General features: G+C 45.2%; 2 protein-coding genes and 1 non-coding gene across 10 annotated transcripts; 2 read left to right on the forward strand and 1 right to left on the reverse strand.

Moving 5' to 3' along the window:
• The first annotated feature begins 7,804 nt into the window (after window positions 1-7,804).
• On the forward strand, window positions 7,805-72,436 carry JADE2 (jade family PHD finger 2). Of its 7 annotated transcripts, none has more exons than XM_060178194.1 (13): window positions 7,805-7,946; window positions 9,358-9,564; window positions 19,407-19,464; window positions 21,621-21,709; window positions 35,985-36,142; window positions 45,236-45,390; window positions 45,979-46,190; window positions 48,087-48,254; window positions 50,544-50,660; window positions 52,778-53,242; window positions 62,820-62,937; window positions 66,248-66,376; window positions 67,813-72,436. In XM_060178194.1, the coding sequence occupies exons 3-13, from the start codon at window positions 19,407-19,409 to the stop codon at window positions 68,613-68,615; spliced, it is 2,472 nt and encodes an 823-aa protein (XP_060034177.1). In that variant the 5' UTR covers window positions 7,805-7,946; window positions 9,358-9,564; the 3' UTR covers window positions 68,616-72,436. The 7 variants fall into 7 exon arrangements, with proteins under 7 accessions (XP_060034177.1, XP_016042270.1, XP_060034187.1 ...); XM_060178204.1 differs by lacking the exon at window positions 7,805-7,946 and adding an exon at window positions 7,983-8,686; XM_016186784.2 differs by lacking the exon at window positions 9,358-9,564 and having other exon boundaries at window positions 7,829-7,946.
• A 6,355-nt stretch (window positions 72,437-78,791) lies between these two features.
• Window positions 78,792-78,898, forward strand: LOC132537144 (U6 spliceosomal RNA). Its single transcript, XR_009548607.1, has one exon. It is a non-coding gene; the product is annotated as a U6 spliceosomal RNA (small nuclear RNA).
• Window positions 78,899-96,370: 17,472 nt separating this feature from the next.
• On the reverse strand, window positions 96,371-137,621 carry SAR1B (secretion associated Ras related GTPase 1B). 2 transcript variants are annotated; one of them, XM_007519903.3, is made up of 7 exons: window positions 137,517-137,621; window positions 120,658-120,733; window positions 113,240-113,359; window positions 110,802-110,867; window positions 105,453-105,556; window positions 104,050-104,181; window positions 96,371-101,868 (listed from the first exon to the last, which is right to left on the reverse strand). In XM_007519903.3, the coding sequence occupies exons 2-7, from the start codon at window positions 120,713-120,715 to the stop codon at window positions 101,752-101,754; spliced, it is 597 nt and encodes a 198-aa protein (XP_007519965.1). In that variant the 5' UTR covers window positions 120,716-120,733; window positions 137,517-137,621; the 3' UTR covers window positions 96,371-101,751. The 2 variants fall into 2 exon arrangements, with proteins under 2 accessions (XP_007519965.1, XP_060034229.1); XM_060178246.1 differs by lacking the exon at window positions 120,658-120,733 and having other exon boundaries at window positions 137,517-137,615.
• Window positions 137,622-143,471: the final 5,850 nt, after the last annotated feature.

Consider the following 143,471-nt stretch of genomic DNA (forward strand, 5'->3'; position numbering starts at 1 on the left):
GCAATAGCAATAATAACAATAACAACAACAAGGGCAATAAAAATAGGAAAAATGACCTTCAGGAGTTGGTGTATTGCACCAAAGTAAAAGACTCTGGGCTGTGGTGGGGAGAGAATACAGTTCCAAAAAGGATGACAGGGGACCTAGTGGGGGTTGTATTGTTATGTGGAAAACTGAGAAATGTTATGCATGTACAAACTGTTGCATTTACTGTCGAATGTAAAACATGAATCCCCCAATAAAGAAATTAAAAAAAAAAAAGAAAGACCCCCAGGAGCAGTAATGCAGGCGCTGAGGCCCACTGATAACCCTGGAGGCAAAAAAAAAAAAAAAAAAAAATATATATATATATATATATATATATATATATATATATATATATATATATATATATACTGTAACAAATGTAATGTGATATGAAAATATTTGTGATTTATACTAGCAGCAATGTCACAGGTACTGCTAAGCTCACGGTGATTTGCTATGTATGTTCATTATTAAAGACATACTATCATTGTTGCTTTTTTCTTTTGCCACAGAAGTTATCACCAAGCTCTAGGAATCCACTGCTTCTGCCAACCATTTTTTCCCTTTTTTTCCTCCTTTTTTCTATTATTTTGAAAAATGTTTTAAAACTTTATTTCATTTGATTGGAGAGAGAGAGAGAACTTTAGAGGGAAAGGGAGGGAGAGAGAGAGACCTACAGACCTACTTCACTGTGAAGTGTCCCCACTGCAGGTAAGGAGCTGTGGCTTGACCCCAGCTCCTTGCTCATGGTAATATGTGCTCTTAACCTGGTGTGCCACCATCTGGCCTCTAAGCATGCTACTTTTATACCATTTTATTTCGATAGAAGATGAGATAGAGAAAGGGAGAGAAGAGAGACACCTGCCGCAGTACTCTACTGATTATTAAACTTGTTTCCTTGCCTGTACCTGGGGATTGAACCTTACACCTGGTGATGCTCTACTAATGCACCACCACCCAGGACCAAAACATGCTACTCTTAAACTAATGAAAATAGAAGTATAATTTTTCCCATCTAGGGGTCGGGTGGTGGCTCACCTGGTTGAGTGACATGTTACAATGCGCAAGGACCCAGGTTTGATCCATTTGGAGTTGATTTTTGTTTCTGGTGAGATAAGGTGGTTCAATTTCATTCTTCTGCATGTTACAACCCAGTTTTCCCAGCACCATTTACTGAAGAGAGCCTCCTTCTTCCATTTAATACTTTGGGCCCCCTTATCAAATATTAGATGTCCATAGGTGTGGGGGTTTAGATCTGGGCTTTCAATTCTGTTCCACTGGTCTGTGTGCCTATTTTTGTTCCAGTACCAGGCTGCTTTGATGATGATGGCCTTATAATATAGTTGGAGATCTGGAAGTGTGATGTCTCAAGGACCCAGGTTTGAGCCTTTGGTCCGTCCCCACCTGTAGGGGGAAAGCTTTGTGAGTGGTGAAGTAGTGCTGCAGGTGTCTCTTTGTCTCTCTCCCTCTCTATCACCTCCTACCCTCAATTTCTGGCTGTCTCTATCCAATAAATAAATAAAAATAATAAAATTTTTTAAAAAAATAATAAATTTTTCCCATCTAGAGTCAATACCTCCTAAATTCCTTCCACATACTTCTGGAAGTGGATATCTGTGGAGTCCATATTAAGAACCTCTAGCTTAGGGGCTGGGTGATGGTGCACCTGATTGAATGCACATGTTACAATGCACAAGGACCCAGGTTCAAATCCCCAGGCCCTCTCCCGCAGGGGAGAAGTTTCATGAGTGGTGAGACAGGACTACCTGTGTCTCTCTGTCTCTCTCCCTATCACCCCCTTCCCTCTTGATTTCTGGCTATCTCTATTCAACAAAGATAATAACATTAAAAAAAAAAAACAACCTCTGGCTTATTATAGTTTTCCCCCATAAACTTTTACCTCCTTTCAGCACATTCTCAACAAGCTCTTCCCAAACAACACTATTTTAAAACTGCACTCCCTATCCCCCTTTCTATTTAATTTTTCTTAATAGTAGCACTTCCTTTTAAGTAGCATTTTTTAAAACTTTTTTTATTATCTTTATTTATTGGATAAAGACAGCCAGAAATCAAGAGGGTAGGGGAGATAGAAAGGAGAAAGAAAGAGACACCTGCAGCCCTGTTTCACCGCTTGTGAAGCTTTCCCCCTGCAGTGGGGACTGAGGGCTCAAACCTGGGTCCTTGAGCAGTGTAGCATGTGTGCTCTACCAGGTGCCCCCTTTTAACTGGCCCCTCTTTTTTTTTAACTTTTAAGGGTTTAATGACACACCCACTATAATGCATGTGTTATCATGTGCAAGGACTAGAGTTCAAACCCTAGGTCCCCATCTGTAGGGGAGAATCTTCAGGTCCCACCTGCAGGGGGGGATCTTCATGAGCAGTGCAGTAGTGCTGTAGGTGTCTGTCTTTCCCTCTCTATTCTATCTCCTTACTCTTCTTTTCCCCTTTCTTTCTATCTCTCTTCCTTCCTTTCTTTTTTTAAATTTTTAAAAAATTTTTAATCTTTATTTATTGGAGAGAGACAGCCAGAAATCAAGAGGGAAGGAGATGATAGAGAGGAAGAGAGACAGAGAGACACCTGCAGCACTGCTTCACCACTTGCAAAGCTTTCTCCCTGCAGGTGGGGGACAGAGAGCTCGAACCCGGGTCCTTGAGCATTATAATACGTGGGCTCAACCAGGTGTGCCACCACCTGGCCCCCTCTTTCTTTCTTCCTTCCTTCCTTCCTTCCTTCCTTCCTTCCTTCCTTCCTTTCTTTCTTTCTTCTTTTTAATATTTATTTATTTTCCCTTTTGTTGCCCTTGTTTTTAATTGTTGTTGTAGTTATTGTTGTTATTGATGTCGTCGTTGTTGGATAGGACAGAGAGAAATGGAGAGAGGAGGGGAAGACAGAGAGGAGGAGAGAAAGATAGACACCTGCAGACCTGCTTCACCACTTGTGAAGCAACTCCCCTGTAGGTGGGGAGCCAAGGGTTCACACCAGGATCCTTACGCTGGTCCTTGGGCTTCACACCATGTGCGTTTAACCTGCTGTGCTACCGCCCAATCCCTCTCTCTCTGTTTCTTAAGACAGAGAAAGAATGGGAGAAAGGCAGAGAGAGAGAGAGTGAAAGAAACCACATTACCAAAGCTTCCTTCAGTGCACTGTGGGCCAGGTCCTTCTTCCCTCTCAATTTCTCTGCTCTATAAAGAAAATAAAAGACTGCTGGGAGTGATGGAGTTCTTCTGATGTAGGCACCTAGCTCCAGTGATAACCCTATGGCAATAAAAAAAAATATTAATAAGAGGGGACTGGGAAGTAGTGCAGCAGGTTTATCTTTCTCTCCCCGTCTTCCTCTCCTCTCTCAATTTCTCTCTGTCCTATCCAGCAATAACAACAACAATAATAACAACAACATGGGCAACAAAAATGGGAAAAAATAGCCTCCAGGAGCAGCGGATTTGTGCAGACACCAAGCCCCAACAACCCTGGAGGCAAAATAAATAAATACATAAATAAAACTTAGAGCTGGACAAGACACCAGGTAGAGTATGTGCATTGCGTGCAGTCCAGGAAGTACTATGGTACTGAAGGAACCTCTGGTGTATGGTGTTTATACACACACACACACACACACACACACACACAAACGAAAAAAGTGGTCAAAGTCTGGGAAAGGTACAGTAGATAAATTATTAGACTCTAAAGCATGAGGTCCTGAGTTCCATCCCTGCTATTACATTGCCAAGGGCATGCTCTGGTTTCTTTCTCTTTATTCTCTCATTAACAAATTTTTTTTTTTGCCTCCAGGGTTATCTTAGTGCTTGTACTAAGTGTCCACTGATCCTGGCGGCCATATTTTTCCCTTCATTGTTGTTATTGCTGTTACTGTTGTTGCTGTTGTTGCTGTTGCTGGATAGGACAGAGAGAAATTGAGAGAGGAGAAGATAGAGAGGGAAAAAGAAAGACAGACACCTGCAGACCTGCTTCACCACTTGTGAAGCGACCCCCCTGCAGGTGGGGAACTCCGGCGACCCTTAAGCGGGTCCTTGTGCTTTGTCCCATGTGCACTTAACCCAGTGCACTACCACCTGGCCCCCAATGTTTTTGCATTTTTTAAATTAATTCAATAATGATTGACAAGATTGTAGGATAAATGGGGTACAATTCCATACAATTCCCACCACCAGAGTTCCATATCTCATCCCCTTCATTGGAAGTTATCCTATTCTTTATCCCTCTGGGAACATAGACCCAGGATCATTATGGGGTGCAGAAGGTGGAAGGTCTGGCTTCTGTAACTGCTTCTCTGCTGGACATGAGCTTTGATGGATCCACACTCCTAACCTGTTTCTATCTTTCCCTAATGGGGCAGAGCTCTGTAGAGATGCAGTTCCAGGACACATTGGTGAGGTTGTCTGCCCAGGAAAGTCAGGTTGGCATCATGGTAGAATCTGCAATTTGGTGACTGAAAAGCATTAAGATATAAAGTAGAACAAATTTTTTAATAATCAGGAACCTAAAGGTAAGAATGTAGCAGATGAGATTTGGGATCTCCATTTTAGAAGAAGCTAGTAGGTATATTTTAAATATATTCCAAAGGGCCCGTAACTTTAGTAATTTTTGCCTGAGCCTGACAGCTAACATGCAGGTGGGCTAAAGCTAAAGGTATTGTCTGGGAGAGATGGTGTCAGAGTTGGTAATAGGACTAGAAAGCTGGATCAGGGCAGAAAGTAGCTCCCAAATATGGGGAAAGTATATAAAAACTGTTAACCCTATCAATTTGATCTGGGGCCCATATTCAGCACAGGAGCCTATGTAACCGCTGCATCCCTATAGGTCTGAGAAATAAATAATTTTTAAGAATAAAAAATAAATAAAGTGGTCCAGCAGTGGTACAATTGTGCCCCACAATAAATAAATAAATAAATATTTAAAAAATAAATTCAAGTAGGACTTGGAATATAGCTGAATGGTAGAGCAAGCACAGGACTTGGGTGCATGAGGTACCACCAGGTTTCATCCCCAGCACCACATATTCCACAGCTGTGCAGTGCTCTGATGTCTCTCACTCTTATAAAAATATAAATAAGTAAATAAATCTAAAATATCTGGAAATCTCCCCCCACTAGAAAGTGGAATCAGAATGAGTGTTTTTCTGTCATGTTGGTGCTGTGTCTCTAGCACCTAGAATGGTGCCTAGCATACAGGAAGCACTCAATGAATATTATATTTGTTGGAGGGGCAATAAATGAGTACATCTCCAAGAACTTTTTATCTCTTCTAATTTTTTTCTGTTAAAAATTAATGAATGGTGGTCCTGGAGGTGGCGCAGAGGATTCTCAAACATGAGGTCTTGAGTTCAATTCCTGACCGTGCATGTGCAGTGCTCTGGTGAAAGGGGGAAAAAAAAAGTTAATGAATGACTTGTGAGACTTCTAACAAAGATTAGGAGTTATAATTAGCTTGATTGTTATCATTCTGTTAATATTTCCAAGGTAAACTTTAAAGAGTAGCTCGCTATGGGAACCCAAGGGCTCTGATGGTGCTTCCATTCCTATACAAGAAGTGTCTTTCAAGGACTCTTTAGAGGACTTGGGTCTCACCCAAACTCAGGGAACCAACTTGGAGGCAAATGCTTTCTTGCCAATACAGAAACTAGGTCCCCCACCCCCATTCAAATCACTAACACTGGAACTTTTTTTTTAAATTTCTGACAGTGCAGTAAAATGGAAAATGTGGGCGTTTCTGTGTCAGCTGGGCCAGGTGCCAGTTCTGCCACCCCTTAGTAGCCATGTGACTTTTGGTAAGTTACCAAGCCTTTCTGAATAGGCTAGATGACATTTTTTGGAAGGATGAAATAGGGTGATTTGCACAAGACAAAGCACACAGCAGGTGCTCTATATAACCCAGTCTTTTTCATCTCTTTAGGTGATTTTAGAACTGCTTGCCAAGGTTCATGGGATCCTGATGGCTAGAAAGAGCGTGTTGAAACTTCCGCTTCTAATCTTTCTACAACTAGACCCAACTAAAGTGATCCCCTTGTCCCACTGTAAATTGGTGTCTCCATTTCTACCTCAGGTGTGTGGCTGAGGTTGCCATCTGAACTTTTAACATGAAAGATGTCATCTGTCATTCCTCCATCCTGCTTTGCCCACTTTGGGACATCTTGTATATGTCCTCATAGAGAGTAAGAGCAAAGTTATTGCCCTCCGTTGAGATCTCGGCCCATTCAACCTTTTTTTAAAAACTTTTGGGAGTCAGGCGGTAGTGCAGCGGGTTAAGCGCACGTGACGCAAAGAGCAAGGACCAGCATAATGATCCTGTTTGGAGCCCCCCCCAGCTCCCCACCTGCAGGGGAGTCGCTTCACAAGCAGTGAAGCAGATCTGCAGGTGTCTATCTTTCTCTCCCCCTCTCTGTCTTCCCCTCCTCTCTTCATTTCTCTCTGTCCTATCCAACAATGGTGACATCAGTAACTACAACAATAAAACAACCAGGACAACAAAAGGGAATAAATATTTTTTAAAATTTTATTAAAAAATTAATACTTTCCATTAGTTTATGTATATATGTATTTTTATTTGGTGGGAGAGAAAAACTGAGAGGGATGGGAGAGGCAGGGAGAGAGAGAGAGAGACCTGTAGCATTGCTTCACCACTTGCAAAACATCCCCCCTGCAGGTGGGGACTGAGGGCTTGGACTGGGGTCATTGATCACAGTAATGTGTGTGCTCAGTCCAGCACACTATTGCCAAGCCATCATGTTCAACCCTCTAAAACATAGGCACCAAGTGCTAATGTACACTGTGCATTCCGAACCAGACCCTGCTTTACACATACAGTTGTGTATCTGCACAGGTAAAATGTGTATGTCCATATGCATATGTGTACACATGGCCCCAGGAACTAACTACTCCCATTCTGCAGAAGAGGGAAAGGAGACCCAGACACATGAATTTATCCATATCCCATATCAAGCAATTTCTGAACACCTTAGAGCCAGGATTAGAACCCAGGTACATAAGTATTTGGTAACACTGAACTTGAGTTTGGAAAAATACCAACAAGAGACCTTTTAGGGATACTCATCCATTCAACCCTACCAGATAAACCTCCCTAGACTTTGTGAATGAAGACCATAGAAGAGAAATGTTGCAGTGACTCCCTTTGAGCTCATATTTTTTTCTTGTTGCAAAAAGTGCTTATTTCAGCATCCATCATCTCCCTCTTTGTTGTGTAGACAATCCGCCCTGTTGGAGGATCTGTGCTGTTATTATAAGTTTGTTTATTATTAGATTTATTTCTCCTATAAGCAAATGTGTTCACAACATTCCATCGGGGAATCTTCTTAATTGTCACATAAATGTCATCTTATGTAAATTGAATATTTATCTTTCTGTGGAAAAGGTGGAGGGGAAAGAAAGAATAAACAACCTTCAGTCTTTTCAGTCTTGGAGAGGGAAGGCAGTTCCTGTCTCAGTTCCCAAATCTGCCACTTGCCTTCAAACCCAAAGGTGAACTAAAAAAAAAAAAAAAGTCACTGGATCATCTTTGAGGGGCAGTCGAAAGGGGATGAGAAAAAAAGTTGATAATGTTTTGAGGATATTGAGCCATGACCCCCCACACACACAAACACAAAAAAAAAAACTACCTGAAACTGGACCACCCCTTCCCCATCTGGAAGCATCCAGACAGGGCAGTGGTTTGGCCCCCCTCCGCCCCCCTGCCCATCCAGGAGACTGGCCGGGCTCCTTCCTCGAGAGAAGGTGAGCTCGGCGGGCGCAGAGGGCTGGGTGGGTGTGGCCCGCGGCTCCGGGAACCGACCCAAGGCCCCGCCAACGCCCGCAAGCCGCCCGACAGCCCGCCCGCCTGCCTGGCGAGCGCAGGCTCTTCTTCCAGAAACTGCGAGGATCCGAGCGCACTGTTTGTGCACCACAAGGTCAAGTCGGGAAGTGGAGCCGGAGGAGGAGGGGCGAGAAGGCGAAGGGTGGGGAGAGGGGCTCCACGCTTCCTCGCCAAGTGCCAGCCCTTGGAAGTTGCCCCTCGGTTTTTAACCCTTTCACGGGAGTGGGGGCACCAGCCTGGGGGAAGGCGATACCCCGGAACAAACTCCTCCAGGGGTCAGGAGGAGCAGCCGCCTACCACCCACCCACCCACTCATCACCGCGTTTTCCCATCCCCCCGGAAATGCGGGGCAGAGCAGGGCGCTAGGAGGCACCCGGGGAAGGTGGAGAGAGGGGAGGGGGAGGGGGGGAGAAGGGGCGGCCAACTCAAGAAAGACCCTCTCGACCACCCGTCTTCTTTTCCTTGAGGTCGCCCACAATTTCAAGTTTCCCCCGCCCGGGATATTAGTTTCCATCTGCCGTGGGTGGGGGAGGAGAGCCGCGCCCCCTCCCCCGACCCGCGCGCGCCCCTCCCCTCCGCTCCTCTCCCTCCCATCCGCCCCTGCCAGCACTTTCTGCTCACTTCTGGCGCTGCAAAACGCCACGCGATAGATTCGATTCACGTTTTTTAAAAGCTGCGATTCCAGAGAGGGGCCTAGGGCGAGGGTCTCCCCGTGCCGACTCCCCGGGAGGCGGGGTGCTCAGTGCAAACCTTGTTCCCTCCGCGAGTGTCGCCTCCAGGCTGTTATTTGCAAAGAAACGTCTTTTTGACGCAGGGAGAAATGGCAAATTTTAAGTACGTCATTAATATGGCGCCAAAAGATTTTTTTTTAAGTATAAGCTTGCCTTTTTTTTTTTTAAGGTTGCAGGGGGCGCCGCCCGGGTCGGGGCGCGAAGGGGGCGGGGTGTGAGCAGAAAGTGTGAGAGTGGAGGGGCGGGGTGTGAGTGTGTGAAGTGTGAGCAGACCTGATGGGACTTGCACGGGCGCAGCCGCCGCTCGGGCCCGGCCCTGGGGACAGGGCGGGCTGGGGGCGCCCCAGAGCCCACGGGGAGTCCGGGCGCGAGGTGGAGGCAGGCGAGCGGCCCGGACGGGCGCCCCCACCCCGAGGCCCTCCACGCTACCTGGACACGCCGCTGAAGCCGAGCAACCGGGCGGGGGGTGGGGAGGGGGGAAGACGGGAGGCTGGGGGGTGTCAGGAGTGGAGATCCGAGTGAATAAGAAAAAAGTGGCTACTCCCCCTCCCTCGCTCCTCCCGCCCGCCCCCACCCCACCCCCACCCCAACACATTTTTTTTTCTAAAGAGATCACAAGGAAGTCTTGGTTTAAAAAGAAACAGAAACATACACAGGGGGGTTGGTGAATGGTGCCGACCGCGGCCATCGCAGTTAGAGGCTATTTTTTTTGGGGGGTGGGGTGGGGGGTGGTAAGTAGCGTCCATGGAGTTACTTTGCGCCCACTCCTAGCAGCACGGGCTTAGGTCAGGCAGGCTGACCGTCCCCGGCAGGGTGCGGGCCCGGCCGCCTCCCTCGCCGCGACCCCGGATGGATGCGCGCCCCCCGCCCGCCCGCGCCGGCCCCAGGAGCTCGGGGTTTCGGGAGCATCCTTCCCGCGCCGGCCTCCGCCGTGGCGCGTAGCCGAGGGCAGCGCCCCTCGAAAGGGCACCGCGGAGCAAGGTAAGATCCTATCCCCGGCGATGGGCCCTGCGCATCTCCACGGCATTATTTTGTGTTTTTGCAACAGATCCGCCAGCGCTCCTAGCTCTCTCGCTCTCCCTCTCTCTCTCTTGCTTGCTCGCTCGCTCCCTCTCTCTCCTGCTGGCTGCCTGTTCTAGGAAGCCAGCGCGGGGGGGGGGGGGAGATGCACAGCACAGGGGAGAGATTGCGCATGTTGGTCAGTCGTGTTTTAAAGAGTACATTGCGGGGAGGCTGAGAGGGGCGCATGCAACAACAACTTTTGGAAGGGTGAGCTTGGCGACCTTCTTTATTAATGACTGCGGCAAAGCGCCCCTGGGCCGGCAAGGGGGCGCGGGCGGGCGGGGGCGCGCCGGGGCTGCAACTTGCCCCGCGGGCTCAGGCTGGGCGGAGGGGGCTGCGGCGGGAGACCAGTGCCATGGAGAGGTCGCGCGGCTGGGGGCGGAGGCTAGCAGGACCTGGAGCTATCTGCCCTCCTGTAGCCCCGAGTTTCATTTTGTTGATACGCAGCATGTCCGGGCGCCGAACCGGGCTGAGCCGGTGCACATGACCCCGCGCTGGGCTCACGTGCAGTTAGACCGGTCCCAGACACCTTCCGGGGCCACCGCCTCCGCCCTGTCGCCCCCTCTCAGGGCTGGGTGCACGCGGGCGCTGCACGCGGGGGCAGCATGCTCAGCACCCGGGCGCGGAGGCTCTGCACAAATTAAACAGTTTTTGGAGGGGCGGGGGACACCCTTTCCAGGTGAGTGTGGAGGGTGAGCAGTCCCAGCGCGGGGGCGCGGGCTGGGGTCAGGGGACAGCACCCCCCTCCGGGGCTGCGCGGGAGTCCGGAGGGGGAGAAGCGCTGGGAGAGTGGAAATGTACCGGCGGCGGCCGGAGCGGCGGGTGCGCGCCCGCGGGGCGACGGCAGGGGGCGTGGCCCTTGTTTACCTTCTCCCAACTCTGTGGGTTCGCATCCCGCTCTGGGGACGGATCCGCATTCCCCGGCCCATCGCCTCCGCCCCTGCGCCCTAGGTGGTACTGGGAAGACGTAGGCAAGTAGCGGCCCCAGCCCGGAATGTACACACCTGACCCCCAAATGAGTGACATTGAAGCCCCCCGCCCCCACCAAGCTCCGCTGCAGTCCCCTCTGCCGGATCCCCGTCCCCGCCCCGCCCCCGGCAGTGGCATCTTCCCGGCCTCACCTCCTTCCTCTCTCCTTCCCTCCTTCCCACCCACTCGCCTGCGCCTGCGGAGCGGCTCCCGCCCGCCTCCTCCCCGCTGGGTACAGACTTGTAGCTCCCTCAGGCCCCTTCCCGCCTATGCCTGGGCCTGGAGACACCCTCTTCTCCACGCCAAGGGATGACAGGGGTCAGTTTGGTGATTTCGTAGCTGTTCTCTTTGGAAGATAGGGAATGTCTGCGAGACAGGAAGGATTCACCCTAGCTCCCAGAGGCCCAGGACGTGTGTGTACGTACACACACACACACACACACACCCAGTACACACAGTTACCCACCCGCCCAAGGGGCTCCACTGCCAGCTCTCACATCACCTAAACCCTTTCCCCCTCCCGACACTGCCCCCGGCCCGAACCGCCTCTTGCCCTTCCTTCGCCAGGGCCGGAGCCCCCCGCAGCCACCTCCGGCTCCTCCTCCCGGCTCCCGCGGTCGGAATCACGCCGGCGCACCTCCAGCCTGCGCTCCTGCGGACTGCCTCCAGGGGCAGACTGGAGGCGAGCGCCACCCTCTTCCCCATCCTCTTATCCCCTGCCACTGGCCTGGGCACTTTTTTTTAAACCTCTTGGCCCGAGGTCTGCGGGGAGGAGGAGGAGGGTGGGGGGAGGGCGGAAAGGAAGATATGGGGGGGGGGCTGAAGACGCCAAGTTTCTTTATGCTGAAAGCGCGCTGCATCCGAAGACTCAGGTCTCTGCAGATTTTCAAACCCTGCCCCGTCGTTTAGCACACCCTGCCCCCTATCCACTACTGAGACAAAAAGTTTTATCCTGGGACTCAGTTTGCATGGGTCATCAGAAGGCATCATGTTTGCACTCAGATCAGTGCCAAAGGGGATTGGGAGGGACTGAGCATGCACAACTGACTTGCTGCCTTTGCATTTGTTAGAAGGGGGAGGAGCCCTGAGCTTTGAGCCCAGACTAACTGTCCTGTCCAGGATGGGCTCTTATTAAAGTTTATACTTGCAAACTGAGTCTTGGGCGCATGTGGTGGTGGGGCACGTTGGCCCCACCTTCTAGAATGACATTAACTCCCTTCACTGGTAAAATTCCCAGTAGGACATTTGGCAAAAGGGCTGGGCAGGGAGCTGCCAACCAGGCCTGGCCCTGTTTCCTGGGTTCCCAGGGTGCTGGCTTCTCCCCCAGCCTAACTTCCTCTCTCATCTCAGCGCCCCAAGTGAATGCACCATCTCTCCTGTTCCATCTTCCTCAGGCGGGTTGGGACTCGCAGAGCAATCTAACAAGCAGAAGAGGAAAATAACAACAGAATAACTGTAAGGGGGAGGAATGAGTAATAAAGCCAACCAGGGCAGGGAGGAAGACTTTCATGTTTAAGAGATGCTATTTGCTTTTTAGGTCACAGGCTGCAAAAACAGGCTTTGATCCGAAGTGGGCGAATAATTTATTGAGAAAGTTTGCATGGTAGGGGAAAAAAAGGGATGTTTGTTTGATCTGGAGCCCTCTCAGTTGTCCCAAGTGCTTGTTGGCTGTTGTTTAGAGTGGAAAAGCATTTGGTTCCACAGCAAATGTCTCACAGAGGGAAGTCCTCACCCCAGGCAGCAAGACTTGCAGTAAATGTTGGTTTTGAAACTGGCCAAGGGTCTCCCTAGTGTGTTTGGAGATGAAGTGTTTAAGGATAGTCTTGTTTGGACTCAGGATGCAGCCCATGTTTCCAGAATATTTCCCATTCAACATGCTTTTCCTTTCTCTAAGGAAAAGCGTAACTGAATAGCTAGGAACACTGATCCAAGAGCTTGTCAGAAGTTTTCAGTTAGCTTTCATCGATGAGTGAGTTGAAACTGCTAGTCCTGTCCTCAGCCCTTGTATTGCCCTAAGTCTTGAGGTTAGTTTTTTTTTTTTTTTTTTTTTTTTTTTTTTTTTTTTTTTTTAGATAGAGGCTGAGAGAGAGTGAAAGAGACCACAGTACCAAAGTGTCCTTCAGGCTGGGCTGGAACCTAGGTCACACATATGACAGAGCAGCATACTATCTGAGTGATCTATTTCAACAGCTCAAGGTTAGACTTTTTGTTTTGACAGCAACCTCCATATCTCTGAGACTAGGACCATGGTGTTCTAGTTAAGCAGTGCCTTATACTGGACACCCAGGTCAGGGACCACAGATCCAAATCCATCATAGTTCATCCAGATATGACCCCCCCCAACCATGTGACTTCAAAGCTTTGGAACCCAGTAAGGTCCTCAGACAATCCGTTAGTTTTTTGAGTATTCACTCTGCAGAAGTTGGAGGCCTGTGTACTGCAGTCCAGTGGGGTCAGGCAGCCTAGGTTTGAACTTTGGTTGTGCTGAGACCAGCTGTGACAATTATTCTGTGCCTCAGTGTCTTCATCTGCAAATGAGATTAATATCAATTTCTGCTTCATGGTAGATAATATGTGTAGGCCGAGCAATATTGTGTAAAAAAGGCTTATGCCAAGGGGGTTGGGTGGTAGCGCAGCAGGTTAAGTGCACTGGCATGAAGGTGTAAGGATCCCCGTTGGAGCCTCCGGCTCCCCACCTGCAGGTGAGTCGCTTCACAGGTAGTGAAGCAGGTCTGCAGGTGTCTGTCTTTCTCTCCCCTTCTGTTTCTTCCCCTCCTCTCTCCATTTCTCTCTGTCCTATCCAACAACAACAACATCAATAATAACAATGATAATAACCACAAGAATGACAGAAAAAAAACAAAACAAGGGCAACAAAAAAGATTAATGCCCAAGCCAGGCATGTGGCGAGCACATGATTAGTATTAGCCACTCTTACTAATGACTGAGAGAAGGCCCAAGTGCAGCTTTGACCTTTGATCTCTCCCTTTTAGGCTAGGCCAGAAAGTTAGGTCTCTTCTAAGAAGGAATCGGAAGGACTTCAGCAGCCAATGGGCAGCCATCCATGGGAACAAGGGGACTCAGCTTTGCCTGTTGTGAGGTGGAAAGTAGGGTGAGAAGGTGCTGAAGGACAAAGTAAACAAAGCTCCTTTCATTCGCTCAGGACCCCCTTGGTATGTCCCCCAGAGCTGGGTCCAGAAGGTAGTATAGACAACATGTTTTAAGGGAGCTGGGTGGCTCTGGGATACGTGGAGTTGCAGGTGGGTGATGATGGGTGTCAGAGGAGGGCTCAGGCTTCCCTGTGCTTACAGCAGCAAGTTGGAGGATCTGTGTGCACAAAATCATTTCTGTAATGGCAATTACTGTCCCTGAGAAGGCATTAAAGTTAATGAGAGATAGGAAAGACTAGGGCTCTGACCCCCGTTTAAAGTTGTGCAGCTCTTGTTCTGAATGTCTGGCCTTCCCAACACAAGGAGGCTCTGAGGACAGGTTTTCCAGCCGAAATATCATTAAATTGTATTAGCATCTTATTACACACACGCCTTAGTGGTCTGCCTCAGACAGGGAGAGTTTTTGTTTCTCTTTGAAAGATTGTGTCTGGAATAGTAAATTGCCTGCTTGAAAGCCTCTCCCCCCCCCTTTTTTTAAGGAGGAAGAGAAGTCCTGCTGTGTGTGGTGGCGGGCTGGCCAGGCCTGGTGGCCCCCAGAGAAGAGAGGCTGGAGGCCAGGTTAGGGTGTTTTAACTGCCCAGGGAGCGGCTGCAATAGCAGGCCTGAAAGACCCACTGTTTCCAGGGTCAGCTGGAAGGGCGTTAATGGAAGCCTAGGGTGTTTATTTGAGTTTATTTGCCGAGAGGTCTTTAAAGGGGGCTGGCATTGGGCATTGGTGTTTCAAGTCCAAGCCTGAGGCCCCCACTAAAACCAATGGCTAGTGCTGCCAAGAAAACATCTGCCACCAAACTGCTGCCCTATTACTAAGTTGACATTGATCATTAGCCAAGAGCCCAACCAAACAAAGCCTCCTGGAAAATGTGTGAGGTTAAGATGGGGAAGGAGGGCTGTGAAAACAGGAGGAAAATCTTGGGCTGGGGTGTTTGTTCCTGCAAGCTGCAGACAGGCCAGCTGGGTTGTATGGTCCTGACACTTTGGGGTAGGGGGACAGGCAGGGGTGCTTAAGAGCACACTGAGCAGTCTAGCCCCCATTGTATGATGGGTGGCATTGGAACTTCAGCAGAGGTCCAGACAGGCATGCTTCTCACTCCCCTGGAATGTGCATTCCCAAGGAGGACACTCACCAAGTAGATGGATCTTCTGAAGACAGCTGAGCAACAGGATGATGAGCTTTAGATAAGGTGCTGCATGTAGGCCTTGTGACATTTAAACTAAAGCCTGAAGAATGAAAAGTCAGCCATGCATAGACTTGGTGGAACATTACAGACAGAGATTGTAGCCCAAACACAGGTAGGAAAGCAAGGACTGTCTGACTCCTTTGAGGAAATGAGAGCCTGGTGTGGTGGGGAAGGGGGTGGTGGCCAATTTGAACTTGTTGAGGTGGCAGGGGCCAGATCATGTTGGGTCTTGTGGTCAGGAGCTTGAGCTTTGTCCTTTGATCAGCAGGAAGCCTTTGAAAGATTAAAAATAGTGGCCTGATGTGATCTGATTTATGTTCTTTAAAGGTTATTCTGGCAGCTGCATGGATCCTGAATTATGAGGCACAGGGGGAGGGGGAAGCAACAGTGCAAAGTTGGGAAAAGAGTCCAAGAAAGAGTTGAAGCTGATTTGGATCAACCTGGTAGCAGCAGAGATAAGGGAAAGTGGGTCAATTCATGGTGTGTTTTGTAGAGAGAGTCTACTGGTCATGGCAGAGGTTGAATGTGGGGTGGAGGACCCACAAAGAGGCTGTGGGTGCTGCTCCATTGAGGAGACACCCACACCCTGAAGGATAGCTTCCCATCTGTGTCTCCATGCTGGGGATGGTATGCCAAGAACAGATGGAAGGAAATCGGAACCCTGTCTTTCCTAGTTTCTTTGGTCAGTAGGATTTCAAGAGTACTTCCTGTCCCCAAAAGCCAGAGCCTGTGACACTGAGATATTCTCTTCCCAAAACAGATCTAGCTTTGGGAGAAATTGGAGGGGTCCGTGGCAAAGGAAGGACAGGTCAAGATCTTGTCTGGGAGTGTGGAGGTGGGGGCACAGGAACTTTGAGCACAGTGAGTTGTCCACTCATAGATGGGTATGAAAATAGACTCCTGAAATCTTAGTTTTGTAAATGAATCTTAAATCAGTAATAATTGAAAAAGAAACAAAAGTTTTTCCAAGCCCAGAACTCTCAATTTCACCTGTGCCTTCAGTCACCCACCCCCACCCCCATCCTCACCCCCAGCTTCAACTTTGGTGAAGGAAGTTGGCTCTCTTTCTCCTCCTTACTGGATCAGAGAAGGGGTTCCTGGGGCAAAAGGCAGTCCTCCTTTGGGGCACCATCAGCCACTGATGGTGCAGGCTCAACTGACACAGAGAAACCTTTGGAATAGATGTGGTTCAAAGGAAAGAAGCTTCACTCACAAAACAGTGGCTTCCCTGTGAAGCCTAGTTATTATTCCAATTAAGCCACCACAAAATCTGCTCCTTTAATAATACCCTGCCTGGGAGAAGGCTGGGTATTTCATGGAAGGCAGGTTGGACAGGGATCCAGCTGAGGGAGGGGTGCATGTCTGCTTGTTGACAGGTCACCTGTCGGTCTCCGGCTGCAGGAAACCACGTGACAAGAAGTGTTGGTAGGTCAAGGAATCCAGTATAGGGGACCTTCCTTGCTTTACAGAGGTTGCTTCCCACTCAGGTGGGTACTGGTAGAGGACCCACCAGTGACCTGAGACTGCCTCCGTAGCAATAACTAGCACCGGCATGGCGCATCGGCCGTTGCGCTGAGGGCTTTATACTGCTCTCATTTCTTCTCACCAGCTGACTCTGGCCCACGGATGTGTTTAGCTTGGCCCTTTCAAAGTGTTTTTAAAATTGGGAATCCACTGCCAGCATTCTGAGTTCAGGCAATTTATGTGAAAATCCAGATCCAGTGTTTGTCCTCTGAGAGGTGTGTCTTACCTAGGTTCCTGTCCCATTGAGGGGTGGAGCTGGGATTTGAGCCCCCGCACCCCCTTGAGTCCTACCTTCAGTGCTTTTGGAGACCCTATGGTTTGGGAGTGCCATTTGTGCTGGGCATGAGCACAGATGGAGCCCTGGCACAGGACTATGGGAGAAAACAAGTGGCTGCAAAGAACACCTTCCCCCAACACCTTCCCCAGCATGCCAGGACTGTATCTAGGCGGTGGGGGCCACTGAAGGCTGGTGACTTTTGTCTCCCTCAAACCCTGGAGGACAGTGAGGATGGCAGTTGTGGGCAGCACCATTGTCCCCTTTAGTCCTGGTCCCCTGGCCTGCTTGCACTCTGCTGCTCCAAGGCAGTGGATCAGCAGGTCAGAAGAGTGTGGGCTCCAAGACCAGGCAAACATCTTTGCCTCCTTTTTTTTCTATTTTAATTTTCCAAAAGATTTATTTATTTATTATTTATGAGACAGATATATAGAGAGAAACAGTATCAATTTGACACATAATGTCAGGGATCAGACTCTGGACCAGCCAGCATCCAGCATTCCACCTGCTATATCACCTTCCAGACCACTAAGACAAGCTGCTGCTTCTTTTGTTTTTAAACTAGAGCTCTGTTCAGCCCTGTTTTATGATGATGCTGGGGATTAAACTTGGGACCTCGGAGCTGCAAGTATGAAAGTTTTTTTTTGCATAGCCATATGCTATCTCTCTGGCCTCAGACTATTTACTTATTTATAGCGATACTTGAAGCACTGCTCTATTATCCATGAAACTTCCCTTTGCAGATGGAGTTCAAGGTCCTCTCCCCCTTCCCTCGGCAATATGTGTGCTCTACTGCAATATGTGTGCTCACAGCCTGCTGCTGTGCCCCCTCCCCCACCCCACAAACTTCTTAAAAGCACTGTCCTGAGAATCTGAGCAGGTTGCCTAATTTGGGGGCTTATGTATCTATCCAGGCAAGCCCCAGCCCCCATTCCAGTGAGGACTTATTCATCTAGCCCTCTTCCTTCCTGTCTGGCTCTAGTGAACCTCCCTGCACCCGGATCCTACTGTTGGGCAGCAGGGCTTTCTTCCTGCTCATATAGGCTCAGCCCTATGTTGTGGGCAGTGAGGTTGCCCAGGGTGTAGATTAACAGGGGCATGGTGGGAAGTGCTTGGTGCTCGGGACCCCAGATCTGCCCTCATATTAGGACTGGCCTCTGAGCAGCTGTGAGTCCCAGGGCAGGTAAACAAACCAGTCAGGTGTGCTCCCCTCCAAGAAGAGACCGTGCCACCCTGACTCTGTAGGATTAGAGGAAATAGTGGATGGAAAAGCACTTCAACAGGCAGGAGCTGACAGGACACAAAGGCAGCTCAGTGTGGGCTCAGGGATCAGACCACGTGGGTCACAATCCCAGTCCTGCCAGCTACTAGCAGGACAAGGCCCCGCACCTCCCCAGTAAATGAACAGCTGCAGCTCACAGGATTGCGAGGGAGATAGCTGAGATGCTGTGAATGGAGGAATGAGCTCAGGTCTGGAGAGGAAGAGGCCAACGCCTTCCTTACCTTGAAGTTAAACACTACTTTGGAGATAAAGTCGCTTTGTACTTTTATCTGAAGGGAGACATGGGGGGTGGGGGCGGCGTGCAACACAGCTCAGGACTCCAGGAGACACACTAAATGTCCCTGCCCCCACCTCTTTTCCACACCCATTCTGCTTCCACTCTCAGAACGAACCCTCAGTGCTCTCTGCTCCAGCTGCCCCTTCTTCTTCTAGCATTTGCCCTTCTTCCATAGCCAGTCAACAGTGTCAGGTTGAGCCTGATGTAAAGTTTTGAGACCTCCTTTGAATCTGGAGAGGTGGCAGTCGTTGACTATGTGGGTCATAGTCTGTCTGTAAACTCAGATAACTTGGTCTTCCTGGGAGAACCAGTCTGGTCTCCCCTCTTCCTTCCTCATCCAGCAGAGCACCCATTGCAACTTGGAGGTGGGAGTGGATTCTCTGGCCAGCCTAGGACCTGCTTAGTGGAAGCTGAGGCTGGGTTCTGTATCTAGTGCTCTGAGCCCCTGGCTCTCCTCCGGGTCATTGTTGATGAGATCCTTGCTGCTGCTGGTCTGAGGCTTCAGGCCCAGGAGATGGGAGCTGCACCCCCTCTCCCCCTGCCCCTGAGTCCCCATAGATGAATGGGAAGTGGGTGAGGCTGACCAAGAAGAAGCCTAGGACTAGACCTGGCTTTCATTCTTCCACTGTTATGGGTGATTGTGGGGAGCTAGGATATCAGGTGATTCTTTTTTTAAAAAAATTTTTTTTAAGTTATTTTTATTTTATTTATTTATTCCCTTTTGTTGCCCTTGTTGTTTTATTGTTGAAGTTATTGTTGTTGTTGTTGTTTTTGATGTCATTGTTGTTGGATAGGACAGAGAGAAATGGACAGAGGAGGGGAAGACAGAGAGGGGAAGAGAAAGACAGACACCTGCAGACCTGCTTCACTGCCTGTGAAGCGACTCCCCTGCAGGTGGGGAGCCGGGGGCTTGAACCGGGATCCTTAACACCAGTCCTTGTGCTTTGCGCCACGTGCACTTAACCCACTGTGCTACCGCCCAACTCCCCATCAGGTGATTCTTGAGGGGCTGGGGAGAGACTGAAGATTTCCCTCCAGAATGCTACCTGTGAATATAATGGAACCTCCTTTTTTTTTTTTTAAACAGATGGAAGAGAAGAGGCGAAAATACTCCATCAGCAGTGACAACTCTGACACCACTGACAGTAAGGCCTTCCACTTGGGGCTCCTATAGGGAAAGCACTTGGATAATTATCCAACCCAGAGGGGGGGGGACTTTTCCTTGGTACCAGTGTACCTACCATCAGGTCCATCAGGTCCACGAGGTCAGGGCCTTCTGCTCATAAGTCCTCACACAGCTGTGACCAAGGCCCTGGCTATCTAGATCTTTGCCACTGTGATCTACTCTGGTTGGAACAGGTCAACTTCCCCCTGGGCCTTTCTTTACCTATGCTACTTCTAGCCTCCACATTGGGTCGGGGCTTTATCTGCCGCTAATGCCAGAGAGAACCTGTCAGTCTTCATTATAATTAGCTGGTCAGTATCACCTCCCTACCAGTGGTAAGCTCCTTGACAACCAGTCATATCTTGCTCAATGCTGTGTCATCAGCTACTGTCTGCTACATAATAGGTGCTCAGTAAATGTTTGCTGAAAGAGTTAATCATGTCTGAGCTTCATAGGATCTTGGCAGTATGACTTCAGAGGTAGACTTTCTGTGGGATAGATGAGATGTGTGAATTGGATGTCGAGAGCTCAAGGAAAACATAGAGTCTAAGTCAGAAGCATCTTCTAAAATTTGGGGGGAGAAGGGAGTTCTGTGTAAGGTGAGAGCCGTTCTCTCTCAGGAGCAGGCAGTTCTTTCAAATGCCCTGGGCTGGCAGTTCCAGGAGGCAGTGGAAGTGAGGAAGACCATTCATTCTGTCCCATAGAAGACATATGCTGCCAGGAGGCTCCAGCCAGCGGCGCATGTGGATGGAGGAAGAAGCTGCACTGCCAAGGAGGAGCCTGGAGCCCTGCAAGTCTAGATCTTGGTTCACTCACATATGTGGAAAGCAACTGAGATCAGAAAGGTCTCTAAGAAGCCTCAGTATTCTCAGAGGTCTGCACTCTCTGACCCATGAACACATACTCGTGGATAGATGTGGCTAGGGGGCCAGCTGGTGGCACAGTTGGTTGAGCACACATGCTACAATGTGCATACAACTGAGTTCAAGCCCCCAGTCTCCACCTGCAGGGGGAAAACTTCATGAGTGGAGAAGCAGGGCTACAGGTATCTCTCTGTCTCTTTCTCTCTTCAACTCCCCCTGCTTCTCAGTTTCTGGCTGCTGCTATCCAGTAAATAAATAAAAATAATAATAATTTAAAAAGATAGATGCAGCTAGGACCCAACCCCTGTCCTGCCTCCAGGGCTCATTCGTTGGCCTCTGGGTTTTGTTTCCTCAGCTGCATTCTGGTGTCAAGTCTGGCCAGCCCTTCCTCTCTGTGGCAGGAGATCACAGCATTTGGCCCTCTGTGGCTGTAGCAATGCTGCCTGTGGCCTGGCTCAGCAGCACCAACAAGAACCACATTCTCTGCTTTGAACTTCAGTGCAGGCGAAAGAGCCCTTGAGGGCCAGGCACCCACAGTGGTGGGTGTCTAGTCAGTTAAGCCCTGTAGCTACAGTAGAGTGGGGTCAAACTGAGGCAGGTGATTCTTGGGGGGCTCCTTCCCACTGGTCCCATGCATGGCTTCCTCTGACCCATAGGGGTAGAGCCCACAGCCTTAGACCCTAATGAACAGCTGATGTTTTTGTGCACTGATATGTGCCAGGGACTGTGATAAGACTGTACATGCTCATTTGATTCTTGTTTAATTCTCACTATAACCCTTTCCAGGACAGTTATTTCTTCCTCCCATCTTATGGAAGAGCAAACTGAGACTCAGAGGGATTATTTAAGTCATTTGCCCTGAGTAACATGTTAATAAGTGCCTGAGCTAGCATTCAAGTCTGGGTCCCCACTATCCTGCCTGCCTCTCTATCCCCACTGAGCATCATCCAGGGTATCTAACACTGTGCGGGTGAAGAGTGACCACGGAAAACTGACTCTAGCTTCTTTTCACAGAGGGGAAGCTGAAACCTGGGCAAGAAAGGGACTTGTCCAGGATGACACTGTGAGCTAATACTGAGTCCTGGTCACTGCCTTCTGTTTCCTAAGCTCCTTCTGACTGCCAGTGGAGGAGGCTCATGTTCTCATTCAGAGAGAGCCTACTAGGTGCTCAACATTCAAGGCAGAGCTTTCCCTAGGGACTTCCTAGCCTCTGATGTAGGGCATATGTTCCCAGCCTCCCAGGGACTCCTATTGGGGTGTGCTTTCTCCACAGGTCACGCTACATTGGCATCAAGATGCTCCAAACTGCCCAGCAGCACCAAGTCGGGCTGGCCCCGGCAGAACGAGAAGAAGCCCTCAGAGGTGTGTAGTGATAAGTGTCAGGAGTGAAGAGTGAGGGGAGTAGGCTGCAGGTATGGGGAAGATCTGGCAGAGGGCGCAATCACTGCAGAAGGGACAGGAGGTGTGGGGATGCCAACTCTTGTTGCCCTGTGCATTCTAAGGATGTCCCTAGTGATCTGACCAGGAATGCCAGGCGCCCCCCAGGGTCTTAATGGTGGGGTAATGACATGGTTGATGTGCCCTCAGCTGTCATGAGGAGCCCCCGCTCCTCATGTGAGTGGGGTGAGGTGGGGCTGGTGGAAGGGATACACAAGGGCAGAAGCCTGGAAGATTCCTTTGCTATTGTTCATGAGAGAAATAGTGTTGGCTTCAGAACCTGGCAGTGACAGTGAAATAAGAAAGTTGGGGGCATTTTGGAGGTGGAGCCAAGGATGACAGGATTTTCTGACTGTAGTGGTAAAGGATGAGATCCTCAGCTATTGAGTTCATGTATATCCTTCTATTTGATATAAGGATATCTGCTCCTTCTATCTGTTTCATCTTCATTTCATGCCTTCCTCCCATTGACCTGGGATCCTGTGGTGGGCAGGTGATAGTGGAGTTTGTGAGGATAATTTTTTATTCTGACCCTTAGAAAGACATTGTTCTTATGCATACAGAGCAGCTAAATGTTGGGCTGTATTTTTACTTACTTATTTATTTATTTTTCCTGAACATTGCTCTGCTCTGGTTTATGGTGGTGCTGCTAGGAATTGAGCCTGGGACCTCAACCCTTAGGCACAAAAGTCATTTTTGCACATGACTTTGCTAACTCCTCAGTGAACTCTTGACTATTTTACTCAGTGAAACTAGCCCAGACTTAGCCTGAGAGGTAGCACAGTGGATAAAGTGTCAGTACTTGCAGGCATGAGGTCCTGAGTTCTATTCCAGACCACACCAGAAAATAAAATGAGTCAAAAAAAAAGAAAGAAAAAAAAAAAAAAAAAAAGAACAGCTAACCCAGGCAGAGTCTCCCCCCATCCCACTGCCTACCATTTGAGGGTAGGCTACCACCTGTTTTCACTCTCAACTTCCCTTTTCCTCTGCTTCTGCCAAAATAAACCTCTGTTCATTCTGGACTTGTTGGAGGGAATGGCAGGGTCAGGAAAATCCCCCTTTTGGTTCGTGGCTGCTCAGATGAAAAGAATTTCAAGGGACATGCGTTCAGGTGCATGGTTTCTAAATTATTTACTAGACATGCAAAGTAAAGTTAAGAGAAAAGACTCAGGGGATAGATTTCCCAAGGGTCTTTGGGGCTAAAAACCACAGGTCAATGACCAAGCCCAAAACCCCCTTTGTCCAAGATCTCCTTTATAACACTTTTTACATCACACTGAGACCCACTTTTCATTGGCCTGGTGGAGTAAACTCCTCCCCCTTCATATAGTGCAAAATTAAAAAAAAAAAAAGTAAACCCTTCACCAAGTGAATCTCTGTGCCACCTGTACAAACTTAGTGAAAACAAAAAATGTTAGTGTGCATCCCACTATGTGTGTAAACCTGGTGAAAGCATAATGTACTCTCCAAGACCCTCTGTGTCCTGAATTCTCCCTCAACAGACTGGCCCAGAGTTCCCAGTCCTCCTCTTAGAATAAGCAAACAGTGGGCAGGGGAGACAGCATAATGGTTATGCAAACAGACTCTCATGCCTGAGGCTCCTAAACCCCAGGTTCAATCCCCTGCACCACCATAAGCCAGAGCTGAGCAGTGCTCTGGTGTTTCTCTCTGCATTTTTCTTAAAAATAGAATAAATAAAATATTAAAAAAAATAATAAGCAAACAGAAGATTCCTCGGTTATATAGCCAAATTGTGAGGTTCTTTGGACTGAAATTTCTGAGAATGGGGAGAGTGGGAGGAGAGGGTCTCTTTATGCTGAGCCAGCTCCCCTTCTCCCCACCCCCACCCCCACCAACTCCATAGTCCTTAGCCAGTCCCTAGGGGGTCTTCTGCTGAGCCTTGCATTTTCCTTGCCCACCCCCCACCATCCCCCAGAATTGGCCTACCCAGGAACTCTCCCTTTAGAAGCCAGAACCTTTGAGACTTGATGGCTCCCGCCTCTATCCCTCCCAACCTAGTGTCCTCCCTTGGGGGAGGGGTGGAATTGGAAGGAGGTATCTCCAGGAACACTGTAAGGACTGCTACTGATGCTGGGGTGGGGGCAGGGCTGGGGGGCTCTTAGAGCATTCCTGGACCAGAGCTGCTAGTGGACACCTGAGGTGCACTCATTGCTCAGGGAAGTGGAGTGGACTCAGAACGCCTGGGACCAACTCCCTCCTCACCCACCCCACCCCTTCCTATTCCTTACTCTTCTTCCCCACCCCCACCCACTGGGGGAATCTTGCTGGGGCTCCTCAATGGCTACGGTTGAATTAGTAAAACAATAGCCACCTTTATGTCCCTTCCAGATCCTGGGAGGCTAGAAGTGTTATGCTTACTTTAGTGAAGAGGAACCCGTCCCAGACTCCAGCCTCTCCTCTGTCTGCAGTGGCTGGCTATTCTATTCAGATGAGAGGAGGTGACTTCTGCCCTGCTCCCTCCTTTGGGAGGAGGGAAGAAGGGCCACCTGGGCTGAGATCCCATCTACACCCAGGATCTGTGACTGGGGGTGAAATAGGTGTCCGCAAAGACTGATTTGCATGGGGCAGAAAATTCCCCTGCCACTTGGGTTTTCCAGCACAGAGCCTTTGAACCTCTCCTCATCCAAAAATAGAATTAGGCCATCAGACAGGTGCCAGTGGCAGCAACCAGTCCTTGCTGAGGACTGGCTCTTCATGGCCCTGGGTTCTAGCCCTGGGGCCTCTGTAGGGGTGCCTAAGTTTGGGTGGGGTGAGAGGGGAGGAGACACCTGCTTTTTAAGTCCTGGGGCCTTGCAGAACTGGAGGGAGTCTTCTCTGCCTTGAACTGTGGCCAGGGACCAGCCTTCCTCCCGCAGAGAAAAAAAGTGACTGAGAAAAAAAGTGTGGAGGCTGGGCCATAACTGGAGCATAAATTCCAGCTTAGTATGGAGAAGAGAGGAAACCATCAGTGAAAGCTTCCAAACTATCTGGCTCATGAGAAGGCAGAGATGAAAGTGAGGATTTGGCGCCAGATGATGTTTCCATTCAATCTCCTCATTGTCCTTTCTGTGAATGGATTGAGAGAGGGGAGCCTTCATAGTCTGAAGGTCAAGGGCTTTGGACAAGGGAGCTAGGATCTAGACACCCCATCTTCTGGTGCCCTGGCATAAGAAGCTGGTGGTTGGTTGGTGGTCAGGCCAGCTACAGGTGGCCTACAGGTACCCCCTCTCTAGAGGCTGCAGCTATGGGTCACTTAATGTGGGCACTGATGGACTGGGGATTAAGAACCAGGTGTATCTAGTATAGCACTTGTACTGGCTTATAGTCAGCCCAACAGTTATGGAAATGTTGGACCTTAGATTTAGGTAAGAACAGGGGACTCTTTGATGACCTGCCAGGGACTGCCCTCCCAGTGCACCCTCAGAAAACAGATCAAGGAGTACTTTCCATGCTGTAATGGGACTCCATCTAGGAGTCAGGACCCTGGACAGGGCTGAAGCCTTGAGGCCCCGCTCTCAAACTTCTGGTCCTTCCTTTCCTTTGAGCATCCTCCCTAGGCCAGAGTAGAAGGGGAAATACAGGACTCAATGCTGAATGCCTGGAAAGCTGGGCTGGGATGTTTGGTGAAAGGCCACCACATCTGAAGTCAGTCCAGGTACTTTATACCAGCGACAGGAGACACAGATCTCTGCCTCCCTGAGCTCTGACTGTCACCCTGCCTGCGGACACCTGTCCTTTGAGGCTTAAATCTGTCAGGCCAGCCCTGAAGAAGGGGAAGGGATTACCCTGGCCTGGGGGGGTGGTATTAGTGTGTAAACCTTGCTAAGGCCTGGTCTGGGCTATCTCACCAAATGGCACAACCATTATTGGTGCTTAATTCTTTATTTCTTAATTCACATGTCCCCAAGAATCTGATGGGGATCAAAGACTGGAGATTGCTTCTTCTAACACCAACACCGTGCCCCCCACCCCAGGAATTCTGACTTAAGCTCTGGAGTGGGTTCCTAGGCACTGCATTTATGAAAAGTTCTCCTGGGGGTCAGCGCTAGCACAGCGGGTTAAGCTCACGTGGCAGAAAGCACAAGGACCGGCGGAAGGATCCTGGTTCGATCCCTGGCTCCCCACCTACAAGGGGAGTCGCTTCACAGGTGGTGAAGCAGGTCTGTAGGTGTCTATCTTTCTTTCCCCCTCTCTGTCTTCCCCTCCTCTCTCCATTTCTCTCTGTCCTATCCAACAACGAACGACATCAACAACAACAGTAATAAACACAACAAGGCTACAACAACAAGGGCAACAAAAGGGGAAAAAAATGGCCTCCAGGAGCAGTGGATTGATGGTGCAGGCACCGAGCCCAGCAATAACCCTGGAGGCAGAAAAAAGAAAAGTTCTCCTGCTGAGAGCCAGGGCTAAGGACCCCTGCCATTAGCCTTGCTCCTTCCTTTGCTAACACTGGAGTTACTGGCTTGGTCCTCTCTAAAAAACCTGAGCTTTAAGAAGGGAGGAAAAGCTTTCCTAGTTCAGTGACCTAAGCAAAGCTGGAAGTGTAGTGCACCTGCATGCACACACAAACACACCACCACCACTGCTGCCACCAGTGCACACAAGAGTGGGCTGATTTTTCCAATAAACTCATGATCTGGCTTAGGTGTGAGAGGCCATCGGGATGAGATCTGGAGGCCTCATCTGCCTGTGATTTGGAGTCTGTGCCTTCCTCAGGGCTGACACCCAGAATCAGATGAAGGAACATGCCTGGGATGGGTTTGTCAATTGTCTTAAAGTAAAAAGTCTGAATTTCCAAGTGTCAGCCAGGGAACGTAGACACAGGTCTTCAGGAACCAGGGGTGGGACTCAGGTGAGCAAGCATTCAGAAGCACCAACTAGACCGGGTCTGGTGTGTGTATCATGGGGGTGGGGAGGGAAGCAGAAAATTCGGCCCTGTCCCTGGGGAGCTCGTCCTCTGACTGTTAGCAGGATGCAGGTGCTGCACAGGAAAGTGTCTGTTATGAACTGTGTAGCCAACCCTGCCACCAAGGAGCTCTGTGACCTTGGCGATGACTGTTTTTCTCTGAGCCTCCTCTGAAGAGCCCAGCCCTGCCTCTTGCCATGGGGCTTCTCCTCTGGAAAGGTGTCTGTCCTTCCCTGAGGCCAGTGGAGCCACTGGACAGGGAAGAGACCTGAATGAGTAGATATAAAACTGACTTTTGTGGGGTGAAACCCTTGAGGTTCTAGCTCAAGGTAGATGGGATTTAGGATCCGACTAATTTTATGGGTCTGGATGGCAAATTGATATATCTCAGATGAGAGGATAAGACCTCTCTGCAGGCTCCACAAAGCCTTTCACTAATACGCACTCTCTCATCCCTGGGACCATGACCAGGAGGAGGTGACCCATGTGAAAATCCACTGCCTGATGAGGTGTTCCATACAACCAATATGCATGAAATGAGGCTGGCCTTATTCCTAAAAAAGGTAGTGCCTGGGACTAGGCAGTAGCACAACCAGTTGAGTGCACATTACCAAGTACAAAGATCCAGGTTCAAAGCCCCAGCCCCTACATACAGGGGGGAGCTTCATGAGCATGAGTGAAGCAGTGCTACAAATGTCTCTCTATCTCCCCTCCTCCACCTCCTCCTCCTCTCAATTTCTCTTTGTTCTAGCAAATAAAATAAATAGTAAAATAAACGAGAGAGAGTAGTACCTGCAGCACAGCTATGGTCTCCCTCTACCCGGGGTGGAGACTGGGTGGCCAGGTTGTGTTGGGCAAAAAATCACAGGGAACATTCGATAACTTCCGCAAGGAACAGAGATGTCCTTCAGATGTTTGGGATAACATGTTTTACATTGTTAGAAGGATGGTGCACAGCTGCAGTAGATGCACGAAGCCTACCAACTGGAAAGATAAAGCAGGAGGATTCGAGAAAAGGTTTTGTGCTTACCCTTGGGGGTTCCCATTTACAGTCCCTCTGCTCACCCCATGAGGCAAGTGGTGGTGAGAGCCTTTCACTGGGCTTGGCGCCTGCTTTCTGAGAATCACACTGTCTTCCTCTGGGGTGGGGGGCAGAATCCACTTTTAGTAGAGTCGGAAACACTGCTGCTCCTGCCAGCTGGAAAGGCCTCCTGGCCTCTGGGACTTGTCTTGCAAAAGAAATGTATGTAATAAATTCTCTTTAAGAGCAGGAAGTGCTGTTATCCTTGTGAAAGTAAGAGAAAGAGATGTTGAGAGTGTGTACGTGTGTGGTTTAAGTATCTGATCCACTTAGCCTAGTGGTGGCTTGAAACGGAGGAAAGAGGTTTGTTCATAGAGCCTTTCTCTGGTGGTTTATGCCTAACTTAAGTATCTAAATTTGCTCTTAATTGAGATACTCTTAAACAGCTTCCAGCTCAGGAAAGGTTTTTTGTTTTGTTTTTTTTTAAGAAGAAATGTCAGACTTTGTGGGCAGTATTGCAATGATTAAAGGTCAGTGATAGCTCAAACCTAATAGTTTAACCTCTGGTTCTCAGTCTTCACATCTGTTAAGATGAGGGTAAGAGGGCCAGGAAAATAGATTAGTAGTTAAGCAACAGACTTTAATACCTGAGGCTCAGAGGTCCCAGGTTCAATCCCCAGTATCACCGTAAGCCAGAGCTGAGCAGTGCCCTGGTTTAAAAGAAAAAGACAAGGGTAATAGGAATTAGGTGAAATTGTATATATGAACCATAGAACCTAGCATGCCAGGACAAGGCAATTACTTTTCACTATAATCATTTTTTAATGAAATGAGGTACTCAGAAAAAAAATTGATTAATTCAGTATCTGGTAGTAATTTTACCTGACTCTTTCAGGACAGACCCTCAACCTCAGACACCCTTTAGGGGATTATGCAGGGGGATACTCCTAACTTTGTGGACAGAGGTCAAGTCCTGGCAAAAGCCACTTTTTTTTTTTTTACCCATCATCATTATTGCTGAGGTATAGGACCTACATGACTCTACCATTCTCAAGAGCCTTTTTTTTTTTTCATAGTGGGTAAAAGAGAGGGAAAGACAAAGGAGAGACTCCTGCTGCACTGTTCTACCATTTGTTCCACCTCCTACAGGTGGCATCAAGGACTTGAACCCAAGTCCTGGAGCATGGTGATGTGTGCCCTCTACCATATGAGCCACCACCCAGCCCCTGGAGTCATTTTTATTGACATTAGGACATTGACCAGGAGGTTTACCTGGAAGAATCTTTGGTCCATACAGCTATCTCCACTTTCCCTGCTAGGATGGACAGGAAGATTCAGAGTTCATACTTCAGATAAATCATGGGGTTCATTCATTCCCTCATTCCACACTCTTTTCTTAAGCACCAGTTGTGTGCCAGACACTGCCACAAACAGACACAAACAAGATTCGTACAGTCTCTGCCTTCAGTTTGAGTCTTAGAGGAGATGGACATTAAGCAAAACTAATTATATGAGCTATCATATTTTGTTTTTAATTTTTTATTAGCAAGTCAGCATTGATTTACAAAATTGCATGTCAACAGGGGTATGATTCCACACCATTCCCACCACCAAAGTTCTGAATCCCCAGTCCCTCCATTGCAAACCACCATAGTTCTTCCAAGGTTGCAGACATGGGTTAACTGTCATCTCTACAGCTATCTGTCTACATTTGTACATAATTGCCCCCTTTTCTTCCAGGTCCAGTCCTCTCTTCCCCTTCCAGCCACAGATAACCCTATTACTACATCCAAATATATCTTCCCTTTTTGTCCTCTCTCTCTGGGACCTTATAAAACTGGAGTTCAGAGTCTTATGCTCTTCCTCCTATCACTTCTCCCCCACTGCGAGTATGGATCAAAGTTGCTTTTGGGGTGCAGAAGGTAACAGTTCTGGCTTCTGTAATTGCTTTACTGCTGGGTTTGGGCATTGGCAGATCAATCCATACCCCCAGCCTGTTTCTATCTTTTTCTAGTGGGTTAGGGCTCTGAAGAGGTGAGGTTCCAACACATTGGTGAGGTCATCCGCCCAGAGAAGTCAGGGTAGAATCATGGTAGTGTCTGCAACTTGGTGTCTAGAAGGTGGCAGGACATAAAGTGAGACAGAATGGTTAGTGAATAGGAACCAAAAAATAGGAAGAGAGCAGATGAGATTAGGGATCTTAGACTGGAAGAAAGCTCAGAAGTCCATTTTCGGCATGTTTCTAGGGGCCCATGACTATGGTAGTTTTTGCTTGAGTTTGATAGCATGAAATTGGACAAAAGAATTGTCTGAGAGAATGGTATCAGAGTAGAGAAAAGGGCTAGAGAATTGGACTAGGGCAGAGGAGTTACTGCCATCCACCTGATCCAGGGCCCATATGCATATTTGCATTTAGCACCAGAGCCTGTGTGTGTAACCTCTAAGTCCCTATTGGTCTGAACTTGCAGTTCATTGGTCACAGATGGGAGTAGTGCAGGCTGCACTCATTTCAGGACCAATCTTCCTAGAGTGGCAGGACAAGATACCCTGCCTCCCTTCTAGAGACTGGGGCAGTCCCTACCATCGCTGCTCTATGGTGAGGGCAAGATTCTGAGAGGGCCACAAGAGGGGCTTGTGATAGAAGTGAACAGTGGTGGTGCAGAGTTGGATCCATTAGGCATCTAGGGCCATCATATCTGTGTGAGAATCCAAGGATTCCCTGACTAGAGCCCCAGAGCAATCATATTTTGTCATTATGCTAAGTGCTAAAACTCTTCCTTAAGTAACTAAACTTCCTCTTCATGGCTCTTGGCCCGAAATACACTAGATACAATAATTCGTCATTGAGAAAGGGAAGCAGAGACCAGAGTTGTTTAGATGAAATATTCAAATAACATCCACCTATGTTGTGTTCAGATACATGAACTCTTAGTATAGCACAGGGAAGTTGCCTGTTGTCATTGCCTCTGTTTGCTTTTGAAGATTATGTCAGACTCCACCCATACTTACTTTCTTTTTTAAGATTTATTTATTAATGAGGAAGGGAAAAAGAACCAGAGCATCACTTTGGCACATACAGTTCTAAGGTTCAAACTGAGCATTTCCCACTGTATGCCCTGGGTTACCAATAACCTAAAAACTCTATTATTCACTCTTGGGAAAGAAAACTAGATAGATAGGTGGGGATGGGACAGGTAACATAATGGTTACACAAACAGATTGTCATACCTGAGGCTCCAGAGTTCCAGGTTCAGAGCTGAGCAGGGCTATGTGCACTGTCCCTCCACCTGGTCAGAAGTCTTTGATTTTATCTAGAATGGCATCACTTTCAGCACTCAGATTGGCTATTAAATTAGAGTGTTGGACCTTTAAACAGTCTTCATACCATTTGATGAAGCTACTGTTAGCACCTCCCAAGCAGTTCAACAGAACTTGGTTGCTAGGCAGCAGACCTTTAAAGACAATTTGTCAATTTCTGCCCAGAGAGAAAATAGTAAATATTCACATTCTTAGAAATTGCTTGTTCTCTGGTTTCTAACTTCCTTTGCCATGGCAAGACCTCTGGTCCATCAGTGTCCATTTTATTCTTTATTTGGTTTTCATAAATAATTCAGAGATATTTTAGAAGAATAATTGAGTCCTTTTTTTTTCAAGTCTAATCTCTGGCAGTTCAAAACAAAAGGATGTTTGGGTTCTAATTAGCTTGCCATGCTTGTGACCAGGTTTTATATAAGTATAGAGAAGCTCCTCTGGAAGGTACAGAAGACCCAGCTGTCCACCTGCAGCTTTGGACAACAGCCCAGGAAGCTTGTGGCAGATAAGGGAGACTCTTGAGTCATTGGGCTTTTATTAGCACCTAACATGTGCCAGGCTCTGTGTGTATCACTGGGCTCCAACCTGTGGCCCAGCCAGATCTCACAGAACTCACCTTCTGGAGAGAAGATGTGGCAGGAATCCAGGAAGTTTGAATCTGCCCAGAGCCCAGCCTGGGATTGGTCGAAGACTTCCTAGAACAGATGTGGGCTGCCCCACCTTGGCAGTGGTGAAGAGTGCCCTAGCAGGGTGCTCCTCTGTGCCCAGGTGAAAGGACTCGGGAGACTGCTAGTGCATCCTTACAGTCACAGGCCTGTCAGCTGTGCAGTTCAGCCTAAGGGCTGGGAGACATTAGTGGGAAACTGCAGGATGCCTTGGCACTTGCAAAGGCCAGTGTCTGATTTGCATATCCCAGTTTGGAGGGGAACCACCTAACTTCAGGTTAACTTGAGGGCATTGGCAATGGGTGCGTGACTGTGATGGGTGGGGAGCCATGATGATTGCTGGTTACTCCGGAGTTGTCTTGGTCTGGGTACCTTTCTCACATCCAACATGTAGTGCCTTGTGTAGGGTTTTTCTTTCTTTCTTTCTTTCTTTTTTTTTTTTTTGAGCTAGCGTGAGTTCCCAGTTTTCTCAACTTTAAAATAGGGAGGGTGGTAGCACCTGCTCTACAGAGTTGGTATGGAGACTAATACTCAGTGAACTCAAGTACAGTCTTTAAGTTGATACTAGATACACAGAATCCTATTCATGAAAGACCACTGGGGCCCAGTCTCAGTGACCCAACAATGAAACTCAGAGCTCTCCTTAGCACCTCCTTAGAGTATCTCCCTGACTAGGTTGAACCTGAGATCTTTTCCTTTGAGTTCTCAGTGCAAGCCTCCATCTAGGTCAGGACTCCATCTCATCCAATGGGATGGCTTGGTACGCTGGCTTCTCCCCCTCCAACTTGGATTGGTTCTTCGATTTTCAGCCTGCAGACCAGGCATGTGTTGTGGTGTTCCATTTCACATTTAATCACTGCCAGTTTGGATTCTGGGTATACTCACAAGGTGCCTGTGTCACCCCATGAATGTAGCTTCTAAAAGCTCTGCCAAGGAGCCAGTGGGCCCCAGACTCATTGAATAACTCCCTGTTCATTCATTCATTCATTCATTCATTCATTCATTCATTCCGTCACTGTTAAGCACCATGTGTCAGTCACCATGCCCATTTCTGAGACTTCAGCTAAGTACAGAACAACTGTGATGAGGGAAAAAAGAGGAAACAAGCAACTCAGGTGAGTTTTCAGGGGCAAAAAATGCCAGGCAGTGAGGCAGGTGGTGGAATGAAAGAAATGGCTGTGAAGCTAGCAGCTCTCTTTGAGTTGGGGACCATGGAAGGAGTCTCCAGGGAGGTGATAGGTAAACTGCCATCCAGGATGACACTAAGCTCTTGATTTCCAGAACAAGATGACCACCTGCCCCAGACAGGCAGTCCCCTTGGCTTCAGAGTAACAAGGCTCTTTCTGTTGTGTTGCAATACCACTTGGTTTGTGAGGGTGGGAGAACTTTGAGGCTCTCATGAGCTCACTAGAGGTTAAGTTGACCCCAGCCAGCAAAGGACACCAGAGAAATATCCCACACTTGAATTCCTGTTGGTGCATCAGCTAACTTACTGCTTGCTAATAAGATATGCAAATTATCTGGGCTGTGAAATCTTCACCACATTCCATCTTCTGTTTAATTAGCATTTAATCGTAATCTCATTTTAATTTTTTCACACTGGCACCCTAATTAAATGTTAGGGTGTTAGTCTTAACAATTAAATTATATTGGCAAATAGAGTCTTCAAGAAACTTGACCTTTTTCAAGCCAGGGCTATCTCCAGCTAGATGCAGACGTTAATTAGATTTTTGCAAGCTGCCTCCTAGAGCCCCCTCGGTGCGCCCATTTCACTTGTTTCCTTATGGATATGGCCTAAGATTCAAATGGGACACACAGAGCCAGTGAGTGCGGGGCCCCTCCAGCAGACAGCGGTGCCACTGAACCTCTGGACTGCCAGTGGGAGCTGATTTTTCCAGGGAGGGGTGAGTTGGATCTGAGACTGGAGTACTCCTTGAAGTGGTTTCCCTTGTCTCGGGTATGTGAATTCTTCTTCAGCTTGTGATACTCATGTGATGATCACTGGGAAAGTTGGTACCCACATAAGTCACACAGCTGCCACCAAGTCTGCAGCAGCCCTTTGTGGGAAACCAGCACTGGGCAGGAGAGGCTTTACCAGGGCTGGCAGGGTGATGGCGACAAACTGGTATGGACAGAGCAGGCCCCACTCAACCCCTCCGTGAGCTGGTGCCCAGAAGAATAACAAGAGCATGGGAGGTGATGCAATGACACATTAGCTCACCAGAGAGGGTGCCTGCTTTGCCAAGCGCACAAACCAGATCGGAGTTTGTACCCACCCCCCTCCATTTCACTGGGGCAATCTTCTGTGCTGTGACATTGACCTTTCTGTCTCTATATCTCTGTATCTTTGTATCTGAAAAAGCAGGCCTGGGGCAGTGAAACCCAGGCAACAATAATAAAGAGACAAGAGAGCCACTTTAGCCTAGCTCTTGGGGCGGAGGAGCAGGATGTACTTGATTAAGACGGAATTCAAGGAGCCAGAAGGTGGTACGCTTAGAGCACACGTTACAGTGTACACAGACCCAGGTTCAAGCCCTGCCCCCAGCTACAGCGGAGAAGCTTTATAAGAGGTAAAGAAGGTCTACAGATTTGTTCCTCCCTCTCTGTGCCCCCCCCCCCATACACACACACTCAATTTCTCTCTGTCCTATCCTATAAAAGAAAAAAATGGTCTCCAGTAGCAGTGGAATCGTAGTGCTGGTACTGAGGCCTAGTGGTACCCCTGGTGGTGAAGGAAGGAATAGAGAGGAGAGGACTGTGGGACAGGGTGGTTGTGCACCTGGTTGAGTGCATGTTACAATGCATGAGGATCTGGGTTCAAGCCCCTGGTTCCCACTTGTAGGGGGAAAGCTTTGCAAGCGGTGAGCAGTGCTGCAAGTGTCTCTCTGTCTCTCTCCCTCTCTATCACCTCCTTCCCTCTCAATTTCTGTCTCTATCCAATAAGTAAAGGAATTAAAAGAGTGAGGAAGGAAGGAAGGAAGGAGAGAAGGAATTAAAAGCCATCCTCGGGAGCTGGGCTGTAGCACAGCGGGTTAAGCGCAAGTGGCGCTAAGCACAAGGACCAGCGTAAGGATCCTGGTTCGAGCCCCGGCTCTCCACCTGCAGGGGAGTCACTTCATAAGCAGTGAAGTAGATCTGCAGGTGTCTATCTTTCTCTCCCTCTCTCTGTCTTCCCCTCCTCTCTCCAGTTCTCTCTGTCCTATCCAACAACAACGACATCAATAATAACTACAACAATAAAACAAGGGCAACAAAAGTGGGAATAGATAAATAAATTAAAAAAGAAAAAGATGTGCACCAAAGTAAAAGACTCTGGGGTGGGTGGGTGGGGAGAATACAGGTCCAAGAAGGATTCAGAGGACCCAGTGGGGGTTGTATTGTTATATGGGAAACTGGGGAATGTTATGCATGTACAAACTATTGTACTTACTGTTGAATGTAAAACATTAATTCCTCAATAAAAAAAAAATCAGAAAAGGGAAAAAAAAAAGAAAAAGATGTTTAAAAAAAAAAGCCATCCTCCTCCCACCCTGCTTGTCACACAGAATAGTCACCCACCCCCATCCTGCCATGAGGGACATAGTGTCTTGTTCTTAAGAGACCCTGAAGACCCACACATGTGGGAAGCCATTATCTAGGCTACTCCAAACTCCAGTTCCTTTTCTGTTATTGGCATAAGCTCCTGGCATTGTTTTCTGAGGTTGGTGCCCTACACTCTTACACCCGTCCACGAATGCCTGTGGTTACAAACACATCTTTTAAAAGGTTTATTTATCACTATGAAAGAGAGAATCAGAGAATTCCTGTAGTGCATGCTGTGCCAGCAGTCAAACTTGGCATCTCATGCTTGAGAGTCCAGTGCTCTAGCCAATGTGCCATCTCCTAGGTCACACAAATGCAGATTATCATAAGACTTTGAGTAGGAATTCCCTAAATTTACAACAGTACTGCATTCACAGCAATCTCTCTACTATGTTTTTGTTTTCTTCTTTTTCTCTTTCCATTTTTCCCCCTCCTCAATAAGTCTTTCCTCTTCCCTCTTAGGTCCACTTCCATCTATCCCTCATTCTGCCCTTAAATAGGTTAGAGCACATGCGGAGCATTCAGTACACTTAGGAAGCATGTACTGTGTACAGAGCTCTGCATTGGCTTCAAAGGAGAGGTGTTAAGGTGCTGAATGCTTTTGTGTTGGCGTCTCCCTTTTAAATGAATGCACGGAAAACCCACTTGCACTGTTGGCCTTTTCTGTCCTCCCTGAGGTTGTCTGAAGTCATTGTCCATCTTTGCCTCTGACAGGTTTTCCGAACAGACTTGATCACAGCGATGAAGATCCCAGACTCATACCAGCTCAGCCCGGATGACTACTACATCCTAGCAGACCCTTGGCGACAAGAATGGGAGAAAGGTGTGCAAGTGCCCGCTGGGGCAGAGGCCATTCCAGAACCTGTGGTGAGGTGAGCTGGGCAGCCCAGTCTAAGGGGCCAAGGGCAGAGAGGAACGGGGTTGGCCAGGATTGAGCAAGGGGCTTAGCCTTTTCTAGCCTATCTCTCTCTATTCTGTCTTCAGGTGTTTGTTTCGGTCCCATAAACCATTACAATATTCCAGAAATACTGGCAATTTTTTCCTTTGAGGCTGTGACCTTGGACAGATATGTAGTCTCCCTGGACCTCTATTTCCTTGTCTATGAAATGAGAATGACAACAATGACATCCCTCCCACAGTGGCCATGATGACAGGAGGGGTGGAGGGTGCTTGGCACAGATGAGCACTCAGTGAAATCTGGGGTCATGGGTTAGCTTGCTATCAATCCAGACTAGGCCCCCAAATACGATTTTACTGAACTTCTAACTAGTCTTTAAGATAGGCACAAACTATGCTCAGGACTTCTCAAACCTTAATGAACACTTAGGGGGGACAGGTGGTAGCATAGCAGGTTAAGCGCACATGGTGCGAAGCACAAGGACCAGTGTAAGGATCCTGGTTCGAGCCCCCGGCTTCCCACCTGCAGGGTAGTGCTTCACAGTTGGTGAAGTAGGTCTGCAAGTGTCATCTTTCTCTCCCCTTCTGTCTTTCCCTCCTGTCTTGATTTCTCTCTGTCCTATCCAACAACAACAAGAACAATAACAACAAGGGCAACAATAAAAAAAGGGGAAAATGGCTTCCAGGAGCAGCGGATTCATAGTGCAGGCACTGAGCCCCAGCCATAGCCCTGTAGGCAAAAAGAAAAAAAAAAAGTGAGGAAGAATGGGTATGCCTGGCATGAAGCATATGCCCAGAAAGCCTTGCAGAAACTCCCCTGCCAGGGTGGGTCCTCATGGAACACTATAGTCTTCTGATCTTGAAGGGCAGGGAAACCTGTAGGTGTTCTTGTCAAGGAGCTGACCCCGTGGCCATGGTCTGCCCCCCTAGGAAGTCCTCCAAGGCCCTGTCCCCTCCTTCAGTACACCTGGGCTGCACTGCTTGGCCCATTGGCAGCCCACTCCTGCCAATGGCAACTTCATAGTTCCTGCTTAGGCCCATTTTGACCAGGGCTGGGACAGAGATCCCAAGTGTCACCTCATTTGACGTTAGAACTGTTGCTTCCTGGCAGCCACACATATACCGGCTCATAAACACCTGCACTTACCTGGTGCCAGACCGGTACTGGGCCTGCGATTGTGGAAGCAGCCCAGACTCAACCGCCTCCATGAGGAATGGATGCTAGACAGGGTTCCTCCACCCCACCCTCCTTCTGTGACTCCCACCAGCACTTGTCTGTGACCTGCCAGGAAACAGCAGAGCTCTGTTCCTCGCTGGTATGGTGGCCATGCATGATTTGATAAGGAATTCCACCCCCTCCCACAAGCAAATCCCCCCCCCACACACACACACACACACCATCTATTCGGAACATGGGTCAGGCTCCTGGCAAGTTTCATACCCTCACACATCTGCAGACTTAAGAACTATCACTGATCTCTTTTTTTTTTTTAAAGATTTTATTTATTTATTTATTAATGAGGAAGATAGGAGGAGAGAGAAAGAACCAGACATCACTATGGCACATGTGCTGCCGGGGATCAAACTCAGGACCTCAGGCTTGAGAGTCCAAAGCTTTATCACTGCGCCACCTCCCGGACCACCCATCACTGATTTCTTTGAGCATGTTTCCAACACTGTAAAACTAAACTAATAATCAGACATGCCTGATGATGCAGTGGTGAGGATGCTTGCCAAGGGCCTAGGTTGACAAAGGACAGGGGCAGGCACCACAGGGGCAGGGAGAGGCGAGTCCTGATTAGGCTTAGCCCAGCAGCCTGTCCTCTTTCCTTGATGTCTATGTCAGGGGGTTCCAGAAACATCTGTCGACCCAAGTAATTAACTGCAGATGCTTCCACACTAGTAGCCTGGCCTTGGTCTGCCTGCACAGTGCTTTATCTGTTGACATCAATAGCAGAGCACGTGTCCAAACAGCTCTGACTGAACCGGGTGCATTGCCAGCATCCACACAGCTGGTCTGAACTGACAGGAGCCAATCTCTCCTGGTCTGCCTACACTCTTGGCAAGGCCACCCTGAAGGCTGACAGGGATGCTATGCTCTCTTGATGAATCCTTCACAGAGAGGTCATTTTCCCCTGTGTTCTCCAACTTCCGGGCGCCTCCCACTTCCAGATCTCATCTGAAAGCTGGCACAGCAGCCCCTGTGGTCACAGTATTCTGGGAACTCTGGTCCTAAGAATTTGCTGTCCTGAACATACATTCATCATCTTCTCATTGAGTTATCACATCAACTCTCTGAAGTGCAAGTTCCTGTCCCCATTTTATAGATGAGAAAGTTGGGTAGTTGTGGGGAATTCCCTGTGCATCTGCCAGGGCCTGGTGAGCTGGGTGAGGAAATCACAGGCCCTGAGAAGAAGCCCTGGACTGTCCCTGGGAGATGATGAGAGCCTGGAGTCTATCTTTCTCTTACCCTCTCTGTCTTCCCCTCCTATCTTGATTTCTTTCTGTCCTATCCAACAACAGCAAGAAGAGAAAACAGAGATAAGAAAAGACAACAAGAGACCTGAGAGCTTCAGGTCCTCCCCCAGCTCTTCCCTTGGCACCCTTTCTGCTGCTGGCTTCAGGGTCAGGGTTTGAAATTTCTCTGTTGAGAACCTGTCTTCCCTCAGATGGTGAATTGATGTGGGGCCTTTTCTGCTTCCTTGATGTGCCAGAGAACTCAGCCCAGGGCAGAGCAAGCCTCTGGAGTCTGTCTGGTCCTCTGAGCCAGAGACCCTCGCCTCCCCAGGCCCCAACCTGGCTGTTCACCTCCTCCCAGCTGGGCCCAGTTTGGCTCAGGGTGAGTTCAGTCCACATCTGGCTAGAGACCCAGAAGAGGCCCAGCATGTGGAGATGAGAGACCGGGGACTAACAGGAAATACTTCTCGGGCATGAGCCCTTAAACTTCAGTTTCTTGGAAAAGGAAGGAGATCTTGGCCCCAGGTGGCAGCAGATGGAGCACACAGGTGCTGTATTCTGTCACTCACTCCTGGGGATTCAGGCAGGGGTTAGCCAGAATCCTTATCACATGCTTGAGGCACAAACAAAACAGGAATGTGGCAACTGTAGTGGTGGTGGTGGTGGTGGTGGTGGTGGTGGTGGTGGTGGTGGTGGTGGTGGTGGTGGTGGTGTGTTAATTTTACCACAGGACTACTCTGCTTATGATGGTGCTAGAGAGTGATCCTGAGACCTTAGAGCCTCAGGCATGGAAGTCTTTTTTTTTTTTTTGCCTCCAGGGTTATCACTAGAGCTCAGTGTCTGCACTAGGAATCCACTGCTCTTATGAAAGTCTTTTGCATAGTCACTATGCTATCTCCTCAGCCCCAGTTTGTGGTTTTTAAAAGCCTGCCTGCTTTATCATGCACATAGTTCAGGTTCTAGCCTAGCCCCTCCCTGCCCTCCATGGCAGTGGTGTCTTTCCCTCTCTCTGTCTCTCCCCCCTTTATATCTGGGGGAAAAAAGAGAAAAAAACCTCAGCCCAGAGCAGTTTAGCCCCAATCATGAAAAAAAAAAGAAAGAAAAACTTAAAGGTGTTGGGTTGTGGGCAGTAGTGCATGTGGTGGTTAAGCACGCTACCATGCACAAGGACCCTGGTTTGAACCCCTATCCCCCACCTACAGGGGGAATGCTTCATAAGCAGTGAAGCAGATCTGCAGCTATCTGTCTTTTCTTTCTCCCTCTCTACCTCCCTCTCCTCTCTCAATTTCTCTCTGTCTTGCCAAATAAAATAGAAAAAAAAAAAAAAAAAGGACACAGAGCAGTGGATTCATAGTACCTGCACCAAGTCCTAGTGATAACCCTGGTGGCAATAAGAAAGAAAAATAATTTAAAGTTATTAATTCAAATAACTTTGTGCTATGTGTGTTTAACAGGGTGTATACTGCCTCTGACCCCCGCCCCCCCAAATAAGAACTTTATGAGAGAAGACAAGAGTTTTGTAGATCTAAGTATTAGCGTTGCTTCTATTTGGAGTTGCCACTGGTGGGGTTGTAGGGGCTATGCCACTATTCTCTAAGGCTTTTGTTTTATTTTTAATATTTTATTTTATTTTTTTTAATGAGAGAGAGAGATACCAGAGCACTTCTCAGCTCTGGCTTATGGTAGTGCTAAGGATTGAACCTGGGACCTCAGAGCCTTAAGCATGAGAATCTTTTGCATAATGATTATGCTGCCTTCCCAGCCATTCCTTTTTATTTTAAAACATTCATTCAGGGAGTCAGGCAATAGTGCAGCGGGTTAAGCGCATGGGGCACAAAGCGCAAGGACTGGCATAAGCATCTCAGTTTGAGCCCCTGGCTCCCCACCTGCAGGGGAGTTGCTTCACAGGCGGTGAAGCAGGTCTGCAGGTGTCTATCTTTCTCTCCCTCTTTCTGTCTTCCCCTTCTCTCTCCATTTCTCTCTGTCCTAGCCAACAACAATGGCATCAATAACAGCAACAATAATAACTACAACAATAAAACAAGGGCAACAAAAAGGAATAGATAAATAAATATTAGAAAAAAACATTCATTTCTATATTTTTTTCATTTATTTGGTTGGGGAGAGGGTAAGAACCAGGGCATCATTATCACACAGGCCATGTGGCAGCAGGATCAAACTCAAGACCTCAGGCTTAAAAGTCCAATGCTTTATCCTCCCAATCTGCTTTAAGGTATTGTTTAATATGGACTTCTTATGTCGGAAAGGGTGTGCCCAAACTTTTCCCTTCTCCTTGTCCCCTCTGTCTCCTCTAAGTCTCCCTCTTCCTGGTCAGGGGAACCATTCTGCCTCCCGTTTCCTTCATTCTTCCTTCCCCTCTTGCTGACACCCAGAGTGCTTCCACCCTGCAGCTGGGCCATGTCTCTGTGCCACCCCAGGCCCTCCCCTCCCTTCCCTGGTCTATGATGAGTCACAGCCCCTGGCAGCCCTGCCTCTGACCCCAGGAGGCCTCTTGGGCAACTGAGGGGCCTCTCAGCCCTGGCGGGGCTGGCCAGATGGAGGCCAGGCTCTGCAACAATAACCATGGCAACCAGTGGGGGGTAGGAAGAGCTGGCATTTTGAATTGGCATCAGGAACCAAGGGGCAGCATGCAGCTGAGCCAGGAGGGGAAACTTCCCTCCCAGGGCCTCATGTTGATTTCAAAAGGAGCATAGCACTGTCCAGAGGTCTTACAGACACACAGGGCATGTCCCCAGCTGCTGGGCACTGCTCTGAGAGCTTTACACACATTCACCTGCTTACTCCCCACACTAGCCAGAGACATCAGGTGCTGTTACTAGCCCGTTTGGGGTGGTGAACCCACCGGTGCACAGAGAAGTTCCCTGGCTAGCCCACAGTCACACACTGAATGGGGAAGTGGAACTCTGAGCCTGTATACGGCAACCCTGGCTCTTCAAGCTGCCTCGGGTTAGAACCACAGCCCTGGCAGTAGCTGAGTTGAAAAGTGGTCCTGGGACTGTAGTGGGCAGTTCCGTATATCCAGTGGAGGGGATGTGCACCACTTTGATGCCAGATAGCAAATACCCTGCCCACCTGCAGAGATGGTCAGGTGGCATTTCAAGGGCTGTCCCATGCTGAACCACCTTGGACATGTGGGACAACACAGCTCTCGTGGATGGAAACACAAGGGGCCAGGAACTGACTCATTCAGTAGAGTACACACTTGGCCATGTGGGAGGACCTGGGTTTGAGCCCCTCATACTACTTAGGAGCGCCACGCACAACACCAAGGAGCACTTCATGAACAGCAGAAAGACTGTTCTCTCCCCTCCCCCCTTTCTCCCCCTTTCTCCCTCTTTCTATCTGAATTAGAAAGGAAAGGATCCAGAAGGTGGCACAGTGAATAAAGCATTGGGGGTTTTGAGTTCTATCCCTCGTATCACATGTGCCAGAGTGATTCTCTCTTTCTCTTTCATTAATAAGTGAATACTTAAAAAATGAGAAATAAGGAAGGAAAGAGAAAATAGAGTCTGCTGGGAGCAGTAGAATTGGAGAGAGAAACTTGCACACTGTCTTTGAGAGACCCAGAGCCACTGTAGGGAAAGACTGTTTTTACTTGGGCAGTGATGGACAAAGTATGGGCAGTGCTGAGCCGTCTGACAGTGGACTTGTCATGTACAAAGGGCCTCCTTCGGCTCCAATAGTATAACTGGCTCAGCTTCTCACCCCAGAGGCTGCCTGGCCTCAGTGCCCCCAGGATAGTTGTCAGAGGAAGAGTAAGGCTTGTGAAGGCACAGAGTCAAGCCCTGGACTCTCAGCTATAAGGGAAGGGCTGTGACGAAAGGCCTGGTGCCCAGATGAGCTGTCCCACTTGTCCAAAGTGGCACTTCATGGGACAGGCCTTGCAACAGCTCCTGGCTGTCTCAGCAAGTGGACTTTGCAAGGAGGGGATGGGTCTTGCCTGGCATCAAAGCTACACACCTCAAGGCTGGGAGCTAACTCATCCAGGAGAACATACACTTCCTTTAGAGGGCCCATGCTCGAGCCCCAAGAATCACACAGGCACTGAGGGCAAGCTCCATGAATAGAGGGATGGTGCTGTGGTGTCTCTCTTTTCTGTCCCTCTCTACATCTCTTTAATTGAAAAAAGAGAGATCCACCAGGAACTGTAGAATCCTGCAGGCATGAGATCCTGATGGGTTTTTGTTCGTTTTATTTTTAGTTAGAAAATAGAGGGAGGGGAGTCGGGCTGTAGCGCAGCGGGGTAAGTGCAGGTGGCGCAAAGCACAAGGACCGGCATAAGGATCCCAGTTCGAACCCCGGCACCCCACCTGCAGGGGAGTCGCTTCACAGGCGGTGAAGCAGGTCTGCAGGTGTCTATCTTTCTCTCCTCCTCTCTGTCTTCCCCTCCTCTTTCCATTTCTCTCTGTCCTATCCAACAACAACAACAATAACTACAACAATAAAACAACAAGGGCAACAAAAGGGAATAAATAAATAAAGTAAATATTAAAAAAAAAAAAAGAAAATAGAGGGAGTTGGGAGGTAGCACAGCAGGTTAAGAACGGGTGGTGCAAAGCGCAAGGACCGGAGTAAGGATCCCGGTTCGAGCCTCCAGCTCCCCACCTGCAGGGGGTTCGCTTCACAGGCGGTGAAGCAGGTCTGCAGATGTCTATCTTTCTCTCCTCCTCTCTGTCTTCCCCTCCTCTCTCCATTTCTCTCTGTCCTATCCAACAACAACAACAATAACTACAACAATAAAACAACAAGGGCAACAAAAGGGAATAAATAAATAAAGTAAATATTAAAAAAATAAAAGAAAATAGAGGGAGTTGGGAGGTAGCACAGCAGGTTAAGAACGGGTGGTGCAAAGCGCAAGGACCGGAGTAAGGATCTCGGTTCGAGCCTCCAGCTCCCCACCTGCAGGGGGTTCGCTTCACAGGCGGTGAAGCAGGTCTGCAGATGTCTATCTTTCTCTCCCCTCTGTTTTCCCTTCCTCTCTCCATTTCTGTCTTATCCGAAAGAAAGAAAGAAAGAAAGAAAGAAAGAAAGAAAGAAAGAAAGAAAGAAAGAAGACAGAAAAAGAAAGACCACAGCACCAAAACTTTCTTCATTGTGCTGGGGGCCAGGCTTGAACTTGAGTGGCACACATGACAAAGCAGTAAACTATCAATGTGAGCCAGTTTACTACAGCCCCCCCCCCATGACTTTAAAAAAAATAGATTAATCTTGGTATCACATCTGCCAGAGTGATGCTATATAATTGTCTCTCTCCATCTCTCTATCATGAATGAATTTTTATTTATTAGTGATTTAATATTGATTTACAAAATTATGTGTCAACAGGTGTTCCCACCATCAGAGCTCTGAATCCCCTATCCCTCTGTTGTAAGCTATAGCAGTCTTCCTCAGGTTGCAGATATGGGTTAACTATTATTCTACAATTATCTGTCTATATTTGTATATAACTGCATCTCTCTCTCTCTCTCTACATATATATATATATATATATATATATATATATATATATATATATGTATATATATATATATATATATTCCCCATTTTCTCTTTCCAAGCTACATATAACCCTATTACTACATCCAAATGTCCCTCTTTTTTTCCTCTTTTCTCTCTGGGTCCTGATGGAGTTGGAGTTCAAAGCCTTCTTATCTTCCTCCTATCACTTCTTCCCCAGGGGGAGCATGGATCAAAATTATTTTGGGGATGCAGAATGTGGGATTTCTGGCTTCTGTAATTGCTTCTCCACTGGACATGGGCCTTGGTAAATCAATCCATACCCCCAGCCTGCTTCTATCTATGAATGAATTTTTTTAAAAAAGTCTTATTTGTTTAATGTCTTTTTTGGGGGATTAATGATTTACAGTTGACAGTAAAATACAATAGCTTGTACCTGTGTAACATTTCCCAATTTTCCACATAACAATTCAACCCCCTCCAGGTCCTCCTCTGCTATCATGTTCCAGGACCTAAACCCCCCACCCCACCCCAGAGTCTTTTACTTTGGTGCAATAAAAAGTCTTTTATGGGTGGTCCAGGAGGTAGCACAGTGGATAAAGCACTGACTCTCAAGCATGAGGTCCTGAGTTCAGTCCCTGGCAGCACATGTACCAGAGTGATGTCTGGTTCTTTCTCTCTTCCTATCTTTCTCATGAATAAATAAAATATTTTCTTTTTTAAAAAAGTCTCTTATAGAGACCAAGCAGTAGCACAGTGGGTTAAGCACAGATGGTACAAAGTGCAAGGACCTGTGTAAGGATCCCAGTTCGAGCCCTGACTCCCCACCTGCAAGGGGTTCGCTTCACACACGGTGAAGCAGGTCTGCAGGTATCTGTCTTTCCCCCTCTCTCTGTCTTCCCCTCCTCTTTCTGGTTCTCTCTGTCCTATCCAACAACAACAATAGCTATAACAACAATAACAATAAAAACAACAACAAGGGCAACAAAAATGGGAAAAATGCCTCCAGGAGCTGTGGAGGCACAAAGCCCCAGCAATAACCCTGGAAGCCCCCCCAAAAAAAGTCTTTTAAGTTTCATCTCAGCTGCTCTGTGGATCAGAGTCTCCTCTCATCATACTCTTTGATTTTCTAGGATCCTCCCTCCACTGGAAGGCCCCCAGGTGTCCCCTAGCTTTTCTGAACTTGGTGAGGGCTCACAGCCTGATTGGCCAGGGGGCAGCCGCTATGACCTGGATGAGATTGACGCCTACTGGCTTGAGCTCATCAACTCGGAGCTCAAGGAGATGGGTAGGTGACCCTGAAGGCCAAGATGGGCTGGGGCAGACCAGGCACCCTCACCTCAATAGGGCTCTGGTTCTGCATGGAACTGGGGGTGGAGTGGGAAATCCCTGCTGCATTGCTGATGGGAGAAGTTACTTGGTGTCCCTGTATCTCAGCTACTATAGCTGTCATATGAGGGTGATAATAGCACATAATTTGCAGTGTTCTTGGGAATGTTGCATTAAGTGTGAATGTTGCACGAAGGCTTAACTCAACACCCAAGTGAAGCTAGAATGACTAACAGAGCTGGGGTGGTTCATAGAGAGCACAATAATGTCCCTGGAAAGGCTAGCTGGGCCACAGTCAACCATCTTCAGAGATCCCCCCCCCCATATTCAAAGCTCAACCAGTGGTGCCAGGTATACCCCAGGTACACTTCCATGTGATCTGCATACACCTGTCTGTGGTCCCAAGCAAGCTAGCTGAGGTCTCTGGGATTGGATTGCCAGTTCAGATTTGCTAAGATAGAGCTGAGGCCCCAGACTGGTACATGTCTCCAGGTCATACCAGGGCAGGGAGGACAAGCTCCTGACATGCTCCCTACTGTCCTCCCAGAGAGGCCAGAGCTGGACGAGCTGACACTGGAGCGTGTGCTGGAGGAGCTGGAGACACTGTGTCACCAGAACATGGCACGAGCCATCGAGACTCAGGAGGGACTGGGCATCGAATACGATGAGGACGTGGTCTGTGATGTGTGCCGATCTCCAGAGGGCGAAGATGGCAACGAAATGGTCTTCTGTGACAAATGCAACGTCTGCGTGCACCAGGTGGGCTACCCAACCACCCTCCCCTGTGCTGTCCTCACGCTGACTGGGGCCCCTGCTTGGGACCATCATCTGGCTGTAGGAGTCTTGAGGGCACCATGGGCACTGGATCCTAAGAAGGGAGGAAGAGAATGGCCTGCATGTCCCATTGAGCAGAATGCCTTGTTAGCAGACTTGAGCAAAGACCCATTAGACGGTGATTCTACTCCTGCTAACCTTCTTCACTCCCTCCCGTGCTCCTCTGCCCTCTCCCTCCTAAACTTACAAAGAAGCAGCACTGTACAATGACAAGCAGTGTCTATTTCAGTTCAGTGCCAGGTTTGTTTTTGTCTCTGCCCTTTGCAACCTCTATAACTATGGGCAAGCTTCTCAACCTTTCTGGGCTCCTATTTCTTTAGCTAAAGATTAATAGTAAGTGGTTGTGAGGATTAGGTTACTATGAAGGATTTGCTTAGTACTGCATTTATACTTACTGCACTAAGCACTATACAGTAAGGGCTGTACATAGACCCAGCCAGGTCCTCTCTTCCCTCCACCTTCACCCCTAACTGAGGCTTCACCCATGATTGTTTCACAGCTCCGGGTCACTTTTTCATTAAGGTAAAGAGACCCAGGCACACCAAACCACAAAAGTGCCCTTCAGGGCCATAGCACCTTCCATGTGGAGCAGGACTTGAATACTGAGCACATGTCCTACCTAGTGAGCTATCTCTCCAGCCCCAGACCTGGTTACTGACTGCTGCTGGAGTAGCTCCCGGGGAGCTCACCTGGTTTGCAGGTGGCTGGACACTGCACCCCCACTCATCCACAGCCCTTCTCCTTTTTGCCTGGGGTTTTGCCTGGGGCTTGCGCTAGCATTTAAAATCCACTATTCCTGGCAGCCATTTTTTCCATTTGATTTGATAGGACAGAGAGAAATTGAGAGGGAAAGGGGGCATGGAGGAGATAGTATAATGGTTACACAAACAGACTCTCATGCCTGAAGCTCCAAAAGTTCCAGGTTCAATCCCCCGCACCACCATAAGCCAAAGCTAAGCAGTGCTCTGGTGCTCTTCTCACTCTAGCTTTCGCTCTCCCTCTGCATCTCTCTCAAAAATAAATAAAATATTTGTGGTCCGGGAGGTGGCACAGTGGATAAGCATTGGACTCTCAAGCATGAGGTCCTGAGTTGAATCTCTGAAAACACATGTACCAGAGTGATGTCTGGTTTTTCCTTTCTCTCTCTCTCTCTCTCTCTTTCTTTCTCCCCTTTCTCGTTAATAAATAAATAAAATCTTTTTTAAAAGGGTGGGGAAGGAAGATAGATACCTGCAGACGTACTTTGCTGTTTGTAAAGTATGCCCCCCTACAAGGTGGGGAGCCAGAGGCTGAAACCTGAATCCTTACACATAGTACTATGGTCCTTGCACGTAGTACTATGTGCACTTAACAGGGTACTCTTTAACAGTGTGTACCACTGCCTGGCCCACTCCACAGCCCTTCTACCCAGCAGGTATTTAGGTCTGTAAGGCCCTAGGCATGGCCAAAAGGAGTCCTGTTCACAGATTCCTCTGAGCAAAGATGAAAGCTCTGGGTCGTGCCCTCAGGCAGTATACTTACCTGAATTTGTATTCAACTTCGGGGCATTTCTCAGAAATCCAGCACTAATTAGGAACCTCTGACTAGAGTGACTCTCCTTCCAGCAGAGGGCAGACCTGAGCCCTTTCACAGAAGACTGTGAAATGGTGCCACTTGAAATACATTGCAGAGTGTTTCCAGGAGTTTTTGTCTTATAATCCCTCTGGAGGTGTCGTTGGTAGAGTCCAGTAGCTGTTCAGCTCTATAACTCCAGATAGGCACAGGACTGGGATCGTTCACAACTAATCCCTCTGACTTGTGCCCACCCTGCTCTCTCCTCAGGCATGCTATGGGATCCTCAAGGTGCCCACAGGCAGCTGGCTATGCCGGACGTGTGCCCTGGGTGTCCAGCCAAAGTGCCTGCTCTGCCCCAAGCGAGGAGGAGCCCTGAAACCCACCAGAAGTGGGACCAAGTGGGTGCACGTGAGCTGTGCCCTGTGGATTCCTGAGGTGAGCAGCTATGGGAGTGGGTGGCCCTGGGGATCAGCCTGTGAGGAGTGAGTCTGCTTGAAACACAGGCCTCAGGTAGCAGAGCTGGGTCTGAGAGGGAGTGGGCCACTGAAGTGGGATGTCAAGTGTTGAGCCTGAAAAGAACTCGGGCAGCAGCCCACAGAGAGCTTTGTCTTTGAACCTGGGCAGAACTCAAATGTTCATTTCCAGGGGGAAGAATGGAATTGTCTGGGCACTGGGGAAATCAGTGGAGTGGAGTGGATAGTTCTGAGTGTGAACAGAGTCAGGCAGCTGACTGACGGGGGTGGGGCTGAAAAGGGGAAAACAAGGTATGGACCTGTATGGAGCTCAGGCCATGGGTGCAGCAAAAGTCAGGTTGATTGCGTAAAACAGAAATAAGTCAGTAACCTACAAGAAGGCCAGGCAACAAGCCTAATTACAAGTTGGATAGTGAGCCTGCTGCTGGAGCTGGGACAGAGAAATGGACTTGGGGTCTGTGCCTATGTTGGGGGTACCAGTATAGGTGACAAGAGATGCCTACAGTGACCTAATAGAAGCCCTGGGCTCCCAAAAGGCCGTCCCAGTTGATTTGGCATGGAAAACAGTGGCATTTGCCCCTACTCTGCTGTGTGCCCTGACCCAGAGTGAGGTCCCCTTCACTGTGTTCCTAGAAGGCAGCCCCTGCCCTTCTGGGCTCAGAATCACAAGGGTTTTGCTGGAACCCTCATGCAGTTTTCTGTGGTGATAGTGATTGTGTCAGCAGCAGTTGCTTGCGCCCAGATTGGTCTTGAAATCCAGGTCTGCCTCCAAGTCTATTATGGGTTGGATGGAGGTCAGACAGATAGATAAACTCTTGGGGGGACCTCAGGGCAGGGACCCCCTGTTCCATCATTAGGCCTGGGCAGTGGGAAGGCAAATGTCCCTCTGAAACTGGGGGTGGGTTTTGCCCAGGAGACGGGGCATGGCTGTTGACCTGTCCCTATCAAAGGGCAAGAAGAGCTCAACAAAGACAATCCCCACCAACCAGGAAGGCCCTGGCAGCCACTCTGAAAGAGATGCTGCCTTGGCACCTTTTTTTTTTTTTTTGCCTCCAGGGTTATTGCTGGGGCTCGGTGTCTGTACTACAAATCCACTGCTCCTGGAGCCATTTTTTCTGTTTTTTTGGGTAGGACAGAGAGAAATTGAGAGGGGGAAGGAAAGACAGAGGAGTGAAAGATAGACACCTGCAGACCTACTTCACCGCTTGTGAGGTGACCCCCCTGCAGGTTGGGAGCCAGGATCTCAAACTGGGATCTTTTTTTTTTTTAATTTTTTATTTTATTTATTTATTCCCTTTTGTTGCCCTTGTTTTATTGTTGTAGTTATTATTGTTGTTGTCGTTGTTGGATAGGACAGAGAGAAATGGAGAGAGGAGGGGAAGACAGAGAGGAGGAGAGAAAGATTAGACACCTGCAGACCTGCTTCACCGCCTGTGAAGCGACTCCCCTGCAGGTGGGGAGCCGGGGTTCGAACCGGGATCCTTATGCCGGTCCTTGTGCTTTGCGCCACCTGTGCTTAACCCGCTGCGCTACAGCCCGACTCCCAAACTGGGATCTTTTTAACAGAAAAATAAATGTTTATAGTAAAAACTCTGGTATTATTAATACAGGCCTGAGAGAAGAATTCTTGGATGTATTCATCTGCACACATACACACAGATGGAGGGAGGGAAGCATCTGTCTGGGCCCACACATGTGCACTAATGTGCACAATATGCAAGGTCACATTCATGTGTAGTTTCATACTAGGCCCAAGTAGACACCTGCCAGCACTCTCAGCCAGTACTCAGCTTGAGTCGGTCAAGAAGGAGTTGGAACTTAAGGGCTCATTCATTGTCTTTTTTTTTTTTTTTTAAATATTTATTTATTTATTCCCTTTTGTTGCCCTTGTTTTATTGTTGTAGTTATTATTGTTGTTATTGATGTCTTCGTTGTTGGATAGGACAGAGAGAAATCGAGAGAGGAGGGGAAGACGGGGAGAGAAAGACAGACACCTGCAGACCTGCTTCACCACTTGTGAAGTGACTCCCCTGCAGGTGGGGAGCCGGGAGCTCGAACCGGGATTCTTATGCCAGTCCTTGCGCTTTGGGCCACCTGCACTTAACCCGCAGCGCTACCAGCCGGACTCCCTTCATCCACTGTCTTATGCACCCACTGCCTGTTTTCACAGCCAGCACTATGCCATGGGATGGGGGACTGCTGGGGGCAGGCATGGGCAGGGGACTGATGCAGCTCCCTGTGTCCCGCCCAGGTCAGCATCGGCTGCCCAGAGAAGATGGAGCCCATCACCAAGATCTCACATATCCCAGCCAGCCGCTGGGCTCTATCCTGCAGCCTCTGCAAGGAGTGCACAGGCACCTGCATCCAGGTACAGGGGCCCCCATGCAGTAGCCATCTGACTCAAGGGGCATCTCTGGGAACAGCTGTCTACCTCCCTTCTCCACTTGGTGACACTAGGGCCAGAGCCAGATGCCACCTGGAGACCATTCAGCCACCTCCAGTGCTTCTTGACAGGAATGGTACAGGCCTGGCTGATGAGGACTCTGGCGTCTTCCAATAGCAGGTGCCTTTGGGCTTAACATATCTGTTCACCTCATTTTTGAGGTCAGTATTGACAGGTAGGAAAGGTGGGAATTGATCTTATCCAGCTAAAGTAGGAGGCTCTCCTGGCATAGGCCAGGACTGCGCTTATCTGTGGATAGCAGTGGGCCCCAAATTATAGTGTGCATCAGAATCAACATAGGCCTTGTTAAAATAACAAAGTGGTAAGTCACAGAGGCTCAGCCCCCTGATTAGGGCTGAAAAGCTGTTTCCAGCACATGGTTCAGTTGCGACTGGTATGTAAGCTGTGTGGTGAGCATCTTCCTTTCTCTCCCTCACCTCTCCAGAAACCGTGTCATTGCAAATATTAGATGTGTCCCCAACTCTCCATATAAACATTTTCTAATTGCCTTCAAGTGCAGCATAAATGGTCCCTAATAGTCAATTGCATTATTGCTGTAATACTTATCAGCTGCCCACAGCTATCATCTGAGGCTTTGCTACCTGGATAAGAGAACAGGAAAGAGTCCAAGCTCAGCTCCTCTTCCCAGTGGACAAGGGCAAGGGCAGTCCCCATTCAGCCCCTTCTAATGTCTCTGATTCTGGAATTCTACCCAGAAGTGCCACTAGTGCCCAGAGAGTTTGTTCATTCATCTGATGTTGACTTCCCCAGAATAAATGGTGCTGAATTCTTTTTCCTTTCCAGCTTTCCCCAGAGCTCCTCCTTCCCACATACTTAATTCCCTCCACACCCCTAAAGATGTTGGGAGGATGTTAGAAGCCAGTACTTTTTCTTTTTAAGTTTTATTTATTTATTTACCAGAGCACTACTCAGCTCTGTCTTATGGTGGTGCAGGGGATTGAACCTGGGACCTCAGAACCTCAGGCACGAGTCTTTTTTTACATAAACATGCTATCTCCCTTGCCTTCTGATTTTTTTGTTTGTTTGTTTTAGACTTATTAATTAGAGAAAGAGAGAGGGAACCAGAGTATCACTCTAACACATGCAATGCCAGGGGTTAAACATAGGACCTCATGTTTTCTAGTCCAGTGCTCCACCTCCTGGGTCATACAGTTTTGGGGGTTTTTTTTGTTGTTGTTGTTCTTAATTTGTTATTAACAGTATGTTACAAGATTGTAAGATCACCATGTATAGTTCACACCACACCTACACCAAAGTTCTGTATCCCCACCCTATCACCTCCCAAAGATAACCACCATCATTCTCACAAGCGTTAGAAACAGTTTGCTTGCTTCTGTTTTGTTTTTTGCAAATTCGTGTGAATCATTAGATTCCAAATATGAGTGAAGCCAACTGGTAGTTGACTTTCATCTCTTTGCTTACTTTGCTAAGCATAATCGCCTCCAGTTCTATCCATTTTGACTCACAGGACACAATAACATCTTTCTGATTGCACAGTAGTATTCATGGAGTATATATCCCATAACTTCCTTAGCCAGTCATCTGTTGATGGGCACTTAGGCTGCTTCCACTATTTGACTATTGTGAATAATGCAGCTCTGAACATATGGATGCTTATGTCCCTTCTAGTTGGTGTTTGAGTGTCCGTTGGATATATGCCTGAGTGGTATTGCTGGAGCATAAGGAAATTGCATTTTTATTTGTACATACAGTCTTCCAAAGAGGCTGCACCAGTTTGCATTCCCACTAGCAATGTAGCAGAGTCCCTTTTTCTGCACAGTTTCTCCAACACCTGTCATTTCCTAGTTTGTTGGTGTAAGCCATTCTCAGGTGTGAGATGGTATCTCAATGGAGTTTTAACTTACATTTCTCTAGTGATAAGTGGAGCATTACTTCATGGCTTGCACTATTTTTATTTAGGGTTTCACCAGCATCCTGTGTTCTCTGTAGGATTCTGGGGGAAGACTACATAACCTCCCTTGGGGCTTCCTTCATGCCTAACAGAGCCTTCTTCCCCCCAGTGTTCCATGCCTTCCTGCGTCACGGCATTCCATGTTACGTGCGCCTTTGATCATGGCCTGGAGATGCGGACTATATTAGCAGATAACGATGAGGTCAAGTTCAAGTCCTTCTGCCAGGAGCACAGTGATGGAGGCCCGCAGACTGAGCCCACTTCTGAGCCCATGGAGCCCAGTCCAGCTGGTGAGGACTTGGAAAAGGTGACCCTCCGCAAGCAACGGCTACAGCAGCTGGAGGAAGACTTCTATGAGCTGGTGGAGCCTGCTGAGGTGGCTGAACGCCTGGACCTGGCAGAGGCACTGGTTGACTTCATCTACCAGTACTGGAAGCTAAAGAGGAAAGCCAATGCCAACCAGCCACTGCTGACCCCCAAAACTGATGAGGTGGATAACCTGGCCCAGCAGGAACAGGATGTCCTGTACCGCCGCCTCAAACTCTTCACACACCTGCGGCAGGACCTGGAGAGGGTAAGTAGCCCTGGGGGCCTCCTATCCTGGAGCAACCACAGTTCAGCAAGACTGGGGGGGGGGGGGTTTGAGGGTAGGATAGTCTGTGGAAAGGGGTGGGTCAAGGGTGCTTGTATGGTGGCACTTCTTACTAGGTGCAAGAACCTGGAATTGAGTCCTTGCTCCCCATATGCACGGGGAACACTTCACAAGTGATGAAGCAGGTGTGTCTGTCATTCTCCCTCTCTGTCTCCCCGTCCCCTCTCAATTTCTCTGTTCTATTAAAAAACATGGCTGGTACTGAGCCCAAGCAATAACACTGGTGACAAAAAAAAAAGTAAGTGGATCAAGCTCTTGTGTCTCTGATCCCCTTTTGTTCCAGCCTTGGTGGGACAGGCCTGTCGGTGCGTGGTCAAGAGTCCTGGCCCTGGAGGTCTCTAGCCACTAATGGCCTCCTGCATTTCAACACATGAGCATCTGCTTAGAACCAGAGGCAGGGAAGAAACTAGGAATCATGATTGAGTTGACTCTCCTGCAAGTCAGGCTGGGGCACAGCAGGGAAGGGAGGGGTGAATTTAGCTCCCGGGGGTCCTGGACAGAGGAAACAACACCAGTAGAGACATAGTTGTGTAGGTGCGCTGAAAACCAGGAGCAGCCTGTGGAGTGGGAGGAATGGCTGGATGAGTGGTTCAGCGTGCTTTTGGAAGCTCTGGAAACAAATAAGCAGCAACTGTCCCAGTGTGGCCACAACCTGCATAGTTTGGAAAAAGCCTCAAAGAGCCCAGAAGAGGTGGTTTGAGTCCTCGCTGAGACCCCTTAGCTCTGTGCAAGGATGTTGGTGATGTTGGTGCTTCAGGATCATGGCTCTGGGTGGGATGAGGAGGGCACAGAAGCCAGTTTGGGGGCTGGCCTTTGGAAGTTGGGGAACAGTGAGACTTACTTTCCTGGAGCAGAACTCTCCACCCCAAGGCCTCTTTTTTTTTTGCCTCCAGGGTTATCAATGGGGCTCATTGCCTGCATCACAAATCCACTGCTCCTGGAGGCCATTTTTCCCATTTTTGTTGCCCTTGTAGTTGTACTTGTTATAGTTGTTATTGTTATTGTTGCCATAGCTGTTGTTGTTGGATAGGACAGAGAGAAATTGAAAGATGAGGGGAGACAGAGAGGAGGAGGGAAAGACAGACACCTGCAGACCTGTTTCACCGCTTGTGAGGTAACCCCCCCTGCAGGTGGGGAGCCGGGGGCTCAAACCGGGATCCTTACTCCCACCCTTGCGCTTTGCGCCATGTGCGCTTAACCCACTGCGCCACCGCCCAGCTCCCTGTTCCCTCATTTTAACCCTGGGAAGAAAGTGACGTACTTCTGCCTCCAGTGGGGCATGTCCTTGAACTTTTCTACCACAACACAACTTCCAGCTGATAAGACACCATCCCGAAGCTGGGGACAACTCAAGAAGGGTCTGGATGTTTTGAGTTCTTGCTCCAGTCTTCTGAATTCCAGATGTAGTTCTGACCTCCCTATCAGGGACATTCAGTTTTAGGGTTCAAGAGCCCATGGGATTCTGTCAGAATGTCTTCCAAGAGTTACACACACCTTCTCTAGATGGTGCTGAAAAATAGCCCAGGTGGAAAAATCGAAGAGGAATTTGATTGACCTCAGATGTTGGCTTTTCTTTCTTTCTTTTTTTTTCTTCTCTTTTAAGTAGTGATTTAATACTAATTTACGAAATTACAAGATAGCAGGGTATAACTCTGCAACAGTCCCACCATCATCCTGGATCCACGTTCCTTCCACTGTAAGCTACCGCAGTCCTGTTAAGGTTGTAGATATGGGTTAACTATTATTTCTACAACTAACTGTCTATATTTGTATATATTTGCTCATTTTTTTCTATGGCCCCATCTCCCATTACTGCATCCAAATGTTCCTCTGTTTATCCTCTGGTCATCTTCCCCCTATCACTTCTCCCCCCACTAGGATTATGGATCAAAATTATTTTGGGGGTGCAGAAGGTGGGAGTCTTGGCATCTGTAATTGCCAATCTTCTCTGCTGGACACAGGCATTGGCAGGTCAATCCATATCCCCAGCCTGTTTCTGTCTTTCCCTAATGAAGTACAGCTCTGGAGCAGTGAGGTTCCAGGACACATTGGTGAGGTTGTCTGCCTAGGGCAGTCAGGATTTAATCATGACAGTGTCTGTAATTTGGTGGCTGAAAGGCAGCAAGATATAGACATTGGCTTTTCTTCCATGTATCTCAGTTGGCCAATTTGCAAAATGGATAGAACAACTTGGGAGATGCTCTGTGTTGTTGGGAGAGCATGGGGTGGAGGCTTTGAAATCAGACTCACTTCCCTATTCCCCTTTGCCCTACTCATCCACCCTGAGGCCTGGCCAAAAAGGTCAGAAGGGAGAAGGGTGTGGAAGCATCAACTGCCCTTGGACAAGGCCATCTACATTGCATCTCCTGGGCAATCCAGCCTCCTGTCTCATGACAGGACCACCATATGTACTACCGACTCTTTTCAGATTAAAGCTGCTTCCCAAGTTCCCTCAGGCCACCCAAGATGTCCCTCAAGTCCATCTCCCAGGAGCTGTCTTGCAAACACCTTACTTTTACTCTTCTAGTTTTCAGATGACTCATCAGATCTGACCTCCTTAGTCAGTGCTTACCAGTCTAGTTCTGACTCTGGCTTCAATTTATAAGGAAGCCAGAAAGTGGGTTGGCTTTTTTTTTTCCTTCCCTTTCCTTTCTATTTTATATGATAGGACAGAGAGAAATTGAGAGGGGAGGGTGAGGTAGAGAGAAAGAAGGACACCTGCAAACCTGCTTTACCACTGATGAAGCATCCCCCCTGCAAGTGAGAAGCAGGAACTCCAACCTGGGTCCTTGCGCATCTAGTCCCTGTAGACTTGCTGCTTTTTATTTATTTATTTATTCCCTTTTGTTGCCCTTGTTGTTTTATTGTTGTAGTTATCATTGCTGTCATTGTTGTTGGATAGAACAGAGAGAAATGGAGAGAGGAGGGGAAGACAGAGAGGGGGAGAGAAAGATAGACACCTGCAGACCTGCTTCACCGCCTGTGAAGCGACTCCCCTGCAGGTGGGGAGTCGGGGCTCGAACCGGGATCCTTATGCCGGTCCTTGTGCTTTGCGCCACCTGCGCTTAACCCGCTGCGCTACAGCCCGACTCCCAGACTTGCTTCTTAATCATCATCCTGAGAGCAGATAGGTGTGTGTGTGGGGCGGGGAGATGCACATATATACATTCCCAGCCTAATGACCGATGAAAAGGTGAGGAAACAGGTTCAGAGGGATGACATGACAGCAGAAAGTCATAGAATCTTGTTTTTTCTTGAGTTTTGAGTTGAATTTGAACCTGAATAAGGGTTTGGCTTGTCCTTCCTTCCTTCCTTCCTTCCTTTCTTGCCTCTATGGTTATTGCTGGGGCTTGGTGCTTGCACTACAAATCCACCACTCTTGGAGGCTGTTTTTTTTCCCCATTTGTTGCCCTTTGTTGTTTATCGTTATTGTTATTGTTGTTGTTGTTGCTGCTATTGTTGGATAGGACAGAGAAATCGAGAGGATGGGAAGACAGAGGGGGGAAAGATAGACACCTGCAGACCCGCTTCACTGCTTGTGAAGCAAAAACACCCCCCCCTGCAGTTGGGGAGGCAGGGGCTCAAACTGGGATCCTTACACCAGTCCTTGCACTTTGCGCCATGTGTGCTTAACCCGCTACGCTACCATCCGGTCCCTGGCTTATTCTTTATTCTCTGTTTCCTGGGCAGAAGACTCCCCTTATCAGCCCCCAGCCTCCACATTGCCCACTGGTACAGGTGGGGTGAGAGCCAAGGCTGTCAAGAGCTGGGTAGCCAACGGACTTGTAAAGTCTGACTCTGGGCATTGAGAGCTGCCTCATCACCCTCCCGAACCCAGTGGAAGTGAGCCCTCTCTCTTTTCTAGGAAGAGAGGAGGCAGAACTGGCTTTGAAGTCTGCACAACTCTTAGGACTCAGTGCTGCTGAGTCCTGTCAAGATGCTGCTTCTGCAGCAGCCACAGCCCTGGGTTGATGGGCTCCAGCTGAGAGCAAGGCCAGGGAGAGCAGAGGCCTGGCAAGCTGCAGGGAAGCAAGTGTCAGAGCTAGCCACTGCCAGGCTGACCCCCTCTGGGTCCTGCCCAGCCCTTTCACAGCCACACACACTTCAGAGTGAAGGGGGTGAGAATGGTGCCATGGAGGAGTCCTGCAAAGCCCTGGAATGGTTGGTGGCCTGGACAGCAGGCCCAGACTCTGACTGTGGCCTTGTGCCAGTAGCTGAGCATACCCAGCCTGTAGCTGGGCATAAGGCCAGCTTGGGCTGTATCCATGAGAAGGGAGGGACTGGGGGGGAACAACTGGATTTGCATTCACTTCTAGCACTTCCCAGCTCTGTCCCTTGTGCATTTCAGTTTCTACTTTTTTGAGTTTCAGGTTCCTCTTCTATCAGATAAGACGCAGTTGACCTTGGTGTCATAGTGAAGATAGGGGGACTGAGCTTAGTGCAGAGCCCTACCTTGTTAACTGTCTTTATTGTTGTTATGTGGGTCCCACAAGCAGGAAGAGGGGCTGCTGGGCAGGTGTATTCCATGGATGAAGGAAAGGGCAGGCCTGGTGCTAAGACTTGGGAATTGCAGGTCCTTTTATGACCAGTTGTAGCTGTGCTTCCTTAAATCTTAGCCATAGGCCACTCAGAAAGGCATGGCTGTTGCAACCTGCCAGAATAATTCACAGTGGACAAAAAAAAAAAAAAATCCGCAGTGCTGACATCAGCCCAACAAATGCTGGCTGGTGTCCCCTAGCAACCGCTGACTGCTGGAGCTGTACTGCCTCACTGCCTGGGGCACTGGATCAGGTTACCAGGAGCTTATTTGCTGACTGACCTGATTTGAAAGGGTGGGAGGGCTACTGGCAGACACTCCACCACCATCGCCACTACCACCGAGACCAGGCACCTAGGGCTTCCTCAAAGCCTTGTTTCCAATAGATCTCACATCATGGGGCTGGCTCCAACCCTCACCTCTCGAGCATTAGAATCCCATGCCCAAAAAGCCCACAGCTCCAAGTGTTTCTCACTGCCTCAAGTCTCCACAAATTCCTCTAGCACTGGTCCATTTTAATTCAAGGTCACTGACTAGACATCCTCCCCACCCATTCCCTCTTCACAGCCTGTACCCAGGTTGTCTCTATCAAAATTGCTGATTATATCAAAAAGTAAAATTTCCTCAGAAGTAGAACCCACTTACATTGGCAATCCCTGCCTTGATTGTAGAGGAGACTTTTCAACTAGATTTTTGTTAATATGATGCCAGGGAGCCAACTCATGAATTCCACTGCACTATCTCCCCAGCCCAATTTTTATTCTACATTTCAAGGAAGAGAAAGAGAGAAGGAGATGCCATAGCACCACTCAGCCATGTATGGAGGTCCCTTGGTGTTGTCCATGGTGCTCCCATGTAGTGCCAGAGCATAAACCCAGAAGCCCAAGTATTGGGAAGCATGTGATTCACCTTCTGAGTTACCTGCTGGCTTCTTGATTCATATTTGTTTACTTATCTTTAATCTTTATAGTAAGATAAAACATTACTGACAGTGTATGGAACCTAACATCCTGGGTGAGTTTTTAAGATGGGTATCAATACTTTTGTCACCAAAGAGCACCATGGAAGAGAAATTCTCTGAGACTCAGTTACATGTAGTTCTATTACCTAGGGTCCTGGGAGAAATTAGAGAAGTAATTGGTGGCTCCTGAGTATAGTGCAAATCAGGGCTCTCCCTGTAACCACAGTACCAGGAACAGAATGTTGGCATCACTGCAGTTTTCCCAGTAAGAAGCAATCCTGTCTTCTGTAGCAAGAATCTCCAGACATAATAGATAGCCTGCCCTTACCACAAAAAGAAATGGAACCTTTTCCTTCATTGCATTATGTTCTTATAGTCTCGTTCATATCCATCACTGTATATTATAAAATAAACACAATTAGAATTTATTATAGGATCAACAACAAAAGCAGATGGCAATGGACATTTTAATTTTTTCTTCATCTATTGTGATGAACCATAGAACTCAGTAGCCCATGCAGTTTAGCTTGGTCTGGGACAGTCTTCTCAGATTCCACTGTGTTCTTTGTAAAATGCATTGAGAGATCACTATTCCCTAAGCCCGGGAATCGTGTGTTTTTGCCAGCTGTCCCAGAGATCTTGCTGCCAGAAATTCACTTCAGCGTGATGTAAGAAACCTTGCTCTGGAGTTTCAAATGGAATAAGAAAAGAGGTGGGGGATCCACAACTGTATCTGTTTGTTGTGGGTTTTTTTTTTTTTTGCCCCTAGGGTTATTGCTGGGGCTCGGTGCCTACACTACAAATCCACTGCTCCTGGAAGCTATTTTTTTCCCTTTTGTTGCCCTTGTTGTTTATTGTTGTTGTTGTTATTGCTGTCATTGTTGGATAGGATAGAAAGAGGAGGGGGAAACAGAGAGGGTGAGAGAAAGATAGACACCTGCAGACCTGCTTCATTGCTAATGAAGCAACGCCCTGCAGGTGGGGAGCCAGGGGCTCAAACTGGGATCCTTACACCGGTCCTTGAGCTTTGCACCATGTACACTTAATGCGTTGCCCAGCACCCTGTATCTGTATTTTATTCTTTTTAATCATTGGGTTCTATGCCTGCACATTTAAGATAGAAGAAGAGAGACAGTGTAAAGAAGAGGCATCACAGCACTGCTCCACTGCTCATGAAACTTCCCCTATGCTGATGCTACCATGTTGTGGCCAGGGGTCTCAAATCCAGTTCCTTTCACGTGGTAAAGTGTGCATTCTACTGTGTGAACCAACTCGCCCCCTGTGTTTGTATTTGAGTAGGGAATAATTAAGTTTGACTCTTCTTTGGAAGAAATCTATGGCTCTGAGCCTCGACTTACCTGATTACTCATCCTTAAAGGTTATGTTGAATGGCAGAGCAAAAGATGATATGTTTGGAAAATTCTTTAAGAGCGGGTTTCAGCTAACCTGTGTTGAATATATTGACTGATCTGTTCTGAGGCCTGGAAAATAGCCATGAATCCATTCTCCTATTTATTATCTCCACTGCCCCCATGCCAGGAGGTAGGCAGACTGGACAGGGAAGAACAACGTTGGGCTATAAATGTATCAGACAGGGAGGACCTTTGAGCTAAAACCTGAAGGAAAGGCCCAGACTTGGGACGAGAAGACGGAAAAGCTTTGCAGGCCCAGAGCAACTTTTTGCCCAAGGTGTATCTTCACATGGCCTTTTATAAGGACACTAATCGTCAGACTTAGGGTTCACTCATATGACCTTAGCTAAGTGCACCTGAGGTTCCAGATAGTTGTACATTCTGGGATGGGCACCTAATCCATCCACTTGAGGTTTTAAGGGGAAGAAGATTTAGCAGAGAGTCAAAGTATCTAGTTATGCAGGTGAAGATGACAGGGCTAGGGCCGGAGAGACAGCTCAGTGAGTAGGGTGCATGCTTTACCATGAATGAGGTCCAGATTGGAGCCCCAACACCACACGGGAGGTTCTGCAGCACTGGAAAAAGAAGCTATAGTGCTGTGGTGTCTCCCTGTCTCAGGTCTGTCTCTGAATGAAAGAGAAGCATGGGAATAGGGAAATTACACATGTGTAAGGCCCCAGTTCCATGTTAAGAGAAGGAGAAGAAGAGGAAGAAGAAACGATGGTGGGAATACTAAGGGGAAGAGTGAGCTCATGGAAAAGACTGATAGCACATTTTTTTTGGGTCAGCTGTGGATAGGAGGAGCTAGGTCCTTCAAGATGACTCCTAGTTTCAGCACTTAAACACATCCCTAAGCACCAAGATCCTAACACACCACCATCACCACCACCTCCACCACCCCCAACCTGAGCTTACTTTATAAAAGTCCTTGTGCCTGCCGGTGCCCCTCTGTATGACCCACTACCATCTGGCCCAGCTGTCTTTTCTACAGGAAACCTCACCACCTCCACATCTGGGTCAGGGCTGCTTGGTCCTGTCCTGTCAACATCTCTCTGCTCTGCTGGGGTGTAAGCCTTTCAAAGAAAGGCTCCTGGATGGCCCTCGAGTCCACAAAGATGCAACCTGTGCATCGGCACACATGGGAGGAGCTGGCTCAGAGGAAGCTGAGAGGATATGCAGGAGCTGAGAGAAAAGTGGCTCCAGTGCCTCCACAGGGACTTTGGGTTGGCCCAGATGGCAGCCCTTTGGCTCACCAGCGTGAAGCCCTGCTGAGTGTCTGCAGGCATCCAGAGGTGGGTTCAGGAAGGAGAGGAGGATGTCCATCCTGACAGAGAGGCCTGATCACTACTCCCCCCAGTCCAAGATGAATGGAGTTCACGACTGCCAATGGGGACCCAAACCCACAGGCCACTCCAGGCAGCTAAGGACATGAAGACCAAACTCACTGTTGAGGACAAACCCAGCTGGAGACAGTGATACTGACTTTATCCAGAATGATCCCACCAAGACCCAGGATTCCAGAGGCTGTTCCTGCCCATGCTGGAAGTGCCAATCTGAGTGGAAGTCAATGCCAGGATAAGGAAGTGTCTCAATAGAAGAGGCCTGCTCAATAGCTCTATAATAGTTCTAAAAGTGGACTGCACCCTGAAAGCCACTGAGGGAGTGGCATGCTGGGAAAGGTGCCCAATGGACACGCTGTACCATGGACCATCCTCCAGGAGCTTCCAGACCAACCACAAGAAGTTTCTATGTCCACAAGAAAATTAAGCTTCTCACCAAGACCCTAAGAAACTCTTCTAGCTGGTCTAAGGAAGTCCCAGGAACCTTCCCTCTCTCCTGAGAAGGGAGCTGGTCTAAGGAAGTCCCAGGCACCTTCCCTCTCTCCTGGGAAGGTGCTCTAGGTGTAAGTGGCTGTGAGAACATGATCGGCCAGGCCTAGCTGAGGTCCCAGTGTGGCAGGTGGATGGGGGACATCCCAGGATGGACCAGCTATCAGAGGCTGCATACCTGTCTGCTTGAAGATACTCCACTGGACTTTCTTTACTGCACATACTTGGCCCATTCATAGCTTGGGAGAGAAGTCAGTTTTTGCCATGGTATTTGTGGCTGAAGAGTTTCTTTGATGGGAAAGAGGCTTTGGACAGGAGGCAGAGAAATGGATTTGGTGACCTGGAGAGACCATATGTACCTTGGGGTACTATGAACAAGGGAGAACCACCAGAATGGAAGGGTCTTAGGAGGCAAGGCAGCATGGCTGCTCAGCCAGGAAGTAAAGGGGAAGACCACAGCTCCCACTAAGTAGCTGCTCTTCTGTTCACTCTGGCTTTTTGGAGTGCCACAGGGGCCAAGGCTGTGCTTGGCCATTTTTTGACTCAGAGATGTATGGCTTTAGGCTACAGATGCACTCTGGTTCTGGAAATTGATTCCCAGTTATCACTGGGCAGTTTAGACAGTCGTGGCACTGGGTAGGGCCTCTGCCCCAGGAAGTGCCTTCATCTTCAGCACAGCCTCCCCCTCCCCCCAAGAGCTGGGAGGTCAAGGGTGGTTACCCATCGAGTAAGGTGGAAAATCTCTCTTATGTTTCCTCAGGTTAGAAATCTGTGCTACATGGTGACAAGGCGCGAGAGAACGAAACACGCCCTCTGCAAACTCCAGGAGCAGATATTCCACCTGCAGATGAAACTTACTGAACAGGATCTGTGTCGAGGTAGGCACTTCCTTGCCCACCGCCAGCCACCTCATGAGGTTGCTCATGAGGTTGGGTCCCAAGGAGGGTGTTTCATTGGGGCCTGATGGGACATGTGTGTTGGCCCCAGGGGACCACTGGCCCCCACCCCACCTCTCCTTCATCCAGCTAGTAAGCCAAGATGGGCAGACATGGAGGTCTAGTTGTGCGTCGTAGGCAGGGATAAGAGACTTGGAATGGGGGCATCAGGCCTGCCCTCAGGAAGCTTTCTGTTTCACTGAGGATGTGGAGGTACTGCCAGAGCCACACCAGTTCAGGAGTGGATTCAACACAAGCAGACTTGGAGCAAAAACCTTGATTATGGAACAGTAAGTGCTCATCAGTGTCGCAGATAGTTTCTTGGAATCTGCAGCATACAATGAAACCAGGTCCTCAAGTGACATCGATTAGTTCCACATTGACTGAGATTTTTATCCCTATCAACTTTATAAGGAAACCACGCATTTGGTCGGGAAGGGGCCAGAACAAAGGAGCTTTCTGAGTCTGGTGCCTATGTGTTAATAATGCTCAGGACAGCCAGAGGTGGAAGTGAGAACATGAATGCACTTGGGCTTTTTCTCTTACCTGATCTGACGGGATTCAAGACCTGCACCTGCAGGATTTTTCTGTTTCTCTTTCTCTTGCCAAGACCTGCGCTTCAAAGATCTGGATGTTAAAGACCAAAAAAACTCTGACATTGCTGTTACCTGTTAGTTGTATGGATGCGACAAGACACAGGGCCTTTCCCAGGGTGTTTACATGTTAGTGAGCATAAGGCTTAACATGAAAATGGCACGCTAATGTTGAATTACGTGCAACAGAAAGAGCTAGATGGAGAGATTTTGAGTCAAGGTGACCACTACCAACTCAGACTCAGTGGACAGCGGGAATGACTACTGGGCCACCTCTGGAAGAAGATAGGAAGGATATGGCGCTGCCCTACCCCTGCCTGAGTATTGAACTGCCTTATTTGTACTTGGCCATCACTGCTCAGTCTGGCCCCAAAAAAAACATTGCTGCCAGGTGCAAGAGATGGGTCAGGACGGAACCCAGACATGCAAAAATCTGAGCCCATGGTGCACCCCCACGGCTGGGGCAGGGTCCTGGCCTCTGGAGATTTCCAAGCTCCCTCTCATCTGTCTGTACATCGAGAGACCACTGGTGGAGCATAGAAGGATTCAGGCCCCATGCTGGACACTAAAACAGTGCTGCCACAAATGGAACCAATGGGGCTCCTGTCTTTGTGTTGCTCACCCACTGGACAGTCACAGCAAAGTGGTGCTCATGAGCTTTCAGTGGGTGCCAGTGCAGGAAGGAGTTGTCAGGGATGGCGGTTCATTCTGGAACAATGACGTGGGCTTCTGAGAACCTCATGTGATCACCACATGTTCTAGCTGCAAGAGAAGCCCACAGTGAAGGCAGGGGCAGAGAGTTACAAGACACACAGCACACTCAGCGCAGATTTGCAAAAAAAAAGTCAAGAACCCATGGGGTCCATATTTCCACATTGAATCTAGGGATTTTTCTAGTTCCTAAACCTGAGGTGTGGGGGTACAGCAACAAGTACCCCTTTTTTCAGGCAAGGCATCTGGAGAGAAGACTGGTTTGCCTCTGCCCAAAGCTGTTGTGGTGTTTCATAAGCATAATGCCAAGAGTGTCTAAACAGAGGCTAAAGAAGGCTGGCCAAACCAGGCAAAGGACAAGATACGGAAACTATCCAGCAACAAGGCTTAAGCTAATACCAAGCAAAAGAGAAGATAAGGAAACTATCCAGCATTCTGATGCCAGATTCCAGAAGTCCATACTTCACATCTCTGTGAAGGGGATCAAGGGACAACTAAACAAGACTTCTGCTGGAGATAGGAGGGCATGGTGAGTGCAGACTGGAGCTCAGAAAGAAGATACACTCAGAAAGGGGAATTCAACAACAAAAGTCATACCAGGGATGGTGTGTTTCCATATTTCAAAGATAACCAAGAGGACCATAGTAAGCAAAAAGAAATGAAAGATGTCCTTCTGTTGTCATAGGACCAGTTGTGAAGGAATGTACACTTACGGCCCACGATTATATCCACTGCTGAAAGTATTACATGATTCTTTGGCATATTTGTAAAAAAAAAAAGACAAGCATCCTATTTGGAGACCTAGACTTGTCTCGTTAGAGAATCTAGAAGAAAGAAGTTGACATATCTGCAGCCAGGGCAGATAAAAAATGTCTTAAGTGAGGCTGATGGAACCACCAGGGTGAGATGTGCAAGGTCAGGGAAGGAGCTGATGTGCAGTGGGTGTGTCAGATGATTGCCTTCAAAGTATCCAGGAACCATTCTCTTGCTTGAGAGGAGGAGTTTAGGGCTACACAGATTCCCAGAGCAGGTACCACACCCCTAAACCTTCTCTCAAGCCCTTATTCCAGAAGTCCTCCAAACTCTGACCAAGAAATGACAGAAGTGTCACAGCAGCTGGGCCTTCTCTTCCATATGGTCCTTCCCTACTCTGATGCTTTCTATGTGGTCATGCACTAGAAGGATTCGAGGTGATGGGGAAGACAGCATAATAGCTATGCCAAGAGACTCTCGTGCCTGAGGTTCCATGGTCCCAGGTTCAACCCCTTCTACAGCCACTAGAACTGAGCAGCGCTCTGGTTTAAAGAAAGAAAAAAGAGGAAAAGTAGGTAGAAGGAAGAAAAAGAGATACAATCTCAGTCTCACAGATGCGTCTATTTTTTTTTGGGGGGGAAGAATACAAGGATCCAGTGTGCACCCTAGACTCCACTCTACTGCCTGACCTTGGAAGCAGACCAGGAGATCAAGGCAGGAAGCTTACACAATAAGACTGAACCCCAAGCCTCCTGACTCCACAGATGGTATTCTTCCCATCTTCTTGTCCAGGCATTTGGCCTAGTATTCAAGAGCCTACCCTGTCCACATGCTTCCAGGCAGCCTTCCCACCCACCAGTGCTCTCTGCCCAAATCCTTAGACCTTGCAGTTCAGGTTACCATCTTTTATTGGAAAGTGGGTCCCCATCCTTCTTGTCCTGTGCACTCTCCAGGCCCTCACAGGTGCAGAGGAAAATTTCACCATACTCAACAACAATTGACTCCTGACTCACTGGTACCTAGTTGTCCTGAGTGCACAACCAGATCTAATCCTGAAACTCTGAAGCAGGACGAGGTGATCTAGATCAAGAGGTGCTGGTTGATGGAGAGTTGCCAGACTGGCATGCATGATCTTGGTTCTGAATGCGGCTGCTCGGGTACTCACCTCCCTCATGCTCTGTCTTTCCCTGATGCAGAGCGATCTGGGAGGAGAGCAAAGGGCAAGAAGAGTGACTCGAAAAGGAAAGGCCACGAGTGCCCAAAGGGCAGCCCTGAGAAGAAAGAGAAAGTGAAGGCGGGTCCCGACTCAGTCCTGGGGCAGCTGGGTGAGTGAGTGAATGGCCAGGCTGGCCTGTTGGGCATAACCAGGTGCACGGCATCTCTCACATCTCTCCCCCTACATAATGCCAGTAGCAGCTACCTGCACCCCCACTTGGCAAAGTAGGAGGTCCAACAGAGATAACCAGGTCCTTCCTTGCCCAGACACTCAAACCTTCCTGCCATAAAGGACAAGAGGGTCCCAGAACCCCATCTAGCATCCCAAGGAGCCAGGGTCTCTTTGCCCAGGGTCTACATGCTGGATTTTTCCTAGAGTCCCTCAGGAGACAGACATGTGGGCCTTTGGAGGAACCCAACCTTACACTGGGAGGTGAGGGCCTGCCCAAATTTTCCATCTCCAACCCACCTCTCAGGTGGACTCTCCCATTGTTTCCAGTGAGCGTTCCTGGAGCCACCCAGAGAAACCAAAGAAGTGTCACCAGCCAGGTGTCTGGTGGTGGCACATCTCATTGAGCTCATACATTACAGTGCACAAGGAACCAGGTTCAAGCTCCTGATCCCCACCTGCAGTGGGGGGTGGGGGGGGGGGACTTCACAAGTGGTGAAGCAGTGCTGCAGGTATCTCTCTCCCTCTCTGCTTCCTCCTCCCCTCTCAATTTCTGGCTGTCTCCAGCCAACAAATAAAGATTTTAAAAAATTAAAAAACAAAAAAGTGTCTCACCCATCTTAACCATCACCCCTTCTTACTGCAACCCCCATACACAGAGCAGGCCCTGGTGAAATCTCCTTCCAGACCTCTAGCACAAAAACTCCAATCATCTCACTTTCCTTTGTCTCAGGAAGGGTACGACTTGGGTGTCTCATGAGAGAGCCAGACCCATCATCAGCTGTCCACTTCTGCAGCTTGACCACTGTGGGCAGAGTCCTACTCAGATGTATCTCACTACCCTACTACTACTACTACTACTACTACTAGCGTTTGCCTCTCACTACCCTGTTCATGCCTGACACTCTTTGGGAAGCTCTGGGCAGCAATGCTTATAACACGCCCCTTAATGACTAGAGCGTGTTTTCCTCCATGCACTGCTCCCTGAAGATGGAGGTGGTAGGCACTCCAGGCTCTGGGTGTGGTCTTGTGTTGTCAAAGGGCAGTCAAGGTTTTGATGTTGTACTATTGCCACTTTGGAATCTAAATAGCCTCTGAACAGGGAGCCTGCATTTTCACTTTGTTTCATGAATTATCAAGATGGTTCTGGGAGCAGCACACCCTCATAGGGAAAAGATACATGCTGTGAGCCCTATGCTTTGTGGCGGCAGGAGGGACAGACGGAAAAACGACAGCTCAGCTGGGTGTCACACAGAAGGAAAGAGGGAGGGAGTTGCTCAGTGACATGCAGGAGAGGTTGGGGTGGGTGGACTTCTTCAAGGAGGTGCAGTGCACACCTGCTACCATCTCACCTGCCTCCTCTCTCCCCCACACTAGGACTATCCACCTCATTCCCCATCGACGGCACCTTCTTCAACAGCTGGCTCGCACAGTCGGTGCAGATCACTGCAGAGAACATGGCCATGAGTGAGTGGTCCCTGAACAACGGACACCGGGAGGACCCTGCTCCAGGGCTGCTATCAGAGGAGCTGCTGCAAGATGAGGAGACATTGCTGAGCTTCATGCGGGACCCCTCACTGCGACCCGGCGACCCTGCCAGGAAGGCCCGAGGCCGTACCCGTTTGCCTGCCAAGAAGAAATCACCCCAGGATGGGCCTGCTGCACGAACAACTCCAGACAAAACCCCCAAGAAGACCTGGGGCCAGGAAGCAGGCAGTGGCAAGGGTGGGCAAGGGCCAGCGGCCAGGAAGCCACCACGGCGAGCACCTTATCTGCCCAGTCCTGTGACCAGGGACTGCCCCATTCCATCAGCTCCCAAGAGCCCCCCACCACTGGCCCCTGAGACTCTGGACGAGGTCACCCCTGTGGATGCCGACTCAGATGTCCAAGTGCCTGGCCCCACACCAAGCCCCAAGCCCTCAGGTCGGCTTCGGCCGCCCCGAGAGAGCAAGGGGACCCGGAGGTGGTCAGGTGCCAGGCCTGATTCCGGGACAGGACCGCCTTCTGCTGTGGCCGAGAGGCCAAAGGTCAGCCTACACTTTGACACTGAGACTGATGGCTACTTCTCTGATGGAGAGATGAGCGACTCAGATGTGGAGGCTGAAGAAAGCGGGGTGCAGAGGGGTCCTCGGGAAGCAGGGGCTGAGGAGGTAGTCCGCATGGGGGTACTGGCCTCCTAAGTCAGTCCTCCCCCTGTCCTGGGTCCTGCCCTGGTCCCCTCCCTTCTCCCCAAGAGGCCTCAGCCCTGTCACAACTGCCATTTCCAATTTTTGCTGAGTGTCCCAGACCTTGAGGCTACCACGCTGTTGTGGTTTTATTTTTAATATATAGAGAGTTTTGAATTCCACACTGTTGTCTTTCCTCTGTGCTGGCCTAGGACATTAGGATTCCTTCCACAGCTCTGGCCACAAGGACCATTCCAGGTCCTGTGCAGCATCCCCGCTCCGGCCCAGTGGCACGGCCGGGCTCCTGGCTAGATGTAGATGAGGTGATGAAGAGCCCGGCACTCCCACCCACTGCCACTGGATGACACAGGCTGTCATTTGGGCATTATTTCATGGCAGTTGGGCCAGCCCACGGCCTGCCCCGTCTTGCCCTGAGTCCCACTGGGGTCCATTTGGGGGGTCCTGCTGCATTCCACTGATCCCCAAGGAAGTTTATAATAAAGTGACACCCAGCCAGAGTCTACTCACTGTCACAAGCACAATGAGCACTGAGAAAGCACTGAGGGGCGCAGAGGGCCCGCTGGTTCCAGGGGAACCACAGCTGATCTCGATAACCCACATCTTGTGAGGCCCGCCTGCCCACCCCACGCCCCTCCACTCCCTCGCTGCTCCTCCCCTGCCAGTGCCCAGCCTGGCGGCTCTGGGAAGGAGTTCCCAGAATCCTTCCTGAGCTGTGCCATTTACTCAGGGGACTCCCCAACAGCCAGCCGCGTGCGCCGGCAGAGGGCTGCCAGGGAGGGCCAGTGCCCAGACGGGCGTGGGGCTCAGACTTGCCCATTGCGGAAAATCGCTCTGGGGCTCCAACTTCCTTCCTTTGGGGCCAGTTTCGGCCAAAGTCTGATCACTCCCTGACAGCTGACCAGACCAGACCATTTGCCTTTTTCGAGTTTCCCAGTCCTGCTAAGAATTGAGCTTCTTCCTTGGTTTCCTTTTGGAAACTCCTCCTTCCAACAAGCAGTGGGATCCCGGGGCCCAGGGTAGGCCAGTGATGGCCTGCTGGAGCTGTGCTAAGTCTTGCTGGATGGTCCTGGTTCCTTCATCCCTCTGAGCCTTAACTCCCTTTCCCAGTCATGCTGTCCCCTAACCCCCATTACCCTACCTTGACTCACCTACCCTTCCCCCAGGTCCCAGGTAGTTCTGAAAAGTTTCAGTGGAGTGGCCCCAGGGTGATAGCTCAGGGAACAAACAAAAAAGGAATTCAGTAAAAAAACAAAACAAAAAAAAAGTCTCTTTCTTTCTTTTATGGATTACTCCTGGGTCACTCCACCACTGGTAAAGCCAGAACTTCTCCAACAAGAACCTTGCAAAAGTCCAGTGAATCAGTCGAATCATTCTATGGATGCCAAAGAATATTTTGACCATAATACAGCACAGCCTGGACCTGACAACTTGTCACTTGGACTTTTTTTAATGGAGTTCTTTAGCAACAAAGTCTAGAAACATGTTCATTGCACACACCCAAGGAGATGAGCCCAAGCTCTCGGAAGAGGATACTGTTCTGCTGCTGAACTGTTGGAACCGGGAACCGCTGTTGGATTTCAGATCCTGGGCTGGGCCCACTGTGAGCTTTCCTAAACTCTGAGACTCACGGGGGTGGACACTGACAGCAAAACCAGCATGGCAAAAATCTTTACCATGTGGTCCTCCCCCCATGCAAAAACATAAAGCGCAAATAAACAGTATGGGGAGTGGTCTGACCCTCCCCATCCCACTGCTGACTCCAAAACTATCAAGGTACGACAGTGGCATCATCAGCACTCAGCTTCTTCATGTAGATTTGAGCAAAACAGAAGACAAAGATAATGACTAGGTTCAGAGGTTCGTGTCCAGTAGGAGCGGACGCTTCAGAAGGCACTTCAAGGATTCTGGGCGTTGGAAAGGCAGAAGCTCCCACATAGAGTTTAGTCCACCTGCCTGCCTGTGTGGCCAGTGCCTGTCAACATCGGTGTCCCAACCCCATTCTCTGTTTACTGCCTTGAACAGACCTCCTTCCTTCCCTTTATTCCAGTCATCTCTGGTCACATTGTACCAGATTGCCTGGTCTGACCTCGTAGTAAGCAAAGAGTTGAGCTTAAATAATAACCAAACTCTGCCAGGAGGTAGGGTGGGGGTGTTGAGAATGGCCCAAGTTCAGTCGACTCAGCACTTGCCATTGGCCCTTTCATCCACCTTGAGGCAGATCTAGGCACCCTGGAGAAAGTGCAGTGGGCCTTGCCAGGGACTGGGTGGGCCACACAGCACTCTGCAGGAGGCCTCTGCTCAACTTAGCCTCTGGCTTCTGACCAGTTTCTCAGTTGGCTCTTACTATGTCCTACACAGAGCCCAAGTGTCTGCTATATTGCCTGGCAAGGGCCCCACTCACTCCCAGGCCAGGCAGCCCGCCACATCTAGTGTGTTCACCAGGCTGTAGGGAGAACAAGAATGCTGGTCCCCACAGCCATCCACTCCTTACTCTTCTCATTTTTTTCACTCCTACTATCCATAATGTAGGTGAATTTGCTCCCTTCCCTCTCCCTGCCCCTGCCCCAATGTTAAGTTAAATAGCAGGGAAAGAGGGAGAAGACCTTTTCCAGGCCAGAGTACTGAGACTGCCTTTTCATTTTGATCCCATCTTCCCACACTCATTGGCCCTCCGCAGGGAGGGAGAAGCTGCTCTGTAACTCATTCTGGTTGTCATTCCCATTCTCCCAGTCCTGGCCGCCTAGCCCTCCCCACCCCCTTCTCCCTATCACAGTGAAAAAGGATAATGTGCAAGGAAAGTATTTTTATGGATCGTAAATGTATTTTAAAGCAAGGAGAAGGTAGAAGGGTTTATTTTGTTAAACAAGCTCTGACTTTGAGGCCGAGTGTGAGCATTTACAATGGAAGGATCTCCACTCATTGGAGAAACCACCCTGCTTTCCAGACATGGGTGTTGGACTGAGTGTGTACTAGGACATGTTTCACATGTCCACATGCACACATGTCTGGGTGTGTTAAATATGGGCACAATATGGGACTTGCAGGGGGCAATTCCTAGAGAATCAAATGCCCAATTGTAGTAGACATTGGCAGCAGCTGGACTTGGCATTTCCTTGCTCACTGCCAGATATAACCAACCTCTGCCCATGCCCGAGCTTTGCAGAATGGTCTGGATACCTGCAACCAGGCCTTTGGGGAAGCCACTTCCCATGCCTCTGGCCCCACTGGCCACATTGGCTAAGGTGCCAGGGCTGGAGTCTGAGACCTTTGGTTGTTCTTTAAGGCACTTCCTGCCACCTTGCCCCTCAGACGCACAACACTCTGTGCTCCACATCAACTCGGGTGGGGGATGATATGAATGTCACAGGAGGAGACACCTTCTGTCTTTGTTTCAAAGAAAGTGATGTGCCATTTGTTAATATACAAGAGAAATATTGAAAATATATTGAAAAGAGCAATTTTAAATTATTTTTGGCTTATGTTGCAATATTTATTTTCTTGTATTAGAAAAGATTCCTTTGTAGAGAAAAAAAATGTATTTTTCATTAACGCAAAGACCTATTTCTCCTTTTTGTACATTGTCCATGTTCGCTACCCTTAATGAGCAATAGAATGTATGGCCACAAGGGTGTGGTCAGTGCCCGCTGTGCCCTGCATGATTCTGTGTTGCCACTGCTGCGTAGCTCCCAGTCCCCTCCTGTCCTGCTCACTCATGGGGGTTTCAAGACCTCGGCCCCTGCCAGGGCCTGTGTCTTAAGGAGCCCTGCACTCCTCATGTGTTGGCAAACGCAGTTAATAAAGCAATGTTTTCTGTGCTGGCTGGTGTAAGGCTCCGTTGCATTGAGTGGAGTAGGGAGGCTGGGGGGGCTGTGTACATACCAAATCATGGGCTGAATGAAAGAGCAAGTGTTCCTGGGTGACCCAAGAGAGCTGCTGCTGCTACCTAAGAAGTCTTATTTCATTTACTTCTCTCTTGCCATCAGAGGAGGTAAGAGATATACCCTAAGTCACCTCTCTAGTGAGAGGTGGAATTTAGCATCTCTCCCATCCTTTGCACCACCTACCTGGAAAGAGAAAGCTTTGGGAGGAATCTGGGGCCTCTGTGCCTTGGTCCCTGGAAAGTGGAGAACATAGCCACCACTGCTGTCATGAAGCATCCCAGTTCACTGGAGACACAAGTAATGAGAAAACAGTTATTCTAGAGATCTGGAGTAATCTGGCACTGAGCAATCAAAAAGGTTGTCTCTGAGGAAGTAACACCATTCAATTAATAAATTTGGGGCTGGATGGTGGTGCACAGGTTGAGTGCACATGTTACAGTGCATTAAGGACCCAGGTTCAAGCCCCTGGTCCCCACCTGCAAGGGGAAAACTTCACAAGTGGTAAAGCAGGGATGCAGGTATCTCTCTGTCTCTCTCCTCTATCTCCTCCCTCTCAACTTCTGTCTGTCTCTATACAATAAATATTAAAAGTTTAAAAATAAATATTCACCATAATGCCTTGTTCTGCCAGTGTTGCTTATTGTAATGTCACCAAAGACCCTGGCCCCTGAACTTCCAGGTCGTGGAGACCTGAAGAATAAGTAGTTCCTTGCTCAAGAGTAACAAGATAGAAGAGAAGGACAAGCATTCCTGGTAGGGGCTCTGCAGATGGATCAAGCTATGCATGTAGGAGTCTTGAACCTCCCCCTGGAAGGCTTAGGTGGAGGTTGGCAACCAAGTCTAGATTCTGGGGCTGCCAACAGCATGATTTACTAGAGAACTGCCCCACTTCCTCTTCTTTGCAATACAAGGTAGATCCCCAAGGACACCTCCAGATTCAAGGTTCTGTAATTTCATCCAATATTATAATTGACAAGACGATATAGATTGATTGATCTGTTTATCCAGAGTTTTTGACTCGCAAACTCCCAAAGGCTTAGACTGTCCTAAGTGGTGAACGCCTTCAAGATGTTCCTTGTTTTTTTAATATGGACAGCTACTGGAATACACCTGAAGTACAGCTTGTTGCCAAGGAAACCAATGAGCAGAGAGGATGGAATTTAGTCCCGCCCAGATCACTTGGGAATCTGGCGATTGGTCAATAATGCAATCACTGAAGTCCGCCCCCTAGAGGGCGGGGCTCCGGCGAGCTTCTAGAATGGGGAAAGAGCTCTGAGTGCTCACGCCATCTTTCTGTACACCGAACTCCCTGAGGACAGTAGCTCCTTTGTTCGAGACCTCGCCATCTATTTCCTTCCATCTGGCTCTTGATTATCTAGTGAGTAAACCGGTTTTCTGAGTTCTGTGAGCCGCCTGAGCAACTCAAACCTGAAGAGGGCGCCATCAGAAGCCCGATTAGCAGGTGGCTGTGGCGGGAGCCCCGGGCCGGTGATTGACAGGTCACACGCCCCTTTGACCAGCACCTGAAGCGGACGGCTGGCAAACGCTAGAAGAAGAAGCGGACGGCTGAGTCAGGAAACTGACTTCCATGCCTGTGGAATCTGTCTCCCAGTCTATAGTGTATGGAGCTGAATTCTCCCAAACCACCCCACCCCCGCGCAGCACCCGCGTGGCTTGTGGATGAGGGTAGCCTCCCCCCCCCCCCGCGCGCGCGTGCGCACACCGTTCACACAGACCCCCACATGCGGGGTGCACACCTGCACAGGGAGGGGGCGCCGGACCCGTGCAGATGAGAGCGCTTCCTCAGCGCCCGACCCCCGGGTCCAGCAGGTCCGCTGTGAGAGGAAAAGACTCGGCATCTTTAATTGTGCTGGGAGGAAATAATGCGGGACTGACGGAAACCCAGAGTGACAGATCACCTTCCTGTAGTTTAGGATCTTCAGCCACTTGCTCCTCCCACGGCCAAGCCCGCTTGAGCTCAGTGGTTAGTGTTTCTGGCACCTACAGATCCGATGTGGGTAGGAGAGGTCAAAGCTTTGGAAGTCTGAAGCAGCAATGTGCAATGCGGGAACCTCGTGGGTAATTCTAGTAGCCCCACTTTTTTTTTTAATGATGAACTTTGTCTGCAGGGTCATCGCTAGGGCTCGGTTCCTGCACCATAAATCCTGCTCCTGGTGGCCATTTTTTTTTTTCCATTTAATGGATAGGACAGAGAGAAAATGAGAGGGAGGGGAAGATAGAGAGGGTGAGAGAAAGATAGACACCTGCAGAATTGCACCTGCAGGTGGGGAACCAGAGGCCCGAACCGGGATCCTTGAGCAGGTCTTTGCACTTCATACTATATGCGCTTAACCCGGTAAACCATAGCCTCTTAATAATTTTGTAAATCACTAAGAAAAATTTAAAAAGAACATATATATTAGTGCTGCTCAACTCTGACTTATGGTGGTACAGGTAGCCCGACTTTTTATTCTTTACTTTTTTTTAATTTTTATTTATAAAAAGGAAACACTGGGGGAGTCGGGCAGTAGCGCAGCGGGTTAAGCGCACATGGCACAAAGCTCAAGCACTGGTGTAAGGATCCCAGTTAGAGCCCCCAGCACCCCACCTGCAGGGGAGTCGCTTCACAGGCAGTGAAGCAAGTCTACAGGTGTTTGTCTTTCTCTTCCCCTCTCTGTCTTCCCCTCCCCTCTCCATTTCTCTTTGTCCTATCTAACAACGATGACATCAATAACAACAGCCATAATAACTACAACAACAATTTTTTTAAAAAGGGGGCAACAAAAGGGAAAATAAATAAATATAAAAAATTGTTTTTTAAAAAGAGAAACACTGACAAAAAACATAGGTTAAGAGGGGTACAACTGGGAGTTGGGGGGTAGCACAGCTGGTTAAGTGCACGTGGCGTGAAGCACAAGGATCAAGGTTCGAGCCCCCGGCTCCCTACCTGCAGGGGAGTCGCTTCACAAGCGGTGAAGCAGGTCTACAAGTGTCTATCTTTCTCTCCCTGTCTCTGTCTTCCCCTCCTCTCTCCACTTCTCTCTGTCCTATTAACAACGATGACATCAATAACAATAATAATAACTACAATACAAAAGGGCCACAAAAGGGAAAATAAATAAATATTTTTTTAAAGGGGGGTACAACTCCACACAATTCCCACCACCAGAACTGCGTATCCCATCCCCTCCCCTGATAGTTTTCCTATTCTTTATATCCCTCGGGGAGTATGGACCCAGAGTCATTATGGGGTGCAGAAGGTGGAAGGTCTGGCTTCTGTAATTGTTTTCCCCCTGAACATTGGCATTGACAGGATGATCTATACTCCCAGCTTCTCTCTTTCCCTCGTGGGGCGGGGCTCTGGGGAAACAAGGCTCCAGGACCAACACATTGGTGGAGTCCTCTGTCCAGGGAAATCTGGTTGGCATCAGAGTAGCATCTGGAACCTGGTGGCTGAAATGAGAGTTAACATACAAAGCCAAACAAATTGTTGACTAATTATGAACCTAAAGGCTGAAATAGTTCAGATGAAGAGGTGGGGAGTCTCGTGGTCCAGGAGGTGGTCCTGAATTCAATCCCTGGCAGCACATCTACCAGAGTGATGCCTGGTTCTTTCTCTCTCTCCTCCTATCTTTCTAATAAATAAAATCTTTAAAAAAAAAAAGTTGGGGGGTGTGTGTCCATTTTGTAGATAGTTAGTAGTCCTATTTTAGTTATATACTACAGAGCCCATGACTATACTAGTTTTTTTGTTTGTTTTGTTTTTGTTTTTCCTGAGCCTGACATCTGATATGCAGGTGGATCCAAGTTATTGTCTGGGAAGATGATGTCATGGCTGGAAAAAGGATCAGAAAGCTGGATCAGGGAAGAGAATAGTTCCCAAATATGGGAAAAGTGTATAAATACTGTTGACTGTAAACCCCAACAATTTGATGTGATCTGGGGCCCATATTCAGCTTAGGAGCCTATGTGACCTCTGCATCCCTATTGATCTGAGCTCACATTCTGTGGTCATGAGTAGGAACACTCCCAGCTGCCCCAATATCAGGATCCATCTTCCTCAGGTGTAGCATAGAGTATGTTGTCCAGCCTCCTTTCAGAGGATGGAACATTCTCTACTGTTGTTGATCCACATTGAGGGCAAGGTCCTATGGGGACCCACAAAGAGGTCTATTGTGTTGTTCCTGATAGAGATGACCAGTAACAAAGGAAAGATTGATTTATTTGAGGTCTAGGCCCACTGTGTCTGTTTGGGAATCTCAGGACTCCCCAAATAGGGCCCCAGCTTGTTGGTATGTTTCTAATTCTGCTTCTAAAAACCCCTTCTGTTTCACTGGTTTAATCCCCCCTGCTAACACTGTATTCTATTTACATAACCACTGTTAACTAAGCACTACCCTGCCTGCAGCGCATTGGTTCAATCCCCACTGGTTCATGATGTCTTTTTGCTCCGCCCCCTCTGGTAGTACACGCTGATTTGCACCAGTCACTTTTCGCTCCACCCTCTCTATGTCACATCCTGTTTCCACCCTACTTGGTAAGTATATATATATAAGGACAGGATTGTGATTATAGTTAGTTTAGATGGCTTAGATTGTGCTGCTTTCTGCATGAATAAAGAGATACTGCGTACAGCTCAGCCATGAGTCCCTGGTCCTCTGTATCCCGCCCGCGAAGCTAGTCCAGCACCAGCTGATGGGGTGGCCTGGTAGTGACTAAAGAGTCATCATTAGGTTCGAGCTCCCAGCTCCGCACCTGCAGGGGAGTCACTTCACAGGCGGTGAAGCAGGTCTGCAGGTGTCTGTCTTTCCTCCTCTCTGTCTTCCCCTCCTCTCTCCATTTCTCTCTGTCCTGTCCAGCAATGACATCAATAACAACAAAATAATAACTACAACAATAAAACAACAATGGCAATAAAAAGAGAATAAATAAATAAATATTAAAAAAGTCATTAAAGTATGTCAGTCTTTTACCCTTATTCAGCTTTTGCAGTCCTTAACTTTGATAAGGTTAGCTTTGGAGTGAGTGAGGGAAGTGAATGAGTGAGTAATAGGAAGTAAGTGAGGAGGGTATCTAAGTCTAAGTAGACACTATTTCATTAGGAACTTTAATGGTGCCTTTTTAGGTCTTTCTACCTGCTTGCCTGCATATATATACTGACTCACTGCAGACTATTTATTGTGCATTTTTGCTTTATAAGACACATATATAAAAATAATGGCAAAGAACATAAATTATGGTGATGTTGTGTATGATACAGCAAATCCTAACAAAGGGATTTTCAGAGTTAATTCAATTGCCAAATAATTTGATTACAGCAATAACTACCTATTGCCTTCTTAAACCCTAAGACAGCAGGAACTTCCTGCTTCTTTATAGAGTCTATATTTCCCCCACTCCTGTAGCCTCTAGGGTTGGGCTCACTTTGCTGCATGCTTCTCTTAATCATACCAAATGATACTGCATCTGCTGATCCTAACCTAATCAATGCAGTGAGTACCACCTCAACATGCTTCACTTCAGACTGTGTCCATGTCCAGAGACGTCAGACATGGAATGTCAACCCTTCAGCTTCATTATTCGGGTGAGACCTTTCCTTTCATAAGTTTCTCTAATTCCATTTTAGGTGGTTCACTTCCCAATAAAGTCCCAAAACCTAGATATAGACCAGGTCCCATGAGATAGGGCATATGTTCACATGTATCCATAAATTAGGGCAAAATATATATCTGAAAGCAAAAGTGCACATTCTTTACTTTTTTAAAAAAATAATATATTTCAGAGTGGGAGAAATACATAATGGTTATGAAAAAGGACTGTCATGCCTAAGAGGCTCTGAAGTCCAGGCTCCAATCCCCTGCATTTTTTTTTTCCTGATTAATAGTGGGTTACAAAGTTGTAAGATTACAGGGTATAGCTAGCTCCACATCACATTTACCACCAGGCTCGCAGTCTTTTTTTTTTTTTTCCTTCAGGGTTATCACACAGGCTCTGAGCCTACACTACAAATCCATGGCTCTTGGTAACCATTGTTTCCATTTTATAGGAAAGAGCAGATAGAAATTGAGACTTGCAGACTTTCTTCACCATTTATGAAACTTTCCCCCTGAAAGTGAGGAATGGGGCTCAAACTGGAATCATTGAACAAGTCCTTTCCTTTCATTTTGTATGCGCTTAACCAGGTGTGCGACCGCCCAGCCCCACTCACAGATCCTTAAACACAATTTGCAGCTAGGCTACTTCTTTTCAAGTTCTAGTAGGTCCCCACCTTTTAAAAGTAAATAAACTGGTGCTCACTTCGGCAGCACATATACTAAAATTGGAACGATACAGAGAAGATTAGCATGGCCCCTGCGCAAGGATGACACGCAAATTCGTGAAGCGTTCCATATTAAAAAAAAAAAAAAAGTAAATAAACTGGGTGGGGTAGATAGCATAATGATTATGCAGAGACTCTCATGCCTGAGGCTCCAGAGATCCAGATTCAATCCTCAGCACCACCATAAGCCAAAGTTAAGCAGTGCTCTGGCAAAATAAATAAGTAAATAAATAAATGTAAATTAACTGAATCTTCATATGTCTAGTGCATTGAGCTCTAAATGGAATCATATCAAAGTGCCATGGATATATAAAGTAATTGGGAGGAGCAGGAGATAACTCACTGGGTAGACTGCATACCTTACCCTATGTGAAGACCCAGATTTGAGCCTATGGCCACCACATAGAAGCGTCTGCACTAGGGGAAGTTTCATAAATGCTAGAGCAGTGCTGTGATGTCTCTCCTTTATCACTTCCTTTTTTCTTTATTCACTTTTTATTATTTATTTACAATATTATAGCAGGGGTATAATTCCACACCATTCCAACCACCAAAGTTCTTTGTGCCGCCCCCCATACACACACAACAGTAACCACTGTAGATCACAGTTATGGATTGAATATATACATATATACATATGCTTTTTTCTTTTTTCAAGTTAATATGTTTCAATTATCTATATTCCACTTATGAGTGAAACCATCCCTGTTCTTCCTTTTTCCTCTTCCTTCTCAGATAAGCAAAATAGTGCCTGACTTCCTCAGATGTTCTCTAGAATATCTTTCCTCTTAGTATTGGCACAAAAACAAAGGTTTCTTGTCACAAAATTTCCAGGTCGGAGTGGAACTGGGCTCAGAGCCCTTTCTTCTTCCCCTAATATTAACCGCCTCTGGAACTTTGGGCCAAAATTCTTTTGGGGGTGGGAGTCCTGGCTTGTGTAATTGCTTCTCTGCTGGATATGGACGTTGGCAGGTCAGTCCATTCCTATCTTTCCCTAGCGAGGTAGGGCTCTGGAGAGGTGAGGTTCTAGGACACATTGGCATTCTCTCTCACCCTCTGAAGAAGAGTCCACTGGAGCTATTGAATTGTGCAGACATAAAGTCCCAGTGAAACCTGGTAGCAAAAATAAGTTTTTCTTCTTCTTCTTTTTTTAATATTTTATTTATGTATTGTGGTCCGGGAGGTGGTGCAGTGGCTAAGGCACTAGACTCTCAAGCATGAGGTCCTGAGTTCGATCCCCGGCAGCACATGTACCAGAGTGATAGCTGGTTCTTTCTCTCCTCCTATCTTTCTCATAAATAAATAAATAAATTATTTTTAAAAATTTATTTATTGTTGTATGCTTTACATTGGGTTGTTCTAGTTCTCCCCCGCCAAGAAAATTGGATCAGTCCTGTTAGTTTCCCGGCCCACTTGGCCCCGCCCCTAGGAACCCCGGGAGAGGGTTCCAGAGTCCAGAGTGTGAGAGTGCTTGGTGCCGCCGTGGGGGAAAGAGGCAGCAGAGTTCTGTTTGGTGATTAGTTTGGTTTAGTTTATGAATCGTTGTTCCTGAATAAAGAAATACAGCTTCCCTGCCCAGCCGTATGTCTCTGGTCGTCTCTGTTACCCGCCCGTGAAGCTAGCCCGGCCAGCTGGAGCCTCCGAATTTTAACAACAATTTATGTATTAATGAGAGGGACAGGAGGAGAGAAAGAACCAGGCATCACTCTGGCACCTGTGCTGCCGAGGATTGAACTCGGGACCTCATGTTTGAAAATCCAACACTTTATCCACTGTGCCACCTCCCAGACTACAAAAATACTTCTACTTTATTATATTTTTTTTCAAATTTTTCTTTTTTATTTTATTTTTTAATATTTATTTATCCCCTTTTGTCACCCTTGTTTTGTTGTAGTTATTGTTGTTGTTATTGATGTCGTAGTTGTTAGGACAGAGAGAAATGGAGAGAGGAAGGGAAGACAGAGAGGGGGAGAGAAAGATAGTCACCTGCAGACCTGCTTCACCGCTTGTGAAGTGACTCTCCTGCCAGTGGGGAGCCGAGGGCTCGAACCGGGATCCTTACTCCTAGTCCTTGTGCTTTGGGCTACCTGCACTTAACCCATTGTGCTACCGCCCGACTCCCATATTATTTATTTTTAATGAGAGATACAGAGAGAAAGTTGCAGAGAGACACCAGAGTACTACTCAGCTCTGGTTGATGGTGGTGCTGGGGATTGAACCTGGTTGGGACCTCAGAGCCTCAAGCTTGAAAGTCATTTGCAGAACCACTATGCTGTCTCCTCAGGACCCCTATTATTATTGTTCTTATTTTATTATTATAGTTGATCTTAGCCAAAATGCTGAGAAATAATAATATTATTGTTATTGCCACAACTCCATCATTCCTGGCAAGTATTTCCTTTCATTTTTTAAATGTATTTTATTTTATTTTGTCTTATTTTAAATAGTAATAGATGAAAAAGAGGAAGAGAGACAGTACTGGGTGAGCAGCCTGCTAGCCCTCTAAAAATTATTTTAAATTTTAAAAAGCAATTATGTATGTACCCATGCGTGGCACAGGAATCCAAGGAGGGTGGGAACAAGATGTGAACCTTGTGTTGGTTCTGCACTCACTGAGAATGCCAGGTTGACTTCATGCCCTCACGGCGAGACCAAGACAAGTGCGAGACTTGAATCAGATAATCCTAAAACACATACTAAGACTGCTGCAAGTGCTTCTCTTTTCACTGAACTCCCACAAGGTGGAGTCTGGGGCGCCATCTACTGCCTGCCAGGCCCCAGTCCGGATGCCCAGGCCCCAATCCAGATGCCCAGGTCCCAACACCATAGGGCCAGGACAACCTGCACTTCTCAGACTCAGAACTACAACCTCCCTCTTTGCGTCTTCCTTGTGTCTCTTCCACATCAGCATCACCCTCCCAAGGCCCTTTACCAGCCCATGCAATGAAGACTCTCAGCCTTTAGGAACCCTAGCAAAATAAGGCATTGCCTGAGGTTTGCTGGTACTCAGCACTGGAAACACCCAGGCCCTGCCTTCTGATAACTACCCAACAGAGGAAGAAGCTAGGGTGGGTTGATAGGGCATACTTCATGTTCCCAGAGCCTCTCACTGCATCTCTATCTGAGCCCAGAGCTGCCAGAGGAAGCAGCAGAGATCCCTTTTACTTGGAGATGAAGGTTTCAGGACTCACTAAAACTTCACCCAGGCCATAGAAGCCATGTTGTTCAGAATGGTCTTGTGGCTTCCTACCCCTACACAGGAGAACCCCATGTTTCGGCATCAATAGGCCAAACTTTTGAAGGCATACCCTTTACACTTTGACAGACCCTAGCTGCCCTGGTCACATCTGCCTCTATGATTCACTTTTCATTCCCTTGATGGGAGACTCAGGCAGAGACTTCATGATCACCATTTGGGGGTTACCCTATAAGAAGAAAATATCATAAACATGGAAAGCATCCCAGGAGGCTCACAGCAGCAAAGCATGGGACTTTCAAGCATGAGGTCCTAGGTCCTAGGTTCTGTATCCTGTACCACATACTGCCCCATTCTAGGGGAACTAGGTGAGGCCCAGGTGCTAGCTGGTGAGAAGACAGAGATGCCAAATTCAGTGGTGAAAGGGGTCTGGGTGGTGACACGTCTGATAGAGCATATATGTTACAATGTACAAGGATCCAGGTTCAAGGCCCTTGTCCTCACCTGTAGTGGGAAAGCTTCACTAGAGATGAAACAGTACAGCAGGTATCTTTCTCCCTTTTTATCCCCTTCCTTCTAAATCTCTGTCACTATCCAAAATGAATTTTTTTAAAAAAAATTTAATAAAGGACAGGGCCAGCAAAATAGCTCACTTGGATAGTACACAGCTTTGCCATATATACAACCAGGTTTGAGAGAGTTTTGGCTTCTTTCTCTCTCTCTCTCTTTCCTGCTGTGAGAGGGAAAGGCCTGGCACCTTTAATTGTGCTGGGAGGAAATAATGCCGGACTGACAGAATCCCAGAGTGACAGATCACCTTCCTGTGTGCCTGGCTAGCTTTGCAGGCGGGAGACAGACGACCAGGGACTCATGGCTGAGCTGTACGCAGTACCTCTTTATTCATGTGGAACACAGCACAATCTAAGCTATCTCTAATCACAATCCTGTCTTTATATATACTCGCCAAGTAGGGTGGAAACAGGATGTGACATAGAGAGGGTGGAGCGAAAAAAGACTGGTGGAAATCAGGGTGTACTAGGAGAGGGGGCGGAGCAAAAAAACATCATGAACCAATGGTGATTAAACCAATGCCCTGCAGGCAGGGCGGTGCTTAGTTAACAGTGGTTATGTAAATAGAATACAGTGTTAAGCAGGGGGGATTAAACCAATGAAACAGAAGGGGTTTTTAGAAGCAGAATTAGAAGCATAACAACACCTGTGGTTTAGGATCTTCAGCCACTTGCTCCTTCCATGGCCAAGCCCGCTCAAGCTCAGTAGTTAGTGTTTCTGGCAACTACAGATCTCCCCCCCCCCCCCCGCCCACCATATCAACCTTTTATTTATTTACCAGAACACTGGTCAACTCTGGCTTATGGTAGAGCAGAGATTGAACCTGGGACTTCAGAGCCTCAGGGATGAAAGTCTCTTTGCATAGCCATTATGCTTTCTACCCCCATCCTCACCGCACCATCTTTATCTTAAAAAAGGGCCTGGGAAGTGACACACCTGGATACATTACCATGAATAAGGACCCAGATTCAAATTCTCGGTCCTCATCTATAGAGGGGAAGTTTCACATGGTGAAGCAGTGCTGCAGGGTTTCTCTTCTTTCTCTCTATCTACCCTTTCTTAATTTCTCTCTGTCTCTAGATTAAAAATAAAAATGGGGGTGGGGAGAACCATTGCCAGGAGCCAAGGATTCATCATGCAGGCATTGAGCCCCAGTAATAACCCTGGTGGCAGTGGAAAAAAAAACAAACAAAAAACAGGACATAGTGAAATTAGATTTTCAAACAAGTTGTCCTTCAGCTTGTGTATGTTCATAATACTGTATACCACCTTCCTGGCTGTCCTAGTGGGAAGTTGCATGTGCTTCACTACCCAGTGTCCTCAACATATGTCCAAGGTTGGCACTGGCAAGTTATAAGTATAAGCATGAGTAGATACAGAATCACCTAGCACCCTCACCCTTACTGCTCCAGAACAATGGATCCAGTAGTGAGGGCACCTGAGCTAGAACATGCCTGTCTTACCTTTGCTTCTCACATTCTAGCCCAAAGCTGAACCCTAACCCTAACCCTAACCCTAACAGAACTCCAAGGTGTCTTTGAAGGGACCCAGACTCTTAGACTACTTTGAGGCATTCAGTCCATTTATTTGCAGACTCAGGTCTTCATCAAAAGTGTTTGTACTAGCTGTAGTCTGATAGCCAAGAGGTAGAGGTGTCTATTGACAGAGACAAAATGGTTGATACATTCATTAGAACATTACTCAGTCTAGAAAAAGAAGGAAATCCTCTTAAATGCTACAATCTGGATGGGATTTACACAGATGCTGAATGAAACAGTTCCAAAAAAGACACACACTGCACCCTTTTACTACATGAGTTCTCTAAAGTAGTCAAGCTCAGAAAAACAGGAAATTCCCAGGTTCAATCCCTCACACCACAAGCCAGGGATGAGCAGAGCTCAGGTAAATAAAATAAAATAAAATAAAATAAAATAAAATAAAATAAAATAAAATAAAATAAAATGGGCAGGGTGAGGGGACGGACCTGGCAATGGTGCACCTGGTTAAGTGCCTATATTACCATGCATAAGGACCCTGGTTCAAGGCCCCAGCCCCCACTTGCAGAGGGAAAGCCTCACAAGTGGTGAAGCAGTGCTGCAGGTGTCTCTCTGTCTGTCTCTCCCTTTCTATTTCCTGCCCTCTCAATTTTTTTTGTCCTTTCAAATAAAAAAAAGTTTATATAAAGGGGGAGGAGGTAGGTAGCATAATGTTTATGCAAAGAAACTCTCATATCCTGAGACTGCGAAGTCCCAGGTTCAGTTCCCCGCACCACCATAAACCAGAGATGATCAGTGCTCTGGTAAAACAAACAAACAAACAATTTGTTTATTTATTTAAACAAAAAGAAAAAGTTCACTTTGGGGGACCAGGAAATGGCTTACCCAATAGAATGCACACTTTACCATATTCAAGAACCCAAGTTTGAGCCCTCCAACACCACTGGCACCACAATTCATAGCACAAAGGAAAGTTCCATGAGTGATGGAATGGTGCTAAGATGACTGTCCTCTGTCTATCTCTCTCCTTCTCTGTGTCTGAAGTTAAAAATCCACCGGGAGCAGTGGAATGGTACAAGTGCCTGCCTCCCTAGCCCCAACTCAAATTCAAGACTCCTTTTTATTATTGTTAACTTTATCCCTAAAACTTTATTCAGCATCATAAGGAAATATGACTGACTCAGAAATGAAAACACTAGGACTGTCTCTCTGTCTCTGACTTGATGGACCTTCATTTCCCCCATGTGCGATGAGCAAAGCTGTTGGGAATCTTGTGAGCTCTAAAGCCCAGGTCACTGTGGGAGGGGTCAAGGTCAAGGAATATGGTCAGTGAGGGATAGTGGGAGTGTGCCAGGGCCCTTTAATTGAAGGCCAGCTGGGTGAGTTGGGACTGGACTTGGATAGAGAGAGAGCAAAAAGGAAGAAGCGTACATAGTCAGAAGGCCATGATGGCTACTGACTCATTCAGTAGGAGCTGTGAGAAACCAGGTCTGGTTGAGGCAGTGACAGGGTGAGTAGGGTCTGCAGTTTCTGAAAGGAAGAGGCAGCTGTTACCAGGGCTTGAGAATGAGCTTTGGTCACTGTTCTGGTAGCAGCTGTTCTAGGCTGGACTTGCCCTGGTCCACTAGGTATCATTATTATTATTATTACTATTATTATTATCTTATTTATTATTGGATAGAGACACAGAGAAATTGAGAGGGGAAAGGGAGGTGGAGAAGGAAAGACACAGAGAGGGGCTAGGCAGTGGCACACCTGGTTAAGCACTCATATTACAGTGCGCAAGGACACAGAGTCAAGTCCCTGGTCCCCACCTGCAGGGAGAAATCTTCACTAGTGGTGAAGTGAGGCTGCAGGTGTCTCTCTGTCTCTCTCCTTCACTCTCCCCTCTTAATTTCTGTCTCTATCCAATAATAAATAAATAAATAATTTAAAAAAATATTTATGTTCTCTTTTGTTGCCATTGTTGTTTTTTAATTGTTGTAGTTATTATTATTGTTGTTATTGATGTCAGCATTGTTAGATAGGACAGAAAGAAATGGAGAGGAGGGGAAGACAGAGAGGGGGAGAGAAAGATACCTGCAGACCTGCTTCACCGCTTGTGAAGCGACTCCCCTGCGGTAGGTAGCCCTGGGCTCAAACTGGGATCCTTATTCCAGTCCTTGCGCTTCGCCCCACGTGCGCTTAACCTGCTGCGCTATTGCCAGAATCCCATAATTTTTTTTAATATTTATTTATTTATTCCCTTTTGTTGCCCTTGTTGTTTTATTGTTGTAGTTATTATTTTTGTTGTTATTGATATCATTGCTGAACAGGACAGAGAGAAATGGAGAGAGGAGGGGAAGACAGAGAGGAGGAAAGACAGACACCTGCAGCCCTGCTTCACCACCTGTGAAGCGATTTCCCTGCAGGTGGAGAGCCGGGGGGCTCAGACCAGGATCCTTACTCGGGTCCTTGTGCTTGGCGCCACCTGCGCTTAACCCGCTGCACTACCACCCGACTCCCCATAAATAATTTTTTAACTGTCTTTTAAAAAAATGTTTTTTTAATATTTATTTATTCCCTTTTGTTGCCCTTGCTGTTTTTTATTGTTGTAGCTATTATTGATGTCGTCGTTGCTGAATAGGACAGAGAGAAATGGAGATAGGAGGGGAAGACAGAGAGGGTGAGAGAAAGACACCTGCAGACCTGCTTCACTACTTGTGAAGCGACTCCCCTGCAGGTGGGGAGCCGGGCCTCGAATCGGGATCCTTACAACGGTCCTTGCGCTTTGCAACACGTGGGTTTAACCCACTGCGCTACCGCCCGACTCCCCATAAATACATTTAAAAAATTTTTTTTAATATTTATTAATTCCCTTTTGTTGCCCTTGTTTTTTTTTTTTATTGTAGTTACTATTGTTCTCGTCATTGTTGGGATAGGACAGAGAGAAATGGAGAGAGGAGGGGAAGACAGAGGGGGGGGAGAGAAAGACAGACACCTACAGGCCTGCTTCACTACCTATGAAGCGACTCCCTTGCAGGCGGGGAGCCAGGTGCTGGAACCGGCATTCTTATGCCGGTCCATGTGCTTTGCACCACCTGCGCTGCGCTACCGCCTGACTCCCCATAAATAAAATTTTAAAAAGACACAGAGAGGGAGTCGGGCGGTAGCGCAGCGGGCTAAGCGCAGGTGGGGCAAAGTGCAAGGACTGGTGGACGCTTCGATCCCGGTTGGAGCCCCCGGCTCCCCACCTTCAGGTGAGTCGCTTCACAGGTAGTGAAGCAGGACTGCAGGTGTCTTTCTCTCCCCCTCTCTGTCTCCCCCTCCTCTCTCCATTTCTCTCTGTCCTATCTAGCAACAATGACATCAATAACAACAACAATAATAACTACAACAACAATAACAAGAGCAACAAAAGGGAAAATAAATTAATTAAAAAATAAAAAAATAAAAGACACAGAGAGACACCTGCAGCCCTGCTTCACCATTCATGAAGCTTTCTCCCTGCAGTTAGCAACCAGAGGATTGAAGCCAGGTCCTTGTGTATTGTTATATGTGTGCTTAACCAGGTGTTATGCTTATGTTCAGTGACTAATTCTCCTCTTTCTTCCCTCCACACTCAGCTAACACTAGTAATTTGTAGCCATTCAAATCTAGAGAATTCAGTTTGCACTATAAATGATGTGAGTCCATAATCTATAGTCAGAGAGGAGCAGCCTTTTCTGGGTCTGGGGTTTCCTCATTTACTAATTAGGGACTAGGGTGAGCATGGGTGAGGATGAGCAAAACCAAGAGCCCTGGGGAGGTACAGGAAGAGAGAAACAGGTTTGGGCAGAAAGCACTCTGAGACAGGCTGACTGACCCCAGGCAAGCCGCCAAAGGATTTGCTTACTAACCTCACTTCCTGGAATCTGAGCCTTAAAGCCTGGTTTATTTACAAGTTCTCTTGGGCCTCCCAGCACACAGCCAGGATGCGGGGGGGGGGGGGGGGGGGGGGGGGGGGGGCCCTGGGGTCAAGGCAGGCATTGGCCATGGCAGCACTATAGAGGGGCAGGGGTGCAAGCCAATTGTCAGCACCTGGTGGTTATCAGGGAAGCGACTCAAATGACCCCTGTGACAGAGGCAGTTATGACAAGACCTGAAAAACACCCAGCTACCTAGAATTCTGGGTCACTTGGGTCCTTTCTCACTTTCTCAGCTCTGTGACCAGCAGTTGCACCTGAAACCTTATAACCCAAGAGCCTAGTCTCTCTGTCCACACACACACACACACACACACACACACACACACACACACACACCAGCTAGGAAGACAGGCCCTTCCACTGCTAGGGGCTAGATGTTGTGTCAACATGAGACTCAGAAGGGCAGCCAAGGTGCACAGAAGCCAGGGGAGATAAGTGACTCAGCAAAATGAGCTGGAGCTCTCTGAACTAATATTTGGGCTGCTGAGTGCTAGCTCTGGTAGAGGTGCTTATGCATACAACTTTGCTTCTTCCAAGCCAGCAGTGGTATCCATGTCCCTTGGTCTCCTGAAGGAAGCCTGGGAGGCTTAGGAGACAGATGTTTTGGGGTCCTGACTTGTGCCTCATCCAATACAAGACCCATAATGGGCTGCAGTAGCTTCCAGAGAGGAATCAGAGTGGAAAATCAGTAAAAGTGGGGCCAGGAGATTGCTAACCCAACAGAGCACTTACTTTACCATATATAAGGATCTGGGTTTGAGCCCCCACTCACCACATAGAAGCACCATGAAAGAGGGACATTTCACAAGTGGTGAAGTAGTGCTGTGCCGTCTCTCCTCTCTCTGTACCTCCTACCCTCTACCTGGAAAAAGAAAAAAAGGTGAGGGGAGAATCTTCTGGAAATGATGGGATTGTACAGGCACAAAGTCCTGGTGGCAATAAAAAATGAATAAATAAATAAAAGAAGAAGAAAGAAGGTAAATCTTAGGGACTCTTCTCCTCTCCTGAGTCATTCCTTTATAATGAGAAAGGATATGGGATTGACCCCAAAGCACCACCCCTCCAGGTTCCTGCTCAGTCTGCATTCAAGAAGTTACATCTGGGTGATAGAATTGCTGGGTGCAGGGAGGGCAAGAAAGTGCATTGTGTGCAACAACCAACTTTTCTTTTTCTTATAAATTGTTGTTGTGCGTGGGCCGCGGAGAAGAGAGAGAGGGGGTCTGGAGCGAAGAGGAAACACAAATCTTTATTTGCGCTGGCACCTCAGAGTTGGGTGCTAGAGAGGCAGGTTGGGCCACGTGGAGATAGCGAAAATGGCCGCCTCACGCAGTAACCTTTCCTGCGTCTGAACACCAGAGTGAAGCACTGGCAAGAGAACGAGGTGCGGAAGAAGAAGGGCTTTTATAGGAGTAGCTTTCGTGAGAATGGGAAGGGGAAGGAGTAACCAAAGCACTCCAAATATCGCGGGGATATAGACAATGCCCTGAGGGCACAACATGGCTGAACAGGCACTCTGAGAATGTCCCAACTCTCACGGGAACTAGCAGTAGCCTGAGGGGACAACATGGCAGATGTGACTGCATCGGTACAATTCCCAGCAATATATGTTTTATTTATTTACTTATTGGGTAGACAGAGAAATTGAAGGGAAGGGAAGACAGAGAGAGAAAGAGAGACACTAGGGGTTGGGCGGTAGCACAGCAGGTTAAACACACATGGTGCAAAGTGCAAGGAGCAGTGAAAGGATCCCGGGTCGAGCACCCCACCGGCAGAGGGGTCACTTCACAAGCAGTGAAGCAGGTCTGCAGGTGTCTTTCTTTCTCTCCCCTCACTGTCTTCCCCTCCTCTCTTGATTTTTCTGTCCTACCCAACAATGACAGCAATAACAACAATAAGAATAACAACAACAAGGACAACAAAAGGGAAAAAATAGCCTCCAGAAGCAATGGATTCATAGTGAAAGAAAGAAAGAAAGAAAGAGAAAAAGAGGAAGGAAGAATGGAAGGAAGAGAAAGAAAGAAAAGAAAGACACCTGCAGTACTGCTTCACTGCTTATGACGCTTTCCTCCTGCAGATGAGGACCAAGCTTTGAACCTGGATCCTAGCATGTGTGCTCAACCAGATGTACCACCACCTGGCCTCCCCAAAAGCAGCTTTTCTAGGACAGGAAGCCAAACTTTTTTTATTTGATCCCTGGCATCATTTGTGCTGGAATGATGCTTTGGTTCTCTCCCTCCTCCAAAAATAAATCTATAAAGAAAATATAAATAACTGACTTAGGGTCAACAAAAGGGCTTTCATGCCAGAGGCTCCAAGATCTCAGGTTCAATCCCCACCATCACCATGAATCAGAGCTGAGCAATGCTTTAGAGAAAAGAAAGGAGAGAGGGAGAGAGAAAGGAGAGAGGGAGAGAGATGCCGGGCTAGCGTGGGAGTGCCTCTTCCCGGGCGCGTACTCTCTGGGTTGGAGAGAACGCAACTGGAACCAATCTGGGCTGCAATAGCGAGGGACATGACTCATGAACAGAGCTCCTGGCAGCAAGGCAATTAGATTCTTTATTGATCAGGGAGCCCAGGCTTTTAAAGGTCGGACCCGGAAGTGGCAAGTCAGAAACGGAAATGACTTGACATGGTTTGGAAAGGGGTGGAGAAAGGCAAAGGGGTTGGGAAAAGTAACTTCCTTAGCAACTGTTGCGAGGGTTTTAACTGGTAGAATAAATAATAATACCCTGCAGGCAGGGAGGGTCTTGAGGGTAGAAAGAACATAGATCAAAGGAATGGAATGGGTGGGGATCTTTCAGGCAAAGCAATGATCATGTAGATAATAAGGGAGCAGGCCATAGTATCAGGAATGCAGGGTGCTTTGTGAGGCAGGGAGTCTGATAAGATGGGGCAAACCTTTGGGGTTACTCCTGTCCCTCCTTGCTCAACCTCTCAATAGAGAGAGAGACTGACAGGATAGACACACTCCTCAGGTCAAGCCCTAACAGGCTCTACCACATCCTCACAATTTCCCGACAGAGAGATATACTAGGAAGTGAGAAACAGATTGCTAGGTGAGAAAAGAGCAGCTCTGGAAGTCAGGCTGTAGTGCAGCGGGTTAAGTGCAGGTGGCGCAAAGCACAAGGACTCACGTAAGGATCCCAGTTCGAGCCCTGGCTCCCCACCTGCAGGGGAGTCGCTTCACAAGCGGTGAAGGAGGTCTGCAGGTGTCTATCTTTCTATCCCCCTTTCTGTCTTCCCCTCCTCTCTATATTTCTCTCTGTCCTATCCAACAACTACAACAATAAAAACAACAAGGGCAACAAAAGGGAATAAATAAATAAAATAAATATTAAAAAAGAAAAAAGAGCAGCTCTGCAGCCCCGTCTGCTTCTACTTAAGCCTATGTGTTCAGGTCCTCCCTGTGGCTCTTGCCTCCTTTCTAATACAACCTCCACACATAACACCAGAACTCCACCACGTGCCCTATTCTGCCTCCTTTGTCCGCCTAAGATGCATACTTGTCATTTCCTCTCAACTCCTCTACATTTAACTAGATTGTTTTCCTTCAAGGTGCAGTTCTGTACACACTTGGCCATGTACGAGGACTCAGATCCAAGTCCCTGGCACCACATGGGAGCACCTGCTGCAGGGGAAGTTTCATGATGCTGTGGTGTTTCCATTCCTTCTCTACCCCCCTCCTTCCCTTCCTCTCTGTTTCTGTCTGAAATTAAAAGGAAGGAAATGGTCTGTCAGGAGTTATGAGTTGCACAAAGGCAAAGCACTAGTAGCACTACCACCACCACCCCCCAAAATGCAGCTCTGGTGCTTTCTTTCTAGAAATCTCTCCTTTTTTTTTGCTTTCAATTGCTGGGACTTGGGGCCGGCACTATGAATCCACCACTTCTTGTGGATTTTTTTTTTTTTTTTGGACTGGCAGAAGGATCCCAGTTTGAGCCCCCGGCTCCCCACCTGCAGGGGGCTCGCTTCCCAGTGAAGCAGGTCTGCAGGTGTCTTTCTCTCCCCCTCTATCTTCCCCTCTTCTCTCCATTTCTTTCTGTCCTATCCAACAACAACAACAAAAACAATAACAACAACAACAATACTGAACAACATGGGCAACAAAAAGGGAAAAAATAGCTTCCAGGAGCAGTGGATTGGTAGTAGTGCGGGCACAGAGTCCCAGGGATAACACTGGAGGCAAAAAAAAAAAAAAAAGAGAGAGAGAGAAGAAATAAATAAAGAAAGATCCCCACCTGCAGGGGGGAAAGCTTTGCAAGTGGTGAAGCAGGATTACAGGTGTCTTTCTGTCTCTCTCTTTCTGTCTCCCCCTTCTTCTTGATTGCTGATTATCCCTATCCAGTAAATAAATAAAGATAATAAAAAAAATTAAATGAAGGAAAGAAAGGAAGGAAGGAAGGAAGGAAGGAAGGAAGGAGGGAAGGAAGGAAGGAATCTCAGTCATGATTGGAGGCCTTTCCCTTTTCCTTAGGAACTATAGCAAATCTCTGCCTGTTTTTCATCTTGCATTGCCAACCTGTTCAGGGAAAACCAGCTGACTGACTGAGGGAAAGGCAGACAGAAGGTGAGACTAAGCTCTCCTAAATCTGAATCCAATACCAGCACAATAGGCAAGTAACTGGTGTGTGTGTGTGTGTGTGAGAGAGAGAGAGAGAGAGAGGATATCCCTGCCCTGCCTGCCGAGAGAGAGAGAGAGAGAGAGAGAGGATATCCCTGCCCTGCCGAGAGAGAGAGAGAGAGAGAGAGAGAGAGAGAGAGAGGATATCCCTGCCCTGCCTGCCGAGAGAGAGAGAGAGAGAGAGAGAGAGAGAGGATATCCCTGCCCTGCCCCTTATTTTGTCTAGTCCAGCACTGACATACAGAGGGGTGGGGAAAACCTACCCACTCTGGGTAATTAGGTCAAAGCACTCTGTCTCTAAGGACAGCAGCATGAGACCCCAGAGAAAGTGAGAGAGCCTGCTGCCACCTGACTGGCTGAAGACTGATGATGCTGAGCTCAGCCCTAAATAGAAGCTGAGGTGGAGAAAAGCTCAGACTGTTCCCTAAATAGCTTCCCACTCTGCCATCTGCCAGGCACTCAGGGAAGAAAGGACTGCGTAGCTCCCTTCGGGAGCTGTCAGAGCTGTGTCTGGTGTGCTGGAGGCCTGCATCACAAACAGGCCCCCACCTGTTTTACCTCTTTGAGGTCCTAAACAGACCTAGAGCTCACTTGTTCTGACTCTTACCCACAGTGGAAGCCCTCAGGTTCTCAAAAGTGAAGTCCCTAGAATAGGGACAAATGTGCTTGCATTTCTCTAGTTTGCAGTCAAGCTGCTTTGCCCAAGAGCTAGGAGAGAATTCTAAAAATGGTGCTGTGACTTGCCTATGTTTCTGTGACCTCTCTAGTTTTTGAGACGTTACTAATCTGGATGATATGAGACAATTTTTTTCCCCCTGAAATACTTGTTTATTTACTTATAAGCAAGTAGAGAAAGAGAACCTCTCGAATATGTGTTTCTGGGAATCAAACTCAAAACCTCATATTTGAGAGTTCAATTTTTATCAACTGTGTCACCTCCTGGACTGCTTTAAAAAATATTTTTAAGGGGAGCCAGGCAGTGACGCACTAGGTTAAGCTCACATAGTACGAAGTGCAAGGACCCACACAAGCAACAGCTTCCCCACCTTCGGGGGGGGGGGGGTGTCACTTCACAAGTGGTGAAGTAGGTCTCCAGGTGTCTGTCTTTCTCTCCCCCTTTCTATCTTCCCTTCCTCAATTTTTCTATCCTATCAAAAAAAAAAAAAAAAACTGGTCACAGGAGATGTGGATTCATAGTGTAGGCACTGAGCCCCAGGGATAACCCTGGAGGCAGTATATATATGGTGGATTTTGACTCGAGACATTATGGATAATAATTTGAGATGTTTATTAAAGTCACCATGGCTTCAGTGGTGTCTACATGCCAACATAAACAAGTTGAAGTTGCAGGAAAACGTTGACGAACTTTCTTCTTTGATTGTACTGAAAGGGTTTGGGTTAATGAGTAAAACATTCCTCTTGTCAAAAAGCTTTGCATGAGTGGTCTGGGAGGTGGCACAGTGGCTAAGAAACTAGACTCTCAAGCATGAGGTCCTGAGTTCAATCCCCAGCAGCACATGTGCCAGAGTAATGTCTGGCTCTTTCTCTCTATCCTATCTTTCTCATTAATAAAGTAAATAAGATACTTTAAAAAAAGCTTTGCATGAGTCTAAAATGGGATTTGGGGGGCAAGGGATATAGCTCAGTGCCTTAAAGCACAAGATTTGCATGCCTGAGTCCCCAGAGCTCCCAGATTTAGTCCCTGGCACCACCATAAACCAGAGCTGATTGGTGTTCTGCTCTTTTTTTGGTGCGTGTCTCTCCCTAATAAATAAGTCTTAAAAAAACAAAAGCAAGGGAGTCGGGCGGTAGCAGGTGGCACATAGCGCAAGGACCGGCTATAAGGATTCTGGTTGAGGCCCCCGGCTCCCCACCTGCAAGCAGTGGAGCAGGTCTGCAGGTGTCTATCTTTCTCTCCCCCTCTCTGTCTTCCCCTCCTCTCTCCATTTCTCTCTGTCCTATCCAACAACCATAATAACTACAACAATAAAACAAAAAGGCAACAAAAGGAAATAAGTAAGTAAATAAATATTTTAAAAAAGAAGATATATTTTTAAAAAAAGCAAAACCAAAAACACTTCAACTTGTTTGTGCTGGCATGTAGCCACCACTGAAACCATGGTGACTTTAATAAACATCTCAAACTATTATCCATCATGTCCCAAATCAAAGTCCACATGCCAAAGCAATGCTTACTTTATTTGTTTATTAAGTAATAGCCAGAAATTTATTGCACTTTGGTGTTCAATTTTAAATAAATTGAGCTTAGAGGTTAGTAAACACAGGCCCTGAGCTTTTCCAATTAATTGAAGCCCCAGCTGAATCCTATATAAAGGACTTGGCAGAAACAGGGACTGTTTAAGTTCCTATTTAAAAATCAAGTTTCTAAGCTGTTGTTCTTATCTTTCAATTAGAAGGATGGTGGCCACCACCCAAAGGGCTTCATTTATATTGTTTCCTAGGAAGTCTTTATTCCCAACAAGGTGCCTTTCACACTGTGCTAGGCCTGGGACATTTGCATAACTTGCACTTTGGTACAGGTTATCAGATAGTAACATAGAAGTTTATGTAGCTGAGTTTAAGAAAATCAACTAAGTAAATTGGACTTTATTTTCTTAGTATTTGTGCTGCCAATTCACTACTTTTATCCATTCACTTGACTGTTTCAGCAGATAACTGGGTCCACAGGTAAATCTCTATTTTTATTTATTATTTTAAACAAAGATATGGGTAATCCCATATATATATATCTTTTAAATCAGAGCACTGCTCAACTCTGGTTTATGGTGGTGTGTGTGTGTGTTGGGGTATGGGTTTGAACCTGGGACTTTGGAGCCTCAGGCATGAGAGTCTCTTTTCATAACCCTTATGCTATCTACCCCAACTCATAAAAATCTACATTTTAATGAGACCAATTCTAATAAAGTTCTTTTTTTTTTTCCTTTGCTGCTAGTGCTTTATGGTTGGATGATTTCATTGCTCCCAGTGAACTTTTCCCCCCAGGTAGAGGACAGAAACAAAGAGGAGGGAGAGAGATAGATACCTCAGTGCTACTTTTAACTCCTGTGAGACTTTCCTTTGTATGGTGTGCCCATGTGGTGGGCAAGGTCTCAAACTGGGTGAATTATCTGCTGGGCCCTGTAATAGTTTTGACTTGGTTCTGTTAAAAGAGCAAGTACAAAGTTGATTGCATTCTACACATTTAAAACAAAATTTTTATATTTATTTATTTATTTTCCCTTTTTTGTTGCCCCCTTTTTATTGTTGTTGTTACTTATATCGTCGTTGTTAGATAGGACAGAGAGAAATGGAGAGAGGAGGGGAAGACAGAAACGGGGTAGAGAAAGATAAGACACCTGTAGACCTGCTTCACTGCCAGCAGGGGCTGGAATCAGGATCTTTGCATGCTTCGCGCCACGTGTGCTTGACCCACTGTGCTACCTACCGCCTGATTCCCCATTCTACACATTTTCAGTGGGAAGGTTAAAATGATGTAGAAAGGTTTTGTATGGGCTAGGAAGATGGCATAATGGTGATGCAAAAACTTTCGTGCCTGAAGGACCAAAGGTCCCAGGTTCAATCTCCATCATCGCCATAAACCAGAGCTGAGCAGTGCTCTAATAAAAAACAAAAAACATAATTTCAAAGTCTAAGAAATAACTAGTGACTAAAATGAAAGCTACAAGTGAATAATAAAAACAGAACTGGACACTGTAAGTTTTTTCAAAGGCCAGGTTAGCATTTTATTGTTCTATTCCTGTCACTAAAATTCATATGGGGTGAAAAGATAATGGAACATAATCAAAAGAACATATAAACACAATTCAAGAACATTTAACCATGTAAACAGAAACATCTTTATATATAAATTATCCTTAACAATCTGAATTCATTGTAAAAACAATTGTTAAAATTCATGTTAAATGCTAGTGCAAGCAGTGGTATACAAAAGTGCAAATAAGGTTAGGCTTAAAAACTTATCACTGACTTGCCACTTCAGCATACTCTGCATTCAGCCAAATACTGAAGGCTTCGCCATGGAAAGCATTTTGATCATTTCTAAAGTAACGCAACTACGTTCACCCTGAGTGCTCTCATTTCAGTATGGCAGCTGGTTTGAGTTCAGGTAGGAGCAGCACAAGGGAAATAGAAATCCATGCAAAGTTAGCCATTCATGTGAATGGCTTCTTTATACTCGATAATAAAAATAATCATGAAGACAAGTCAAAAATCTATAGATCTGTCACTCTTTTTTTACCCCCAAAACTTCCAAAGCTACAATCAGATCTAATCCACCCATTTCAAATGCATGCTGAAGAGTCATCCATTCTGGTGTAGCTTTGCCAAAAATATTTGTGTGAAGTCACACAAAAGCCTTTCCCACTTCTACCCTAAAATCTATTTCGGGTGGGGAAAACCCCTGCAAAGTTTGCTTTGGATAAGTTTGACTTTGCTTCCTTTGGATTATATTTAAAAGTGTGTCAAAATCCTAGACAATCAGTGGTTGTAAGTATAATGTTCTAAATTATGAGGCCCAAATGAGTCACTAGAAACTGCATCTTCAATAGGCTATAGATTTCTTTCATATTTGGATGTGAGCTAGAGGATAACTGCAGGATTCAGGAGTGGTAACAATTTTAACAAAACCACAATCGTGTTACACAGGTACAATCCCATACTCCCAAGAACTTGCTCTTTTTTTTTTCTCTTTCTGTTGTTAAAAGAGCACTGATACACATTTCAAAAAAAGATGGACAATGATGGAAATGACCAGAGCCATCATTGAGAATGTTTTAGTTCTTAATAGAAGATGTGATTTCTGAATGATTATAGCAAAAACAAAACAAAAAAAGATGTCTAGAAAATCTATAATTCCCTATTAGTTTAAATTAAAGAAACATTGTCAATCTATTTTTTATGCTGAAGAGATTTTTTTTGAAGCTTCAAAAACTTGTTAGTGTTTCAAATGATCCAAACAATATACTCTAACTAAAACTAACACAATTATTTTTAAAGACTTCTCTTTATACTAGCTATTCTCAGTTACTCTGGTTAAACTTTATTAAGCAATAAATATTTCAAACTTAGGTCATGTAAGAGACTAACAAGACAGAAATGCCAGTTAGTTGCATACTAAATTCAGTTACAGAAAACAAGCTTTTTTCCTGAAACTCTCAAATCATGTAAACTAGTCAACTGATCTTGTCAGAGTGCTGGGTTTTGAATGCAGTTGATCAGTCATTTTACAGAAGGCAGCAAACACTACTAACACAGACATTACCTTATAATGATTTACAAATAGTTTGTGTGTGTTGGAAAGCAGTAGAGAAGAGTGAGCCAGTTGAAAACTGAGAAAAAGAAACAATGTTTTGCTTAGATGCTGTAAACCATTATAAATGTTTTATGATACCGGCACACAAAACTAAAATTTAGATCTATGCAGACAATTATCTGAATTCATTTATCTTTGGAACTCAGAAATATCAAGTGAACTAAGCCAAGGGGAAAGAATATTTTAAGTATACTTTAGGAAATGACTAAGCCACAATTTTTTTGTTGCTGTTGCTACTGTTGTGCTGAGGATAAAACTCAAGAAGACCTTACATGTTTTCTACCATTGAGCTAAATCCCCTGCCTTATGCCACATTTGAAAAGAAAAATGCTACATAAGCATTCTAAAAACTTCAGAGATTAAAAAAAAAAAATTCTGGTGGTCCAGGATGCGGCACAGTGGATATAGCATTTGACTCTCAAGTGTGAGGTCGAGTTCAAGCCCCGGCAGCACAAGTACCAGAGTGATATCTGTTTCTTTCTCTCTCTCCTCCTATCTTTCTCATCAATCAATAAATAAAATCTTTTAAAAAAATTCTGTAATCTATTCATCAGTAATCCAAAAATTACAATTAGCAGCAATGCTGAAATAGGTATGGGGCTAAGAATTCTTTAAAAAAATATGTAATAGTGGGCTTATACCAGAGCACTGCTCAATTCTGGCAGGGGCTGAACCTAGGACTTAAAAGCCTCAGGCATGAGTCTCTTTGCATAACCATTATGCTATCAGCCCCTGCCCAAATTTGAGATTTTTAAAATATCTTTGAACATCTGATTCATATGGATCTTAATCTCTTGTATGTAACAGTAAACAAGTACATTTCACACTTTACAGCAGGAGGAACAAAATTAAGGTCTATCTCTAATATTAACACTTGTGAAACAGTCCATAGGTGTACATACTCACACAGGCACATACAGAGTATTCCCCCACTTGCTTCTGTTTCTGGCCACACTGTTTTACTCAGAGGGGTCTGATAACTTGGGACATGCACTCTGAGGGACTCTCAGAATTGGATAGCAGCCCAGTGACGGGAGAATTCCGCAGGCCGTCTCCCCAGAGCTGGGAAGGAAGCTAGTTAATACAACCTGCAGATTAATTTCTAGAGGTTCTTAACAGAAGAATCTTAGATCAGTGGGAAAATACGCACAGCTTAACTGTGGTTCACAAAGTATCTCTGCTACTCTGATTCCACTGTCAGAATTAGAATGAAGACTCTGGAGAGGCTTTTTGTACTGGAAAAGATTCTTTCTCTCTAGAAAAAACAGCTCATTTTTTTCTTTACACCAATTCATGACACAAATAGCACCACAATAAATACTCTAGGAAATACTTGAAAGTTATGTCCTGTAGATACTGAAGATAGATGCCATAATTGAGAGGCAATTATTTTTAATAAGGTTAATTCTATTTATCAGTACTTTACTATTATTATTAAATTTATTTATTTATTTTTTTACAGAGTACTGCTCAGCTTTGGCTTATGGTGGTGAGGGAGGCTGAGGGTTAAACCTGGAACCTTAGAGCCTCTGGCATGAGAATGTTTTTGTATAACCATTATGCTAGCTCCTCCACCCTAGAACAAAATACTGTAAATATACCTAACAGAATAAACCAAACAGAATGAAATGTCATTTTTTACTTTCCCATGATGCCACTATTTCTAAGCAGAGAAGGGGCTCTTTAAGTTTCATTTGGAATGTGGGCTGGGTGGTAGTACATCCACTTAAGCGCACACAGTACTAAGCACAAGGACTTGTGAAAGGATCCAGGTTTGAGGCCTCGGCCCCCCACCTGCAGGGGGAACAGTTCACAAGCAGCAAAGTAGGTCTGCAGATTTCTATCTTTCTCTTCCCTTCTCTATCTTCCCCTCTCCTCTCAATTTCTCTCTGTTCTATCCAATTAAAAAAAAAAAAAAACTGCCTGAGCCACTGATTCATAGTGCCAGCACGAGCTCCAGTGGTAACCCTGGAGGCAAAAAAAAAAAAAAGTTTCATTTAGAAGGAAAGTGAAAATGAAACAGAATAGCCACATTGCAAATTCAAAATGTAAAAAAAAAGACCATGTTGATTTAGCTAATTGATAATTCCTCCCAATCATATTCTTCAATCCTTATATGTAACATGTGCACTCAACCAGATGTGCTACCACCTGGCCCCTCTATCCTTATCCATCTTGTATATTGCATTATTGGTAATGAAAAGGACTATAAGACATCTCACTTGGAAAATAGCTAAAGAAAACACTAATCTTCATAATAAAATTATTGATGAAATCAAAACAATCTGTTCTCAATTGAATTGGAAGGGTGTAATATAAAAGCTTAAATTTATAACCAAGAGAGAATCCTTATTCTTGAAAGTCTTTAAATAGTTGGCACATATCTTTCATCTTAATTTACTAATTATGAGAATCTCAGCTTTATGGGAGACAACTCAATTTCTTAGGAAAATGTAAAACTTAAAAAAAGCTAAAATTTTATTAGTGTATCAGTGAAGTTTGTAGATACTACCACACAACAAGAACTGTATCTAAAAACAAAAGCCTTTTTTTTCTGTATAAAGAACTGGGGGTGGGGGGGGACTAGCTGGGAGTTAAGAAAAGAGAAAATAAATACAGGCATTCATTTTCTTTATACCAAGAAGTAAAATATGGCAAAGAATGCAAAAGTGTTAGAGTCAGAGCAAAATCACACATATCTCAGTGACAACTGAAGAATGGGCTTTCTTTTTCCTCAAATAAGCAAGCCTCCACAAATAAACTGCATAAAATCCAACTTGCCCTGGGGAGTACCAATAAGTATAGGGACTGGGGAGTACCTCTAAATGGAGTTACAATGATACCTGCTCTCTACTTTTAGTGAAGAGGCACAGATTACCAAACCAGGCACCAAGAAGTTTTGAGACCTTCAAAATTAGACAACTGGAATGGAGCTATAGGATCTATCAAACAAAAATTAATCTTGTGTTCTACTATAAGCTGTGCTATTCTTAATAAGGCTGATCCCACAGGAACTAAAATATGGAACCCATCAGCTCTGATAAAGACAGTGCTACTAATAAAAATACATGATTCAAAGATAAACCAAACACAATTGTCTCCTGGTAAATACAAATGCCTCTTGGGACTTAAGCATTACTCTAAATATTCTGAAATAATCTCCTTTCCCAACAACCCCTCTTTTGTGTAATATTAATTACTCATAACCTCAGAGAATACCAACTAGGTAAGACACATTAAAATAAAACATTTGCCCAATATGAATGCCAAACATTTAGAGTTTGTTTTATTGCATGACGTTTGCATAAGAAAAAATATTTTTGGAAATTGTAAGGCATCATGCAATCACCAATAAGCTAATTATTAACTATATTAAGTGAGCATATAATCTAAAATTTAAAAACTAGTTCCAAAAAGTACATAAAAAATTTAACATGATGAGTTTTTATATTTGTAGCTTCATGTTGTTAAAAAGTGCTTCAGATGTACTTCTGGAAATTCGCTCTTTAAAAATGGCGCTGGGGGTAATGTCAGATTACAAACTGTAAAAACAAATTATCTTTATGGAATTAGAAAGCTAACAATGTCACACTCAAATTCCTTTGAATCAGTTTTCAATTGTCCCACAAATTAAGTTGGTATGATATTAATAATCTAAAAATCATCCATTTTCTAGCCAATAAGAGTCTATTCAAGTTATGCATGTTGAGTGATCAAATCTCTGAGCAGGTCTCCATGGCAGGACCTGGAACTTGATATGGGTTGGTGTTAGTCAATGTACTGTGCCATCCAGCGGAAGCCTTCTCCATAACCTTGTCTTTTAAGCACACTACACATGAAAACTTCTAAGGGTCTCGCATTCAGTTCTTTCATAGACACACTGCCCTAGAAGAGAAGACAGATGTTATGTTAGATAACACTTTTGTGAAATGAAAGCTCTATCCCTGCTAGAACTGCAACTTAGAACAAAGGATGACAGTGATGACGCCACAAATGTTTGGAAATTCAAGTCCTCTAAATATATAGGATGCCTTCTCTTTTTCTTTAGATAGATGGCTACTTAATGGGAAAGAGGTAAGCTTGTAAGGTATACAAGAGTAAAATGGGAACTGGAGAGCTAGCTCACCAGGTAGGGTTACATGGCTTGCCAAGTACATGGTCTAGGCTTATACCCTGGCACCAAATGGGAGTAACACAGCAACAGGTCTGAGGTGTTCTCGCTCTCTTTCTCAGCCTCTCTGTATCTGAATGGGAAAAAATGTGAGTCCAGGTACAGTGAAATGGTATATGTATGAGATCCTGGATCCATGAGAGAGGAACAATGGGAAAGAGGAGAGAGAGGGAAGGAGGGAAGGAAAACTAAAGATGGGGGGGTAAGAGAAATAAAAGAAAAATATATATGACTTAGAAAACTGTTTTAAGTTGACTAAATTAGCTCTGCTAATATTAAAGAGCATTCGGAACTAGTTTATGACTAAATAAGGCAATTTCTACAAGAAAACAGAAGACAAACCAAAGTCTACACTGTATATGAGTCAACTTCCAAAGGCTACAGTATTTTTCTACTCTAAGAGTATGTGTAAATCAAAGAGTTTTGTTTGATAAACTCAGGTTCTCCCAAATTTTTCTGAGATTTTTCAATATTAAAGTACCATGACCAAGAAAATTTTATTAAGAATGAAAGCAAAATAATAGATAATAATACTAGTATTATTATATTATTTTAATGAAATAGATACAGAGAGAAAGAGACCCAGAGCATTGCTCTGACTTGTGGTGCCGGTGATTAAGCCTGGAACCACAGAGCTTCAGGCATGGAAGTCTTGTGCAGAACCATTATGTTGTCTTCCCATCCCAGGATAATCTTTTTTTTAATCAGAGTAGCACCTGGCTCTGGATATTGGCGGTCAGGGATTGAACCTGGGACCTCTCACCAGGAAGTCCCATGCAATATCACTGTGCTACGTCCAAAAGAATATATCTTAAAATTTATTATACAGTGTATGTTTAGAAAACCCCCTAAAACATTTTTAAATGGTTTATTTATTTATTTATTTATTTAGAGAGAAATACAGGAAAGACAGGGAAACCAGAACACTTCTCAGGTTATTATGGTGGTACTGGAAATTGATCCTGGGACCTCAGAGTCTTAGGCATGAAAGTCTTTTTGCATAACTATTAAGCTATTCCCCACACACACACCCCAAAGTTATTTTTTTCCCAAAAAAAATTCTTAAACTCAAATTTACATCTTATTTTTATTTATTTATTATTTATTCCTTTTTGTTGCCCTTGTTGTTTCATTGTTGTAGTTATTATTGATGTTGTTGTTGGATAGGACAGAGAGAAATGGAGAGAGGAGGGGAAGACAGAGAGGGGGAGAGAAAGACAGACACCTGCAGACCTGCTTCACCACCTGTGAAGCGACTCCCCTGCAGGTGGGGAGCAGGGGGCTTGAACCGGGATCCTTAGGCCAGTCCTTGTGCTTTGCGCCACCTGCGCTTAACCCACTGCGCTACAGCCCAACTCCCTACATCTTATTTTTATCTCTAATAAATGTGGTACCTAAATACCTACTTGAAAGCCAAAACCACTCACTGGTATGTTTAAACATTTAAAATGTATTATTTGATAATTAATGCTAAAAATGTATGATAAAGCTTTGAAAGCTTTTACTTAGTTTCTTCTAAGTATGAGTTTTCACAAATTGTAGAAGGAAACCAAATGAAGACATTAACATTTTTTTTAAAGACTGAAATGTATAAATGACAGTTTCTCTTTAAGGAAAAATATGACAGTGGGCTTGGGTAGTTGTACAATAGTAACTTTAAAAGATATTTGTAGGAGTGGGAAAATAGCATAATGGTTATGCAAAATGCCCTCATGCCTGAGGCTCCAAAGTCCTAGGTTTAGTCCAGAACTGAGTAATGCCTTGGTCTCTCTCTGTATCCTTCTCTATGTATCTCTCTCATTAAAATAAAAATAAAATGTTTTAAAAAATTTAATAGTATTAAATGAAATATACTTATCAATTTATTTATTAATTATTATTATTATTATTTTTACCTTTCCTGTTGTCTGACCAAATAAACCAAATATCTCTCGTAACCCCTCTTCACTGATGGCTTCAGGTCTGTCAATCTTATTCCCAAGAATCAGTATAGGCACGTTAGCAATGGTTTCATCTGTCATTAGTGACTGAAAACAAAACAAAGATAAGATGTTGATATGAATCCACCTAGCAGTCTTATTTTAAGATATGCAATGGGTTTGTGAACTTTTTCCTCTGTCATGTGTGGACAGTTTGTCTACTTTCTTTGGTAATTTTTACATTTAAGGTGAGCTTAATGAAATTATACATTCAATTCTTCTCCTTAAGGCTCCTTCTGAAAATGTTTAATCTGTGAATTAGTGAGGTGTAGTGACTAGAGCCAACACCTTGTAGGTAGGCAGGCCTGGTTTCATTTCTGATTCTGCTGCTTCTAAGTTGACATATCTTAGACAAACTTCACTGAAGCTCAGAGAATATTTAGAATAGTAGCAACTACCCAACAGAGTTAATCTGAGATATAAGTGGTATAATATGCACAGTGCATGACACACAGTAGGAGCCTGGGAATTTTCTGGCTTTGTTCCATGACCACAGAACCTACCTGGACTTTTCTACATGAAGTACTTGCCTGTCTGCTCTGAACAGAGGCAGCGGCCAGGTCAACCTTAAGTCAGATCATAAACCTGCTTTCTCTGTAGTCCCTGATCTAACACTGGTCTTGCTTACTGCCCCCATAGTCCCTTTACAAAAGTGTAACCTGGGGGAAGTAAAGGGAGGTGGCTATGACAGACAGCTACTACTGGTAGTAATGACAAAGTTGGCTTATTTGACCATTTCCAGGTTCTGAATAATTTCTGAAGAAACTGGCATCCTAGGATCAGCACACTCAAGAGCTAGTCACTCCAAGAATGCAGCACGTAAGAAGTATTCATTGCCAACGCCCATGTTCATCAGGGAAGCAATTACAGACACCAGACCTTCCACCTTCTGCACCCCATAATGATGCTGGGTCCATACTCCCAGAAGGATAAATAGGAAAGTTTTCAAGGGAGGGGATATGACATGGAATCCTGGTGATGGGAACTGTGTGGAATTATACCCCTCTTATCCTATGGTCTTGCCAATATTTCCACTTTATATAAATTTTTTTAAATAAATAAAAAAAGTATTCATATAAGGGTATGCTTTGGTGAGAAAACTACTCACACCCTTAAGAAGGAAGTCTGTATTAGTACTTCATAGCTTTCCTAACTTCACACTCTCCATCTGTATTCCAAGTAATCACTGGCCTCTACAAATAGTCAGAATTTGTATCAAGAACACAGGAAACCTGCATTCAGATACTTAGATCTTCAACCTATTTTATTAGTCTTACCAGTTTGGTTCAACTATGTTTAATTTTAATTATTTAACTTACATCAAGTTCTTCTTTAGATTCTAATAGCCTTTCATGGTCTGCACAATCCACCAGAAATACAATGCCATTGATAGCTGGAAGGTAGTTTTTCCACACTCTTCGAGCTAAAACAAACCAGCCAACCAGGAGTTAAATTTTATTTGCTTGTCATATCTAGAAGATGGTTTGATGAGAGAGTCCAACAAGATATCAAATATAGTTATTATTAACATGCACAGTCAACAAGGTGCACTGCCACCCGGCCCCTAGTTATTATTTAGCTGTTGCTTTATATATTTTTTATTTTTAAAATTATCTTTATGTATTTATTGGATAGAGACAGCCAGAAATGGAGAGGGAAGAGGGAGGTAGAGAGGGAGAGTAATAGAGAAACACCTGCAGCACTGCTTCACCACTTGCAAAGCTTTCCCCCTGCAAGTGGAACTGGGACTTATATCTTTATACTCAAGTTAAACTTCTATCAGATGTTGCCAAAATATTATTATTTCTTTGTTGGAGGATTAATGGTTTGCACTCAACAGTAAAATACAATAGTTTGTACATGCATAGCATTTCTCAGTTTTCCACATAACAATTCAACCCCCATTAGGTCCTCCTCTGCCATCATGTTCTAGGACCTGAACCCCCACCTCAGTGTCTTTTACTTTGGTGCAGTACACCAACTCCAGCCCAAGTTCTGCTTTGTGTTTGCCTTTGTTCTTAATTTTCAATTTCTATCTAGGAGCGAGATCATCCCATATTCATCCTTCTCTTTCTGACTTATCTCACTTAACATGATTCCTTCAAGCTTTATCCAAGAGGAGGGGAAGAAGGTGAGTTCACCATTTTAAATAGCTGAGTAGTATTCCACTGTGTATATAGACCACAACTTTCTCAGCTACTCATCTGTTGTTGGACACCTGGGTTGCTTCCAGGTTTTGGCTATTACAGATTGTGCTGCTATGAACATAGGTGTACACAGATCTTTTTGAATGGCTGTGCTTGGTTCCTTAGGATATATCCCCAGGAGAGGAATTGCAGAGTCATAGGGTAGCTCTACTTCTAGCCTTCTGAGAGTTCTCCAGACTATTCTCCACAGGGGTTGACCAACTGACATTCCCACCAGCAGTGCAAGAGGGTTCCTTTGTCCCCACAACCTCTCCAGCATTTGTTGCTACTACTATTTCTTTTTTTTTCATTTATTTATTTTTATTGGGGAATTAATGTTTTACATTCAGCAGTAAGTACAATAGTTTGTACATGCATAACATTCCCCAGTTTCCCATATAACAATACAACCCCCGCTACTACTATTTCTGATGTATGACATTCTCACAGGAGTGAAGAGGTCATTGTTGCCTTTATCCAAAATCTTTACTGAAGGTAAAAAAAGAAACTTCAGGAGTTTCCTTGACTGTGGCAAGGTAAATACTTTACCCTGCCCCAATTTTACCATACTATAGGGAGAATTAATATTTGCGATCAGTAGAATAATGATGCATATTAAGTTCACTGAAATCACTTTAAAAAATACTCAATATTCTAGGTTAAGTGCAGGTGGCACAAAGCACAAGGACCAACGTAAGGACCCCAGTTTGAGCCCCCAGCTCCCCACCTGCAGGGGAGTCGCTTCACAGGAGGTGAAGCAGGTCTGCAGGTGTCTATCTTTCTCTCCCCCTCTCTGTCTTCACCTCTCTCCATTTCTCTCTGTCCTATTCAACAACAACGACATCAATAACAACAACAATAATAACTACAACAATAAAACAACAAGGGCAACAAAGGGAATAAATAAATAAATATTTAAAAAAACAAGGGCAACAAAATGAAATAAATAAATATTAAAAATTTTAAAAAATAAAAATTAATTAATTAATTAAATAAACATAGTGGTCCAAGAGGTGGCACAGTGGATAAAGCACTGGTCTCTCAAGCATGAGGTCCTGAGTTCAGTCTCTGGCAGTAGATGTACCAGAGTGATGTCTGGTTCTTTCTCTCTCTCCTATCCCTCTCATTAATATATAAATAAAATATTAAAAAATAAAAATAAATAAAAATACTTAGTATTCATTTTTCGACACTTATACTTTACCAGTTTTTTAGTAGTTAAAAGCATGGAATCAGTGAGAAAAAGGAATTAGTGTCAGGTATAGACTTGTTAAATTACAATAACGAACTGGAGAAATAACTTAGTTGGTAAAGCACTCAGCACCAGAGTGTGCTCTGGCTTTTTCTCTCTGTCTCATGAGAAACACTTTCTTTATCAAAGTGTAATCAATAAAATATATCTTTTTTAAAAAGGGTAAAATAACACATATTAACTAATGTCTGTGAAAACACTGAGGTAACTTTTATGGCATTTTTTTTTTTAAGGTTTGATTTATTTGCTTTGTTTTCATTTTGTTTTCTTTTTATCCAAAGCACTGCTCAGCTCTGGCTTATGGTAGTACTGGGAACTGAAGCTAACAGTTCAGAGTTTCAGGCATAAAAGTCATTTGCATGACCATTATGCTGTCTCTCCAGCCCTTATTTTTATTTATTAATGAGAAAAGGAGAAAAAAGAGAAAGAGCAAGAGAAAGAACCAGAGCATTATTCTAGTACATGCAATGCCAGAGATCGAGCTTTGGACCTCATGTTTCCAAGTCCACTGGTTCAAGGTTTTTTTGTTTTTTTTTTTTTCCTCCAGGGTTATTGCTGGGGCTTGGTGCCTGTAGTATGAATCCACTGCCCCTGGAGGCCATTTTTCCCATGTTTTGTTGCCTTTGTTGTTGTTGTTGGATAGGACAGAAAGAAATGGAGAAAGGAAGGGAAGACAGAGAGGGAGAAAGGAAGACAGACACCTGCAGATCTGCTTCACCACCTGTGAAGCGACCCCCCTGCTGGTGGAGATCCCAGGACTCAAACTGGGATCCTTAGATGGTCTGGGCGCTTTGCGTCATGTGTGCTTAACCCACTGCATGGTACTGCCCAGCCCCCTGGTTCAAGTTTTATGACTTTTTTCCCCCAACCCAGGTGGCCTCTGGAGTTGTGCCAGAAGTATAAATCAACCGCCTTGGTTTTTTTTTTTTTAAATTGGATAAGACAGTAATTGAGAAGGATGGGGAGACAGAGAGAGGGAAAGACAGATAGATACCTGCAGATCTGCTTTACCACTCATGAAGGATTTGAACTCAGGTCCTCATGCTTGGTAATATGTGTGATTAACTGGGTGCGCCACTGCCCAGCCCCCATGAACTATCTTAAAAACAATATAGAGGGGGCTGGGCACATCTGGTAGAGCACACATTATAATGTGCAAGGACCCTGGTTTAAGCCTCTGGTCCCTGTGTGCAGGGGAGAAGGGGAAAAGCCTCATGAACAGTAAAGCACTACTGCAGCTGTCTCCTCTCTCTTTAAGATTTTGTGTATTTATTAATGAGAAAGGAGGAGAGAGAGAGAGAATCAATCAGGTATCACTCTGGTATATGTGCTGCCAGGGATCGAACGTAGGACCTAGGGCTTGAGAGTCCAATGTGTTATCCACTACACCACCTCCCAAACTACTCTCTTTTTTTAAATAGAAAGTTTTTTTTTTTAATGAATTTACTTACTGTTGCATAGAGACAGAGAGAAACTGAGAGGAGAAGGAGGGATACAGAGAGACAGAGAGACACCTGCAGCCCTGTTCCACCATTCGTGAAGCTTTCTCCCTGCAGGTGGGGAGCAGGAGCTTGAACCTGGGTCTTTGCGCACTGTATCGAGTGCACTTAACCAGGTGCACCACCACCTGGCCCCTCTTTCTCCTCTACCTCCCCCTTCTCTCTCAATTTCTCTCTATATATAAATATAGAAATGATGTCTCAAACTCTTGCAGGCTCTAATCTAACCATTATCTTTTTCTAGAAATTAGTGTGTATATATATATATATGTACATATATATATATGTATATTTCAGATAACTATTATAGGCTTCAAACGTGTTGTACACACGTTAGTCACAACCACAAAAAATCTTTTCAACTCTGTCATACAAGGTTTTTAGAAAACCCATCAACTTTGTAATTTTCATTAGTTATGACTTATATTGTTAGGCACTGCAAAGTTCTCTTTAGGGGATATAAAGTATGACCAGTACTTTTTTTTCAGCCTCAGAAAGTTTAACAGAAGAGATAAGACAATCATTTCAAACTTGCAGACACATGCACCAATACATTAAATGTGTAATTCTGGGCAAGAGGGTGGATAGCATAATGGTTATGCAAAGAGACTCTCGTGCCTGAGGCTCCAAAGTCCCAGGTTCAATCCCCTGCACCTCCACAAGCCAGAGCTGAGCAGTGTTCTGATAAAAAAAAATTTTTTTAAGTAAATATATATTTCTACTGCAATATATTTGAAAGCATTTCTAGTTGGGAGGTAGCAGCATTTACATTGAGTCCTGAAAATGGTTTAGTCATGTACAAATGGAGATGGCATCTACAAAAGCTCTTGCACAGAAGTGAAAGAACAAAACAAAAGAAGGAGGAGGAAGAGAAATAAGAGTATCTAGCTTGGGAAGTTGGGCAGTAGCACAGCGGGTTAAGTGCACGTGGTACAAAGCGCAAGGACCAGCATAAGGATCCTGGTTTGAGCCCCTGGCTCCCCACCTGCAGGGGAGTCGCTTCACAAGTGGTGAAGCAGGTCTGCAGGTGTCTATCTTTCTCTCCCCTCCTCTCTCCATTTCTCTCTTTCCTATCCAACAACAACAACATCAATAACAACAACAATAATAGCCACAACAATAAAACAACAAGGGCAACAAAAGGGAATAAATAAATATTTTTTTTAAAAAGTGTCTAGCTTGGTGGGAGTAGAGAATAGGAAGTGAAACAGTGGGAAATAAAGACTTGAAATGTAAGGTGAGATCAGATAAAAGACACCCTGGAAGTCAGATCAATGAGCTTGGCCCTTAATTTTGTAGGTTATGTGTTAGCAACTGAGATTTATGGTTGTTGATGTTGTTACGGGGGTTTCATTGTTCCAGGCTTACTTTTCCACAGAGAGGCAGAAAAAAAGAAACTACAGCACCAAAACTTCCTTCAGTGTGACGATGGTGTGTATGTTGCTCCCATGTGGTGGGCAGTGGGACTCAAACAAGTCTTTGCACATGACAAAGTGTGTACTCTACCAGTGAGTGATTTCCTAGACCCAGCATCCTTTCTTTTTCTTTCTTTTTCTTTTTTTAGTTACCAGAGCACTGCTCAGTTTTGGCTTATGGTGGTACAAGGGATTAAGCCTGCACCCTTTCCTTTATAATGTGGTGCTAGGTAATTTACCCAGGGCCTCCCATACGGAAGGCATGCACTGTACAAACTAAGCCACTTCCTAGGCCCCTGGAATAACAGAATCTTACCTTGAACATGCCCACCAAGATCAAAAGTTGTAAAGGTCATGCCAGCAATAGTTAGTTCTTCTGAAGCTAAATACAAAATATTTTTACAACATAAGAATTACAAATCCTTTAAAATTCTTTTTCTTAATTAAAACAATCAAAAATCCATTCATGGCAATATATACCTTAAGTTTGACTTACTTTTTAATTGCAAATAGTATCAAACCAGACATTTAGAAACTGATAAATTTGTTGTTAATACATATACTCTATTTACTGACAATATATCCCAAGTAATAACATTCAAGCTAGTATGTGTCAACCACTAAAAAATCCAACACTTTTTCTTCATTTCTCCTGCTGAAATTGTTAACTTATTTAAAGAATTATTTGCTAGGAATTCAAATGACTACTCCAAACAAATACTTTTAACATTTTAAATTTTTTATTTGAATTGTTAGGACAGAGAGAAGTTGAGAAAGGAGGGGTAGATATTGAGAGACATCTATTGGACTGTTTCACCACAAAACAAATACTTTTTCATGTAAGTAATCTGAAATAATATTAAACTAATGATGTTATATGTATCCTATGATAAAGTTTGAATAAAGAAGGTTTATTTTCATCAACTCAGGAATCAGTCCTATGCAAGCTATTGCCCAATATCTGAAAACAGCTGCAGAATTCATTTTTGTTCAGTTTTCTAGTTACTTACAGTATGAGGGTAATTTCAGACTGCACTACTCCCTTGTGGCCAAAAGGAGATATTCCCTCACTTATTTTTTTACAATGATGTAAGTTGGGATTCGGGCAGTACCTCAGTGGGTTAAGTGCACATGGTGCAAAGTGCAAGGACTGGCATAAGGATCTCGGTTCGAGCTCCTGGCTCTCCACCTGCCGGGGAGTCGCTTCACAGCAACCAGATTTTCACTACCTCAACTTCTAGAAGCAGCCACTGAACTTAATACTATCACATCTTATTTTTGCCTACTCTAGAATTTCATATAAAAGGTATCATACGGTTGTTAATTTCTTGTGACCAACTTCCTCACTGCATTATAATAAGCAGCAGTATTTAACACTCTTTTTTTTTCTCTTTATTGCTCAGTGGAATTGCATTGTTTATGCACTATTTTCTTTTCTTTCTTTCTTTCTTTTTTTTTTTCATTGCCACTAGAGTTATCACTGGGGTTTGGTGCTGGTACTACTAATCGACTTCTCCCAGTAGCCATTTTTTCTTTTCTTTTCTTTTGTTCTTTCTGTTTCGTTTTTTGGTAAGACAGAGAGAAATTGAGAGGGAATGGGGAGATAGAGAAGGGACTTGCTTCACTGCTCACAAAGTGTCCCCACTGCAAGTGGGGGAGGAGCAGGGCTTGAACCTGGGTCATTAGGCATGGTAATGTGTACATTAGGTAATAGGGTGTACCACCACCCAGCCCCTAGCCACTATTTTCTTTATGGACACTCAAGCTGTTTCCAGTTTTTGGCTACTATAAAAGAGACTGTTTAAACACTAGTATACAAGAATCTTTGTGAACATGTTTCACTTCTTTGCAGTAAATACCTAGAAATGGACTTGCTAGATCATTGAGTAGCTAGATATATTACCATTTTCATGTATACTTTGACTAATTGAAAAACAGAAGATGAACCCAACACATCCATCCAAAAAGATCTGTGTACACATATGTTCTTGGCAGCACAATTTGTAACAGCCAAAACCTGGAAGCAACCCAGGTGTCCAACAACAGATGAGTGGCTGAGCAAGTGGTGGTCTATACACACAATGGAATACGACTCAGCTGTAAAACAGAAGATGAAGGTGAGCTAAAGGAATGGTGAGAGAGCATTTGCTTTTGTTGTGCTAGCTTTATTCCTAGTAGGAATTCCTAATAGGAATTCCAGATTCCTACAGATCTGATATAATGAAGGCACTCAACAAATACTTATGGAATAAATAAAAGGGAGTAATATCAAAGTATTTTCAAGTAACTTATACCTAATATAAGACACTGCAGTCTCTTCCAATACTCTGTTTTGTTTTGTTTAAAGATTTTATTTAAAATGACAGAGATGAAGAGGGCAGAGGGAAAGAGAAACAACACTACCAGATCGTTTCATTCATATGTGATATCTAGAGAACTTGAACTTGCAAAAGGAAAAATAAATAAATAAAAGAATACAAACTGTCTCTAAGACTTTGTGAGAACTGTGGTGGTTATGTTGGAAGGGTGGTGGCACAGAATTTTGTGGTGAGTAAAGGATGGAACTCTGTAGTATTACAATCTTGTACGCCACTATCAATCACAACTAAAAAATGGCTTGGAAAACAAAAACAACAGGTCACATCATTTGGTTTCAATAGAACTATCACCCCACAATTTTTTGTTGTTGTTGTTGCTTATCACTCATGAATCAGTATCACCTGATAAAGTAACAGACTAGAGGAATATACTCACTAGGATGTAATGTTGGGACATGTTGTCCAAGTCTGTCATCTTTTAGCATGTGTAGCAATGTTGTTTTCCCTGCATTGTCCAATCCAAGAAATACCAATTTGCCAGTTTTCTTATATAACCCTGCAGAGTAAAAGATACTGGTCAATGTGATACCTGACACAATTATTCAAACAAAATGATTTTAAAGCCCCAATCAATAAAATGTATATACGATTTAAATTTATCTGTAATACCAAAATGTTAACTTCCTTGATAATTTAGGGGTAAAACATTCCTAAAATACTTGATATCAGGTATTTATGTCTAAACTAGAAGAAAAATTAAAGAGATCTTTGGGGTCAGGTGGTGGCATACCTGGTTAAGTGCACACACTACAGTGTACAAGAACCCAAGTTCAGGCCCCTGGTCCCCAACTGCAGGGGGAAAGCTTCATGAGTAGTGAAGCAGGACTGCAGGTGTCTCTCAGTCTCTTTCTCTCTCCCTTCTCCTCTCAATTTCTGAGTCTCTATCCAATAATTAAACTAAATAAATAAAATATATTTAAAAAGAGATCTTTCATGGATTAAAATAAAATAATTTGGGGCCAAGTGATGACACACCCAGTAGAGAATGAATGTCTCCCTCATTATCAATATCACTCAACAAAATATTACACTTTTAACTGAATTAAAATATGCTGACCCACCATAATGACCCAAGATTTCCCTTACAACTCACTCTGTTGTATATTCTGTTTTAGGTGGGTTTAATACAAAGGTTTAATGACATATACCCATCACTACATCATAGAGAGTATTTTTCTTTCTTATCATGCCACATGCTCAGGCCCTCATGCATGTGCAATAATACTGAGCAGTCTACTGGGTTCATTTTTGAAAATATATATTTTATTTTTAATGAAAGAGAGGTACAGAAAGAAAGACACAAAGAGAAAGACTAAAGCACTGATAAGCTCTGGTTTATGGTGGTGCTGGGGACTGAACCTGGGACCTCAGAGTCTCAGGCACGGGAGTCTTTTTGCATAACCATTTTGCTAACTCCCCTGCCCCTGGGTTTAATTTTTTTATCCCATTATTTAAGAGGGCTGAGGAGACAGAGAGAGAGGAACAAAACAACTCTGCATTGCCTCACCATATGTGGAGCTACCACAATATTTCCCATGGTGCTCCCATGTGGTCCTGGAGCTCAAACCCAAGGTGCTGTGCTTTGAAAAATGCCTATGTGGTAAGTTATCTCCCAGCTCCTATATAGAATATTTTCACTGCCCTAAAAATTCCTCTGTGCTCTCTTAATTCATTCTACTTCCCCAGCCCCCAGTATTTTCACTGCCTACCAACCACTGAATTAAAAAAAAAAAAAAGTATTTCCAATGAAAGGGTGGGGGTGGAGTAGGGGGCTTAAAAACCTGGGTCCTTATACATAGTAGCATGTATGCTCTATATGCTCTACCAGGTACACCTGAAGCCCTCAGTTAGATCTCTGGAACTCCTATGTAATAAATAAAATTAATCTTTAGGGGGAAAAAAATTCCCCCAAAGTAAACTCCTAGAACTTTAAACTTCAGAGTTGGTTGGACTAAATTCTTTTTTTTTTTTTAATATTTTATTTATTTATTTATTTTCCTCTTTTGTTGCCCTTGTTTTTATCATTGTTGTGGTTATTATTATTGTTGTTGTTGCCAGATAGGACAGAGAGAAATGGAGAAAGGAGGGGAAGACAGAGATGGGGTGAGGAAAACACCTGCAGATCTGCTTCACCGCCTGTGAAGCAACCCCCCTGCAGGTGGGGAGCTGGGGGCTCAAGCTGGGATCCATACACTGGTCCTTGAGTTTCGCGCCACCTGCGCTTAACCCACTGTACTACAGCCCGACCCCCTAGACTAAATTCTTATTTTCTGGTAGGTACTGAGTTTTTTCTTGTTCATTGTTTTTTTACATATAGACAGTGAAGGCATAAAGGCAGAGAGAATGAAAGAGACCACAGCACCAAAGCTTCCTTCAGTGCCATGGGGGCTGGACTCAGCCCTGGGTTGTGCACACGACAAAGCATCACACCGTCCAAGTGAGCTATTTCATCAGCCCAGTGCTAGATTTTTAAAATAATTTTATTTCCTAGCTGGGGTAGGGGAGGCCAGAGTATGACTACGGCACAAAAAGGACCTCGTGCTTTTAAGTACAAGCCCAGGTCCTTGCTCAAGTACTTGCACATGGTACTGGGTGTGCTTAACTGGGTGCCAACACCCAGCCCACAGGTTTATTTTTCTAATGAACTGAAATAATAAGATTCCGACCTGCTACAACCAATATTCCAGTATAACAAAATTAAAAACCCGACCTCTGATAACTATTGTTGCAAAGAATAGGCAATTTCTTTTTTTTTTTAACCAAAGTACTGCTCAACTATGGCTTCTGTGGTGGTACCACAGAACAAAATTTTAACCAATTTTTAACAAAATTTTTAACCAACAAAAATTTTAACTCTAAAAAAAAAATTAACTCTAATGAAAAGATTAAGAACTTTCTTGGAGATAATATAGAGAACTCTATTATTTGATCTATAGTAAAGTTACATTTTAAGATCATGTAGGGGCCATGATATAGGTGACCCGGTAGAGCATACTTCATCATGTGGGAGGACCCAGATTCAAACTCTGGGTCACCATATGAAGCACCAGGCAAAGGGAAAGCTTCCCTGTTGTGGAGCAGTGTTGTGATGTCTCTCCTTTCTCTGTTTCTTTATCCCTCTCTCTGACCTTCTAGTTGAAAGAAAGGAAAAAAGACAGAAGAGACTGAATGAATCCCCAGAACAGCTGTTAATGTTAGACTTAATTAAAAGCATGAGCTCTAGCATAACAAATACAGAATGATGCTTTGCTTCTCTCTCCCTCCCATCATGAATAAAATAAGTAAATCTGTGGGCTGCGAAATGGAGCAGTAGGTAAAGTGTTGGACCCATGGAACATGAAGTGCTGAGTTCAATCTCCAGCAATGTATATGCCAAACTGATACTCTCGTTCTATTTGGTCCTCTCTCCCTTTCTCACAACAAATAAGTAAATCTTATTTATTTATTTTTTTTATATTTATTTATTTTCCCCTTTGTTGCCCTTGTTTTTTTTTTCATTGCCGTTGTAGTTATTATTGTTGTTATTGATGTAATTGTTGTTGTATAGGACAGAGAGAAATGTAGAGAGGAGGAGAAGACAGAGAGGGGGAGAGAAAGACACCTGCAGACCTGCTTCACTGCCTGTGAAGCTACTCTCCTACAGGTGGGGAGCCGGGGGCTCGAACCAGGATCCTTATGCCTGTCCTTCCACTTTGCACCACGTGTGTTTAACCCGCTGCGTTACGCCCTCAAATAAATCAATCTTAAAAACTCCTGGGGAAAAAAAAACACACATAAAACCTATTTTTATGGCTGGTGACATAGTTCACTATGTGGCTCATGCAGCTTCAGTGCTGCAGTATCTCTCTCCATATCTCTGTCTCTACCTATCTGAAAAGTGGTCTGGAGAAGTAACAGTGCACTGTTACACGCACACACACAGGCACACATGCATGCACTCACTGTGCAAGTTAAGTATTATTTTAGCGATTACTAAAAATTATTCCTATAAGATTAAATACAATAAAATGATTTTTTTTTTCTATTCCCTTTTGTTGCCCTTGTTTTATTGTTGTAGTAGTAGCTGTTGTCATTGTTGGATAGGACAGAGAGAAATGGAGAGAGGAGGTGCCAGAGGCCAGCCCCAGCAGGTTATTAGGGTATCCTGATGGAGGAAATACTAAAGGAAGTGGTGTAGATAAAGGGGGAAACAATTCTTCCTATTGGAGCCTCCTGAAAAATTCTGAGTTACTGATATTGCTTGTTCCATTATGATCAGTCTTACAGAGTGCAGTGCAGGTTTTGTCATTATTTTTGTTATTGGTCAGGCTCTGAGCCAAGATTATTAAGACCACACACAGCTTAATCCCAAACCCTCTACATGGCAAAAGGCAAGATGGTTTCAGTTTGGCCTGGAGAGTCCACCTGTGCTGAACTTCCTGTGAAGCTCACATGGCGGCGCCTGTGCCAAGGAGGGGAAGACAAAGAGGGGGAGAGGAAGACAGACACCTGCAGACCTGCTTTACCGCTTGTGAAGCGGCTCCTCTGCAGGCAGGGAGCTGGGCTCGAACCAGGATCCTTACGCTGGTCCTTGTGATTTGTACCACCTGCACTTAACCCACGGCACTACCACCTGACTCCCTCCCCCTCCCATTTTTCATTTGTGATTAATAGTGGGTTACAAGTTAGTAGGATTACAATGTTCTTTTTTTAAAAAAAATATTTATTTCCTATTGTTGCCCTTGTTTTATTGTAGCTATTATTGTTGTTGTTATTGATGTTATTGTTGTTAGATAGGATAGAGAGAAATGGAGAGAGGAGGGGGAAGACAGAGTGGGGGAGAGAAAGACAGTCACCTGCAACCTGAAATGGAATTGGCATATCGCACCAAAGTAAAAGACTCTGGGGTGGGTGGGTGGGGAGAATACAGGTCCATGAAGGATGATAAATGACATAATGGGGGTTGTATTGTTAAATGGGAAACTGGGGAATGTTATGCATGTACAAACATGTACAAACTATTTACTGTTGAATGTAAAACATTAATTCCCCAATAAAGAAAAAAAGAGTTAAAAATAAAAAAATAAATGAGACACCTGCAGACCTGCTTCACCGCTTGTTAAGCTTGTTAAGAGACTCCCCTGCAGGTGGGGAGCTGGGGGCTTGAACCAGGATCCTTGCGCAGGTCTTTGCACTTTGCGCCACACGCGCTTAACCCACTGCGCTACAGCCCGACTCCTGAATTACAATGTTCTACACCACATCCACCACCAAAGTTCTTTGTCCCTACTTTCCCATCTTCCAAAGATAACCACCATAGTTCTCACAAGTCTTAGAAACTTTGTTTCTAGTTGCTTTATTTATTTATTATTTTTTTGCAAGTTGATGTGTATTAATTCTCTAGATTCCACATGAATGAAATCATCCAGTCTTTGATTTCTTATTTCAGTAAGCATAAACACTTGAATCCATCCATTTTGTCCTGAAGGATACAATATCATTTTTTGTGAGTTTATCAATTTTTACTATACATTGTAGAGAAGAAGCAAGTTAGGACAAATACCACAGTCATTAGTCAGATTAAATAAATAAATAAATAAATAAATAAATAAATAAAATGAAATTACAGTCAATATTGTGATTTACAAGAGAAAGAAGTTGGGCATTCAGATGACCAAAATATATTTCTCATACATTACTGATTTTCATCTACAGTTCTTCTCTCCCCAAGCCTTGGAATTTCCTAAGTATTGATAGTTATCAAGGTGTCTTTTGATGTTAATGAGGTTGGGGGGGGCTAAAATGGGGTTTGGCTGTGGAATGGAGATTAGTTAATAGAAGAATTCTCAGATAAGATGGTTAGAAATTCTGGTCCCAGGGAAGAGAGAGAGGTTAGGTATAGTGTTTAATTACCAATAGTGAGTTAATCAATCAGCCTATGTAATGAAGCCTCCATAAAAGGCCCCAAAAGGGGCTTGGAGCTTCTGAGCTAGAAGCTCAGAACATTGTGTGTAGAGGGGTGGAGGGCAGATAGCATAGTGGTTATGCAAAGAGAATCTGAGGCTCCGAAACCCTAGGTTCAATCCCACACACCACCATAATCCAGAGCTAATAAGTGCTCTGGTTAGAGAAAGAGAGAGGACACATTGCAGTAGATTTAAGGGGAATGGCCTTAAGACAACAAAGAAGTTCTGTACCATTTCCCCAAGGAGAACCATCTATCCGTCTTGCCCTATTCATCTCTTCTATCTGGCTGTTCCTAAATAAGATCCTTTGTAATAAACTGGTGAGAGTTCTATGAACCATTCAAGCAAATTAATCAAACCTAGTGAGAGGATTCTGGGAATCTCTGACTTACAGCCAATTGATCAAAAGTCTAGTTAACAGACCTGTGGTTGGCATGTGAAGTGGAGGGCAGTCTTTGGGAAACTGAGCCTTCTACCTGTAAAATCTGATGCTATCACTAGAATCAGAATAGAGCTGAATTCGCAGGCATCCAGCCAGTGTCCCAAAACTGCATGGTGATGTGGGAAAGCCCCTGCAAACATTACAGTTGGGTTGCAGGAATTAATACAGGAAGTAAAGCACTTAAGTAAAATGGCTAATGAATGGTATTAGTCTTTTTTAAAAATGTTATTTAAGGGGGCTGGGCGGTGGCTCACCGGGTTAAGCACACATGGCGCCAAGCACAAGGACTGGTGCAAGGATCCTGGTTGAAGTCCCTGGCTTCCCACCTGCAAGGGGATTGCTTCACAAACTGTGAAGCAGGTCTGCAGTTGTCTGTCTTTCTCTTCCAGTCTGTCTCCCCTTCCTCTCTCAATTTCTCTCTGTCCTATCCAACAATAACAACAACAAAATACAATAATGACAATAACAGTAACAACAACAACAACAAAATGTTATTTAAGGAGATGTATACAGACAGAGGAAGAGACCAGAGCACTGCTTAGCTTCGGTAGAGCCGGAGATTGAACCTGGGACCTTATGCGATCTCCCCAGCCCTAAATGGTATTAGTTTCAATAAGCAGAATTATCACCATTTTATTTATTTATATTTATTTATTTTACCAGAGCTCTGGCTTATGGTAGTTCTGGGGAGTGAACCTGGGACCTTGGTGCCACAAGCATGAAAGTCTTTTTTGCGTAGCCACTATGCTATCTCCCCAGCTCTTAATGCCATTTTATAGATATGGAAAGTAAGGCAGGCAGAGGTAGATAGCATAATGGTAATGCAAACAAACTCTCATACCTAGGCTCTGAAGTCCTAGGTTCAATCCCCCTGCACCATCATAAACCAGAGCTGAGCAGTGGTCTCAGCTGAGCAGTGGTAAAAAGTAAGGCTAAAGTAGAGGAAGTAATCTGAGGGGGGTCAGGTGGTGGCGCACTGGGTTAAAGCATACATAGTACAAAGTGAAAGGACCCAACCAAGGATCCCAGTTCGAGGCTCCGGCTCCCCACCTATAGGGGGATACTTCACAAGTAGTGAAGCTGGTCTGCGGGTGTCTATCTTGTTCTCCCCTCTCAATTTCTCTCTGTCCTATCCAATAAAAACGAACAAACACAAACAAAAAGCCACCAGGAGCAGTGGATTTATAGTGCCAGCACCAAGCCCCAGCGAAAAAGCCTGGTGGCAGAAAAAAAGAGAGAAAGCAATTTACTTAAAGTCACATAATTTATAGGGGATATAATGAATAACTGAACATGTTTGTTAAGGTTCAAAGCCCATATTTATAAGTAACAAATTATATATAATGAAACAAGTAAACATTATTATATAAATAAATGGGATAATAGAGAACAAAGGGCCAACATTACCTAAAAATTGTAGCACACTGCTGAAACCACTGTAAATCCAGTCAAATATGAAGGACATATCCAAATCTTATAGGGCCTGAAAAAAATATATTTTGGACTTAGTCATCAGCATTAAAACACCAACTCTGAGTAATTAATTCTATAGCCATTTTACTGCATTAAGCAATCTTATTCAGGGTACTTTAACCTACATTTTAAAGATTTATTTGGGGTTTGTTTGTTTGTTTGTTTGTTTGTTTTGCTTCCACGGTTATCACTGGGGCTCAGTGCCTGCATTATGAATCCACTGCTCCTGGAGGCTTTTTTCCCTCTTTTGTTGCCCTTGTTTATCATTGTTGTTGTTATTATTTGTTATTGTTGCTGGATAGGACAAAGAGAAATTGAGAGATGAAGGGAGACAGAGAGGAGGAGAGAAAGATAGACACCGCTTGTGAAGCAACTGGCATGCAGGTGGGGAGCCAGGGCTTGAACTGGGATCCTTACACTGGTCCTTGCACGTGGCACCATGTGCGCTTAACCCGCTACACTACCACCACATTTGTTTGTTAATGAGGAAGAGAAGAGGGGATAGCTGGAGTAGCACTCTGGTACATGGGATGCCAGGACTAAACTAGGGACTTCATGCTTTTAACACTTCAACACTTTATCTACCGCATCACCTCCCATCCTCCCTAACTTAATCTAAACTTATGTCAAATGCTGTTCTTCTATCAAAGTAGCAAACATGAGGAACTTCAGGACTGGAAAATATTTTGTAAAAGAGGCATTGTTAGTGGCAATACAAAATCTTTTAAAATCCAATTTGGAAATAGCCTCTCTTTATAACATCTGGCTCAGGAGCTCCACTTCTAGAAATTACCTTAAATATGGAAAAGCTTTTATGTATAAAGATGAGCACTGGGCAGAGGGCAAATAGCATAAAGGTTTGCAAAGTGACTCATGCCTGAGGCTCCAAAATCCCAGGTTCAATCCCCAACACCACCATCAACCAGAGCTGAGCAGTGGCTCTGGTAAAAAATAAATAAATAAACAAATAAAGATGAGTATCAAAAGGGGCTGGTTGGTGGCACACCTGGTTGAGCACACACAATACTATGTGCAAGGAACTGGATTCAAACCCCTGGTCCCTACAGAAGGTAAGCTTCACAAATGATGAAGCAGTGCTGCAGATGTCTCTCTTCCCGTCTCTTCCCTTCCCTTTTCTCTGTCTCTATCCAAAAAAAAGATATATATATCAGGAGTCAAGTGGTAGTGCAGCGGGTTAAGCAGGTGGCACAAAGCACAAGGACTGGCTAAAGATCCTGGTTTGAGCCCCCAGCTCCCCACCTGCAGGGGAGTTGCTTCACAGGCGGTGAAGCAGGTCTGCTTCTCTTGCCCTCTCTGTCTTTCCCTCCTCTCTCATTCTCTCTGTCAACAACAATGTGTCTCTATTCAACAATGATGTCATCAATAACTACAACAATAAAATAAGGGCAGCCAAAGGGAATAAATAAATAAATAATTTTTTTTTAAAAAAAAGATATGTATCAAAGTGTTGTTTAAGAAATGTTGGGGGAGTCGGGCAGTAACACAGTGAGTTAAGTGCACGTGATTCAAAGCACAAGGACAAGCATAAGGATCCCAGTTCAAACCCCCGGCAGGGGGAGCTCCCCACCTGCAGGGGAGTTGCTTCACAAGCTGTGAAGTAGGTCTGCAGGTGTATGGTGGTGCAGGAGATTGGACCTGGGGCTTTGGAGCCTCAGGCATGAGAGTCACTTTGCATAACCATTATGCTATCTACCCTCCACCCTCTCTCCCCCTTTCTGTCTTCCCCTCCTCTCTCCATTTCTCTGTCCTAACAAAGATGACATCAATAACAACAACAATAATAACTACAACAACAATAAAAAGCAACAAGGGCAACAAAAAGGAAAATAAAAATAAATAAATATTCAAAAATTGAAAGAAAGAAAGAAAGAAAGAAATGGTACAAGGACAGGCACAAGGATCCCAGTTTAATACCCTGGCTCCACAGTGCAGGCACCAAGCACCAGCGATAAGCCTGGAGGCAAAAAAAAAGGGGGGGGGGATGCTGGGGAGTGGTCCAGGAGGTGATACAGTATATAAAGCATGCTTGAGAAAAGAAACAAACCAGGAGGTGGCACAGTGGATAAAGCTTTGGACTCTCAAGCATGAGATCCTGAGTTTGATCCCTGGTAGCACATGTACCTGAGTGATGTCTGGTTCTTTCTCTTCTCCTCTTTCTCATAAATAAAATAAAATATTTAAAAAAAATAGAGAGAAAAAAAAAAAGAAGAAATGTTGGGGGCAGAGGGGTCTGAAAATTTAAACAGCCCAGGAGGTGGTGTAGAGAAGAGTTGGATTTCTTAAGCCTGAGGTTCAGAGTTTGGCCCCTGACTTCACATTTGCCAGAGTGACGCTCTAGTAATCTCACTCACACTAACAACAAATATATATATAGAAAGTTAATGTTCAAGGATAAATTAAATTATAGTAGATCTGGCCTATGGAATATTTACCAAAGTGTGGAAGTAAAAGGAGTACAGAGAGATGTGAAAAGAAATTTCTGATAATGAATTTAAACACTTGGCTCTTTTTAGAATCCTTTAACTTGATCTCGTCCCTACAGTAGCTATTCTAATCTTTACTCTGCTCCTTAGACTTCTTTTTCTTTTTGGAGTTAGATTCTTGCCACTACCACTCTGCTTCCTGCCCTTCATTCCTTTTTATTTTATTTATTGAATAGAGAGAGTGAGAAATTGACAGGGAAGGAAGAGGTAGAAAAGGAGAGACACCTGCTGCATTGCTTCATAGTTTGTGAGGCTTTCCCCCTGCAGGTGGGGATTAAGGACTTAAACCAGAACCTTGAGCATGGTAACATGTTTGTTTAACCAGGTGTGCCACTACCCAGCATTTTCCTATTTTTCAAATTCTATTTATATTATTAAATTTATTATTATTATTTTTTACCAGAGCTCTGGCTTATGGTGGTGCAGGGGACGAAACCTGGGACCTTTGCTGCCTCAGGCATAAATCTTCTTACATAATCATTATGCTGTCTCCCCAGCCCTTGAATCAGTTTTTTTAAATCTCTTAAATCACAATAGAAATTGCAGTCATACATTGCTTACCCACTGACTTTGGGTGAAGCTTTCTCCCTGCAAGTGGGGACTAGAGGCTTGAACCCAGGTCCTTTGCTCACTGTAATGTGCTCAACCAGGTGTACCACCACCCATCCCCCAAGATTTTCTTCTTAAGGAAGGGTAAGGCTTGAATATGTTGATAAGCAGAAGGGTAGGAGTCAGTGAAAAGGGAGACTTTAAAGATGATAAAGAGAAGAAATGAATTACCCAAGAGGCACAAAGTCTCCAGGAACTATGGTTTAAAGAACATCTCTTACTCGAAGATTAGAATGAGAGTTGTGGCAGCAGAGAAAATAGGTCAATTGATAGGGTACTGGACTTGTCATGCTTGAGGTTCTGATTCAATCCCTGAAGCCACATGTACCAGCAGTGTGGTCTGCTTTGTCACTCACTCTTTCTGTCTCATATAAAGCTCTCTCACTCTCATATGTAATAAATAAAATATACTTTTAAAGGGGAGGGGCTGGGTGGCAGTGCACCCAGTTGACTGCATGTGTTACAGTGTGTGAGGATCAGGGTTCAAGTATCCAGTCCCCATCTACAGGGGAAGCTTCTCAAAACCATGAAGCAAGAAATATCAGTCTCTGTCTCTCTGTCTCTTTCTCTCTCTCTCCTCTATCTCCCCGTCTCCTATCAATTTCTCTCTCTCTCTGTCCAGTAAATAAAATAAAAGGAGCGGAGAACAGGAAAACAGTGGTAGTGACAAGAATCTAATTCCAAAAATAAAAAGAATTCTAAGGAGCAGAGTGAAGATTAGAATAGCTACTGTACGGAAGAGATCAAGTTAAAGGATTCTAAAAAGAGCTAAGTGCTATGCTGGTGTTGGAAAACATTTGCAGCAGTGCCAATCTGTACTGATTTCCAGCCTCCCCACCCATGCCTTCCAGTGATGCCCAGCTTTAGAAAATGAGAATAAATGGAGATTAAAGACTTCCAGAATAGGATATAGAAAAGATAAGAGGCGGGAGTCCGGCTGTAGCGCAGCGGGTTAAGCGCAGGTGGCACAAAGCACAAGGACCGACGTAAGGATCCCGGTTCGAACCCCGGCTCCCCACCTGCAGGGGAGTCGCTTCACACGCGGTGAAGCAGGTCTGCAGGTGTCTGTCTTTCTCTCCTCCTCTCTGTCTTCCCCTCCTCTCTCCATTTCTCTCTGTCCTATCCAACAACAACAACAACAATAATAACTACAACAATAAAACAACAAGGGCAACAAAAGGGAATAAATAAATAAAATAAATATTAAAAAAAAGAAAGAAAGAAAGAAAGAAAAGATAAGAGGCACAGGCATATGACAGTACTACTGAGAGAGGCTGAAGCGACCTGATCAGAAATGCAGGCTGAGTGGATAAAAAGTATAAAGGTAGACACTGTGTAGGGATAGAGTGGTGATCAAGGGCCAATTTCTAGGGGAAATGTTTTTTTTTTTTTTTTTATTTATTTCTTTATTGGGGAATTAATGTTTTACATTCAACAGTAAATACAATAGTTTGTACATGCATAACATTCCCCAGATGGGAAATGTTTTTTTTTTTAAATTTAATTTAATTTAATTTATTTATTTCCTTTTGTTGCCCTTGTTGTTTTATTGTTGTAGTTATTATTGTTGTTGTCGTTGTTGGATAGGACAGAGAGAGATGGAGAGAGGAGGGGAAGACAGAGAGGAGGAGAGAAAGATAGACACCTGCAGACCTGCTTCACCGCCTGTGAAGCGACTCCCCTGCAGGTGGGGAGCCGGGGTTCGAACCGGGATCCTTATGCCAGTCCTTGTGCTTTGCGTCACCTGCGCTTAACCCGCTGCACTACAGCCCGGCTCCCGGGAAATGTTTTTAATAGAAAAGCAGGCGCAGATATAGTAAAGGGGTGAGAGAAATGAAAATTGGGTCGGGGGGCAGGCGGTAGCAGGTCTGCAGGTATCTATCTTTCTCTCCCCCTCTCTGTCTTCCCCTCCTCTCTCAATCTTTCTCTGTCCTATCCAACAACAATAGCTATAACAACACTAACAATAACAACAAAAAGGGCAACAAAAATGGGAAAAGTGGCCTCCAAGAGCAGAGGATTCGTGGTGCAGGCACCAAACCCCAGCAATAACCCTGGAGGCAAAAAGAAAAGAAAAGAAAAATCGGTAAGAAGTGTACTAGCAAAACTGAGAAAAATGTGGACTCAAGAATTCAATAGAGCAACTGTAGTCACCAGCACCACATATATTAGAATGGTGCTCTGGCTTCTCTTTCTACCATATTAAAAAAAAAAGTTCAACAAAGAAGACACAGAGGACACTCAGCTGGCACAGTGCCTACTTTCCATAAGAAGGCTTTAGGTGGGAGTTGGGTGGTAGCGCAGCGGGTTAAGCGCAGGTGACGCAAAGTGCAAGGACCCACGTAAGAATCCTAGTTCGAGCCCCCGGCTGCCCACCGGCAGGGGAGTCGCTTCACAAGCGGAGAAACAGGTCTGCAGGGTGTCGACATTTCTCTCTCCCTCTCTGTCTTCCCCTCCTCTCTCCATTTCTCCTCTGTCCTATCCAACAACAATGACAACAATAAAAAACAACAAGGGCAACAAAAGGGAATAAATAAATAAAATAACCAGCACCACATAAGAGCACCAATGACAGGTAGAACCCCATGATAGTACTTTGCTGTCTCTCTTGCTCATGAAAATATACAATACAAAAAAAATAAGCCATGGTGGCTTATCAATAGAGCAGATGCTCAAGATCTTTGAGTTCATTCCGTGGCTGCATAGAGAAAAAAAGAGAGAAAGAAAAAGAACCTTTCCCATGTTCAGCGGGGAAGCAATTACAGAAGCCAGACCTTCTACCTTCTGCAACCCTCAACGACCCTGGGTCCATGCTCCCAGAGGGATAGAGAATGGGAAAGCTACCATGGGAGGGGGTGGGTTATGGGGATTGGGTGTTGGGAATTGTGTGGAGTTGTACCCCTCCTACCTTATGCTTTTGTTCACTAATCCTTTCTTAAATAAAAAATTAAAAAAAAAAAAAAAAAAGAAAAGAAAAAAAAGAAAAAGAACCTTTCGGGAGTCCGGAGGCAGCGCAGTGGGTTAAGCGCACATGGCGCAAAGCGCAAGGACCAGCTCAAGGATCTCGGTTCCAGCCCCCAGCTCCCCACCTACAAGGGAGTCGCTTCACAAACGGTGAAGCAGGTCTGCAGGTAGCTCTCTTTCTCTCCCTCTCTCTGTCTTCCCCTCCTCTCTCCATTTTTCTCTATCCTATCCAACAACAATGACAACAATAATAACTACAACAATAAAACAAGGCCAACAAAAGGGAATAAATAAATAAATATTAAAATATTAAAAAAAAAAAAAAAAGAAAGAAAAAGAACCTTGCTCTAAGGTCTAGCTCTTGCATGGATATACCTGTAGAGAACTGGAGGTCGAAGTTATGGGAAGTCAATCTACAGAACAGACTGTCCACAGTAATCCAGTGACACACAGTTGCACTGTCTAGAAGAACGGGAAACACGGCTTTAGAAAGTAATGCTGAAACACCTGGAATCAACCCAGGTGTCCAACAACAGATGAGTGGCTGAGCAAGTTGTGGTATATACACACAAAGAATATACTACTCAGGTTAAAAAATGGTGACTTCACCATTTTTAGCCGATCTTGGATGGACCTTGAAAAATTCATGTTGAGTGAAATAAGTCAGAAACAGAAGGATGAATATGGGATAATATCATTCTCAGGCAGAAGTTGAAAAACAAGATCAGAAAAGAAAACAGAAGTAGAACCTGAAATGGAATTGGCATATCGCACCAAAGTAAAAGACTCTAGGCTGGGTGGGTGGAGAGAATACAGGTCCAAGAAGGATTCAGAAGACCTAGTGGGGGTTGTATTGTTATATGGGAAACTGGGGAATATTATGCATGTACAAACTATTGTACTTAATGTTGAATGTAAAACATTAATTCCCCAATAAAAAAAAAAAAAAAAGAAAAGAAAGGCTGAGGGGGTCGGGCAGTGGCCCATTGGGTTAAGCGCATGTGGAGTAGGGATCCCGGTTCGAACCCCTGGCTCCCCACCTACAGGGGAGCTGCTTCATAGGAGGTGAAGCAGGTCTACAGATGTCTATCTTTCTCTCCCCCTCTGTCTTCCCCTCCTCTTTCCATTTCTCTCTGTCCTATCCAACAACGAACAACATCAACAGTGGCAATAATAACCACAACGAAGCTACAACAACAAGGGCAACAAAAAGGGGGAAAAAATGGCCTCCAGGAGCGCTGGATTCATGGTGCTGGCACCGAGCCCAGCAATAACCCTGGAGGGAAAAAAAAAAAGAAAAAGAAAAGAAAGTAAGGCTGAGTCAAATGGCAAAGTCCTCACTGAAGATGACGGTTGGTAGGTGAAAGCGATAAGCTATTAGAGGGTAAAGTTTGAAGGGAAAATAATTGGGGGAACAGTTCACTGCGTATGGCACCTGCCTTACACTGCACTGTGGCCTAGGTTCAAGGCCTGGACGCATGTGGGAGTGCCTAGGCACCAGAGAAAGTTCTGGTGCTGTGGTGCCTCTTCTCTCTGTCTCTGTCTGAATGAAAAAGTGGCCAGAAGTGGTAGGATCACAGAGGTTCTGACTAGTAAGAAGGGGGGGGGGGGAGAGAAAGAGTGTGGAGAGTAGGGAGTGTTAGGAAATAGCTCAGCTGGTAGAGTGCATACTTTGTCATGTGCAAGGGGACACGGAGTCCCTGGTCTTTAAATGGGAGCACCAAAAAGAAGCTTCACAATTGGTGAAACTATGTTTTTCCTTGTTCTCTCTCTTGCTCCTTGTCTCTCACCCTATATCTGGAAGAAAAAAATCCACTGGGAGCAATGGGATCACACAGGTGGCAAAGCCCTAATAAAGCCCTGAAAGCAATAAATAAATTAAATAAATAAATAAATAAAATAATTTAAGAAATATTTTGTATAGAGAATCCAGGCAGCGGCACACCTGGTTATTACAGAGCACAAAGATCTAGATTCAAGCCCCTGATCCCCACCTGCAGGGAGGAAGATTCACAAATGAAGAAGAGCTGTAGGTGTCTCTTTCCCTCTCCTCTCCTCACCTCTCAACTTCTCTCTGTCTCTATCCAATAATAAATAAATAAATAAAAAGAAAAATATATGTGTGTGTGTTGTATAAGGATGGTACCAATTTAACATTATGAAAGCTGTAAGAGAAGTAATCTATTAACACAGCATATGGGAAACTCTCCTTTAAAAAATGAGATATTTATATTTCTCTGAAACAGTGGTTTCTAAGAACCTTAAGAGAAGCTAGAAGTCATCAGTCATTTTAAAAACAGAGGTTAAAATGCCTTACTATGCATAAAAGTTATTTAGCTATAAACAGATACCTGAGCCCTGAGAACTAGTTACACAACACCATGAGTACAGTATTAAGACATGGAAAGAGCAAAGTTCAAGATCAAGGAAATATATACACATCAGCACATTTATTTATTGCATGAGCACTAAGCAGAAAAGTCCTAATGCAGATTAGAAAAGTGATCTGCTCAGGTAATGTGAAAATCAGTGCAAAGGGTATAATGGAACAGAATCTCTCAGATTACAAATAACTTCTTAAAACTTTGTTCAATTATACTTATATGGACAATTTCATTTACATGAAATGTTCAGAAAGGCAAATCCTTAGAATAAATACATTTATAAACTAAGGGAAAAGTGACATGAGGAGTGACTACTAGTGGATCCTGGTTTCTTTTTTGGTGGGATCTGGAATTAAGAGTGATTGTGGCTGCACAACATTCTAAAAATAATTAACACTGAATTGTACACCTTATGAGAGTAATCTAGTATGTTCAATAAAGCTATTATAAAGATTACCTCATGGTCTGGGAAGTGACGTAATGGATAAGGCGTTAGACTCTCAAGCATGAGGTCCTGAATTCAATCCCCGGCAGCATATGTACCAGAGTGATATCTGGTTCTTTCTCTCCTATCTTTCTCATGAATAAATAAATATATTTTTTTAATTACCTCTTTAAAGTGTTATATATTTACAACAAATTTATATAAGATCTGTATTTATGTATGAACTTCTTTGTTGTTGTCACCAGGGCTTCACTCCTCCAAGTCAACTTTTTTTTTTTCCGGATAGAAAAGGACAAGGAGAGTGTGAGAGATAGCTCAGTCTGTTATAGCACCAATTTGTATGTCTGAGGCTTCAGAGATGCCAGGTTCAATCCCTAGGACAAGCTTAAACCAGATCTGAGCCGTGCTCTGGCTTTCTTTCACTCTCTCTTGTTCACTCATTCTAAATCTTTAAAAAATAAAAAAAGACAACAATGATAAAAGGCAAGGGCAACAAAAGGGGAAAAAATAGCCTCCAGTAGCAGTGGATTCACAGTGCAGGCACCAAGCCCCAATGATAACCCTGAAGGCAAAAAAAAATAAATAAATAAAATAAAAATAAAAAATAAAAAGACAAAGAGGAGAAGGTAAGTCAAAAAACAAAATGACAACACACAAATATTCTAAAAAGTAGTGGGAAAAAATAAAAGGGGGTAGGGTAGATAGCATAATGATTATACAAAGTGGCTCTCAAGCCTGAAGCTCCAAACTCCCAGGTTCAATCCCCCGCACCACCATAAACTAAAGCTGACCAGTGCTCAAGTTTAAAAATAAATAAATAAATGCTATAATAATCTTAAAAAAACAAATATGACATCTGAACATTAATCATTTGGAAACAAAGCATAGTAAAACTGTGGTGGATGGAGAGCCTGCCACAGAATTTTAAAAACATTAATATGCATCTTTTGAAATGGTATTATTTAATTCTAGGAAAGTCACTCTTTCTGAGCTCCAATTCCCTCCTATATATAATTCCTCAGAGTTGTAAGATAAATCACATGACAAAATATATGAAAGCACTTTGGCGTGGGGGGTAGATAGTATAATGGTTATGCAAAGAGACTCTCATGCTTGAGGTTCTAAAATCCCAGGTTCAATCCTCCACACCACTATAAGCCAGAGCTGAGTAGTGCTCTGGCACTAAAAAAAAAACAAAAAAAAAAACCTTGAAGACTATAACCTTGAATAACTCAAACTAAATTAACTGAAATTTAGGACCTGCAAAATAGCTCACTTGGATAGTGCATTGCTTTAGCGTCTGTGCAACTCAGGCTCAAGCCCAGTCCCCACCACAGTGATGAAAGCTTTGGTGCTGTGAGCTCTTTCATTCTCTTTGCCTATCTATGTCTTTCTGTCTCTACCAAAACCCAAACAAAGCAAGCTAGAACCCTAACTGAAATTCAATGAAACTATTCTTAATGATATTCTAATTTTACTTTAAATAGTAATGGCAATCTATAACTAAAACAAGTAAAAGCACCAAAATAGTTTCTTCAACTGCAGATAGAGAAACTTCACTAGAGCAGCCAGGTGGTGGCACACCTAGTTGAGTGCACATGTTACAAAGCATAAGGACCTGGGTTCAAGCCTGCAGAGGGAAAGCTTCATGAGTGGTAAAGCAGGGCTGCAGGTGTGTGTGTGTGTGTGTGTGTGTGTGTGTCTTCCCCTTCCTCCCAATTTGTGGATATCTCTGTCCAATAAAGATAATTTTTTAAAAAAGAGAAATTTCACTAGATGATTAATCATAATTTTCTACACAGTTACAGCAGATTTGTATTTAAAATATGTACAAGTGTCATAATGTCAGTATACTAACTGTAAGCTAAATTAGGAATAGTGCACATCCCTCTCAAGTTCAAATACTACTAGAAATATGAAGGTCAAAAAAACTGATCATGTCATATTGCACCAAAGTACAGGTTCAAGAAGGATGATAGAGAACCTAGTGGGGGTTGTATTGTTATATGGGAAACTGGGGAATGTCATGCATGTACAAACTATTGTATTTACTGTTAAATGTAAAAAATTAATTCCCCAATAAAGAAATAAAAAAAAAACTGATTATGCTTTATTTCAACAAGGTTCTGTTACTAAGTATTGACAGTAATGATACTGATCACTTCAAAACAATACTGGCTTTATAAATATTCACTTTCACTCCTAAAATTGTAATTTTTCTTTCTGTAGATTTTAAATGTAGAAATAGTAATGCAGTGGTAGGTGGCGCAGTGGATAGTCTTGGACTCTCAAGTATGAAGTCCTGAGTTCAATCCCCGGCAGGACAAGTACCAGAGTGATGTCTGGCTCTTTTCTCTCCTCCTATCTTTCTTGTTAATAAGTAAATAAATAAAATCTTTAAAAAATAAAGAAAGAAATAGTGATGCAAATAAAAACCTAAGGAAAACAGTTTTAGCACTGAATTCATAGCAACAGATCTTTTGGTTAATCTACAAAAAGTGTATACTCAAGTAAGTCACACTCATTGAGAGAAGGTTAAATCTGCGACAATATGGGAGTCGGGTTAAGCACAGCAGGTTAAGTGCACATGGCGCAAAGTGCAAGGACCAGTGTGAGGATCCCAGTTCGAGCCCCTGCAGGGGAGTCACTTCACAGGCGGTGAAGCAGGGGAGTCACTTCACAGGCAGTGAAGCAGGTCTGCAGGTGTCTATATTTCCCCTGCTTTGTCTTCCCCTCCTCTCTCTCCATTTCTGTCCTATCCAACAATGATGACATCAATAACAACAATAATAACTACAACCAGGATAACAAAAGGGAATAAATATTTTTAAAAATTTAAAAATCTGTGACAATATAAGTAGTAAGGGTTTTTAAGAAATTTTTTATGAGAGAGAGTGGAAAAGAGTGGTCTGGGGAGTAGTGCAGTGGATAAAGAAAGCATTGGACTCTAAAGCATAAGGTCTTGAGTTCTATCCCTGGCAGCACATGTACCAGAGTGATGTCTGGTTCTTTCTCCTCTTAGCTTTCTCATCAATAAATAAATAAAATCTTAAAACAAAAGAGTATATATATATATATATATATATATATATATATATAGAGAGAGAGAGAGAGAGAGAGAGAGAGAGAGAGAGAGAAAGATATACCAGAGGGTGGTCCGGGAGGTGGCACAGTGGATAAAGCGCTAGACTCTCAAGCATGAGATCCTGAGTTCAATCCCCAGCAGCACATGTACTGTGGGGAGCCACATGTGCCCTCAAGTTTGCTATTGGCATGGCCATAGAGTCTTTGTTCACAGAAGACCTTGTTTAAAGATAAGTTTCTGTTAGAGTCTCTGTTCACAGCCTTGCTTAAAAGATAAGTTTCTGTCTCCCAACTCCACTTCCCCATGAATCACCCAGGACCTTCCAGATAACACCTGATCACCATGACAACAAGCCACATCAATCAACTATCCCCAACTGCTAACTCCCCCCTTGCCCCGGCCTTAAAAACAGCACCTTTGGTGCTAATAAACAGACTTGATCAGAATCCTGTCTTGTCTCATTTTTCTCTTGCATCTCTTGTCCTCATTCCCTCTCCCTCTTGTCCTTGTCCTCACTCCCTCTCCTAGGTTTACCCACATTGAAGGTCCCGCAGGACGGGACAATGTACCAGAGTGATGTCTGGTTCTTTCTCTCTCTCCTATCTTTCTCATAAATAAATTTTTTTTTAAAAATCTTAAAAAAAAAAAAAAAAAAAGATATACCAGAGGACTACTCAGCTATGGTATATGGTGCTGGCAGGGATTGAACATAGAACCTCTCCCCTGAAAATTCTGTATGCGACTATTGCACTCTCTCAGAAAAAGTTATTTTGGTGATAAGTATTGAGCTTTCATGTACTGAATTTAGGAAAGAGAAATCAACATAAGTGATGATAAATTGAATCCTTAAAATACTTCTAAGGGCTGCAGAGATAGCATCATGATTGTGAATAAAAATGTTTCTAATAACTAAAAGGCTTTGGACTGTGGAGATAGTATAGTGGTTATGTAAAAAGACTCTCATGCTAAGGGTCAAGCAGTGGTGCACTGGGTTAAACGCACATAGTGTGAGGCGTAAGGACCCTGGTTCGAGCTCCTGGTTCCCTACCTGTAGGGGAGTCGCTTCACAAAGTGGTAAGGCAGGTCTGCAGGTATCTATCCTTCTTTCTCCCTATCTTCCCCTCCCCTCACAATTTCTCTGTCCTATCCAAAAAAATTGAAAAAAAAAAAAAAAAGGCCACCACAAGCAGTGTAAGCACGGAGCCCAAGGAATAGACCTGGAGGCAGAAAAAAAAAAACTCTCATGCCTGAGGCTCTGAGGTCCCAGGTTCAATCCCCAGTACCACCATAAACCAGAGTTGTGCAGTGCTCTGATCCTTCTCTCTGTATCTCTTATTAAAATATTTTTTAAAAATCCCAATTAAAAAATACTTCTTCAGGGGCTGGGGAGACAGTATAATGGTTATGCAAATATTTTAAAAGCCTGAGGCTCTGAGGTCTCAGGTTCAATCCCCAGCACCACCATAAGCCAGAACTGAGCAGTGTTCTGGTCTCTCTCTCTCAGTCTCTTTCCCTCTGTATCTACTCTTTCTCATTAAAATAAAGTAAATGAAAATATTTTAAAGAAAAATTACTTCTGAAATTATTCTAAAATTTACACAATATGCAACGAAGAGAATCTTCAATTAAGATTTTTAAAGCTAAAACAAGTTTAAAGCTATTTGCTTAGTAATGTTTCACTGAGAAATAATTTAAATAAGTTTCAGCAACTGTACTTAAAGTTGAGGGTGGCAAATAATGAAGCACTACTATAAGGCACTGATTTGTAAGCTTCAGATAATGTGGCAATGATACTCATTTCTGACAGCCTAATCTTTGGTCTCAATTCTCGTTTGAAGTTCAAGGCAAAGGAAGGTTAAAATGCACCTTATTTAAACATTAATCTTCATAATTATAGCAGTGTTTCTCTAACTTTTTTTAAAGATTTGTTTTATGTATTAGATACAAAAGAGAGAAGGTAGAGAGAAGAGAAGAGTGAGACTAGCTAAAGCACCACTCCAGTACATGGGGAAAAGGGAAAAGGAAGGAAAGCAAGCATTTCAGGTATGAGAGCCGAGCCAACTGACTGTTTCCCCAACTGCACTTTTTTTTTTTTTTTTTCTTACCAGAGCACTGCTCAACTCTGGCTTATGGTGTGCCAGGGATTTAACCTGGGACTTTGGAGCCTCAGGCACAAGAGTCTCTGCATAACCATTATGTTATCTATACTCAGCCTCTAGCACTTTTCCACTTTTCTTTTTTTTTTTTTGGGGGGGTGGGTTTTTTTTTTTTAATTTTTAATATTTATTTATTTTCCCTTTTGTTGTCCTTGTTGTTTAACATTGTTGTGGTTATTGATGTCATTGTTGTTGGATAGGACAGAGAGAAAGGGAGAGAGGAGGGGAAGACAGTGAGGGGGAGAGAAAGACAGACACCTGCAGAGCTGCTTCACCGCTTGTGAAGTGACTCCCCTGCAGGTGGGGAGCCGGGGGCTCGAACCGGGATCCTTATGCTGGTCCTTGCACTTTGCACCACGTGAGCTTATCCCACTGAGCCACCGCCCGACTCCCGGGGGGGTGGGTATTTTTTTATTTTGCTTATTTTTTAAAATTTATTTCTTTATTGGGGAATTAATGTTTTACATTCAACAGTAAATACAGTAGTTTGTACATGCATAACATTCCCCAGTTTCCCATATAACAATACAATCCCCACTATGTCATTTATCATCCTTCATGGACCTGTATTCTCCCCACCCACCCACCCCAGAGTCTTTTACTTTGGTGCAATACACCAATTCCATTTCAGGTTCTACTTGTGTTTTCTTTTCTGATCTTGTTTTTCAACTTCTGCCTGAGAGTGAGATCATCCCATATTCATCCTTCTGTTTCTGACTTATTTCGCTCAATATGATTTTTTCAAGGTCCATCCAAGATTGGCTGAAAACGGTGAAGTCACCATTTTTTTTTACAGCTGAGTAGTATTCCATTGTGTATATATACCACAACTTGTTCAGCCACTCATCTGTTTATTTTGCTTATTTATTCTGGTTAGAGACAGAAAGAATTTGAGAAGGGAGGGGGAGAGAGAGGGAAAGAGACTGAGAGGCACCTGCAGACCTGCTTCACCGCTTGTGAAGCAACTCCCCTAACTTAACCAACACCAAAGAACTTAAATTCTAACTATTCCGGCCAAAGATAATAAAGTTTAGCTATTGTAAAACAAAATGTCTATCATGCTGGAAAAATATTATAGCAACTCTCCAGATCAAATATTTTATTTAATTATTTATTTATTCATTCATTTATTTATGAGAAAGATAAGAGGAGAGAGAGAGAAAGAACCAGACATCACTCTGGTATATGTGCTGCCGGGGATCAAACTCAGGACCTTACACTTGAGAGTTCAGTGCTTTATCCACTGGGCATGAGAGTCTTCATGCATAACCATTGTGCAATCTCCCTTGCCCCACCAATATATTGATAATTTGTACTTGAAAAACTTTAGTTCTTTGGTAATTTCAAACTTTGTAGAAAAGGAAGATGTCTTTGATTTAGAAATAATAGAAAAGTGCTAAGGGTTGGGAATCGGCGGTAGCACAGCCGGTTAAGAGCAGGTGGCGCAAAGAATACAAATCGGCAAAGATCCCTGTTCGAGCCCCTGGCTCCCCACCTGCAAGGGAGTCACTTCACAAGTGCTGAAGCAGATCTGTGGGTGTCTATCTTTGTCTCCCCCTGTCTTCCCCTCCTCTCTCCATTTCTCTCTGTCCTATCCAATAACAACAACATCAACAACAATAATAACTACAACAATAGTAAAAAGCAACAAGGACAACAAAAGGAAAAATAAGTAAATTTTTTTAAAAATTCAAAACTGGCACCTTACACAGAGTAGACAGTCAATAGATGTTTCTTCTTCTTCTCTCATTTACTTCATTGAAACTTAAACTGACATTTTTTAAATAATACTCATTTATTTATTTTTTTTTAAGAAAGAGAACAAGACATCACTCTGGCACAGGTGATAGTGGGAATCAAACTCAGGCCCTAATGCTTGGGAGTCCAACACTTTATCCACTGCACCACGTCCTAGTAGCATCTAACTGGTATTTTAATACTGGACATATTAAAAGCATTCAGAGTAAGGCATATGGTAATATAGAATTTGATATGAGAATATGCAAATAACTGGTTTCGTTTTTCAAGTTTAAAGTGGTTTTTTTCACCTCACTTAACCAACACCAAAGAACTTAAATTCTAACTATTCCGGCCAAAGATATTAAAGTTTAGCTATTGTAAAACAAAATGTCTATCATGCTGGAAAAATATTATAGCAAACTATAAAGCATTACAGCTTTTACACCACAATGTATCGTCTGCCTCCCACTCAAATGGGACTTCGGCTAAGGCAGAACGTTAACTGCTACTGGTAAGAAAGCTCAGTTTACTCCTATACTAATTGGAAAAGTTGAAAACAAGAGTCTGTTGAGCTGTCAATGATCCCCCGCAGCTCAGCAGGTGAGAAACTGAGGCCTGGGGGAAGGACGGGCTTATCTGTCCTTTCGAGCCATTTTATTCTTTTCTGAAATACCCTATCATTTGAAGTGGCATCAGGTCCAGTGGCTCGTCTCAATGACCTCGATCCAGCAGGAAAGAAAACAATTCCTCCTGACACCTGATTCCAGGGAGGAAAACAGGAGTCACTTCCTTGCCCGACCAGTTACAAACTGAGAGCGGGATGGGCTCCGGTTCCCAAAATGCACCTTCCCTGAAATCCACAGATGCCACCCTCCAGAAATCCCAGGAGGAGGGGCAGTCACTCACCTGAGATCAGACAGAACACAAATCCTTGCTTGGAGTCCGCTCTACACCCGTTTAGCTCAAGTTGTAAAACGCTATGGCTGCCGTAGCCCCAGATCTCATCAGCTCCTTCCGGGCTGGCAGTGTTTCATCCATAACTGTCCGCTGGTCCACTGAACCAATCAGCCATAGTTCCGCCTCCTTGTGGTTCCACAGCCAATTTTAAAGTGACCTTCTGGCCCCTTGGGCTTCCCACACCAACCAACCCCAAGCGGTTCTAGGAGCCCCCACGCCTACGCAAAGAAACAGACACTATGGGTCCAAAGCTGTGAGAAATTATGTAGGACATGTTTATGAAAAATACAATTTTAGGGCTAGGGGACAGAATAATGGTTTTGCAAAATGACTTGCATGCCTGAGGCCCCAAAGATCCCAGGTTCAATCCACAGCGCCACCATAAGCCAGAACTGAATAGTACTCTAGTCTTTCTGTCTCTCACTAAAATAAATAAAACATAATATGGTGAGTCAGGCAGTAACGCAGCGGGTTAAGCGTAGGTGGCACAAAGCGCCAAGGACCGGCATAAGGATCCAGGTTTGAGCCTCCAGCTCCCCACCTACAGGGGAGTCGCTTCACGGGCAGTGAAGCAGGTCTGCAGGTGTCTATCTCTCCCCCTCTCTGTCTTCCACTTCTTTCTTTTATTTCTCTGTCCTACAATGACGACATTAATAACAACAACAATAATTACAACAATAAAACAACAAGGACAACAAAAGGGAATAAATAAATATTTTTAAAAAGAAAAATACAGGGGGCCCGGCGGTAGCGCAGCGGGTTAAGCGCACGTGGCACAAAGCGCAAGGACTGGCAAAAGGATCCCAGTTCGAGCTGCGGACTCCCCGGCAGGGGAGTCGCTTCACAGGCGGTGAAGCAGGTCTGCTCATGTCTATCTTTCTCTCCCCCTCTCTGTCTTACCCTCCTCTCTCCATTTCTCTCTGTTCTGTCCAACAACGAACAACATCAACAATAACCACAACAAGACTACAACAAGGGCAACAAACGGGGAGCACTGGATTCATGGTCCAGGCACTGGGCCCCAGCAATAACCCTGGAGGCAAAAACAAAAACAAAAATAAAATTTTAGGAGGGGCGCAGTGACTAAGGCACTAGACTCTCAAGCATGAGGTCCCGAGTTTGATCCCCGGTAGCACATGTACCAGAGTTCTTTCTCTCCTCCTATCTTTCCCATGAATAAATAAATTCTTTTTTAAAAAATATACATTTCTTGGATTGACAAGTAGTTCATAGACCATATGTGTCAGATAATGTATTGAATGCTAGGTGTTCCATTCCAATGTATTTTTGCTAGATTAGTATTTTCTTTAAAAAAATTATTTATAGGGTGGGGGCAGATAGCATAACAGTTATGCGAAGAAACTCTCATGCATGAGGCTCGAGTCCCAGGTTCAATCCCCCGAACCAACATAAGCCAGAGCTGAACAGTACCCTGGTTAAAAATAATATTATTATTATCATTATAAATTCTTATTTATGGTGGTCCGGGAGGTGGCGCAGTGGTAAAGCTTTGGACTTTCAAGCATGAGGTCCTGAGTTTGATCCCCCGCAGCACATGTGCCAGAGCGATGTCTGGTTCTTTCTCTCTCCTCCTATCTTTCTCATAAATAAATAAAATCTTTAAAAAATAAATAAATTCTTATTTATGTATTGGAGAGAGAATGAGACCCAGAGTATCACTGTGTCACATGCAATGCAATGCTAGGGATTGGACACAAGAGTCATACTTTATTTATTTTGCCTCCAGGGTTATCGCTGGGGCTGTTCTTGGAGGCCATTTTTTCCATTTTTGTTGCCCCTGTTGTTGTTTTTGTTATTGTTATTGCTGATATTGTTGTTGGATAGGACAAAGAGAAATCGAGAGAAGAGGGGAGTCGGGCAGTAGCGCAGCGGGTAAAGCGCAGGTGGTACAAAGCCCAAGGACCTGCGTCAGCCCCCCCCCTCCCCACCTGCTGGGGAGTCACTTCACAGGCAGTGAAGCAGGTCTGTAGGTGTCTATCTTTCTTTCCCCTCTCTGTCTTCCTCTCCTCTCTCCATTTTTCTCTGTCCTATCCAACAACAACAACAATAATAACTACAAATAAAAAACAACAAGGGCAACAAAAGGTAATAAACAAACAAAGAAATAGAGAGGAGGGAAGACAGGGAGGGGGAGAGAAAGATAAGACACCTTGGAGAGCTGCTTTATTGCTTGTGAAGCGACCCCATTTCAGTTGGGGAGCCAGGGACTTGAACCTGGATCCTTAGGCTGGTCCTTGCACTTGGTGCCATGTGCCACCCACCCCCCTAGAGTCATACTTTAAGACCAATGGTCCAAGCACTCTCTCACCTCAGGAGTATTATTTTCCTTCCTTCCTTCCTTCCTTCCTCCATTCCTCTCTCCCTTCCTTCTCTCCTTCCTTCCTTTCTTTCTCCCTTCTTCCTTCTTCTTTTTCCTTTTATATTTCTTTCTTCTTTTTCTTTTTCTTTTTTTTTTAATTTTCTTAAATTTGTCCTATGTTGTTTTGTTTTGTAATCTTTGGGACTTCACTGCTCTGGGCTGACTTTTTTTTCAGCCAAAAGCAGGGTCAGAGGAAGAACATGAAAGAAGCCACAGTACTCAAGCTGTTAGATTTCTCAAAGATGACATATTGATTACTGAACCAACATGCTAGTTGAAAAACTCTGCCTACCCCAGAGGGATAGAGAATAGGAAAGCTATCAGGGGAGGGGGTGGGATATGGAAAAAAAAAAAAAGAAAAAAGAAAAACTCTGCCTAGTAAAGCAAAGAAGTTGGATGACTAGGTTCCAAAGGCTTTAGGTTTAGTCCTTGGCAAGGCCATCATATGCCAGAGCTGAGAAGTTCTCTGGGTTGTCTCTCATTCATAATTAAATAAATTATTTAAAAAGTATACAAAGAGAATATAGTTTACTAATATATATTTCCAAATAGTACTGATTATTTATTTATTTATTTATTTTTACCAGAGCACTGTTCAACTCTGGTTTATGGTGGTGCGGGGGATTGAACCAGGGACTTCAAAGCCTCAGGCATGAGAGTGTTTGCATAACCATTATGCTATCTACCCTCCACCCAATAGTACTGATGTTTTCAACATGGTATGGCAAGATGCTAACAACCTTGATACATTATAAACTCGAGTGTTCTCTTAGATGCCATTTTCTGTAAACTAGGCTTGACTCTTCTCCAGGATCTGTCTGTTGTTGGACTGTACTGAAACAATTTTTGGGGGGCCTAGAATCCCTTGAAAATTCTATATGAAGTGGCCCAGGAAGAGGCAAAGTGGATAAACATTGAACTTGAAAGCATGAGTTCAATACCTGGTATCATGTGTGCCAGAGAGATACTCTGGTTCTTTCTCTCTCTCTCTCTCTCTCTCTCTCTATATATATATATATATATATATATATATATATAATAAAAATCTTTTTTTCTTATTTATTTTTATCTTTATTGGATAGAGACAACCAGAAATCAAGAGGGAAGGGAGTGATAGAGAGGGAGAGAGACAGAGAGACACCTGTTCACTACTCCTAAAGCTTTCCCCCTGGGAGCCCGGCTATGGAGCAGCAGGGTAAGCGCAGGTGGCACAAACCACAAAGGCTGGTGGCATAAGGATCCCGGTTCCAGCCCCTGGGTCCCCACCTGCAAGGGGCCCCTTCACAGGGGGTGAAGCAGGTCTGCAGGTATCTATTGTTATTTATGTTGTTGTTAGACAGGACAGAGAGAAATGGAGAGAGGAAGAGAAGACAGAGAGGGGTAAAGACAGACACTGGGATCTTTTTTTTTTTTTTTTAAGATTTTATTTATTTATGGGAAAGATAGGGAGAGAGAGAACCAGACATCACTCTGGTACATGTGCTGCCGGGGATCGAACTCGGAACCTCATGCTTGAGAGTCCAAAGCTTTATCACTGCGCCACATTCCGGACCACAAGACAGTGGGATCTTTATGCCGGTCCTTGAGCTTTGCGCCAGCTGTGCTTAACCCGCTGCGCTCCTTCAATCCCTAGTTTCTATCTGTAGCGGGAAAGTTTCATAAACAGTGAAGTTGTACTGCAGGTCTCTCTCTTTTTCTCTTTCTCTTCTTTGTCTCTCTTTAACGTTCCCTTCCCTCTCAAATTCTCTGTCCACTCAAAAGGAAAGAAAATAAGGTCTGTGTGGTGGTTGTGGGTTGAAGTCGCCGTCATGGAGAACTCTGCAGGAGCGCTCAGGTCCGGACTGAGGAGCTCGCCGGAAACCAAGAAGTTCAGTCAACGACAAGTCGGGGAGGCTGATGAATTCGTCCAAGCAAATGCCACCAACAATCTAACAGTCACAGCTGAGCAAATCCAACATTTGAAAGAACAAGCCAGGAAGGTACTGGAAGATGCTCACAGAGATGCTGATTTGCACCATGTAGCTTGTAATATAGTAAAAAAAAAAAAAAAGAAAGAAAAAGAAAAAGAAAAAGAAAACTGGGAACATTTATTACTTTTGTAAGAGGGAAAGTGGTCAGCAGTATTTTTCCACTATTTCACCAGAGGAATGGAGGCCAAGTTGTCCACATGACTTCCTTGGTGCCTACAAGCTACAACATGACATGTCTTGGATTCCATATGAAGATATTGAGAAGCAAGACGCCAAAGTTGGCATAATGAATAAGTTGCTAAACCAGCCAATGGCCCTGCCTCCACACACTGAATCCAAAGGGACTGACTCCTTGAGAGTGGATTCTGACAATGTTCTCAGAGCAAGGATCCCTTGCCTCCTTGTTACACCTTTCTGCCATGATGAGAAGTATGTGAAAATTGATGGCATGTGGATGAACTGTGAACATCTTGGAAGTCTGTGTGAATATACATATATATATATATATATAAGAAGGTCTTTTGTGAAGATGCAGGGCAGGGAAGTATATAACATGATAGTGAAGAAAGGCAAATTATTTAAATGATAATATTTGCTGTTTTAGAAGAGGATAAAAAAAAAAAGAGGGAGTCGGGCGGTAGCACATCGAGTTAAGCACAGGCGGTGCAAAGTTCAGGGACAGGCATAAGGATCCTGGTTCCAGCCCCTGGCTCCCCACCTGCAGGAGATTTGCTTCACAGGCGGTGAAGCAGGTCTGCAGGTGTCTATCTTTCTCTCCTCCTCTCTGTCTTCCCCTCCTCTCTCCATTTCTTTTTGTTCTATCCACTAACAATGACATCAATAACAACAACAATAATTACTGCAACAATAAAATAACAAGGGCAACAAAAGGGAATAAATAAATAAATAAACATTGTGGTCCGGGAGGTGGCGCAGTGGCTAAGGCACTAGACTGTCAAGCATGAGGTCCTGAGTTTGATCCCTGGCAGCACATGTACCAGAGTGATGGCTGGTTCTTTCTCTCCTCCTATCTTTCTCATGAATAAATAAATTCTTTTAAAAAATAAAATAAATAAATATTTAAGAAAAAAGAAGAAGTAGGATGATGGGTCAAGGAGATGGTATAATGGTTATGCAAATAAACTCCCATGCCCAAGGCTCCAAAGTCCCAAGTTCAGTCCTCAGCACCACCATAAACCAGAGCTGAGAGTGCTTTGGTTAAAAAAAAAGTGTGTGTGTGTGTGTGTGTGTGTGTGTGTGACACCAGGTTGAGTGTACATGTTAATAGTGTGCAAGGACGTGGGTTTGAGCTCCCAGCCCTTACCTCCAGGGGGAAAGCTTCACAAGTGGTGAAACAGCGGTGCAGGGGTCTCTCTGTCTTTCTCCCTCTCTATAACCCCATTGCATCTTGATTTCTGACTGTCTCTATCCAAATAAAGAAAGATGAAATATATATAGAGAGATATAGATGCAATATTTCCAAGATTGTTCTCAAATCCAAGTTGCGATCTAGTTAGGACAGGTAGAGCTATTTGAAGTTTGAAGAATTGGAGG

Source organism: Erinaceus europaeus, chromosome 2, assembly GCF_950295315.1.
Source record: "Erinaceus europaeus chromosome 2, mEriEur2.1, whole genome shotgun sequence".
In the NCBI taxonomy this organism is placed as follows: Eukaryota; Metazoa; Chordata; class Mammalia; order Eulipotyphla; family Erinaceidae; genus Erinaceus; species Erinaceus europaeus.

Excerpts from the sequence above, each read along its gene's own strand:
- SAR1B (XM_007519903.3), bottom strand. The coding sequence starts at position 120,715 with ATGTCCTTCATATTTGACTGGATTTACAGTGGTTTCAGCAGTGTGCTA. Across the intron at positions 110,868-113,239 it reads TGTCCCAACATTACATCCTA|CTTCAGAAGAACTAACTATT; the intron begins GTGAGTATATTC and ends TTTTGTATTTAG. Across the intron at positions 105,557-110,801 it reads TCTTGGTGGGCATGTTCAAG|CTCGAAGAGTGTGGAAAAAC; the intron begins GTAAGATTCTGT and ends GGTTTGTTTTAG.
- JADE2 (XM_060178194.1), top strand. The coding sequence starts at position 19,407 with ATGGAAGAGAAGAGGCGAAAATACTCCATCAGCAGTGACAACTCTGAC. Across the intron at positions 46,191-48,086 it reads GCAACGTCTGCGTGCACCAG|GCATGCTATGGGATCCTCAA; the intron begins GTGGGCTACCCA and ends CTCTCTCCTCAG. Across the intron at positions 50,661-52,777 it reads GCACAGGCACCTGCATCCAG|TGTTCCATGCCTTCCTGCGT; the intron begins GTACAGGGGCCC and ends TCTTCCCCCCAG.